Below are 121,896 nucleotides of genomic sequence, written 5' to 3' on the forward strand. Positions count from 1 at the left end.
TAGAAAGCCCTGCCAGAAAGCAGGGACCCAGGCACAACAACTTTCTAGGTGCATGCAGTGGCTTAAGAGGGGTCACTAGCGCCAATGACTCACTACTTCCTAGCTCCATGAGCCTGGCCCTGGAACCGAGCTTTTGAAAATGGCCCTCAAAGACCACCATATCCCCGTTCCAATTTCTTCAGCTCCCTTCTCCTTCCAAAACCGCCAGCACCTCTAGAGGCACGTCTCCTTTCTCCCGCAGGTGGTGGAGGCGGCTGGAATGATAACACTTCCTTGCTCTGGGCCGGAAAGTCTTTGCTGGAGGGTGCAGCCGGAGGACATTCCTGCCCCCAGGCCATGAAGAAGTGGGGGTGGGAGACAAGAGGGGGTTTCGGAGGGGGTGGAGGGGGGTGCTCCTCAGGTGGAGGAGGCGGAGGATATATAGGTAAAGATGATTCGCGTTCTAGGTGTCACTCTTTCCCCTCTTAGTCCTAGGCTCCTCCCTCCCTGTCACCCTCCCGCCCCCACCATCCCCCAGTGTAGACTGTGATGATGTCACTGCACGCTCCCCTCCCCCCTCCCCTCTGCCTGGCTTGGGCCCGCCAGAGGTAGGGTGTTGGCTTCTGAGCCAGCATCCTGCTTCCAGGCTTGTGTAGCAATGGCATCAAGATCCTACGTGATCCTTGATCCCTCCTCCCTCCCGCCCCCCTCCCTCACTCCTGCGCCCCTTTCAAAGCTGAACATAAAAGCGTTTGGCTTCCCCATTGGTTCCATGAACCACCCACCACAAGGACCAGGCGGCCCTGTAGACCAAACTCTTCTAGCCCCCAGAGCTCATTTGTTGGGGCCTGGCTAAGCCAGCATAAGTGAGCCTGGTCTAAGATGCCAGTCCACTAGCTGCTTGAGAGCTGCACTGTACATATGGGTGGGAACAATTCCCAGAAGCCACTGAGGGCAGCTTCAAACCCAGCCCTGAACCAATCAGCCTGCTGTTGACCCCCCCCCCCATTGCCTTGGGAAGAGTTTGCAGCTAAGAGACTGGCAGATGATATCCCTCCCCTCCCCCAGATTAGGACACACTGCATGCCAGCACTGTGACGTTCTTTGTGTTTGTGTTTTGCTTTGTCGCTGTGTGGAAAATGCTTGTGCTAATCACACAAGCTTCCTTTCCAAGCTTTGGGTGGATGGGAGGACCCTGGGGGCAGAGGGAACCCCAAGATCACCCAGTCCCAGATGAAAGGAGGGACAGGAGCCTGAAGGCACAGTGGCTCATCTCCCCCAGGTCCCATCATAACCACCAAGTTGACCCAGGCAACTCTCTGAAACACAAGAATGCACCCCAACCTCAAGAGTCTAGAACCTTCTAGACTCTTGCTCACCTGCTACTTAGTACTGAGGCCTTAGCAGTGTGGTAGAGACTCCCTGGATGATCTGACTCCAACCCACAAGGGAAATTGGCCCACACTCCTAACATCTACAGAGTTAAACCAATGTATAGCCTCTGTGCCTGGAACCTCCCTTCCCTCTCCACCCCCCTGTTCCACAGGCCCCCAGTGACCCATAGCTTTGGCCAGAACTGCATGCCTGTTGATGTGAATGTGTGTTGAGACTTGGGCACCCACCTTTTGGGGTTCAACTCTTCTCTGGTTTGCCACAGGTGGCAACGCAGCATCAAACAATGACCCCGAAATGGATGGGGAAGATGGGGTTTCCTTCATCAGTCCATTGGGTATCCTGTACACCCCGGCCTTAAAAGGTACCCCCTCTACCAGGTGATGATACAAACTTAAGCCATTTCTTCCACCAACCTGGACATTGTATGGGGTCAGGATACCAAGGCATGGATGGCTATGGGCCACCTACAGATACAAGTCTTCCTACAGCTCAGCTCATCATAGTTTGCAGAAGTTGGGGTGTGTGGCTGAAGTTAGGCAAGGAGGCAGAGTATGGACCACCAGGCAGGCTGGACCTAGAAAATGACACAAGAGTAGCTAGAACACGGTACCTGAGCCAGAGTACTGAATACAGGTCTCTCTCTCCCTTACACACAAATACACAGCCTCAGCCTCAGCCCTACTCACTCAAAGATGCTTCCTCATACAGAGACATGCTTTCAGTGATGGAGGGACCTGGGACAGGGACCCCAAGATACAGCAAGCAGCCAGAGATAAAGTTCAAAGGCAGAGGGTGCGGAGGGGTGGGGGGACTTGAAGGGACAGGGTGACCGATCTTCATGCTCAGCCTGAGAATGACCCTCCCTCCTTGTCACCAGTGATGGAGGGCCATGGGGAAGTGAATATCAAGCATTATCTAAACTGCAGTCACTGTGAGGTAGACGAATGTCACATGGACCCCGAGAGCCACAAAGTCATCTGCTTCTGTGACCATGGGACCGTGCTGGCTGATGATGGTGTCTCCTGCATTGGTAAGGGATTAGCGATGGGGGAGGGGAAGAGGGCCAAAGCTTGAGCCAAGTGTCTTGTCTGCTTCTTGTCCGTATTCTGGCAACTGAGCAAAAAGACTGTGTGAAAGGCAGGGCACCTGAAGCGGTCTCAGAATTGCCTGTCCCCTTTCGGAAGCCATGAAGCCAAACCTGTAGCATCTCTACCGAGAGTCTGGACAACCCATGTCCACTCAGTACCTAGCAATGGGGACCTTAGCACTCCTAAGACACCCTGTGTTGAGGAATTTCAGAGCCAGGCCCTGGGCCTTTGAACTTCCTATGTATGGTTCCTGACTGGACACAGCCTTTAGCACACACTCCATGAGGATGCTTTTGATTTTGAGTCTCCTCCAGGTTCAATAGCTGTTGAGTTTGACCACACAGACAGAGCTCAAGGCCTGCTTCCATCCCAGACTCCCTCTTCTGAACAACCTCCAAGTCCCGCATGAGAGAAAAATATATAGTAAAGAAACAAGGAATGGAAAGGAGAGGGGAGGGGAGGGGAGGAGAGGAGGAAGAGAAGAAAGGAAAGAGGAAAGGAAGGAGGGGAGGAGAAGGGAGGGAAAAGAAAGAAAAAGGAAGAAGAAATGAAGGGGAGGAAGAATAGAGGGGAAGAGAGGAAAGAAGAGAAGGGGAGGAGAGAGCAGAGGATAGGGGAGAGGAGAGGAGACGGGAGGGGAGAGGGGAAGAGAGAAGAGGGGAGGGGAGGAGAGGGAAGAGGAAGGGAGGGAGGAGAGGGGAGGGGAGGGTTAGAGGTAGAGATAGGTACTGGAAAGGGAAAGTAAGGGAAGGGGAGATGAGGGAATGGAAGGGAGGGGAGGTGAAGGGAAAAGGAAGGGAAGGGAAGGGGAAAGAAGAGAAGGTAAGGGAAGAGGAGAAAAAGAAAGGAAAGGGGAAAGAAGGGGAGGAAAAGGAAGGGAAGGGAAGGCATCGTTTTGAGACCAGAGTATATAGTCTGTCCAGGATGGGACTCACAGGCCTTCTCCTGTTCTAAGGACATAAGAAGTAAATCCACTTCTGAGGGTGTCACCAAGGGACTCTACTTCTGGGTCCTCTTAAATATGGAGTCCCCTAAGGTCCCCAAGTCTCTTCAGTGTCTACTCCTGTTTTCCTCTTCTGTCCTCATCCCATCCTCATACAACTGATTTTTGGGACCAACACCCAAGATTGATATTCATCCCTGTTGAGTTTTCCCTCTACCCCAAAGCTATTTCTGAGAGCCTGTGAGACCAGGATGCGCCTGCTTAGGGCCCATGGTCCCCTGAAAAGGGAGGTGTGACAAGGTCTCCAGAGACTGGAAACAGCAGGTGGCTTTTCCAGCTGGGGAGGGTATTTCTGACTTGGGACCTGCTCAGAGGAGAATCAGCATGGTGGTCAGTGTCCCATCCGGACCTGTCTTCCAGTGTCACCCACCCCGGAACCCCGTCTGCCTCTCTCATTGATCCTCTCCGTCGTGACCTCTGCCCTGGTGGCTGCCCTTGTTCTGGCATTCTCCGGCATCATGATTGGTGAGTACGCCAGAGCAGCAGGGCTTCCGAAGGGGCCAAGCAAGTCCCACAGGAATAGGGTCTCAGGATATACATGGACACCAAGGTATCAGCCTGCCCTGATAGATCCCAGACCTGGGTGGGCTACTAGGCCAAGTGAGAGCAGAACCATCAACCCTCTACCCACCAGAGAATCTGTAATTTCAGAGAGGAGACTCTGATCCTGATCTTTGACTCTGCATGGCCTCCTGGCTGCTCAAAATGATGGATAAAGCTCTTCCTGCACCCCCATATCCACTGTCAGCTCTTCTGTGCTTGAGGGAACCCTGGTCATGGCTGCGGCACTCCCTGTGTATATGTGGCTCAAGCCAGACTAGCCAGCAATACTCCTACTCAACCAGAGATTTAAAACTGGTTTCTGAGCCCCTTCCATCCAACCGAGGTGAGCCCATCTCAGGTCACAGAGGCTCAATGTGCACCATCTGGCTATAAGATGCTCTGATAGATAAGCAGAGGCAGGAAGCCAGGCAGAGGGAATGTCCCAGAACCATGCAGATAGACTCATTCCAAGGAGACCTGAGATACCTCTGATGGCCACCCTCGGTCCCAAAATGCCCCCCAAGAACCTCACTAAAACATCCTTCTACTGTGGGAACTCCAGGATGCCCCTAACTAACCTTCCCCTATTGTTCTTCATGTCTAATGGAGTCAGCTATCTCCTTGATGAAATCCTGGCATGTCCATCTGTTAAGGCTAGTGTTCATTTTCAATTTGAATTGGATCACCTGAGATCATCTCAGAGATGAGTTGTCTAATTTAGGTGACCTGTAGACATGACTGTAAGGGATTTTCTTAATTGGGCTAACTGACATGAGATGACCCACCCTAAAAGTGGTAGCACTGCCCCCACCCATGCCCTAGGGTTTGGTTACTGGACTGTATTTTAAAAGGGAGAACATGAGTCGAGTCCAGGCATGCCTTTCTTCCCTGCTCTTGACTAGATGTGACCAAACCACATCATGTTCTCGCTGTCTTGACTTCCCCCACAATGATGGACTGCACCCTGGACCAAGAAAACCCTTTCTCCCCTAAACTGCTTTTGTCAGCAACAGAAACAAAACCCCATCCCTGTATGACACAATAAAATATATACCAGTTAGATGATTTTAAGTTTCACACTTGATTTCCATGGTGAAGGAATACTTTGATGTGCTTAATCACTTTGTTAGAGCTGTTAACAGTGATAGGAAAGTTTATAAAGCCCAACGTCTGGAGGAGGTGGCCTGGGCTGAGCTGCTCCAGGCCCGCTCACAGCGGTCACCTGTCCGTCTGCAGTGTACCGTCGGAAGCACCAGGAGCTGCAAGCTATGCAGATGGAGCTGCAGAGCCCGGAGTATAAACTGAGCAAGCTACGGACCTCCACCATCATGACCGACTACAACCCCAACTACTGCTTTGCTGGCAAGACTTCATCCATCAGCGACCTGAAGGAGGTGCCACGGAAGAACATCACCCTCATCCGGTGAGCTTCCTGCTACTGTCCCAGGGCTGCATGGTTTCTCTGGGCCATGGCCTCCTCTAGCCAAAAGGAGCCTGAACAACCAGCCATCCTTGGGTACACTCCAAGCCCCTCAGAGAGACAAGGCTTAATGTTCTGAGGTTCATGGGAATGCCTGTTTGTTTCGACATCCTGTGTGTTCATGCAATTTATGACATGAAACTATAAATCAAGTTCCCAAAGTCCATCATGCACACTGTTCAGAGGATTCCTGACTCCAATTCTGTTCTCTGCGCATCTAAAGCACCCATGACTTCCTCTATCATCCACTACAATACCCCACAGCAAGGATCTGCCAATCATCTGCCCCTGTTCACAGAAGTATCACCCTCTTCCACATATGTTCATCCCTTACCTTTGCCCCAATCTTCACTCAGTGAATAAACATTTGACTATCTGCGTGAATCCCTGGTTAGACCTGTATTTGACCTCTTTTCTGTGTGCTGTAACACAATATCACAGAGTAGGTAGTTACAAAGAAAAGAGGTTTGCTTGGTCTCAGAGTTAGGATCCAAGGTCTATGACTATATCTGCTGATGGCCTTCTTGCTGGCAAAGACAGAGCTGGGCATCTGAAGCTGCCAGGACCTGCCCATGGGATGCTCCACCCTAAAGACCTTGCCTCACAGAATCACTTCCTATCACAACACTAATTTCCACACTCTTAACATCTCACAGTTGGGATTGCTTTTCAGAATGTGAACCTCAACCCTTAGCAGACCTGTTCTCACCAGAGTTCAGATTAAGAAATGAAGGCCCACTCGCAGAGCAAACGTTAGCTTCTCTAACATTCTCATGGCTATACAAACACACTTAAGGGCAGGCCCCATGCCCAGCAGTAGGTGGCCAAGGCAAAATGAACTCAATAGTATTAGTGGACGTTTTCTTACTCAGAATGCTTTGCCTGGGCTGCTGCTGCTTCCTACTCCTCCTCTGCCTCCTCTTCCTCTTCCTCCTCCTCCTCCTCTTCCTCATCCTCCTCTGCCTCCTCCTCTTCCTCTTCTTCTTCCTCCTCCTCCTCTTCTTCCTCTTCCTCCTCCTCTTCCTCCTCCTCTGCCCACTCCTTCTCCTCCTCCACCTCCTTCTCCTCCTCCACCTCCTTCTCCTCCTCCACCTCCTGCTCTTCCTCCTCCTCCTCTTCCTCATCTTCCTCCTCCTCTTCTTGCTACCTTACAGATCTTTTGTTTGTTGTCTTATGGTTTCTAGTTTTGTGTTTTTATAGAATGTCTGTGTGTATGAATGTGTGTGTCTCTGAGTCTATATGTGTTTCTTTTGTTTTTTCTTCTTTCTGTTTGTTTTGTCCTGTTGGTGGTTTGTTTGTTTGTTTGTTGTATTATTATTATCATTATCACATCATCATCATCATCATCATTATTATTATTTTAGATTTCTGTTTAGTTTTTTTATGAGAGAGAGAAATAAAGGGTGTGGATTTAGGTGGGTAGGTAGGGGTAGGAATGATCTTTGAGGAGTTGGGGAGGGGAAACCACAATCAGAATAAACTATATGAAATATATTCATTTTTAGTTTAAGAAATAAAATAAGGTAATTTACAAAAAAAGAAAAGAAAAGAAAAGGAAAGGAAAGGAAAGGAAAGGAAAGGAAAGGAAAGGAAAGGAAAGGAAAGGAAAGGAAAGGAAAGGAAAGGAAAGGAAAGGAAAGGAAAAAAAACAAAACAAAAGAAATGGAGGCCCAGGGTGGCACTGTGAAGCCAAGCTGAAGGTGTAACTCCAGAGTGGCCATCTTTCCTCTTGTGTGTGTACACTGACTGGGACACTGATCTCCAGGCCCCCAGCTGCCTGTGGCTCACTTAACTGTGACTTCTCTTGTCTTCTTGGTACAGGGGCCTAGGCCATGGTGCATTTGGGGAGGTGTATGAAGGCCAGGTGTCTGGAATGCCCAATGACCCAAGCCCTCTCCAAGTGGCTGTAAAGGTGAGGGGTGGCTCCACCTTCCGCCTAGCCTTAGCCTGAGGTCCCTGTAGGCTGCAGCACACAGCTCACGGCCACCTTGTCCTCCCATCCTCCCTTCCAGACGCTGCCGGAAGTGTGTTCAGAACAAGACGAGTTGGATTTCCTCATGGAAGCTCTGATCATCAGGTAAAAGCCCAGAGGCCCAGCCTCTCCCCCGACCCCTCAAAGCATATGAAGATCTCATGGATAGGTATCTCCAGAGGAAGCAGGATGTGCTGGTCCCAACATTCCCCCACCCACACAACAAGCAGAAGGACCCCTGAAGTGGAACAACCCCTGATGATTATCTCAGGAAGATTCTGAGTGGCCTAATTCTTGATAGCTCTCTGCCTACAGCCAGCTTCCCAGTGTCAGCCATTGGTTTCCAATCCTCACTTAGGAAAGCAGACTCCCTTCTGACATTAGAGGATATGTCCCAGCCCACACACCCCCCACAAGTGACTTTTCCAGAACTGAGGTCCTGGACATAGAGGAAGGGAACCAATGAAATAGCAGTCCACCAGACCCCACATCAACAATGACAAAGCCTGCACCCTGACAGGTGAGTCAGGCCTGGATTGAAACTGGAAACCTCCTGAGGGCAGCTACTCAGGTCTCCTGAAGGAGCAGGCAGACAGTTGCCCCTGTGACATGAAGGAGGCTCATAGCTGTCTCTGGTGCTATATTGCCTCCAGGTATCCTGGGGAGGTGGCCTGGAGTGGTCCAGATTGAAGCAGCAAGAAAATACAGCCGAAGCTGTCTTAGTGATACGCTTATAGGCTCTGGAACATGAGGAAGATACACAGCCAGGACAGCACTTTACTTTTAAAAACAATATTTATTTTCTGGTTATATACATAATGTAAGAGTATTAAATAAAACCTAAAGAGTATAAAATTACATAGGAGAGCTTAATTATGTAATATTCCTATTAGGTAGTAATAAGCAGATATATTTCAGCATACAATCACCAATCTCTCAACTCAGAGTGTGTGTGTGGGGGGGGGGGGGGCCAGTTTCCCAGCCCCACTTTTCTACATATCCTAAAATGACAAAATGATCCACAAATCTTAGGACCTTGTGTCCTGGCCCATGTGGAGTCCACAGGAGATTGCAGAGACCAGTGGGGCCATCTTTCCTCTCAATGCTCTTTCACAGACTGTCACCACCCAGGTCATACGCTGTCCCTTTCAGAAGCCAGTCCTTCAACCTCTGTCTGAGACCTTCCTTAAAGAACTCAAGTATAGATTCATACAACAATACTCACACACACAAACACTAAAAACATACGTGCACACACAAACAAACACATGCACACATACAAATAGATATACACACATGCACACACATGCATGTACACAACGTGCAAAGTACATGTACTTTGTCACAACAGAATTCTTTCCTGCTAATTCAACTCCTGCCAAGCCTGCCCAATCTATGCATCTCCCCAGGGAGGTTTACCTCAGGTTCAGCCAGAGCCCCCTGCCACCCACGGCTATAGAATACAACCTCACAGCATGGTTGCCGATGCTATGACTCTGCACTGCTTCTCTTGATGGTCTGGAACCTGGCTCAGTTAAATTTGATTTACGCCCTCTGCCCTGTAGCAAATTCAACCACCAGAACATTGTCCGCTGCATCGGGGTGAGTCTCCAAGCCCTGCCCCGATTCATCCTGCTGGAGCTCATGGCTGGTGGAGACCTCAAGTCCTTCCTCAGGGAGACGCGTCCTCGCCCGGTGAGTGAGAACTAGTCCTCTCTCCAGTGCCCATGTCACGGGGAGTGGGCTGCAAGGGAAGTAGCGTGCTTGCTGGGATCCCAGGAGTCAGCCCTGTGGTTTGGTCATGAAGACAATGGTGGGGGTGGAATGGACAGAGAGTGGATGGTGGAGGCACACCTCAGGAGAGGAGCCCTACACAGTGGATTCTATAACCTGATGTCAAGGCCTGATGACTTTGGATCAGCAGACTCAGAGAGGGACTTTGCTTGCCAACCAGATCACTAACCAACTCTCTATCTGCAGAGTCCAAATCCATTGATCTCTTCTTGAAAACAAACACCCACAGCACCCTGACTGTGTAGTTTTCTATACAATATAATAATAATAATAATAATAATAATAATAATAATAGTTGGAATATGTAGGAGGTAGTGTGTATGCCTGCGGTGTCATATGTGAGGGACAGAACTTGTGGAGAACTCTAAGGCGCACCCATGAAGGCCAGCCTTCAACCCCTGCACGGCCGTCAGGCACGCTATCGCACAGGACAGCCCCACCTTCTTTGGTCATCACATCTGTGCAGGCAAAATCTGAGTCCTCTCACTTGCAGTTGCCACCCAGCCAGGCCCCTGTCGTCTCTCTGCCCTTGCCCTGAGAGTCTCAGTGGAGCTGCTAGCAGAGCTCTTAGAGACATATAGCATCACCCTTCGAAAGAGGCATGGCTCTGGAGTTCTTGAGGCTAAAGGAGAGAGAACTCCTTGTAAGAGGTATCTGGGAACTTGTCACTTGGAAAGCCCAAGGACATTGGGGCAGGAGGCATGAGGAATGGGGTTTCTCTGCCTCCTAAATTTGAAGGAGAAGGGTAATATTTGACCACTGTCCCAGAGAACAGGGCACATCAGCCAGGAGAAACAGATCCTTGGTGCCTCCATTGCCCCCTGCCCCTACAGTACCACCCTGGGGAAAGTCAGAGTCGGGGACTGCTACCTGTTCTGATCTCAACACCTGAGATCAGAACCATCTGAGGGCTGCTCTTGAGAGAACCCCCCCTTTTCAAAATTATGATCCCAACCATTGAGTCTAATCTTGGCGCCATCTTCCCTTTGGGTGGCTCTTCTTGCTAACCACACACCCATGTCCATGAACCCACAGCACTGCAGTCACCCTGCTCACTGGCCCACCTCTGCCCATCCAGGTAAGCTGTCCTTCCTGCCATGCTGGCCCAGGGGAACAGCTCTACATATTGAGCACTGCCCTCCAGAGCCCCACCCCCATTGCTGAAGCATTTGAGCAACAGTTTTGTGGGGAGCTGGAGGGTTTGTTGGGGTTCCTCCATGTACTCACAAAGGCAACTTAACTTGTAGTGTTTGGTTGACTATGAGAAAGGAATGTGACTTTTAGTGTACAGGGTTAATACCAGTAAATCTTTACAGTCTATGCAGAGAGATAGCCCAGAAACTTAGGATGGAAAAACAAGGGCACTGGAGTGTGGGTGGTTATATCCAGGCCTCTAAGTCTGAAGTTTGCTGGATTCCAGGCCTGAATTCCTCTAGATCAGTGGTTCTCAACCTTCCTAATCCTACAACCCCTTTAGTACAGATCCTCATGTTGTGGTGACCCCCCCCAACCATAAAATTATTTTCACTGAAATGTCATAACTATAATTTTGCTCCTGTTATAAATAAAAATGTAAATATCTGATAGACGACCTCCGTGAGAGGTCATTTGCCTCGGGTTAAAATCCAGTCAGTGTTCTAGTTTCTTTTGTATCATTGATGATTTCTGTATCTAGAGTCCTGGTCATGGAGACCTCAAAGTTTATTTGGGAACATAAACAGAGGACAAAAACACTAGGACATGAATATGGCACTGGATGGTGACACACTACTAACCAATGTAGGCGTTTAGATCAAGATGAGGGATCACCTTCATGACACTGTCATGTGGCCAAGAGGAGTGTGTCCACAGGTGGCATAGCACATGCTTTTACACGGAAGAGGCTCCGGGAGAGCTTGATGTTACTCTGAATAGACCAGCACTTTCTACAAGTTTTTCTTTTTTAAATTCACTTTAGGCCAAGATCTTAAAGAAAATTAACATCTCAAACCACTTTCAATAATTTAATTTATTTATTTTCTTTTATGTATATGGGTGTTTTGCCTGCATGTGTGTCTGTGCACCATGTGTGTGCAGTTCCTGCAGAAGAGGGCATCAAGTGCATTGGAACCAGAGTTACATATAATTGTGAGCTGCTATATAAATGCTGAGAATCGAACCCAGGTCCTCTAGAAGAGCTGCCAGTGCCATCTGAGCCATCTCTCCAGCCCTCTGTTTAAAGGCATTTTAAAGGGCACGGAGATGGCTCAATAATTAAAACACTGTGGTTAAAGTAGTTGCCACACAAGGGCTGGAGTTTGCATCCCCACATCATCTCATGGATCCTGCCTAAAATTCCAGCTCACAGAAAGGTTGAGATGGGATTTCTAGAGCTAACAAGTGGCTGACAAGACTAGCCATATTGATGAGCTCTGGGTGCAACTGAGAAACCCTGCCTCAATGAGACACTAGCCTCATTGATGAGCTCTGGGTGCAACTGAGAAACCTACCTCACTGACTAAAATGAAAGTGAATGATTCCCGACTTCAACCTGGGGCCTCTAATGTACACTCATACAAAACCACCTGCACACACACACACACACACACACACACACACACACACACTGCACAGTACATGCACACACACAAGGAAATACAAAAAATAAATACACAGACCACTGCAAGACATTACAATAGAAGATTTCAAAAACATTCTTCTCCATTTTCTCCTAGTCTTGTTTATCAGGTTGTAGTGTGCACATAAATTCTGGGGTAAAATATGTAGAATGCGTTAAAGAGCAAGAATTGTCTGCCCTGCTGGATTCCTGTGGCCTAGCCATCCCCAGCCCTGGCTGTACGTTCAACTCACCTGGGGCCTAGTCGTAAAGATGGATGTCTTGGCCATGTTTGGGGCAAAGCGAATGAGTTTTAAAGGAGTGAGGCCCTGGTAGAGCAGCAGGACTGGCCTCAGCCTCCTCACAAACAGAAGCAATTTCCCTTCATCCTGTCTTCCCTCATCAGCGGGGTTCTTGTCTTCCCACAGAACCAGCCCACCTCCCTGGCCATGTTGGATCTTCTGCACGTGGCTCGGGACATTGCCTGTGGCTGTCAGTACCTGGAGGAAAATCACTTTATCCACCGGTGAGTCCGCAGCCTTCAGCTCTTCAGAGCTTTCTGAATGCTTCCTGGTTGGTCCCAAGAGCAGATTCCCTACCCCCGACTCCCACCCCCCTTTTACAGTAGATTCGGCCTCTCTCCAGAACTGTGGGTGAGACATCTTTGAGGGGGAACCTGCCTTCTGAGGCATCTCCTGTCCCTGTGTGAAGTGAGTCTCTAAAGTCTCCAGGCTTCCCACAGGGGCGAGCTAGAGGCCGGTGAGCAACTTTAGCCCTCCTATTGTCCTCCTACCTGTGCATTCAAGTGTGTATCTCCTAGAGCTTCTACCTAGAAACTGGGCTCTTCAAGGAGTCTTTCCTCAATCCATCCGCGTATTCATAGCATATTGTTGGACACTAAATACTGGCTCAATAAATGAATGTTTTTCTAAAATACTCCAAAGCAAAGCTTAATAATGGTTTCCTTTGCCGCAGTGACATTTTGTCCATCTGCCATATATGAACCTTGGGTTTAAATGTGTATGGGCTATGGCCTGCTCACACTCAATGCCCAGGACCACCAGGACTCACGTTCCCTCCCTCGTTACTATTGACGACAGCTGCTTTGAGATCTGAAAAGTCAAGCAAATTACTGGGGTCTTGCAGAGCTTCTTCTTAATGACTTGCTTCTAGCTCAGTCAATGAGAGCCCGACAAACTCATGATTATTTATTAGTGTCTTCAGACTATTTAAGGCTTGCTCATGGCCATTAGTGCACATAGGCACAAAGTAGCACATAGGAGCCCTGTGTACATTTAGAAGAAACATGTGTAAGTGTATACAAGCCAGACTCCCTCCCTGATAGAGAGGAAGCCAGAAGTCAGGAAGTAGACTCTCCAGTTCTCAGAGTCACTCTGCTACTAGGCACCTCCTCCAGGCAGCAGCCCCTCTTGAACCACCTCCTCCCCCACTGCCCAGTCGTTGCTTCGGTCCTCAGTCCTTCCCCTTGGTTCTAGCCTTTTACCACTTGCAAGCCATTCTGACGAGTAGAAATAACAGACACAAAGGGGCAGCCAGGACCAGACCTCTGCGCCTTCCTCCAAAGCCACCTAGTCGGTTGCCCTTTTGATTGTGCCCAAAATGTTCAACTCTGGGCTGTACCATTTCTCAGTTGAGGCACATTTGTACCCCCTTGGAAATCAGGCCCCTCTGGAGACCCCCATCCCATATCTTTAAGTCTAGACTCATCTGTTACCAATTTGTGTATCACCTTGGTGACTTCATGTCTGCCTCTGCTTCTCACGGAGATGGCCGCGCTGCCCAGCACTCCACCCACGTTTGGCAGTGTCTGCCTGAGGGATCATCTCCTTTTCTGACAATCTAAAATCGATCCCTTACGATGACGTCCCGTGTTCTGTAAGAGATTCACAGGCTCACATTCTCCCAAGACTCCTTCCTCCAGATCTAGAAATGGTTTGTGGAGATCAGAATGAGATATCTTAGTAATAGTTTGCTGCTCTTTTCATGTGTATGTATATGTGTGTAAGTATGTGGGGGAGGGAATGTGTTCGTGATTGTGTGGATATATGTACCTCTGTACGTATGTAGGCTGCAGGTGCTAGTGTATGCCACATGCATGTGCAGGCCAGAGGTTGGCATCAAATACCTTCTCCCATCTCTCTCCATCTTACTAAGACCATGTCCTTCCCTTAACCCAGCACATCACTTCGGCTAGGCTGACCAACAAGGAGTTTCAGGATCTGTCTGTGTCTGCCTCCTCATGCGAGTGTAGTTCCCAGAAGCATTCGTGAGCCCCAAAAGACCAATCAGGGGCCAATCTGATGTAATCACACTAGAGTCTTTATTCACAAGCTCCAACATGGGTTTAACTCTCCAACAACCCACAGGACGGTTTTGGTGGAGAAAAGCCCAAACACTTATTGGGTTTTATAGGAAATGACAAGTAAGGGAGGGATGAGTGTTCCTAGCCTGGCAGGCATCTAATTGGGGGGGGGGGAGCTACTGTGCCCTTTAACATAATTGGCTGGTGCTGGGAGCACCATAAACCTAACTTCTGCTTTCCTCCTGATTGGTGGTTGTTAGGAAGTGAAGTGCCAGGGGCAGTCTTGTAACCTGGAGACCCAGGTTTGCTGGGGAGTAACCAAGAGACTGGTAATAGGCACAGGTCTTGTTGGGGCCCCCAAAGGGTAACCTAGAACCTGGTGCTAGACACTGGATTTGTTGGTGGAGTAACCTGGAGACTCAGGTCTTGTTGGGGGTAGCCTGGAAACTGGTGCTAGGCATTGTCCTGATAGTTAACTTGAATTCAACCTTAGATCAGGTTCTCTAAGATGGAGTCTGAACGCAACATTTTGGGCTCTCATGAGGTTACAACCCCAAGCCTCCAACCTGACTTTTTATGTGGGTGTTGGGAGATCCAAACTCAGTTCTTGGTACTTCCATGGCAAGCTCTTTAGCAACTGAGTCATCTCCCCAACCTCTCATTTTGTCCTTTTCAAGAAATTAAATGTCAAAGGTCAAGTGAAGATTGTGTTGAATGACCTGTCTGAAAAGGAAGGAAGCGTCTGGAAATTGCCCACCTCCGTCAGAGCTCTGCTCCTGGCCTTCTGTGGTAGTTTTGAATCAGGAAAGTGCCTTTTGCAGCCTCTGACTAGTTAAGAGGTTCCTGGGACACTCCACAGCAGTTACCCTTGTAACTCTCCCTCACCCGGCACCCTTGAACCCGCCCCTCACAGAGTCCCAGGCTGCCCGAGGCAGGTTTTCTGAACTCAGAGCAGACTCCCCACCAGCCACGTTCTTCCTTCACTAAAATCGTTGCTTTGGACATGGCTTAATGAAATTTCAAGATGCGTGTGCCATTCTACCAATCCCCTGTGTGTCTGATGGCATTATTTCCTTATCATTAAACTCAAAGTCACCTTTGAAGCTATGATCTCACACTCGCCTGTGTAAGGCCTTTTGGGAGATGTAAACATCTTCCCACCCACTTCATTCTATTTCTCTTCAGCATTAATGGCTGATTGTTTTTCCTTTATTTTGATGCCACTTTATGCTTTTTAAGGTTCGGTTTGGATGTTTTGAGAGCCACTGCTCCTCAACAATTCAACCCCAACCTTATGAACTGGTGAGCAGCGTCTGGTTCTCGCCCCAGACCATCTTCTGAAATCTTAAGCCATGGTTCTCAGTCCTACTTTTAAAAATATTTTAAATTTAAACTTTTATTTTATTTCTCTCACATTTTTATGAGTATGTGTGTTGGCCTGCATGTATGTATGTGCATAGTGTGTATCTGGTACCGATGGAGGACAGACCTGGAACTGGAGTTACAGATGGTTGTGAGCCACCAGGCAGTTGCTGGGAAGTGAACCCAGAACCTCTGCACAAGCAGAAAGTGTTCTTAACCTCTGAGCCATCTCTCCATCCCCCTTTTACTTTATTTTTAAGGAGAAGGTCAGCCGGGCAATGGTGTCACACTCCTGTAATCCCAGCACTCTGGGAGGCAGAGGCAGGAGGATCTCTGAATTTGAGGCCAGCCTGGTCTACAGAGTGAGTTCCAGGACAGCCAGGGCTACACAGAGACACCCTGTCTCGAAAAAACCAAATCCAAAAAAAAAAGGTCTCATTACATTAGGTAGCCCAGGCTGGTCTAAAACTTCTGTTCAGCCAAAAATAGCTGCAAATACCTCCTATATCAGACTTTCAAGTGCTAAGAACACAGACACATGCCACCTTCCAGAGCTTTCTACTTCCTTCTTCAGTGTGTGTGTGTGTGTGTGTGTGTGTGTGTGTGGTTGTCCATTCTGTGGACACATGCCACCTTCCAGAGCTTTCTACTTCCTTCTTCAGTATGTGTGTGTGTGTGTGTGTGTGTGTGTGTGTGCATGTTGTGGGCATATATGTGCAGTTGCCTGTACATGTGTGCTATTATGTGTGGAGGCCCAAGGCTGGTGTCGGGAATTAGTCTCTGTCACCTTTCCATCTATTCACTGAGGCAGGCTTTTGCAGTGCAGCGCAGAGCTCATTGCATGACTAGCTGGTCTTGCTAGCCCATGTGCTCTGAAGACTCCCTGTATCCACCTTCCAAGGCTAGGGTTGCAGGCCTGCCACCGCACCTTCCTGCCATTCACCTGGGCTCTGGGGGTTCTAAGTTTCAGCCCACACAATTACACCACATGTGCTCTAACCACAGAAATCCCCCAGCCCATCCTAATTTTTAGATGTCGTCTTAGCCAGCTGCTGAATCCTCCAAATTCTACCCCAACCAAGGATAAGAACCTCTATGAAGCCGCTCCAAATATAAAAACCCATCTGTGTCCCCTAAGGTACTTGTTTGTTTGTTTGTTTGTTTGTCTCTATGCACAGGACTTTAACATGATTAGCACCACATTCCACACTTCTGACTGGGGCCTCAGTTCCCACACGTATGTCAATGAGGAAGAATCGGTCTGGGGTCAAGGTGGGCAAGTCCAACAGTGGTGCCTTAGAGGCCTGCTGCAGGAGGATGAACCACCTGGAGCCCAGGGACAGAGTGCCAACTTCTTAGCTTGAAAAAAGTGACTCTTCCACTGCAGAGCTTAGCAATGGCGGCTAGATAAAAATCACAGGTGTCATAACTATACTGGTTATTAAAAAAAAGAACTAGAAATGTTTGGAAATATGGTAACCTACTTGAAGTCATACTGTTCTAGAACATTTCTTCAAACTGCTGGCAAAACACTAACACTAACCCGTTACTCTCCACACAACAGTATTCCAAAGGCAGATAGCATTTCTTATGCCCTGTGCTGTCTGCCTTTAGCTTAGATTTCTCATAAAATGAGGATCATTGTAATACCCTGTGCATTGTAATGAGAATTAGACTTTAACAGTGCCTAGCACACAGGCAAAGACCGGCAAGCTCTATTTTAAATGGTAGACGCCTTCACTGTTCACTCCTCACTAAGCATTGTTATAGTAGTTGCTTTTCTGTTGCTGAGATAAGAAACACCCAAATTCGAAAGCAACTATGAGAGAATGAGTTCATTTGGGCTTACAGTTCCAGAGGGAGAGTCCATCACCGCGAGAGAAACACCAGGAAGTTGAGAGATGACATCATCACCCGCTAACACAGAGAGTGAACTGGAAGTGGTGTGAGGCTATAAAAACATAAAGGTCATCCCTACTGACCGCACTGCCTCCAGCCAGCCTCTGCCTCCCAAAGATTCCACAACCCCCCCACCCCGAAAGAACCACCAACCAGGAACCACGGAGTGCTCAAATACGTGAGCCTATGAGGACAAAGTCACCACAGTTTGCAACCAGTGCCGCTAATGCTGGTCTGGAGTTGGCGTGGCTGTTTCTTCCACGGCAAAGGATAATATAACAACATATATACAGGATGAAGGAAAGAATTGTCTGAACTTCGCCACAGGTGGAGATCCTAGGATGTTTTATGTATAAATCACGAACCCTGTTTTCTCATCTGTTTTGCTTCTCAGGGATATTGCTGCTAGGAACTGTCTGCTGACCTGCCCAGGAGCTGGAAGAATAGCGAAGATCGGGGACTTCGGCATGGCCCGAGATATCTACAGGTGAGAGGACTGCCTTGCTCTACCAGAACTTTCCTTCACCAGCCAGTCTCCCCACATAGATGCCTGTGACAGCTTATATCTAACGTCACCTGGTATCTTGTCAACTTCCCACATACAATTTCAACAAGTATCTTCCAAGACATCAGAACCACAGTACTTCTAGGGACACTTAAGGTCTAAACCAAAGCAAGCATTTATCTCCAGACTTCAACCATATTTGTTTCAGTCCAGTCCCATGCATTTATAGGTGTGCGAGGCCAGGAATGGTCTTTGAAGAGAACTTGACCAGCTCCGTAAATGCCTCTCTGTGCTGCCCTTGTCTCTAACCAGCTGCCCCTTCCTCTGCCCTTATTATATGTACAGAAAACCAATCTTTCATCCACAGAACGTCATGCCTACTGTATTATCACGCGCAATGTCTGTGCTGCAATTTCAGGTGTGTGTGTCTCGTCCACTGAACTGTATCCTTGGGAGAAAGAGAGTCTATGATTTATTTATGTCCTCGGTCCATGGCAGAGGACTTGATACATTCAAATACTCAGAGCATGTTTATTGAAGTCATTAATTAGTGTAGACAGCTGGTGGGGAGCTGCCTCCCATAACACACACAGGCACAGAACACTAGGTGTGGAATTGGCTCAACGGGCAAATGAGTTAATTTATTAGTTCTTATTAGGCAGTTGCGTCAATGGCATTACTGATGAAAACCAATAAATTAATCCATCTATGTGCTAAGCCAGCTCCACACGCAGCCCCATGTCCTTCTGTCTGGGTGTGTTATGGGAGGCAGCCTCCGGCCAGCTGTCTAGATTATTTGTTGGATACCTACAGTGAATGAAATGCCACTGTGTAACTCCATGGAGGATCAGAAATGAGTAAGACAGGAGCCCTGTTCTCAGCCCTCCCATTCTGGAAGTCGAATTACTGTAGGTCATCAGAAACACGATGTACTTCTAAGGGCGGAGTAATGTTATTCATCGTGAGTTATAATAAACAAAACCCAACAGGGAAATCTAAACAGCTGCTAGCAGGGACCTTAGTCACTGCATAGATCTTTCCCTCGGTGCCTCCAGTGGGCCATTAAGTGACACCAAGATTCTTAGCTAAATGATCTGTGCTCCCCTGCTCTCCTCCCCAGCCACCCAGGACCTGTCTTTAATTTCAGTGTGTTCGCAGGCACGCACAGCTTCTGTTCATTGACCCCTTCAGATCCAAGCGTGGTCTCCTCTTCTCCCCCACACAGGGCCAGCTACTACAGAAAGGGAGGCTGCGCCATGCTGCCGGTGAAGTGGATGCCCCCAGAAGCCTTCATGGAAGGAATATTTACTTCGAAAACAGACACATGGTGAGTCTTTCTACTGCCGTCTTCCAAGTGTCACTGTGGCTCCAGATGAGGATCCGGGGCCACCTGGGCCACGCTCCTCCCGGAGCTGCTTAGCCGGTGAGACGGGGAGGGAGAAGCCATGCTGGGCTCCTGAGTGATCGTTTCTCAGAATGGTCAGAAGGCATCTTACAGTGCACATCACCAGGCCCCACCCTGAGAGCTGATGACTGAGGAATGGAACTCAGAGAACTTGCATTTCTACCAAGTTCCGCGGTGATGCTAACTAACCTCAGTGCCTGGGAGGCCACACATTGAGACTCCCTATCGTTTTAACACAAGCTCCCTCACAAAGCACACACACACACACACACACACACATGCGCACACACACACCAGTAAAAGGAGTCTTTAAAAACCCTTCAAACTGGACAAGTTCATGGACAAGTCATTTTTCCACAAGAAGAGGAAAACGTTGACATTCAAGCCTACAATTTGGATTCAGAACCAGGATTTTCTGGCTCCTGGGAGTCTCAAATGCCCAGCAATTGAAAGTATGGGTATAGCAAGTAGGGAAATTGGCTAAAGGTCAGTTAGAACTAACCAAATCTTCTGGCTCAACCCTCCACCCTCTGAATTCTGTGGCCTATCCTTCTTCTGTTATTAAGCCCTGTGTTCGCCCATCAAAGAGATTCCTAAAGTCCCTCTAGTGTTGGCAGCCTTGATGCCATCATCCAGCATGAGATACTCAATCATCACAAGAACAGCGTTCACAGCCTACCGAGATTAGGGTGTGTCCTCTCGCACCAAGAGCCCTGGCAGCCATGAAATCATAAGGTTCTAATCCCAGAAGCCCACAATTGTTAGCTGACTCAATGGTAATGTCTTAAGATAGCTGATTAAGTTAAAGTTCTATTGCTATGAAGAGACACCATGACTGTGGAAACCCTTATAAAAGAAAACATTAAACTGGGCTGACTTACCATTCCAAGGTTCAGTCCATCATCACCACGGCAAGAAGCACAACAGCATTCGAGCAGACCTGGTGCTCAAGAAGTAGCTGAGAGCTCTTCGTCTGGATCCAAAGGCGGCAGGAAGGGAGTAAGCCACTAGGTCTGGCTTGAACTCATGGAGACCTCAAAGCCGCCCAACCCCTAGTGACACTCCTCCTCCAACAAAGACACACCTACTTCAACAAAGCCACACTCCCTAACAGTGCCACTCCCTATGAGCCTTTGGGGCCCATCCATTTTAGCTTGGACCACCACAGTGGCAGAGCCCCTTCTGACCAAGATTAGATATTATGAGCAAGACCCTTGGCTGTCTCTGTGCCAGAGGCATTTGCCATAACCGAACCCAGTGGGTCCCAAAGTAGGGTCTACAGGTCAGCAACCACAGATCCTCTGGCACTCATTAACAATATATATATTGTATATATACATACGCACACACACACACATATATATATATGTGTGTGTGTGTGTGTGTGTGCCCCAACCTCAAGCTTCCCAGGGAATGTGGTTCAGCTAAAGGATCTTGAGGCAGGGTAGAATAGATACATATATAATCTACTGGGAGAAAGCAAATGACTAGACCAGTGTTCGTGTTAGGATGGGGGATGGGAAGGGTCTTCATATACCCTTCCCGAGTGTCCCGAGGGAGGGAGCGAGCGACCCCAGAGTCTCTAGTGAAGTGGCCGCACATGAAGGAACCCTAGCTGTCATCAGAGACTGAAAGAAGCGAGCAGGGGAGCAAGCTTTGCTCCAGAGCAGTGGCCCTCACCCTTCCTAACTGTCACCCTTCAAGGCAGTTCCTCACATTGTGGTACCGACCCCCCCACCCCCACCCCACCTCCGACCATAAAATTATTTTCGTTGCTACTTCCTAACTATAATTTTGCTACTGTTCTGGACTGCAATGTAAATATCTGATATACAGGATATCTGATAAGCAACCCCCAAGGGGTCACAACCTATAGGTTGAGAACAACTGCCCTAGAACCTCAGATGGACCAACGGCACCGGGTCATTGTCACATCTGCCCAGCAGCACCCCTTTCTGACATGCAGGCTTCAGACCCATCTGAGAACAAATTTCCATTATGTTACAGCTTCTTTTTTTCCTGGCTACCACAGGAAAACCAAAAATCCTCAAGGAGGCCGTCTGAGCCCGAGTGGCTCTGGACAACAGCATCCTTGCAAGGTCACAGGGATGCAAGAGTGGGAGGGAAGGAAGCAGAGAGGGACTCACAGTTGAGAAAGCTGACAAGCACAGCCTCAGCCAGGAGACCAAGGCCAGCATCAGCATCTTGTCACCTACTAAGGCATACACTCCTAGGATGAAGGATGTGGGAGTGGTCCTCCCCAAACTCCTTAGCCTCAGTGTGATCATGAGCAAAGTGGGTGAGTCCCAGCTGAGAGATACCCCTCCCCCCCAATCCCTGACAGGACTGCTCAAAGCTGGCAAGGACCAACAAGAAGGAAGCCGTCTAAGGTGTGACGCTCGGTGTGGTGTGATGTAGTGGGATCTGGGAAGAGAACGGGGAAACTCAGTGAAAGCTGAGGAAATCTGGGTAAACTATGGGTTTTAGTTAATAACACCTTAATGCTGATCCATCAATTATAATAAATGTACCATGCTAATGTAATGCTAAAAATAGTTGAGAACTAGGTACGGCGTGCATGGAAATAATATTTATAACACAATCCCTTCTTGATGTGAACCATTCTATTAAAAAATGAAGTTTTTTTTTTTAATCTGATAACGGAAATGTAAAAGCAGTGGATGGATTGGAATGCAGAATTAGGTGGATCTTCAGGGAAATGAAACAATTCTGAAGATATGGGAGGCATAGGAAAGAGAGGAAGAAACAGGGGAAGATGAAGCCGGTTGGTCTGATAACCTAGCAAAGTTAGAGTCCCCGGAAGAAGGACGTGGAAAATACAGAAAATGAAAATGGCAAAGAAATAAAGGAACAGTTTCCGGAACAGAGCCTCCCTCTCTAGTGTAACAGTATCCACTGCCAAGCAGTACAGCGTGAGAACCACAGATAAGCAAACTGCCTTACCACCCCAGGCAGTGCCGATAACGACCCCGCACGCTGCTACACAGAAGAATCGAGACAATGGTCAGAGGAGCAAGTCCAGGTGTCGAAGTGGTGTGCAAATGGTTGCTATCACAGAAAACACAAGACCATGGGGGTGCCCTGAGTTCTGGAGGCCCCATATGAGGGGAGGTCCTAAGATGGAAGACCCTTCCAGACTTGTGTTGGCTATTGTGAGCAAGAGGTTTGGTTATTTCTAGGCCTGGGAGGCTTGCCTTGAGCTAATAACCCAGTGAGTCTCAACGTGAGGTGCCCAGGCCAGAGATGGTGAAACCTGGATAATCATTGGCGGCTCCACATCCAAGCCCCCTCCCACCTCAAACCTTATGCATCAGGAACAGCCGGGGTGGAGGCCTCCAGAGGAAGCACATGGGCACCAAAGAGAGGGTGGCAGACACCTGCCGTCCCCCAGGGCAGAATGACAAGAGCATGTTAGTAATTGTTCTGAATACGTGAGTGTGACCCGACAGACTGCTCTTGAGCGTTGACCGTAGACAAGGGTTGACATGGCTAGGCCTCCAGTCCCCTACAGTCTCGACACGGAAAGGTGTCCATCCACAGAACAAGAGCCAATGAGGGAAAAAAAATCAAACCACATAAAAAGGAGGTGGTGATATTTTAAAATAATTTTACCATGCAAAATAATGATAGAATTATACAGTCTAAGTTGTATATGCCTTCACATGTTAATGAATATTAAAGGGAGTAATGCACTCTAAACTTCAGTGGAGGGACTGAGGGGGGAATGGATGGGGAGGAAATATGTCTGTATTTAAGAAGAAAAGGTACATTGGCATCGGGAAGGCATACTAGCATCCAGATTCTCTCAAATGGTGTGGCACACACCTGTAACCCCAGCAGTCAGAGGGCTTAGGCATAAAAACTGGCAGTTTGTGGCCAACCTGGGCTACAACCAGACCTTGTCTTGTCTTTTAAATAACAACAAAAGATATTGCAGTCACCAAGGAGTATCTGTCTACATGGACCTATCTATAGACAAGCAGAGAATGTATAGGTATAACTCTTCCGCCCTCTTCCTTGTTGGATTTTGGTTTTTGTCTGTTATGTTGTTGTTTGCTGAAGTGGAGGATGGATGTCTTCCTTTCCCCTTAGGTCGGAAAGACCACAAAGGAGGATAATTCATGTTCTTGGCAATAGGCAGGCGGCCTATTTCACCAACGCAGCAACATTCAAAGCACGCCTGCTGCATAGACGGGTGCTTTCCCTTCCGTGTTAGGACCGTGTTTCCTAAGAGCAGGATCTCATCGACACACTAGAACAAAGATGGATTTTCTTTCTCTGAAATCTGATCATCAAACTAAGAGACTAAAACTGTCATCAAAACAGAAAATATTATTTCTGGAACCTAATAAACGGTGTCTCAAAAGTCCTTTAAAACAAATAACAGGGAAATCAAAGACAATTGGCAAAAGAGAAAAATGTCTTATTTGATGTCAAAACACAGACAGGAAAAGTAAGACAATATTGTCAATGCAGAAAGCAAAGAGATGAGAGGAAGTGGTGGGCGTGTCTGTTAAAAACAGGAGGGAATCTTTAATCAAAAGCCAGGAGGGAACAGGGTGATTTTATAAAATGTTGGAAGATTCGTTCAAACAAACAAGCCAATTTGACCCTTCCCTCCCACGGAACATAAACTCTAACTGAATTCAAGGAGAGGGAAAAACAAACACACCTAGAAAATAGCAAATATTTAATCTTTGATAAAGAGAAGATTGTGTAACTGGAAAACTCAGGGAAGAAGTCACAAAAACTTAATAAATATATTTAACTACTTGAAAATGAAAGCCATTGTTATACTAAAATATTAGTTCATGAAGCAACTGATAGAAATTGTGGTGAGGCGTGTCAGTACATTCATGTCATTACAACTCTTTAAGGAGCGGAGGCAGGAGCATTGTATTAGCAAAGCCTACCTGACTACAGAGCAAGTTCAAGGCCAACCTGACTTACTACCCAACATTAAATTAAAAAAAAAAAAAAAGGACATCGAGCTGGAGTCTGAACTTAGTGGTTAGAATGCTCACCCAACGTGAGCAAGACCCTGGATTCAATCCCTAAGCCCCACCTTAAAATCCACCCCAAAATAATCATCTTTGTTTTTGATAAAAGATTCACATGTTTAAAACATACAAAGAAAGTCTACAACTCAAAAGACAAATTATGATACCACAATAATATGACCTGACAGGTAAACCCGTGCAAAAGATGTGAACAGACAATATATAGGATTAAAAATAATGATTAAACCGGGCAGTAGTGGCGCATGCCTTTAATCCCAGCACTCTGGGAGGCAGAGGCAGGCGGATTTCTGAGTTTGAGGCCAGTCTGGTCTACAGAGTGAGTTCCAGGACAACCAGGGCTATACAGAGAATCCCTGTCTCAAATAATAATAATAATAATAATGATTAACAGACTTCAGTAAAACACTCTACCATATGAAGTCACAGGTTACCACATTTTCCCAGACCGGAATTCAATGCCCAAAACACACATGCTGGAAGAAAATATCATTGGTTTTACCATTCTGTTAGTTTGAGACCATTTACCTAAGGAAGTTGTGGTAGCCATCCTGTAATCCCAGTACCCAGTACCCCAGTACCCAGTACCCAGTACCAGAGGCAGCAGGATTTTGAGTTTGAAGCCAGCTGGGCAACGTAGCTTTAAACCCGAAGCCACAGAATGAGACTCTGCCACAGAAGAAGTAAAATAAAATTAACTAAAACCAAAGTGCAGAAAGATGGCCCCACGAGGTTCAAAATATTTTGTGAACTGGAAGCAATGTGCTAAGGGTGGCCATGTTACACGGCGATAGGGTGCTTGACAGACACTTCGCACCCCAGCTCCAACATGGTCTAGCATGGAAAGTGATGGTGCTCTGATGAAGTAAGCAGAGTTATCCAGGCTCCACAACTGTGGTCGGTCAGGTAAAAGAAACCTAGGCACAGAGCTCGACCGGAAGGAAGAAGCCTCAGCCAGCCAGAGTCGTCTTTTAGTAGAGAATCCTGGTTGTTCTCTTCATTTTTCTGAAGCTAGAAAGTCCGCTGGGGCAGGAGAGGCAGCTCAGTCAGTGCCGCGCCTGGAGGTCACAGGCGTAAAGACCTGGTTCTATCTCCAGAACCCATGAGGGGGAGAGGGGGAGCGGCTGAGTGTGGCCTTGTTTGTGATGCACAGGATGGGGAGACAAGGGGCGGGTGGGGCTCACGGGCGTCATAATCAGCCTAGCTTCCTTGGTGAGCCCTGGGCCACTGAGAGGCTGTGTCTAAAAATATTTTATAATGATTTTTTAATTAAAAAAGGCAAATTAGGGGCAGGAGAAATGACTCCGTGGTTAAGGATACTTGTGGTTCTTACAAAGAGTCTGGGTTCCGGACCCAGCTCCCATATTGAACAGCCCACATCCGCCTATAACTCCAGCTCCAGGGAATCTGACACCCTCTTCTTGCCTCTGTGAACACCTGCAAATATATACACAGAGAGACACACAAACACAGAGATGCACAGTCAGAGACGGACACAAAGACAAGAGAGAGATTAAATTATTAAAAATTAAAATAATGTAGATGGTTTCTAAAAAACAATATTTAAGGTTGTTATCTTTTGACCTCCGTGTATGTGTGTGCAAATGTGTACATGCATAAGCCTACACCCCCCCACACACACACACATACAAGGAGTCCTTTGCTACAGAAAATGGCTTAAAGGAAAACATAATAAAAACGTAGGTGTCTCTGTGCATGCATGCGTCCACATCAGTATCTGTGTCTTCTGCTCTATGCCCAGGTCTTTTGGAGTGTTGCTGTGGGAAATATTTTCTCTCGGGTATATGCCATACCCCAGCAAGAGCAACCAGGAAGTTCTGGAGTTTGTCACCAGTGGAGGACGGATGGACCCACCTAAGAACTGCCCCGGGCCTGTGTATGACCTTTGGGAACTTCCTACTAGAAACTGAGCTCGGTCTTGTTTTTAAGTATTTGGATCTGCAAATGCTCCTTTAAAATTAAGGAGAAGGTGGTAGCCTTCTTTTAATATGTCCCAAGTGTGCCAGAGACTTCCATAAGATGGGTCAGTCTTCCAGCCCTCCCGTGCTCACGCGTGCAAGAGAGAGAGGGGGAGCTTGTATGTTCTGTCCCCAATAGTGTCCCCTCACCTGCTTTCCAAAAAACAAGATGGGGAATAAATTACTTCATCCTAAGCATGGCTTTAGAGATGGGATTTGGCGTAAACTACCTGGGTGGCTTGTGCTGGACTTCCCTGTCAGACCAGCAGGGGGCAGCATCGCTCAGTCAAGTGGACCTTCTTGTCTTCCGACTCTGGAGAGGCAGCCCCTCGGGTGCTTCCCCTGACTTGAGTACTGTGCTCATTCTTTTCAGGTACCGGATAATGACTCAGTGCTGGCAGCACCAGCCTGAAGACAGACCCAACTTTGCCATCATTTTGGAGAGGATTGAATACTGCACCCAGGTATACATGTTTTTTCCCCTTGACCAGCCTCTGATCTACACGGGAGGTGGAGTGGGAGCGGGTTGTGGGGGTGAGGGGGGGGAGGCTGTTTAAAGACACCAGAAAAAAATGCTGATGGTGAGACCCAGCATTCCTGATCTCCGAAGAGACAGGATTCACACCCCACCTTGCCAATGTCCCACAATAAACACTGGAAACTTCCACTTTCGTGTCACAGTGCCAGACAGAACCTATTCAACTCACAAGCATAATATGTCCCTGCTAATGTTGTGTGTGTTCATCTTAACAATTAAAATATAACAGCAGGGATACAGAGAGAAACCCTGTCTCGAAAAACCAATTACGTCATTTCCCTTTCCTTACTCCAGCCCCTCCCATCTCCAACTCCCCCAACCCTGTTCCTCTCAAATTCACGGCCTCTTTTTATTATTACATATGTATCTAAATACTGCCTGCTGAATCTACTTTGTATTCCTTGTGATTTCATATGCTTTCAGGGCCAACCACTTCTTTGTAGATGAAACGGGATATAAAGCAGAACGAAAGCTCTCGAGACTTACAACCTGGCTAAACAAACATTAACATTAAGTAGACAGTAATTACATAATAGCTAAACCACTCCAGAGAAATGTTCAAACCCTTCATCAGTAGCACTTGTGTGGGATTATACTATGCAAGTTGCTTTTCCCTGTTGTTTTTTCTTTAAGATTTGTTTTTATTGTATGTGTGGCAATGGTTTGCCTTACATGTGTCTAGTACATGATTAAACACTTGCAATGCCCATAGAGACCAGAAGAGGGCGGCAGATCTCTTGGGTCTGGCATTTACAGATGTTCCTGAACCACCAAGCAGGTCCTGGGAACTGAACCCGGGTCCTTTAGAAGAGCAACAAGTATTCTTGACTGCTGAGCCATCTCCAACCCTGGATCCTGTGTTATTTTCGTTTTGTTCTCAGGGAGGGCTGCTTTTATCCCATTTTATAGAGGAGGGGCTGGGCTTAGAGGAGCCCTCTCCTGCTTCCTCCCGTCCTGACTGAATGGTGACTGTTCTTCATCTTCAGCAGACTGCCCCTCCCCACTCATCATCAGTTGGACAGGGGAATCCAGGTCGTGGTGGGAGAATTCTTTTCCTCCGGAGTCTCCCACAGACTTAGAGATCGGCTGCCGTTCCCTGCAGCAGTTCTCTTCCCCAGCCCATCTTCCTATTAGGGTCTCACCAGCAGCCTCTCGGGCTTCATGTCAGAGCCACTTTTCTCTTTACTCTGCCCCACCTTTCCCTCCCTCCTGGCTCTGATCCTGTCAGGGCACAAAATTAAGCTAGCATCCTCTCTGCCCTATAGCTCCCCACTTCGGCTAGTCCTCTTTGTTCCGCCATTTCTCTTTTACTAATGTTCTCTCCCACCTCCGCGTTACCCCCTCCAACTCCCTGGTGTCTCCCTAACATGGCCCTTTCCCGGCTTCATGTCTTTTCATGGTTGCTCTTGTTTTGTGAATAACCCGTACTGTAATAATATGTACCACCTGTACATATTAGTTAGGGCTGCTGCTGTTGCTGTGATGAAACCATGGCCAATGACAGAAAGCGAGCCGGGGAGGAAAGGGTTCATTAGACTGACGCTTCCATGTCACAGAAGGAAGTCAGGGCAGTGAGCTGAAGGCAGGAGCTGATGCAGAGGTCACGAGGTCACGAGGTCACGGAGGGGTGCTGCTTGCTGGCTTGCTCCTCACCATTTGTTTACTCAACCCTCTTTCTTACAGAACCAGGAGCAGGAGTAACCCCACCCACAATGGGCAGGGCTCACCTCCATCAACCACTAGTTAAGAAAATGCCCTACAGGCTTGCCTACAGCCAGATCTTAGGAGGCATTGTCTTAAGTGGCAGTCCCTCAGCTCAGATGGCTCTAGCTTGAGTCAAGCTGACCTGAAAAACAGCCAGCACACCTTCTGTGCATGAGGGAGGGCTCCTCTGCTGACACATGGGACACCATCAGGTGTCCATGCCACTGAGATGTTTTAGAAAAGTCGATTTCCCTCAACTGAGACCAAGGAGTGACGCACTATCCCAAACCTCTCAGGGCTCGCTCTCAACTGTGAGGGTGAGCGGCCTTCTTCATCTAACTGGACTGCAGTGGCCATGTTACTGGGGGCGAGGGGGAGTCAGGGGACCTGGCTCACTGACATTTAGTTTATTATGCTGTAACAGGAATAGAATATCCTCATAAACACATACACATTCATATACCTTCTTTGGGGTGTTTTCTCCAAAATACATAATACCTTGGCAAAAGCAGGTGGTCTTACAGCTGCATGTCGTAAAGGACTTACTGTGGAAAACGCTGGGAAGAAATGAAATGGCTTTTAAAAAGATATTTGTAGTTGTTTTCCTAAACGGTTTGCTGACGGATACTAGACGGGTGTGCTGTTCTGTACAACTTAAGTCAGGGAGGATTTCCCCTCCATTTGCATTCACTATTACTGAATTAAATTTCCCCAGAGTTTTCGCCCACAAATTTTTCTTTAAGCCCATGGCAACTGCGTCTGCTTTCATCTTACAGTCCGTGACTCTGACTGTGATCTAGCACGAGCCGTTTTTTGTGAATGGCTTCTCCTCCACAAAAGTCCCATCACATCTGAATGGGCAAATGAGCCTCTGCCTGGAACAGCTGCTCTGAACAACACACCGCAAACACACCACAGCCACCGTCAAACACCAGGAAAACTGCAGGCGCCTAGGGAAGGAGCAAGTGACGTTGTAAGCAGCTGTGGTGTCCCTCTCCCCTGCCACCGTCCCTACAACAAAACTAAAGTCGCGTTACCTTTTGTCTTTGAAGCTGTAAGACTATTTTTGGAAACAGACCATAATTTTTTAAAGTAATGTTTAAAAAAAGAGCCCAGGGGCCAGTAAGATGACTCAACAATGGGGTAAGGTAGGTTCATGCTTGCCAGGGACAAATAACCTGTTTGACCCCGGGACCCACATAGTGGAGGGCAAAGAGCACACTCCATAGGATTGTCCTCAGCTTACACACACACACACACACACCAAGACACACACATACATATATACATACACACAATAAATTAAAATCTAATAAAAAATTTTAAATCTGTAAAAATGCCCCAGGGGCTTCTGCTCTGCCCTCCCCCATCCCACTGCCCCCAGGAATGGGGGCTTACCCTCAACCCCTAAGCTCTGGGTCCCCTCTCCTACTCCAGCGGGTTTTCAAGAACAGTGGAGCTCACTCTGTACTCCAGCGCCTACCTGTTAACTAATGTATTAGCTTGCTTTTCTGCTGTTTTCTGTTTACGATAAATACCATGAGCAAACGCAACTCGGGGAGGAAAGGGTTTATTTTCTCGGAAAGCTTTCCTGTCCATCATCACCGGAAGCCAGGGCAGGAGCTCGACAGGGACCTGGAGGCAGGAATAGAAGCAGAGACAGACAGACCGTGGAGGAAGATGGCTTATTGGCTTGTTCCCTTGGCTCGCTCAGCTCACCTTGTTTTGTATATAACCCTGGAGAGGTGACACTGCCCCCAGTGGACTGGGCCCTCCCACACCCATCATTAAGAAGACGCCCCACAGACAAGGCCACAGGGCAATCCGATGGAGGCCATAGCTCAGGTTCTCTCAGTTTGTGACTTTAGTTTGTGTCCAGTTGACAGAAATGGATCGATCATCTGTAAACAGCTGCACCCCCGCCCCTACTCTCTCCTTTCTCATCTCTTCCAGATCCAACATCTCTATGATTCCATGTTCATCCATCCTCTCTCTCCTTCCCACAGGACCCCGATGTCATCAACACAGCTCTGCCCATCGAATACGGCCCAGTAGTAGAAGAGGAGGAGAAAGTGCCCATGCGCCCCAAAGACCCCGAGGGGATGCCTCCTCTGCTAGTGTCTCCCCAGTCTGTGAAGCACGAGGAGGCGTCCGCAGCCCCCCAGCCCGCAGCCCTGGCGGCCCCGGGCCCGCTGGTGAAGAAGTCCCCGGGCGTGGGCGTGGGCGCGGGAGCAGGAGCCGGAGCCGGAGCCGGCCCGGTGCCACGAGGTGCGGCCGATCGGGGCCACGTGAACATGGCGTTCTCTCAGCCCAACCCGCCCCCGGAGCTGCACAAAGGCCCGGGCTCCAGAAACAAGCCGACCAGCCTGTGGAACCCCACCTACGGCTCGTGGTTCACGGAGAAGCCTGCCAAAAAGACCCATCCCCCGCCGGGCGCCAAGCCGCAGGCGCGGGCAGGAGTGGCCGAGGGTGGCTGGACCGAGCCGGGCGCGGGGCCCCGCAGAGCCGAGGCTGCGCTGCTGCTCGAGCCGTCGGCACTGAGTGCCACCATGAAGGAGGTGCCGCTGTTCAGGCTGCGCCACTTCCCCTGCGGCAACGTCAACTATGGTTACCAGCAACAGGGTCTCCCCTTGGAAGCCACCTCTGCCCCGGGGGACACCGTGCTGAAAAGCAAGAATAAGGTCGCCCAGCCAGGGCCCTGAGCCCTGCGCCCCACTCGCCCCCCCCGCCCCCCTCCCCGCTGGCGGAGCTGGAGCCCACCCAGAGGGAGACGGACAGAATGGCTCCACCACAAACCCGAGACCAAATGTCACTCACTTGCATTTTTGTGCCAACTTGTTTTTAAGTGCCACATTAAAAAAGAAGAAGAAAGGAAGGAAAGAAAAAAAACGGAAAACTTGTGTTTTCAAGATGTATTAGAAAGGTTTTTGAGCATGGGTTCATCTATCCTCTCAAAAGAAGAAAATGCCATTCTTAGGAAAGCGATCAGTGCAAGACCCAGATTGGTTGTGTAAAGTTTTCGTGCATGGTCTGCTGTACAGTCCCCTAAGGCTTCTTGCCGATTTTTTTGTGTGCTATCTGCTTCCGTGTAGTCAGAAATAGCTGCTTCCATGTCTCATAGGGGGAGTCGTAGGTGTTTCCTTGGCTACCATATGAACCATTCGAGGGTTCGTGGGAACAGAAATAAAGAAAAATTAATTTCAATGACTCAGCATGGGGAGAGGTGTTATTTACTTGGAAAAGAAAATCATAAGCAGACATCGCTGTGGGTGGTGGTTAGAGGCTTTTTAATTGTTCTAACTCATCGCCTATTGTAAAAAAAAAAGTCGTGACTAGTTCGTAGTATAGTGAAAAACGTGTATATACTCATCTAAGCAAAATGCATCCATCGCAAGTGCTTTGCATATGAAACTCCAGTAGAGATGCAGCGATTCAAACACCCTGTTAACATACCTCATGCCTTAAAGAAATCTTCGTACTAAAAGTAAAACTACCGCGTGTGAGGTTTCCTACTGGATTTAAAACTCAAGATTGGAATTACTTACTTTCACATTTTCCATTCATTCAAATCTGATCACTTTTTAAAACTCAAGTAGCAGCGATACATAGAAGCATAGGAAGATATCCATTTGTGGACACATATATCAATACATCTGAGGCCCAGAGTTCCTCTCCTCCATGATGCATTGGGCCATTGGAGGAATCTGGTCAGTCCTTCCCCAGTTCTCCCCAAGCTCTCTTCCTTAGCCATGAGATCCTGGTTTGCTGGGAACACAAGTGGGATTTAATACTCATAGCATAATTTAGATAGATCTCAAATGCAGATTACAGCAAAGCATTTGGAATTAAGATCGCTTGGAGAGTTGAGGTCAATGCTGTGTTTCAGGGCGTGTTCTGAACCTGGTTTTCACAGATGAAATTTATTTCTATGAAATGGAATCGGGAACCCATTGAATTTTATACACATGCTTATGCAATGCTGATTTATCTGTATGTTTTCATTTCCCCCTTCTCTGCTCTGTATTCTCATGTCCAGCTTATTCCCGGTGGGAGCCATGATGAAGTATCTCTTCGGAGGGAAAGCATTTTTGTTACTCACTAGGTATAAAGCATTTCCAAGCACAGGGACCTTGTGTGTGCATGCGTGTGTGCGTGCATGCATGCGCACGCGTGTGCGTGTGCGTGAGTGTGTGTGTGTGTCTTTCTCCCCGTCTTCTCCATTTTGTCCACTGAAAAATGTCACTTTGAGAGTAGGAGAGCCATTGTGTTCTACTACCATTTCCAGGCAACCGTTGAGTTTCCATAAGGCAGTTATCTGGCTGTCGAATTGATTCTGAACATCTACAGATTCTCTGTTGTACTCCAGGGACTACTTTCCCATAACTTCCCAAAACATTTCCCATGGGATGTCCCTGAGGCCGGAAGACAGGAGCACAACTGGGAATAGCAGTTCTGAAAAACATTATCAGTAAAATTTCAGTTTGTGCAAAAAAAAAAAAAAAAAAAAAAAAAAAAAAAAAGGCACACAACCAAAAAACCCTTGTTCCAGCTCACAAACCACCCAAGGAGATTCCAGAGTCTTGCTTTGAGAAACGCTGTCCTGAAGGCTGGCGCCAGAGGATCAGTAACGGAGAAAACTGCTCCAGTCTCTAACCGCACCATCGCTAGTAGCTAGCCGCTCGGCAGTTTGTGACTGAAGAGCAACTTATTAACCGGGGAATTCTGCCCTTCCCCCGCTCTAAAATACAGATTCAGGTTGTGCCTTACTACCACTGATGGATGTGTTGCTTTTCTCTGTCTTTATTGGTATCAATGTTCATGTAAATGATGGTCAAACCTTCAAGCCTGTGTACATGGATAAGTAAATAAACAACTCCATACTGAGCCATGACGGCATCAGATGTTTCATTGAAGTTGCCGTGGTCCCTGGGTACCGTGAATCTGGATTACTGTCCACTGCGTATTGTGCCAGCCATATGGCTGTGGCGATCTATGCAGATGCTGGACTCTAATACACTCATTAACCATGGTAACAAGTTGCACTTAGGATGTGTGGACAGGCCCAATTAAGGTCTGCAGGAGCCATGTTAATCAAACCACAAGCTAGTATAATTATTTGTATTCTGGGTCTATAAAGAAGGAATCAAAAAGGTCTCATGATGGTTCTGTGGAAGTGGCAATCAGTGAGGAATGACCAGCTTATTAATATAGGACACCTCTATATATCAAGTCAAAAGAGAAATGCAGCATCTGTCTTTAAACAGTACGTTCTGCTTAGCAGACAAGGGTAAACTCTCTCGCACCAAGGGCTGTCTGGGTCCTGGCTAACTGATGTTAAATCAACTTGGGGCACCTCCATGGTCAAAAGGACAGTAACACCCCTGCCCTGGTACCCCTGGAAGTTCATAAACGTGAAATTGGAGGCAGCCCTCCTGCACTCTGGGAGCTCCCAGAGGCCATGGGCTTGGCTGTCCTATGTACACTGAGGACTATTGGATCTCCCACTGGAGGTAAGGTTTCCCTTTATCTACCGTGTTTGTCTGATGACAGTCACAAGAAGACTTGAACTCCCGTGGAGTTGAAGACAAGTGCTGCAGACAGGAAGCTCTTTCTTCAGTTAAGGGACTCTTTTAAACTAGTCACTTTCACATAATATTTGGTTAACCCCAGGGCAGTAAGTATTACATAATTGGGGGCTAATTTTATTATTTAAAAATGTGGGGTTTTCCCATCCAAATCCGCAAGACACACCTGTAAGCCATTCTAATGACTGGCTACTGATAGGTTTTCTCCAATAATACATCAGGATTAAAAGTCCCCCTGAGCTTTATAGCCCTTAAAAAAAAAAAAAAAAAAAAAAAAAAAACATGTGAATTTAGACTACTCCACATGCAGGCTTTCCAGGACAAGATTCCCAGTGCTGTGTGAAGTGTTGTCAATTTGTCTTTAGCTAATGCTTTTTTTTTTTTTTAATGAGTCCCTAAAGAAGCCACAATCTGATTTGGCTAATTTCACAGCAGCAGATGGTTCCCCGTGTTACACGCACGAGGATGGATACAAACCAATGTTCCTAAATTCTTTGACACGACATCCTGAAGTAAGAGAGATGCCTGGGAAACAACGGAGATACTGTTACCAAGGTTCTGTTGTCACCCAGTTCCCTGAAGCAGGTATATTTAATTTCTGATGCATCCTTGAATATAAACTCTAGCTAAGCTGGAAACACTTGAGAGTTTGGCAGGAATTGAGTGATTATGCAAAATTACTGGGGCAGAATGAATTCTGCTCTGTGAATTAGGACAGAAAACTTGTTCTCTCTGTGGCCCGATACATGTAACACAAGCGTGCCCCTCCCCCACCTACTACAATTGTGTTGCCAGCTACGCTTGTAAAACTACAACCATGGCCTGTTTTCAGTTCCTTCCCAAATCTACTTCCTCTTTGGACACCCTGCATGTTCTCGCATCACTCCATCGAGGGTTCCCTGGCAACACTCACCACGGTTACCTACCACATTCCCCTGCCGGCTGGTGTCAGTTAAGATTCGAGTTCTTATTAAACTCACAGCCTGAGCAGTTAGACTATCAGATCTCCGTATAAATGTTTACACTGTAAAGAAGCCATTTGCCAACGGACACGAATAGCAAGTCAGTAAAATTTCAGATGATGATGTCATAAGGTCCTGGTTTAGCATTCCTCTATTGCTCCCACAAACCGTAAGCAAGCAACCAGGGGTTAGGGATCCTGTTAAGATAGCAATGGCCCACCTGGGTCACTTGGGCAAGAAACTGGAATTTTTTCCTTTTAAAAATTAAGGAATCTGCCTTCCTTCTGATCTGAGTTGGCACCCTGAGCAGACCTAGCTCCACACTCAGTCCCACAACACCCAGAGAAAGCTCGACTCCCAGGCGCTCTAACACAACCAGGATCATAGGATCATAAGAGAGGAGGACACAATATCTGTTCCAACACTGGGAGTAATTGGGACCGGTGGGATCCAGGGACACAGGAACTCTGCCCGGCCAGTGGTACAGGTTCTTTCTGGTCTGAGCCAGTACCCTGAGCAGATCTTGTGTACAGAAGATACCATAGAAAACATTGACACAACAGTCAAAGAAAATGCAAAAAACAAAAAGCTCCTAACCTAAAACATCCATGAAATCCAGGACACAATGAGAAGACCAAACCCAAGGATTATAGGTATAGAAGAGAGCGAAGATTCCAAAATTAAAGGGCCAGTAAATATCTTCAACAAAATTGTAGAAGAAAACTTCCCTAATCTAAAGAAAGAGATGCCCATGAACATAAAAGAAGCCTATAGAACTCCAAAATAATCCGGGCGGTGGTGTCGCACGTCTGTAATCCCAGCACTCTGGGAGGCAGAGGCAGGCGGATTTCTGAGTTCGAGGCCAGCCTGGTATACAGAGTGAGTTCCAGGACAGCCAGGGCTATACAGAGAAACCCTGTCTCGAAAAAAACCAAATCCAAAAAACAAAAAAAACAAAAAAAACAAAAAACAAAAAAAACAAACAAACAAAAAAAAGAACTCCAAAATAACTGGACCAGAAATTCCTCCTGTCACATAATAATCAAAATACCAAATACACAAAACAAAGAAAGAATATTAAAAGCAGCATGGGGAAAAAGTCAATAACATATAAAGGCAGACCTATCAGAATTACACTAGACTTTTCACCAGAGACTATAAAAGCCAGATGATCCTGCGCAGACCTCATACAAACCCTAAGACAACATAAAGCCAGCCCAGGCTACTCTACCCAGCAAAACTCTCAATTGCCATAGATGGAGAAACCAAGATATTCCAAGACAAAATGAAATTTACACAATATCTTTCCACAAATCCAGCCGTACAAAGGATAACAGATGGAAAACTCCAACACAAGAAGGGATACTACACCCTAGGAAAAGCAAGAAAGTAATCTTTCAACAAACCCAAAAGAAGAGAGCGACACAAACATAATTCCAACTCTAACAACAAAAATAACAGGAAGCAACAATCACTTTTTCTTAATATCTCTTAACATGAATGGACTCAATTCCCCAATAAAAATACATAGACTAACAGACTAGATACATAAATAGGACCCAGAGTTTTGCTGCATACAGGAAACACAACTCAGTGACAAAAACAGACACTACCTCAGAGTAAAAGGCTGGAAACAATTTTCCAAGCAAATGGTCCTAAGAAACAAGCTGGAGTAGCCATTCTAATATCAAATAAATGAAAAGTTATCAAAAAGGATAAGTAAGGAAACTTCTTACTTGTGAGAGGAAAAATCTGCCAAGATGAACTCTCGATTTTGAACAACTATGCTCCAAATGCAAGGGCACCCACATTCATAAAAGAAACTTTACTAAAGCTCAAAGCACACATTGTATCTCACACAATAATAGTGGGAGGCTTCCACACCCTACTCTCAGCAATGGACAGGTCATGCAAACAGAAACAAAACAGACACAGTGAAACTAACAGAAGTTATGAAACAAATAGATTTAGCATGAATAAAACATTTCATCCTAAAACAAAAGAGTATACCTTCTCAGTATCTCATGGTATCTTCTCCAAAACTGACCATATAATCGGTCACAAAACAGAGCTCAACAGATATAAGAAGATTGAAATCATAATCCCATAGATCACCATGGTCTAAGGCTGGTCTTCAATACTAACAATGGAAAACCCATGTGCACATGGAAGCTGGGTAATGCTCTACTCAATGATAACTTGGTCAAGGAAGAAATAAAAAAAAGAAATTAAAGAATTCTTAGAATTTAATGAAAGGGCTGGAGAGATGACTCAGCAGTTAAGAGTGCTGAGTGCTCTTCCAAAGGCCCTGAGTTCAAATCCCAGCAACCACATGAATGCCTCACAACCATCCGTAATGAGTTCTGACTCTTTCTTATGGAGTGTCTGAAGACAGCTACAGTGTACTTACATATAATAAATAAATAAATAAATAAATAAATAAATAAATAAATAGAATAGAATAGAATAGAATAGAATTTAATTAAAATAAAGGCACACCATACCAAAACGTATGGGACACAATGTAAGCAGTGCTAAGAGGAAAATTCATAGCTGAGTGCCCCCAAAAAGAAACTGGAGAGAGCTTATAGTAGCAGCTTGACAGCGTACCTGAAAGCTCTAGAACAAAAAAGAGCAAATGAGCCCAAGAGGAGTAGATGGCAGGAAATAATCAAACTCAGGGCTGAAATCAACCAAGTAGAAACAAAAAGAACTATACAACCAGGATCTGATTCTTTGAGAAAATCAACAAGATAGATGAACCCTTAGCCAGACTAACCAGAGGGCACAGCGACAGTATCCAAATTAAAAAGTCAGAAATGAAAAGGGAGACATAACAACAAAAACTGTGGAAATTCAAAATATCATCAGATCCTACTACAAAAACCTATACTCCACCAAGTTGGAAAATCTGAATGAAATAGACAATGTTCTAGACACATACCAGGTGCCAAAGTTAAATCAGGATCAGATAAACCATCTAAACAGGCCCATAATCCCTAAAGAAATAGAAGCAGTCATTAGAAGTTTCCCAACCAACAAAAGCCCAGGACCAGATGGGTTTAGTGCAGAATTCTATCAGACCTTCAAAGAAGACCTAATACCAATACTCTTCAAGCTATTCCACCAAATAGAAACAGAAGGAACACTACCCAATTTGTTCTATGAAGCCACAATTATGCTTATACCTATACCACAAAAAGACCCAACAAAGAAAGAGAACTTCAGACCAATTTCCCTTATGAATATCAATGCAAAAATACTCAATAAAATTCTTGCAAACCGAATCCAAGAACACATCAAAATGATCATTCACCACAATCAAGTAGGCTTCACCCCAGGAATGCAAGGATGGTTCAATATATGGAAATCCATCAATGTAATCCACTATATAAACAAACTCAAAAGAAAAAAACACGATTATTTCATTAGATGCTGGAAAAAAAGCATTTGGCAAATTCAACATCCCTTCATGTTAAAAGTCTTGGAAAGATCAGGAATTCAAGGCCCATACAAAAACATAGTAAAAGCAATATACAACAAACTGGTAGCCAACCTCAAACTAAATGGAGAGAAACTTGAAGCAATCCCACTAAAACCAGAAACTAGAGAAGGCTGCCCACTCTCTCCCTATCTATTCAATATAGTACTTGAAGTCCTAGTTAGAGCAATTAGACAACAAAAGGAGATCAAGATGATACAGATTAGAAAGGAAGAAATCAAAGTATCACTATTTGCAGATAGTGTTATGATAGTATACATAAGCTACCCCAAAATTCCACCAAAGAATTCTTATAGCAGATAACAAACTTCAGCAAAATGGCTGGACATAAAATTAATTCAAACAAATCAATAGCCTTCCTCTACTCAAAGGATAAACAGGCTGAGAAAGAAATTGGCAAACGACACCCTTCACAATAGTTACAAATAATATAAAATACCTTGGTGTGACTCTAACCAAGCAAGTGAAATATCTGTGTGACAAGAACTTCAAGTCTCTGAAGAAAGAAATCAAAGATCTCAGAAGATGGAAAGATCTCCCATGCTCATAGACTGGCAGGATTGATATAGTAAAAATGGCCATCTTGCCAAAAGCAATCTACAGATTCAATGCAATCCCTGTCAAAATTCCAACTCAATTCTTCACAAAGTTAGAAAGACCAATTTGCAAATTCATTTGAAATAAAAAAAAAACCCACGATAGCAAAAACTATTCTCAACAATAAAAGAACTTCTGGGGGAATCAGCATTCTTGACCTCAAGTTGACTACAGAGCAATAGTGATAAAAACTGTGGTACAGAGACAGACAAGATCATCAATGGAATAGAATTGAAGACCCAGAAATGAACCCACACACCTATGGTCACTTGATCTTTCACAAAGAAGCTAAAACCATGCAGTGGAAAAACACAGCATTTTCAACAAATGGTGCTGGATGAACTGGAGGTCAGCATGTAGAAGAATGCAAACTGATCCATTCTTATCTCCTTGTACAAAGCTCAAGTGCAAGTGGATCAAGGACCTCCACATAAAACCAGATACACTGAAACTTACAGAGGAGAAAGTGGGGAGGAGCCTCGAACACATGGGCACAGGAGAAAATTTCCTGGACAGAATACCCATGGCTTATGCTCTAAGATCCAGAATCAACAAATGGGACCTCATAAAATTGCAAAGCTTCTGTAAGACAAAGGACACTGTCAATAGGACAACAGCAATCAACAAATTGTGAATGGAGCTTTACCAATCCTACATCTGATAGAGGACTAATATTCAATTTATACAAGAACTCAAGAAGTTAGACTCCAGAGAATCAAATAACCTTATTAAAAAATGGGGTACAGAGCTAAACAAAGAATTTTCAACTGAGCAATATCGAATGGCTGAGAAGCACCTAAAGAAATGTTAAACATCCTTAGTCATCAGGGAAATGCAATTCAAACGACCCTGAGACTTCACTTCTGTACTGGCTGGGGTTGTGTGTTAACTTGACACAGGGTGGAGTTATCACAGAGGAAGGAGCTTCAGTTGGGGAAGTGCCTCCATGAGATCCAACTGTAGGGCATTTTCTCAATTAGTGATCAAGTAGAGAGGGCCCCTTTTGGGTGGTACCACCTCTGGGCTGGTAGTCTTGGGTTCTATAATAAAGCAGGCTGAGCAAGCCAGTAAGAAACATCCCTCCATGGCTTCTGTATCAGCTCCTGCTTCCTGACCTGCTTGAGGTCCAGTCCTGACTTCCTTTTGTGATGAACAGAAATGTAGAAGTGTAAGCTCAATAAACCCTTTCCTCCCCAACTTGCTTCATGGTCATGATGTTTGTGCAGGAATAGAAACCCTGACTAAGACATCCTCATACCAGTCAGAATGGCTAAGATCAAAAACTCAAGTGACAGCAGATGCTGTTGAGGATTTGAAGAAAGAGGAACATTCCTTCATTGTTGGTAGGATTGCAAGCTGGTACAACCACTCTGGAAATCAGTCTGGCAGTTCCTCAGAAAATTGGACATAGTATTACCTGCGGACCCAGATATACCACTCCTGGGCATATACCCAGAAGATTCTCCAACATATAACAAGGTCACATGCTCCACTATGTTCATAGAAGTCTTATTTATAATAGCCAGAAGCTGGAAACAACTGAGATGTCCCTCAACAGAGGAATGGATACAGAAAATGTTTTACATTTACACAATGGAGTACTACTCGGCTATTAAAAACAATGATTTCATGAAATTCTTAGGCAAATGGATGGATCTAGAAAATATCATTCTGAATGAGGTAACCCAATCACAAAAGAACACACATGGTATGCACTCACTAATAAGTGGATATTAGCCTAGAAGCTCGTAATACTATTCCAAGATACAATTCACAGACCACATGAAGCTCAAGAAGAAGGAAAACCAAAGGGTAGGTGCTTTCTTCTTAAAAAGAGGAACAAAATACTTACAGGAGCAAATATGGAGGCAAAGTGTAGAGCAGAGACTGAAGGAGAGGCCATCTAGAGACTGCCCCACCTGGAGATCCGTCCCATATACAGTCTCCAAACCCAGGCACTACTGTGAATGCCAAGAAGTGCTTGCTGACAGGATTCTGATATAGCTGTCTCCCAAGAGGCTCTACCAGAGCCTGACATATACAGAAGGGGATGCTCTCATCCAACCATTGGACTGAGCATTGGGTCCCCAAGGGAGGAGTTAGAGAAAAGACTGAAGGAGGTGAAGGGGTTTGCAACCCTAGGGAGAACAACAGTATCAACCAACCAGACCCCCAGAGCTCCCAGGAACTAAACCGCCAACCAAGGAGTACACATGGAGAGATTTTCAGCTGCATAGGTAGCAGAGGATGGCCTTGTCAGGCATCAATGGAGGAGAGGCCTTTGGTCCTGTGAAGGCTGGATGCCCCAGTGTAAGGAAATTTGAGAGCAGGGAGGCAGGAGAGGGTGGGAACACTCATAGAAGCAGGGGGAGGAGGATGGTATAGGGGTTTCCAGGAGGGGGGAAAACTGGGAAAGGGAACAGCATTTGAAATGCAAATAAAGAAAATATCCAATAAAAAACCACTCATTTACCACCTAAGGTATTTAAAGCTAAATGTATATGGGAAAAGTACAAGTAACATTTTCTGGTTATTAGCAGAGGGAGTAACACACAGGCATGTGCACTGCACTGTAATTTGATTAGCGTCAATGTTAAAGTAACTTTTTTCAGCTATCACATATTGTGCTGTGTAATATGAAAGATTTCTGTGAGAATACGTGAAAGTATCGTATGCTCCCAAAATAAAATAAAGCAAGCAAAAAGCATAACACAATGAATGCATTTTAAAAAATTCAGGGCTCAACCCTAGTGAGACAAGCGATATGTAACCTTCACAGAGAAGCAGTAGAAGGGCCAGCATCGGTTCACTCTTCCCCTTCCTAGTCAAAATCAGGAAACCACTAGCGAAATGAAGTGGGCCCGGATGGCTTCCTGCAAGCCACTCGGTGGACAGGACTATTAGCCGTATCTGATGACCACCGCGCCTTCAGTGTAACTTCACTCGTGCTTCTAATATTTCCTGCAGCCAGAAGTCCTAGAGCTGGACTGGGGCTGAGAAGCCTGGTGCACTGGCAGCGGTCAATTCGCTTTTCTTCGTGCGCACTCTCAAAGAGAGGTGGCAAAGCCCAATCTATTTGCATGGGGCGGGGGGTGTCTGAATTCCAGCATTGTCAACAAGTGTTCTTCAAGACAGGGCATTCATTCAGGAGTCTCCTTCCTCAGTTCCTCCTTTTAGGTGCCTTTGGGTAGGCAAATGCTAAAAGCCTGTTTTCAATGGTGTTCCTTTATAGTATAGTTGGAAACAGAAACTCCAAAGGACAGCTGACAACATCCCTCAAAGGTAGGAAAATGAAGGCTGTAGGTGAATTTCCTATAACTTAAAATACCTGATATTTGGTTTTAAGAAATCAAATCTATTTCGCTTTATTTTTCAAAGTATTACTTATGTAGACTTTCAAAGACCTCAAAAGAAGTCACTTAAACATAGGAACTCTTTTTCCTCGTGTGCATACCGATAAGCAGCTAGTGACAGCGATAAAAGAAACGAAGCTGTACTGTCAGAGCCACTGTCGTTGGCACTGTTGACTAGGTTTTAACACAGACCCCTTCAGTGACGCTGTGGGTGAGGATAAGAAAGGCTTGAAGCTAAGCATATAATTTTCACATGATTCGGTTTCATGACAGTCTGATTTGATTTGTGATATAAAAGGTAGTAATTAGCTCACAGTCTTCAGTGAGACAAACGCACTTGCACAAAGCTGTAGAGTTCTTTGAGGCTGAACAGACAGGGCTTAGTTTCCCTCAGACTGACACAGAGCGGGTAAACACAGCATCAGACATTCAAAGCCCTAAGCTTTAGAAATGCTAAGGTTCAAATTCAGCACAGGGCAGGCAGACACCTAAGAGTCCCTATTTGACCTCATTGATCTTGTTGAAATAACTGATCACTCACCCCACCTGAGGATCAAACTCATCCTAACTAGCCTATCAAGCTACACAGCTGTGCAATCATCTATGTCGTGGGACATTAATATTTGGGATCACCCAGGCCTCTACAGCTGAACTTAATGTAGATTTGTGAGCATTTCTGCAACAATACTGGAGATCGGTAAGAACAGACTATGTTTAAACCAAGAGCTGCCAATACTCAAAAATGTCTTACACACTCTGGGCTCTCCTCAGCACCCCACAATCACATGCTTTCTTATTGGAAATGTTCAATAAAATGGGTAATGGGACTCACCACTGATTTCTCATGATGATGATTCTACTCATAGACAGAGAAAAAGATGAAAGGGAAAAACCCACACCCCTCGGTGCTTCCTCCTTGACAAAGGGTAGAAAACAGAAAGATGTGTTTCCATCAAACAATGAAACCACATTTAATGGCAGAAACAAGGGCCTGTCTACTTTAATTTCCCTACATGCATGTTTCTCACTCAGGCACAAAGCATTCATAAAAATTTTAATAGAAAAAGAAACCTTTCTAAGCCTAGGTAAAGGCATCATATCATACAATGGAATCTTAACGCATCTGATAAGCTTGGTCAGCCAAACCACAAGCCTTTTAATTTGGTGAGTTTTTTTGTGGTATCCTTGACACTTGACCTCCTTCAGTCCTTCCTCTTCCACAGGATTTTCTCCAGCTCCACTTGATGTTAGGCTGTGGGTCTCTACATCAGTTTCCATAAGCTGGTAAAGCCTCTCTGGTGACAGTTATGCTAAGATCCTGTTGTTGTCATTAACCTAGACACATAGGGGCGCATGAAGGCTGAACCAAACCACCAACCTGAGAGCATGCATGGGACAGACCTAGGTCCTCCGTGCATGTGTGACAGTTGTGTAGCTGGATCTTCATGTAGGACATTAAAACGGGAGCAGGGGCTATCTTTGGATCCCTGTCTAGATTCAACAGAAGATGCACCTAGTCTTTTTTTGGGGGGGGGGGATTTCCTAGACAGGGTTTCTCTGTGTAGCCCTGGCTATCCTGGAACTCACTCTGTAGATGAGGCTGGCCTTGAACTCAGAAATCCACCAGCCTCTGCCTCCCAAGTGCTGGGGTTAAAGGCGTGCACCACCACCGCCGGCTTGCACCTAGTCTTACCACAACTTGATATGCCAAGGCTGGCTGGTATCCACGAGGGCGCTCCCCTTTTCTGAGGAAAAGGGGAAGAGGGGTGGATGGGAGGAGAGATGAGGAGAGGGACTGAGAGAAGAGGAGGAAGGAGGAGTTGCAATTGGGAAGTAAAGTAAATAAGTTAATGAATAAAAAAAAAACACAAAAAGAAAAAATAAATGACTTTTGTATAGTCAAGCTTCTTACACTATGAGACCAAAGGACCTTAGTCAAAAATATATGACAATATGAGTTTAAAATATGACAAAATTGGCAAGTATATGTGTATTATAAGTAAATATAATGGAGCAAAGGACATAATGTATTTTTAAACTTTCCTATGGACTCACAATGGTGTATTATATATTGAATGCCTCTATGTCAATCACTTAGGTAACAAAGGTCTAACCAATAGTTAAAATTACTCAGTAATGTTTCTCAATTAAAATGATCCTAACATGTTATGTTTCTAGCCACTGAGAAATGAATAGTACTATTAGCACAAATTCTAAACAGCCTCAAACTCAAACTCTAAAATGAAATTATGTAGCATTAAAGACCAATGTGCTTGTGTGTAGCTTTGATGCCCAGCCTAAGCTCCAGGCATGAGCCAAGCTACTAGCTCTCACCCAGCTTCCCTTGAGTCCACTGAGAAAAGACACACACACACACACACACACACAGGCTGCTCATTTTCAACTTGTCTTCTGACACAATTGCTGGGCACCACTATCTCCCACCTGGAAAAGCATGCCCTTATAAATATTATCTTCACACCTCCCACCTACCCTAACTTTGGTTGTTCAGTTTAATCTAGTCCCTGCTAAACATCCCTGATCACTCGCCTATAGGAGTGGCCTGTGTGGCCACTCTGAGATCTCACATGGCTGGTCAACTTTTCATCAGAAGCATTGCAAACTCTGCCTCTCCTCCCTTTGAGTCTGTTTGCCTCCTGGGACCCGGAAGTCCCGCCTATCCCTTCCCACTCAGCAATTGGCCCATGACTTCTCTATTGACAGATCCAGAACCAATTAGCATCAGAACCACTCCTACATGTTTGCACTTTCATGAGAATGACATAATACCATAATCTAAACTGGTCACATCACAGACTGGGTGCTATCTCTGTGGCCCTGTCTTCCCCACTTCCTTCCCTCTGCCGTATCAGCATCTTTGTTTCCTCCCCCTCTTCCAAGTGGTTTGGAGGAAAATGTCCCCCATAGGCTCATGCGTTCGGACACTTGGTCCCCAGATGGCGGCATTGTTTGAGGGAAGTTTAGGAAGTCCCACCTTGTAGAAGGAAGTATGACCCTGGGGTCAGGTTTTGAGTGAGAGCTTAACATCTCACCCTACTGCTCATTTGTTCTGTTTCAAGCTCGCTGTTGAAGATGGAGTCTTTCGTTTCTGTTCCTGCCTGCATGTCTCACCACTGCCTTGACAGTAACTGACTTGTCCTTCCAGAGTCCAAATACACTCTTTCCTCTATAAGTTGCCATGGTCACAGTGTTTTATCACAGCAGCAGAAAGGTGACTAAGACATAGGGCAGAGCTGGGACGCTGCACAGAAACCTTTCTTGTCTTCTTCCCTCGGGTCTCTAGTAAAATGAACCTGTCCCATGACCTGACCTCTCAGTGTCACCTCTGTGATGTTCTACATTTACACCATCAATGCCTTCCATGCCTCTTTTTGCTCAATAGGCTTTGTGGAGTAGCAGACAGGAGCTGAGGACTAGCCTAGGTGTGAGGTTGAAGTGATGAATGAAGCTATCAAAGTCCACCCCTCAATCCAGGGCTGGAATGGGAAAATAGCAGAAAGGTGAGTCTTTTAGAGAGAAGTGAAGTGTGTGAGGTGTGAGGCATGTGAGGAACTTGAGAAGTGGGGGGGGCACCATGAGAAGTGGGGGGACTATGGGGAGATGAAGGGCTTGAGGCATTCTGAGTCCACTTTCACTTATAAAGGAATCACTTGAAATAGAACATTTTGGACACTAAAAATCACCCCTCCCCCATATCACTCTGAAATGTAACACAACTTTCTAACAATAACAACCAAAGAAGTTAGGCTTTTTAACCAAATTTAAAAATATTCCATCCTGCTCTGGGTGAACAGTGAACTATAGCCCTCAGGAAGGAAGAGCAAGTGGCCTTACCAAACCGTAGAATCACATTCTTGAGCAACTCCTCACTGATGCTAAAGAAGAGTGGTTAAAATCATAATTCTTGGTGAGTAAAAAGCACGGAACTTCTGGACATGTCAGAGCCAATGCACTTATGGACAGACTCACACTGCTTTCATCTGTCTGCATACCATCAAGCCAGCAGGAGTGAGGGAGGGGCCCACATAACCCCGCCCCCAGCCAAGGAGCTGCTGGCAGTTGATGGCTGCTGGGGCCATCAGTTTTCTTCAAGAGGACAGCTCTTGGGAGGCTGTTTGTGTTCTAGTAGGCGGTTCTATACCCATATACATATGGGCACTGCCAGTTAGAATTAGTGAGTTGTAAATAAATAAATAAATAATGACATTGTGGAGAGGGTGGGGAGCCATGGCAAGGGCGTCAGAGATGAGCTATAAGTGGGGTGTAGGGAGATATGACCAGAATACATTGCACACATGTATGGGAGTCAGGACCTTTAAGACTCTTTGTATAAGGACGGGCCAGTTCTGAGCCATATGATGGGGATGGGAGCTCGAAGCGCACAGACCCTGAGGCACTGAAGAGAGCTCCAGATAGGGTAAAAGACACAACACCGCTCCAACAGCTTCCCTCTTTATTAGTATTCAAGAAGTGAATCTGAATGACATTTAATAAGAACACAAAAGGAAACCCCTAACTTGCACATGTAGCATACATAAGCATATACATTTTACGGATTTAATAATCCCCATTTAAATGGGAAAAGAACAACTGTTTTTTACGTCAAAAATAACATCAGTGTTGGCATTGCTGTCTCTAACATACAGTGTTGAATATTATTAACAGGAAGAACTACAGACTCCTAGGCTCACTATAGTTGTGGATTTTATATTATGGTATAAATAGCTCTTAAGAAATCATCTATATAATAAAATAAGTTCGCTTTTGAATTGCAGCAGTCATTTTCTTCAATCAATAAAAATATTCCTTGATTATAAAGCAGCTTGAGTTTGCAAATATATTTCAGGAAAATAACTCTATTTGAAATACCACACTTTTTAAAAAGGCAACAAAGTGACCAGATTTAGGTTTAAGATAGAATATTGCAAAAGAGTTCAGCATAGTATAGGTCTAAGCAAAAAGCAAATTCCATTTGGACGGATACTTCTAATTTCATAAAGCAAACTGTTCCAATATTAGTGTGGTAGTTTCAAGTCTAAATATTTACAACAGTGGATAAATGTTTACACATAACAGGACAGAAACTTCAATACATAACACAAGACAAATGTGTAACATTATCATATCACTATCATGAAGCTTAGTTTAACATGTGCCCAAGACAATGAACGACCAGCCATGGCTCTGCAGTTGTGTGGCGAGTGGGCACAACTCAGCAGCTACAGCTAACTCCCGACCCTACCCCAAGCCCAGACACCGTGAACATCCACGTGGATAACACACCCTGCCCAACACATTTTAATGTACTCTATTCTGTGAAATACTTCTTTAAAGTGTTTTTATATCCCAGGAGGAAATGAAGGCAAAGTCTCAAAAAGTAAAAAGTGCATCATGTTTCAAAAGTGCTGTGCATGTTGGGAACTTACAATGATAAATTAAGTGTGCAAAAAAGATCACAAGCCTGACTGCAAGTCTCTTGTAGCGCGCTCGGGTGGGACAGTGGGGCCGCAGAAGGGAAACCTGAGGGCACACTGTGTGCTGAGGTGTACACCGAGTCAGGACACCTCTGCTCACGCTCAGCTCTGATAACCAGCCAGGTAGTGAGTGGTTCAGGTGAAGGGGATCTCTGTGGTTGTCAGAGGTGCGAGGCAGAGCCAGACATCACCCAGTGCCCACCCTCCTCCCAGGTCCTAACTGCTCCCAGGAGCAGCGAGCCTACCCAAAATATAAAAGATACACCAGTTGTCTATTGCCCGCCCTCTAGGTACTTTTCAGTAACAAACCACAGAGGATGGAAAGGAACATGCCAGGACACCTGGACAGGAAACAGGTCATGTGAAGCTCGTGGTGGAAACGCTAACTCTGTGAAGAGCGGAACACCATGTGCAAAAATGAAGTTGAATGGTGAAGTAACCACAACATATTGCTAAGTACCACATTCATGGCCTTTTTTTTTTTTTTTTTTTGAGTCCCAAAGTTTTCTTGGGACCTGAAGTTTAAAAAAAAAAAAAGTGTGCATTCTGAAATTATTTTCAAAAGAACCATGACCCTCAAAGTTCATATTTGTGTTCCTTTGGAGATTTTTACGAAGATCACTCTATTTTCAGCGTTCACATAATAGCTAAGTAAAGTAAACCCTTTGTCGTAGACCCTATTTTTTATCGAGCACATATACATATCCAGAGAAGCTCAGTTAGGGAGTTAGCTCAACAACTCTCATCGATGAGCTTTGACCCACTAATCCCTCGGTAGGTCACTCGGCTTGGTCTAACCAGCACTCCGTAGTTTGGCTTACAGGTGAAATAGCGCTTGTCGCCCACGGCACCGTCATTTTTCCCTTTGGCACTTCGGAGCTCCAGTCCAAGCCAGATGCCCGAGGCAAAGTCCGTGGGGCCCACGTACCTAACCGTGGCCATTTCGTTCGAGCTTGTGAGCAGGACCTGAGAGCCCTCGTGGAGCTTCGCGGTCCCCTCCAGACCCCCCGCCGTGGTGGAGCTGCTCCAGCTGCGGCGCAGGGTGGTCTTGGTCCTGTCCAGACGGAAAGGAAGAATTGGACTTAGGTACCCGAGTCACGGGATGGAGTTTCCACATCCGTTCCTGCTGCCACCTCCACACTCATTTAATTTACAAAAGAGAAAAGTTTATGATAATAACTTTAGTTTAAGTATTAGTTGCTTTTATGGATTGAGCTTTACTTCCCAATCCCTCAGAAGAATCTTAATTATAGGTAAAGGCTCCTTCTGAATGCCCTTTCTTTTTGTTTTTCTACTGTCACAAGATATCCTTTATTTTAATGTCACCATTTCTCCTTAATTAAATATAAAAGGCAATTTCCATTCTTACAGTTAAAGGACATTTGGAATTTTTTCTTTATTTTTGAGATTATAATTTTTAAAGTTGAAAATAGCCATATTAGGAATACTTCCAATTTCTAAGTTTTTCTCTGTTGAATCTTTTAACACCCACAAAATATATATTCACACACACACACAACACACACATGCACACCTACATGAGAGAGAGAGAGAGAGATAGAGAGAGATTGAAGATTTCAGTAAACAATTAGGAAAAATACACATAACTTAATTAGTATCCATAAGTTAAAGGAACTGGTATTCTGAATGTGACTTCACTTTAAAATACTTTTACATGAAAACAAATCTTAAAACCTACAACTTTAGAAAATAAATGTTAGATAAAGATATAGGTCTTTCCAAAGACTCGTTACCTTCCCTTCTGCCTGCAGGAGAGGGTCTGCGCTCTGCTGAACATCATTCCTGTCCTTCTATAACACAGCATCTACAGTGTAGGCACCTGTCACCTACCTGACTGGAATAAAACAGGCCTGAGGCTGTACTGCCCCCAGGGCCCCTCCCCTACCCATACTGCCCCCAGGGCCCCTCCCATACCCATACTGCCTCCCAGGGCCCCTCCCATACCCATACAGCTCCCCAGGGCCCCTCCCATACCCATACTGCTCCCCCAGGGCCCCTCCCATACCCAAACTGTCCCCCAGGGCCCCTCCCATACCCATACTGCCCCCCCAGAGCCCCTCCCATACTCATACTGCTTCCCAGGGCCCCTCCCATACTCATACTGCTTCCCAGGGCCCCTCCCATACCCATACTGTCCCCCAGGGCCCCTCCCCTACCCATACTGGCCCCCAGGGCCCCTCCCCTACCCATAATAGCCCCCAGGGCCCCTCCCATACCCAAACTGCCCCCCCTCAAGGCCCCTCCTCTATCCATACTGCCCCCCCAGGGCCCCTCCCATACCCATACTGCTCCCCAAGGTCCCTCCCATACCCATACTGCTCCCCCAGGGTCCCTCCCCTACCCATACTGCCCCCTCAAGTCCCCTCCCCTATCCATACTGCCCCTCAGGGCCCCTCCCCTACCCAAACTGACCCCCTCAAGGCACCTCCCCTACCCATACTGCTCCCCAGGGCCCCTCCCATACCCATACTGCTCCCCAGGGCCCCTCCCCTATCCAAACTGACCCCCAGGGTTCCTCCCCTCCCCTGCCCTCTGCTGTCCTCCCTTCTCCTCCCCTCCTCTCCCACTGCAAGCAGCCAGCACTGCTACCCAAACAGCCTAAGATCTTCCTACTGTAAACAGAAGCAGGGCCTACTTCTTTCACCGTTTGTCTTCTTTTCAGCATTTTTAAGGATTAATTTATTGTGTGTCTGAGTGCATCATGTGTCTGTCTGTCCATGCGTCTGCTGAGAAGGCGTGGTTGCCCTCTGCACTTTTCACACTCTTCTGAACCAATCTCACCCTGAGCACATGGCTGGAAGCCTCAAGTCCCAGCCATCCTGCTGTCCCTGCTCGCCTTAGAGCAGGGTTCTAGAGTTTCCTGGTATACCTGACTCGTGTGGGTGCGGGATTTGAACTCTAGTCCTCTCAAGTGTGAAGCAAAGCTGAAAAGGCTTTAGCACCACCCTGCGCCCCCCACCTCTCTCCAGCTCCCATTTTCTGTAGTTTTAAATAAGCACACAGTATCTCATTTGTTTCTATTAGACACCCAGTAAAAAGGAAGATGATTTAAAGTTTATAACTAGGATGCCAGAGTTCAGAGACTTTTCTAAGCCATGTCTTCCAAAAAATAGGAAGAAATTATAATCTGGAAATACTTTTAATGCCCAACGTGGCAGTATGCATGCGTAATTCCAATGCTCAGGAGGCTGAGACAAATTGGTCATGAGTTCAGGCACAGCCTCAGCCATGCCATGGTGAGATATGGGCCAGCGTGGGCTATCTGGTGAAACCTTGCCTTAAAACAGAAAATAAGGAGCCAGGCAAGGTGGCTTGTATGTAAGACAAGTAGCCAGGGGGCTGGACTCAGGGAACCAGGAGTTCAGGGCCAGCCTGGACGATATGAAGAACTGTTTCAAAAAGGAAAGAGGGGCAAAAGGAAGAAAGGAAGTGAATAGAATCAAAACATTTGCAATTATTTATCCCATCAAATGCAAAATGCAATGCACAGAAACAAATTTTTACTAACTGCACAAAAGCAACATATGAGTTCTATTCCTACACAAAACATCCATTCCCTCAGTCTCCAAATTCATATCAAATGGATACTTTCCTAGCCTGACAAAGCTGGCAACATTATTCAGAAAAATCACGACAATAGGCTGTATTTTCTGAACACTCACCATGTGCCTGATGCCTCATTATAATCCCAGCCTCACACAAGCCAGGAATTTCACTGTGTTTGCTTTCTACATTTGCTCTGAAGGTATCATTTATTTCCATGTGAATAATTAAAAGTAAGTAGCACCACGTTGATCAGTCATCAACACCCCCCTTTCCAACACAGATTCCTCCAGGCAAACACCAGCAAGCTTGCCCAACCGCCCAATGGTACACAGCTGAGTGCTGCCAGGCTTCCTACTACGGCCAGTGCCCAAGTCTTAACGTTCCCTCGAACAGTGATCAGAAAACACTGCACCCTGTGTTCCACAGGCAAGACTCGTTCTAAAGAATGACTATGTTTGCAACAGAAGCGTATTTCCAGCTAGGACTTGAAGCATGATATTGATCAGGAGGGGAAAGTGGGTCCCTTGTCTTCTCATCTGAGTGGGAATGCTTCGTATTTTTCTCCACTTAATAGGATGGTGGCTTTCGGTTCATTATATCTAGTCTTTATTGTTTATGTTCCCTTCATACCCCATCTCCAGTTTTTATCAAAAACAGTTGCTAGATTTTTAACTGAAATGAACAAGTATAACTATCTGCAGATGACATGATGCTGTCCAAAGACTCTACCAGGAAACTCCCAAACTGACCAACACATAAAGCAAAGTGGTGGGTTACACATTAGAATATCAAAACCAACATCCTTCCTATTAAAGACAGCCTGGGAAGGAAATCATGGGAACAATCACATTCACAAGTCAACAAACAAACCAACCCGGAATAAACCTGACCAAACCTGACCATGACAGCCACAGACACTGAAAGAAGACGGGAGACTGCTGATGCTCCTGGATTATCAAGATTAATATCCTGAAGTCAGCTGTCCACCAAAAGTAATATACTGATTCAATGCAATCTACATAGAAATTCCAATGCAATTCTAAGCGGAAATTGAAAACAAACAACAATCTTAAAATTCACATGGAAATAAAAAAAAGACCCTAGATATCCAAAACAACCATGAACAACAAAAACTCTGCTGGAACTATCACCATTCCTGACTTTAGATTATCCTTGGAAGCCACAGTGAAAACACACAGCGCTAGCACAAAGCCAGACACGCTGAGCAGGTGCAGTAGAACCAGGAACACAGAGAGAGGTCCAAGCCCCTGTACCTACAGGCACCTGGGTTTTTACAATGATGCCAAAACACACACTGGAGAAAAGACAGTATCCTCAACAAACGGTGCTGAGAAGACTGGATGCTCACGTAAAGATTGAAAGTTGATCCTGCTCGCATCCCCTGCACACAGATCAATTCCAAAGTGGATCAAAGATCTTAACATTAAACCAGGACACTCAGAGTGCCAGGAGAGAAGAGGACAGAGTGTGCTTCAGGACAGGCTGGGGTGAGGACTTCCTGTCGGGACCAACGGTCAACAAGTAGAACACAAAGTAAACTGTTAATTCAGTGAAGAGGCAGTCCACAGGATGGCAGAGGGGGGAGAGGGGGGAGGGGAGGGGGGAGAGGATGGGGAGGGAATTGGAAGAGGGAAGGGGAGGGGATGGGGAGAGAGAAGGGAGGGGGAGAGGGAAGGGGAGGGAATGAGGAGAGGAAAGGGGAGGGAATGGGGAGAGGGAAGGGAGGGGATGGGGAGAGGGGGAGAGGAGGGGGAAGAGAGAAATATACAGATAATAAAGATATAGAGATAGATGATATAGGGATGGATATATATAATTTATATATATATGATGTCTAGAATATACAAAAAAGCCCAAGAATTTAAACATCCAGAAAACAGACATACCTTTTAAAATGTGGGCAATGGAACTGAACAAGGATTTCTCAGAAAATGCGATAAATAATTTTTAAACTATTCACCATGCATTCTTTGCCATCAGGGAAATGTAAATTAAAGCTACTTTGAAGGGGCTGGAGAAAAGTCTCAGCAGTTAGGAACACTGGCACCTCTTCCAGAGGATTCAGGTTCAATTCCTGGCACCCACATGGTGGCTCACAACGGTCTGTAGCTCCTGTTTCAAGGGGTCTGATGCCCTCCTTCTACCTCCACTGGCACCAAGTATGCAAACTGCACACAGACACAAATATAGGTAAAACACTCACAAAACAAAAACTTAAAATAACTATTGTGAGGTTCATTATTTTTAATATTTTTTTATTGTTAATGCTTATTGGGTTTTACAGGCCTGGATGCTTGTCTATGCGTCACAGTGTCCACTGCCTGCAGAGGCTAGAAGCAGGCATCAGAGCCCCTGGGACTGGACTTATACACAGTTTCAAGCTGCTGTGTGGGTGCTGGGAACTGAACCCTAGTCCTCTGACGAGCCAGTGCTCTTAGCTACTGAGTGGTCTCTCCAGCCCCAGTTTCATGTTTCTTGATGGATAAGATCTGTGGGAAATGAACCCTTACGCAGTGTTGGGGAGAGTTCAAACTGGTGCAGCCACTGTGGGAATCAGTATGGCAGGTCCTCAAAATCTATAACTACAACGATCATGTGACCCAGGGTATGTGCCTACTACAAAGACACACACTCATCTGTGTGTCTTGTTGCTAAATTCACAGCAGTGAGGATGTGAACAGCCAAGATCTCAACTAATGAACAGAAAAGAATATGGTAACTTCTACATCTGCAAAGAAAAATTAAATTGCAAAATTTGCAGGTAAATCAATGAAAGTGGAAAACATTACACTTCAGTAACCCAGGCCCATAAAGACAAATGTCACCTGCTCTCATTTATATGCAGATCCTAGCACTGGAACTTTACATTTGTTTAACTTGGAGTGTCTATGAAGCTGGAAAACTATAAAGGGACCATTGGTAGGGGTGGGGAGTATTTTCAGAGAGGCAGGGATAATAGACGGGTTTATAAGAACATAAAATAGGCTCAGTGGATTTAAGAAAAGAAGACATGAATTCAGAAGGGAGTGTGGGATGGATGGAGAAGGAATAAGGGTGAGTATGATCAAAATAAACTGCGTGCATGTGACATTCTCAAAGAACTCATAAAAATATATTTATCCATAAGTTCAATGTCTTGTCGTTTCTACAGGAAGCAGGTAAGTGCTAGCTAGCACCTGCTCCTCGTGTCTGCAGCCCACCGTGTGCACAGGACCTGCCGCTGTCACCTTGTCAGGGGCAGCATTTTGTTTCCTCCCTCAGCTCTCTGGGTCATCCTCCTGCTCACCAACCTCCGCAGCAGTCCCAGCGCCCTCTGTCTTCAGAATCCTCTGTCCAGACAGTCTCCTCTTAGTCCTGTCTTCCACTCTGCCTAAGAGCCCTTGAATATCTCCAATGCATCGGAGCATAACGTTACTGTCTTTAATCTCTCGGCTATTTGAGTAGGAAGACCAATTTCAAACTCCAAATCCATGATGGATTTGACGTGTGTACAGTACTAGGGAAAGCTAAAGCATTTAAAATAATAATTCTGAGAGTGCCTTACGCAAATGGGCCTTATATTTCTTTATTTCTTTCATGCATGGCTGAGCATACTAAATCAAATTTGATTAACTTGGTAAACAGGAGTTTGAAATCAACCGGCCTCACCCAATGAAAACACAATGTGAATTCCCCCAGCTTCTATTAGCAGCCATACAAACCTCTTAAAAGAGAAGACACAGTGGGCTGCTTTTAGCCACTTGTGACATGTTTAATTGAGCTTTTAAAGGAGGGAAGAAGAACTCATCACACCGGTCACACCTTCTCTCTTACGTGCTAACATTCTACCGAGCAGGGCGTACGATACAAAACTCCACTTTTCTTCCTTCACAGAATCCTGGCATGCTCATCTTGAAAGGCAGTTTTCTAAGGCTTCTCAATACTCACTTGGCAAAAGCATTTCTCCTGTTAATCTCTTTTTGAGAAGAAGCAGAGGTTGTACTGAAACTTCTCCTAAAACCTAAATGTGAGAGTGAAGAACAAAAGAGGAAAATATGTCACATGTTTTCAGCCTTTACAGTGAGTTACTTTTAATTACTTCTACAGTGCTCCATGACACCAAGTGGTTGGTTGTTTTGTTTTGTTTGTTCTGTTTTTTCATGGAGAAAACTGCTATGTAGCAGTTCTTCTAAGATAAAAATTCTCTGTCCTGTAGGGAAGTGCATTAAACTCAGGAAGTAAACAACTCCAATTCATTAGGAAGTCCCTGAAACTGACCAGATTCAATATGACCCTCCTTCCCTGAGCATGCACAGGCAGAAGAGACAGAGACAGACCCATTACCTGAAAGCCAATCTGCCTGAAAGAGAGGAAGACCATCTAAGCTGCCAGAAAGAAACACCCTCCAGCCTGCTGAGCTGCCTGCAGGCTGTGCACTGTACTCCAAATTTCTAGCTTTCGTGAGCCATCTGTCACCCATGCTGGGGCAGACTCTAGGTGATGCAGCTGTCTCTGAAAACTTCTGCTCCTATAATAACCTTTCATCCATATTTCTGTAAGTGGCATCAATAATACCCATTGGTTCACCAAGATGAACCTTGGTGAGCTCCTTCCTTTGGTGTGTTGTCAGTCCCTACATAGGTGAGTAAACATCTGTTCACACCCTGCCCCCAGGAACAGCATCACACAATGAGATGAAGGCACATGCATACCCAGAACACAACTGCAGGTTAGATTTCTAGACAATTTATCTTTGCTTTCTTGATCAGGTCTGCTCACACAGGGTAAGTGATGGGCACAACATAACTCTCAGAGCTTTCTCCTATAAGATTTCTTGAAAACCAAATAATACCAAATCACACACTGATAAAGTCGATTCAGTATATGATGAAATATTATAATCTTGATAATCATATAAAATGGTGTTTTTTAAAACTGTCTTCAAAAATATTCCAAGAACAGAACACAGGACAATAAGCTTCAGAGCTCCTCAGAATGCCCTCCCTGTACACAAAAGTTCAAATATTAAGAGATTCCACAAAAGGTAGACTTTAAAAGAGAAAATTAATTTCTAATTCTGGCAAATCAGAAGTGCTGAACAAATCTCTTGATTAAAATAACTCCAATTTGAAAGAGGAACACTCCTCCACTGCTGGTGGGGTTGCAAATTGGTACAACCACTCTGGAAATCAGTCTGGCGGTTCCTCCGAAAACTGGGCACCTCACTTCCAGAAGATCCTGCTATACCACTCCTGGGCATATACCCAGAGGATTCCCCACCATGTAATAAGGATACATGCTCTACTATGTTCATAGCAGCCCTATTTATAATTGCCAGATGCTGGAAAGAACCCAGGTATCCCTCAACAGAAGAGTGGATGCAAAAAATGTGGTACATCTACACAATGGAGTACTATTCAGCCATTAGAAACAATGAATTCATGAAATTCTTAGGCAAATGGATGGAGCTAGAGAACATCATACTAAGTGAGGTAACCCAGACTCAAAAGGTGAATCATGGTATGCACTCACTAATAAGTGGTTATTAACCTAGAAAACTGGAATACCCAAGATATAATCCACACATCAAATGAGGTACAAGAAGAAAGGAGGAGTGGCCCCTGGTTCTGGAAAGACTCAGTGAAACAGTATTTGGCAAAACCAGAATGGGGAAGTGGGAAGGGGTGGGTGGGAGGACAGGGGAAGAGAAGGGGGCTTACGGGACTTTCGGGGAGTGGGGGGCTAGAAAAGGGGAAATCATTTGAAATGTAAATAAATTATATCGAATAAAAAAAATTAAAAAAATAACTCCAATTTAAAACAACTATAATTTTATAGGATATACTGCTCAGCTGGCTCAAAGTCATATTCTCTCTCTCTCCCTCCCACCACCCCACACCCATGTGTATGTGTGGTGTGTGTGTATGTGTGGTGTGTGTGTGTGTGTGTGTGTGTGTGTGTGTGTGCACATGCCCACACTAGGGACACACCTCAGACCCCAATGTACAATTTCAAAGAGGCCAAGGCATATAAAAGAAAAAAGCCAGGAGAGGCTGCCAGACACCCAGTGTGCAATCTTATCGTGTACCACAGGGTTGCCACTTGATCCCTGGACATTGGACTCCTGGTTGAGTACACGAGACCCAGGGGAGGAAGGAGCACAGGCCTGGTATATGGGGGACCTTGGCAAAGGCTGTGGTAAAGGAGGTCATGTTCAATGCTAACTTGAGGCAAGAAACCAAATGGAACAATGGCTTTCTCTCCCCTTTTATTGGATATTTTCTTTGTTTACATTTCAAATATTATCCCCTCTCTAGGTCTTCCCTGGAAACCCCTATCCCATGCCCCCTCCCCCTGCCTCTACAACAATGGCTTTCTTATCAGTGCAAAGCTGGAATTACTGCACTCAGATTTTGTAGCCATGAGTAAATTCATGCTATCTATGTAATTAAATAAAAATTAATATAAGAATATAAGGTAAAGTAGTTCTGAGGTGGTAGAGAAGGGAAATATCAGAAGTCTGTATATCTGAAGGCATCAAAGAACTGCCATCTATAAAATTCTAATTAAACAAGCATTTCTCAGTAATAAATTAGAAAGTCACAAGGAGAGGAGACATCATAAATCAGGATTGACAGACACAGGGTGTGGAATTAGACACAGCAAAGCTTCAGACATTAAACTAGTTAGCACACAGTGATAGATAATACTTAAGATGTTAAGGACATGAGAGGCAAGCTTGAGAACAGATGGGAAAATGAACAGTAGTGGGATGTGCCAAAAGAAGACATTTGGATGATTATTAATGGGATGGCCGGATCAAGCAGTGGAATAAACACAGTTGAAGAGAGAAACAGGAACCAGATAACACTAAAGGCACGTTGACAAAGGAACAAGCTGTGGCAGACACAAGACTTGCTTAGATGCTAATTTCCAGATATAGGAAGACCCAGAGCGTTAGACAGGATTAACAAAAAGAAATTTCCACTTGCATATATCCTAATAAAACTTCACAGCACAAAGGGGAGACACCTACAAAGAATCCAAAACTAACAAGAAGACAAGATAAACCAATACAACAAGAAGGACTGGTCAGACACCTTACTTCTCATCAATTACAGCAATCAGAGCTTCTGTCTACAGGGAGAAAGTTCCAAAATTCTACATCCAGCAAAAAATGCCATTGGAAAAGACAAACAATAACAAAAACAACAACAAAAAGAGTATACACAGGCAAAGAAAAAAACCAAAGTTATCCTAAGAAGGAGTTATGAATGTGGATGAGTAAATACAGAAGTGAATTAAATATTACAGAAAAACTATTATAATTATGTCTACTTTATAAGGGTGCTAAAATAGAACCAAGGCATCTCAGTTGCTACGGATTCAAATTGTGTAGGAAGGGGGTAAGAATGACTGACTTTAAACAGTGAGGTGTGTACATTAAATGATGTATGATAATTGCTAAGTAGCATACTCAGAGTTCAGCTCATACACAGCTGAAAAAAGAAGTAAACAGTGCAGAAAAAGAAAAGGTTGGAACACACTCAGAATAAAGTCAAGCAGAAGCAAGAGCTGGTCATGCACGGTGGTGTGTACCAGGATCCCAGCGCCAGGAGGCAGAAGCAATTAGACAAGACCCCTCTGAGTACAAGGGATTCTAAGTAGGAATTCTAACTTAGCCAGGACTAGATAAAGATACTGCATCAAAAAGCAAAATAAGACAAAACCAATAACAACAACAACAAAACAAAACACAACCAGAAAACAACCATTTATGACTTATTTAGAAACCCACCATTTAAAATACATAAAACCCAAAATGGATTAGGAGCTGTGGAGATAGCTCTGTGGTTAAGAGAGCTTGCGGTGCAATCATGAGGACCAGAGTTCAGGTACCAGCACCCACATAGCAAGCCAAGCATCTAGGAAACACCTGTAACTAACTGCACTCTGAAGAATCCAGCTTCTTCTTCTGAGCTCCATGGCACACAGAGCCCCCCCCCCAACACATGCTGCTCATCCACTCTCAAAGAGACATGTACACGAATAAATACTTAAAATGGAACGGGAACTAAGTAAAACAGCATAAAGAACATTGCTAATACATCAATAATAGCAGCAAAGTAAAGTGAATGGAGCTCGGAGTAAAAGATAAAGACAACCAGATTTATTTTTTCAGCCAGGGTTTTTCTGTGTAGCAATGGCTGTCCTGGAACTTGCTCTGTAGACTAGACTGGCAATGAACTCACAGAGATCCACCTGCCTCTGCCTCCTAAGTGCTGCACATGTCACCACACCTAGCCAGATTTCTTTTCTGAGTAAAACCCTACTCTAAAAGCATTATGGCAGAAAGTAAGTCAATAGAAAAAAAAAAGTCAGAGAAATAGTTAACCAAGAGAAGACTGGAATAAAGATACAAGGATGATCACAAAAGCAATCCCAAGCAGAGCGTGATAGAACATCTTTACAACCCCGGCACTCAGGAGGCTAACAAAAAGAGCTGTGAGTTGAGGCTAGCCTGGGCTACATGGTGATACTCTCTAGGGAGAGGAGAGTAAGGTCAGGAATGGATAAAGAGACAGAACAGGAAAGGAGAAAGAGAAAGAGAGGTTATGACATTAAATAACCCAAAATGCTAAATACTAAATAAAAATCTAATGAAACACGTACAAAATCTGTATGAGGAAAGATACAGAATCCTGAGGGCCGGAGAAGGAGCACAGCAGCGGTCCTCATCCATGGGCTCCGAGGGCTTCCCACGGCGCCTCGACGCACAGCCCCGCACCCAACTCGACTCCCTACAGCAATTCTTATTGCAAACCCTCACCGTTCACTTAAAAGGACACACTGGTGCTTTCTGATATTCAAATTACTAGTAATAATACCCTTAGCATCTATATTACTAAGTGAAATTACAGTTAGCTCAACACAAACAGGTCTGTAACCAGAGGATTATGGAGGACCAACAGGAAGGAAACACGCACCCAGATATGCCAAACAAAAGTACAACTCATGTCCCAGGCAGGACAGTGGAACATTTTATCATCTACTCAGAATAACGTGACACTTAAAACTTACAAGTTGATTACTTATGGGACTTGGCATTTATTATTCCCAGATGATGACTGAATGGAAGTAATCAATTTCACATAAAACAAAAGGAGGATCACATAAGTAAGTGGGGAGAGAGCCCATCTGTTTATAGACAGAACAGCAGTAAGACCAGAGCTTCCCAACCTCCTCAGAATCCTAGTGTGCCTCTCTGTGGATTTCAGCAGATAAAGTTTAAGTGAGAACGAAAGAAATCCAGAATAACACAACATCAGTGGAGAATAAAGTCAGAGGACACACACACACACTCAAACACACGCATAGACACATGCACACATGATCACACGTGACAGTGAAATAATAAAAGCCAGGATGCAGCAAAAATAAGCAGCAGCTATAGAATCAGTCATGTGTCCCATGGAGTGCTCAAAGACACAATGGCAGATAATGAAACCAAGCTCTCCTTACTGATACGGCTGCAAGTGGCAGAGAAGATCAGACAAAAACAAAGGAATCAGAATCATGAATACAAAATCCTAGGCTCACAACCTTAGCGTGGGATGTACAGAGGGAGGCAGGGGAGACGGAGGTGGGCACACAGCTGGGAGGCGGGAGACAGAGCCGCTCCAGGCTTACTTGCACTCTACAGATGCACTTCAGACGCTTTGGTGGAAACACATTGATACAGATATTTAACAGTTAAAACACATTTTCAGTGAGTGAACGTAAAGAAATATTTTAAACTGAGTTTAAAAAGCATAATCTTACCAGGATAAGAATGATTCTGTCTATTTGAAGATATTTCTGAAAGCGTATCCAGGGAATCTGATAGCCTGTGAATAGAAAGGCACACCACGTTAGGAGCGGCTGGTCTTCCCAGTGAGGTGGACTCTCACAGACACGTTCACAGCACCTGTATTTGTCTCCCGCTCCTTCATTCACAAGCATCTATTGCTGCTTGTTGCCACATGAAGCAGAGATGAGCATTTCTCTCGCATAGGAGACGGGCAATAGTGGAGTGAGTCCCCACTACCAAGGACAGGTAGGCTGGAAAATTCAGTTCATTTGAAACGGGAACATGTATCTGCTTGGCGGCTTTTTTGGGGGTGGGAACTGAACCCTGGGCCTTGGCACATGATAAGCACGGACCCTGCCACTAAGTTGCATCCACAGCCCTATTGCTACTGCTGTGTAATGCTAGGAATTGGACCCATGATAACTTCTGATTTTGCTTTGGAATTTTATCGTCAATGGTAAAACTAAAAAATACAGCAATCAGTTTATTTTATAACAAGTTTAACAAATATAAGATTAAAATATTTCTCCAATTCTGTTATTGGAAAAAAAGAGACTGAATTTTTGCATGTGTATAATTTTTTTCGGTAATATAATCCAAGGCCCTGCATGCTGGACTCTACCCACCACTACAAAGGTCACCTTCTCAGTGAGTATCTCGTTTTTTGATATTCAAATCATATTTTTAAAAAGCCAGGTCCTGAAAGCCTCATTTTTCTTCAGCTGTTTACTGACCTAAATCTGCAAGACCTTCATCTGCCCAACACTTCTCCCAACACACTTTATTTCCATCAAAAAAAACCCCGCAGCCCCTGGAGTGTGTTCAGCCCCTGCGGGTCCTGTGCAGTGTTTTTGCAGAGCACACAACACATGACAATTGAGGAGGGGCAGATGGACAGAGCCTACAGCCTGGTAAGCAGCAGGTAGTAGGATGAAGAGGTGATGGACAGCTAAGAAGAACCTACTTCCAGAAGTGATTGGTTCATTAGAAATAATTCCAGCAGAAACAAAACAAGAACGGGATGTTTCTGAGGACCAGTTAAGCAGTGAGTGAGTTTTCTTAGACTGTCTTTAAAGAATATTCACTGATGCTATTAACCAAGACAATTTACTAAATGAAAATTGTATAATGACAGATAGATCGGGAAGTCTATTCAAACAGAGGAAGTCACGTGGGTGGATCCTGGGACAAGCACACATTTTAAAAATGCCAAAGGGAGAAATAAAAAGCCAGCTATGACTCTGAGGTGAAACAGTAGGGGTCACAGTGTGATTAGTCACCAAGATAGTCTCCCACAGCCCCTACTGTACAATCTCCCCATCTTGAGGACCAGTGTGGGGCCTTTAAAGAACTCCAAACTGGCTTGCGTTAGGAATGCCTTAAAATCAGAGACCATGTCTGTTTTGTTTGCTCATAGAATGCCTAGCACAGCACAAAGTGCGAAAAGACACTTAATAGTATTTGATGATGATGAATGAGACAATCAGAAGACGACAGGAAGGCAGCTGGATGGAGACTGGTTCATTTCAACAGAGCCCTATTTCTTTTAAGGAGTGGGGGTTGCTTTCAAACGCGCCACCTTGGAGAAGACCAAAAGGAAGGCAAAAGAAACAGAGTGAGGCCACGTGCGCTCTGTAAACACAGCAGTGAAAATACAAAACTACAGGAAAAATGTGACTTCCCAAACAGAGGCGGAGAAAAGGCTGCTGTGACATAAAAGGTACAGAACTGGCAACTGGTACTGGTACCCACTGTGCCTGACATACACCCAATCCTGTACTCTGGGTAACTGGATGTGAGACAAACCCCAGTCCTTGTGACTGGAAGACAAATCAAACTAATATAAGGTACTGTGTCAACCACTGCCAGACACAGGGTGCAGAGGAGACTCACAGAAGCCCAGTAACTACTACAAGGTTACAGCAAAGGGCTCACTTCTGACTCCAGATAGCTAGGGATTCAAATACCCACTGCAGCCTAAAGCTGTCAGGGCCTAATGTTCTTCCTCTGTGGAATGGAGACAACTGCAGGGCCTGCCCAATGAGATGCTTTAGGTCACTGATCCAGGGACAGCCAACACTGGTGCGTGCTACTAGCTAAAAGCACGGGCCTAGGGAAGCCAGGAACCAACAAAGCCAGGCCAAGCTTAGCTCGTCTATTACCCAGTGATATGACTTCAGCTCTGCTACTTTTTCTGTGGAAAAGTATTTTCCCACCTGCAAGATGGGAGTAAGGATAGCAGTTCGTGGCTCCTTGGGTCTGCAGAGGACAATGGCTACATATGCCACAGGAACTCAGCATGGAGTTGATGGTACTGAGGGCTATTTTCCAACTCACCCGGCCAGGGACTTATTAGCATCAAGTGAAACAACACTTAGGGAAGACACCTTGTGAGCTACAAAGGCCTGTATGCTGAAGGTTTCACTGCTGTGAAGAATGATGTACCAGGGCTGGAGAGATGGCTCAGTGGTTAAGAGCACTGACTGCTCTTCCAGAGGTCCTGAGTTCAATTCCCAGCACATGGTGGCTCACAACCATCTATAATGGGATCTGATGACCTCTTCTGGTGTGTGACAGTATATTCACATACATTAAATAAAAGGAGCGAGTGTGCCCCAAGACTCGTTAAATAAAAAATATATCGAATAAAATAAAAATACATCGAAAAAAAAAAGAATGATGTACCAAGTGCATGAAAACCAAAAGAATTAACACTAAAAGGATATGTAAGAAAAAAACTGAAGGAGAGTATGATTTTAAAACCTTCAATTTGCTCAGAAACCATCAGCATCCAGCTAAATGGGGACCGGTAGGGACTCCCAGTCCACCAACATGCTTCTAGTCTCATGAACATGACTACACCACATATGTTGTATCTTGCCCAAATATTATAATCCCCTTTTCTAGCCTCTGAAAAATGGACAGAACCAGTTTCTCCCAGCTCCACATTCCACTGGAATGTTATGAGGGCCTGTGTTTTGGATAAGCTTGCTTTTAAGACCCAGAGTAAGGTGACACGTAGGTACACTACCTTACCATGAAACACTCAGGAGGTTTGTTACATATAAATCCCTGAGACTTCACTTCCCCCTGGAGAGCTACTGCCTATCTATTTTTGAAAACTAAGGAAATCAGAGGAAAAAGCCATTTTGGTTCCATTAGGTTCGTAGAGAGTGAATGGGTGCCTGCTGGCAGGAAATTTAATGTAGTTAGGATGTGACTGAAGCAATCAGAGAGCATTTTTACTTTTGTTTGCATGACGGATTAAGCTCGCTCCTCCGCACTGTTCTTAGCTGCAAACGCCATTTCTAATAGCCTACACACACTCACAGGGTTTGCAAATGAGAAAGAAAGGAGGTTTTTAAAATTGCAAATCCCTGGCAAGGCAAATTTAGCTTCCCATGAGCCTTCCCTCCAAGGAAGGTGGCCAGTTAACCCGTTGAAGGAACTCATGTGCTTATCTTCCAGATGGAATCAGGGTCCCCATGTGCCACAGGGGATTGCAGAGTTTCTGTAAATAGAGGTGCATTCTAGTTTCTCCTCACCTCTGCACCCTGGAGGGGGGGGCAAATATTCCATATCTCGGAGAGCAACTAAAATACTGCACACCTCCAACCGAACCGTCGTTCTTCCCGTGGGGCTTCTCCAGCTCTATGCCGTACCAATACCCTGGAACACAAAGATTGCATTTTAAAAGCATCTGCACTTCATTCACAACTGCTGTGTGGCAACACGAACCCAAAGTTGGGGAGGCTTGGCGCTTTCACAAATGACCGAGATGATGGAAGATCATCACGATCATTAAGCTCTCAGATGATAAAATTGTAAAATAAAGCTTGAAAATTTGAAAAGTGGGAGAAACACTTTAGTGGCATAATTGGAGAGCAGCACATTAAGGGAGGGAAAATAAAGCACACAAACTCAGATTTGCGGGGAATTAGCCATCATGCAAGGAGGGAGCCACCAACATATATCTTGAGACTATAATGCAAAAGAAACCGTCCTTGGCTCTAACATGGCGTGCTTCAGCGAGAGCAGCACGGAATGCTATTGGGAGGCATGAATCCTCAGGTGGACAGCTCTCTTCAGCTCACGCCCCTAGTAAAACATCGCAAACACCCATTAAATAATTAAACAAGGGCAGAGAGAACATGAGATACACAGTGAAACCACTCCATCTTCTAAGTAAAGAAAAGCCACGGGTTTGCTAATAGGAGAACTTGTCTTAGAAGACAGAATCTATGGGGCTAGCTGCGAGAAAACCGAGTCCCTGGAGAGACTAAAACCAAAGCGACAGGGCTGCACTTCCAGCAGCATGAGCTAGGTGGACAGACTAAAGCAGGAATTCCTGGGGTTTCCATGATCAGCTAAGCAGGCCTCACAGTTCACATACCTATAGTCTGAGCATTCAGTACATTTGGTCTCTTACAGTCAACAGCAAGAATCGGTATGTGAATACCAACCAACTTACTACAAATCAGGAAATACAAAATATTCCTCCTTTCAGATTACTAGCTCAGAGTCAGTTTCAATTACAGGAACCTTAAAAGCCAACTTAACATACTCTCATTTTGTTTTGTTTTTGTTTTGTTTGGTTGACTGGTTGGTTCATGTTACCCCTGACCCCATTCTAGATACTTAGATTGGGGCCAAAAAGACTCAAGTACAGTCAGTGTCTTTTATATTTGAGTGGCCCTACTCTGTCATATAAGCAGTGTCTACAAGCCTCTTTGTCTAACCACACTAATTCTTTGAAAACAGACTATGAGCTTCTGACTTGCCTAAACCAAATGAATCTGGTTAGAATGATCTCTGAGTATCACAGTTACAATTTTCCAGGTCTCATTTCCTTCTGTGTTTGATAGGGCTTTCCATGTAATTCTTTTCCTTAATTAAATTGTAATTGGCTACATCTCTGCCATGTGTTTATTATATAATTCTTGAAAATGTGTCTCACTCACACACACACACATACACACACACACACATACACACACACACACACACACACACACACACTCTCTTCCTCATTCATGCTACTGGAAGTACAGCTCTGTTGCTTTGGTTTTAGTCTCTCCAGGGACTCAGTTTTCTTGAAGCTAATCCCGTAGAGTCTCTCTTCTAAGACAAGTTCTCCTATTAGTAAGCCTATGCCTTTTCATTTACTTAGAAGATGGAGTGGTATCACTGTGTCTTCCGTGTTGCCTCTGCCCTTGTTTAATACATGTATATGTATACATATATGTATATGTATAATACATACATTATATACATATATTCTGGCACAGGAGTTGTGAAAACGCCTAGCAGAGAGCTGTGCTATGTGCTCACTATCTAGTGTGAGATGTAAGAGAGGCCCAAGGGAGGCTTGAATTCTAACACAGTTCAAACAAAGCACCGACTTAAACTAAAAGTGGCATTAATCAAAAAAGAGAGAGCATGCTGGAGACATATGTCTGGTTCTCATGCTTCTGTGTCCTACACAGTGACGGACACTCCTGGTGAACTGGCAAGGTCTCTGCCTAGTGCAGCTGGCGGCAGCCATGCTGAGCCTCAAGCTCACAGCAAAGGAGACTAAACTTTGACGGCTCATGCTCATGTAGTACATAGGCTCCTGGGTGAGCAGGTGCCACTGGCCCTCTCTGCACCAGCCAGCAGGAACTGGGGCTTGAGGACCAGGACAGAAAGGTGCTGCTCTCCTGCCTCCTGCTACTGTTGTGCATAGTACACTCCTGCCTCCGACACAGGATTGATACAGCTTTGGTCGGATGACACGGTGGCAGGCTAATCTGTTGGTTTGCAGAGAGAATAAGATCTCAGCTCCTTCATGGGTCCTGACAGGCGCTAAGCTACAAACTTCTCGTTCAATCTTGTAGATAACCTTTCCTCAAATCCTGCAATGCCACCATGTGTTAATACAGCAGATTGCTACTTAAAACACAGACAAGGATCCATGAAACTGGCTTCTAATTCTGCAGACATATGCAGGAAGATAATCTTTACCTTTTACAAATATTTATTTCTATTCATGTGTATGTATATCAGACTGTGTTGGTTTCTGTGCACCAGGCATGCAGATGCCCATGGAGGCTAGAGGGTGTCAAATCCCCTGAATCTGCAGTTACAGGTAGGTGTGAGTCACCTGATGTGGGCTGCTGGGAAGTGACCCCAGATCCTCTGCAAGGGGAGTCAGTGCTCTTAACCACTGGGCCACCTCTCCAGCGCCACCTTGACTTTAGGAAACAGGGCTAGGTCTAGTGGGATGAATATTTAAGTTCACAGACGTGTACTGTTTTAGATCCCAGGGCACACAACAACTTTTCTATCTTCTTTGCTTTGCCCTCTAAGCCATCCTGATGGGCCATCTATCTATTCAACTCCAGGATTATCCTGGAGGGTGGGAGGGGTACCTATCCTGAAATATTCTCCAGGTATTTAGCACACTCTGCAGGCACAGAATAAACCAGGGAAGTCAAAACTAATTTTAATATTAGATAAATGTTCAACACAGTTGGTAAGAGAATTCCATGGATGGCAGTCAGTCTATGAGACGGTTGGATCACTTTCCACTCTGCCTCTGCCGCCAGCCACAAGAACCCAGCGGGGAGATCCCCTAGTACTAAGTCCCATCTGCCATCAAAGTTTTAAAACTTTTATACAAAATTCATGTTGAACGGAGACTACTCGGGGGAGTTACCTGGAGCGAAGTTTGTTGTCCCAAAGAACTTAATGGTCCCCACTCTCTGGCCTACCACCAGCACCCTTTCTCCGAGGCGGAGTGCTCCTTCACAGTGAGTGCTACTTGCTGCAGATGTTGCTGAAGATTTCAAACCTGCTCAAGTGGTGGGTGGGAGGTGTGGGAAGAGAAGGGAGAGAGGAAAGAAAACAAAGGGAGGAGAAACTCAAAAAGGCACATTAGTTTTTAAGACTCACTCCACGGGTTCTAACTAGTCTGGTTAGTTGGATATCTCACTCCATGTGTTCTAACTAGTCTGGTTAGTTGGATATCTCACTTCATGTGTTCTAACTAGTCTGGCTAGTTGGATATCTTACTCCATGTGTTCTAACTGGTGGATATTTCACTGTATATTTGACATGAGCTTCACTCAGGGGCAAAGGCACTCAAAGCAAACAAGGTTCCCTAAGAAAATTCACTGCCGTGGGAACAGCACAAACCTGGTTCCTAGAGAGGAATCAGTTCCCCTAGGACAGCCAGGCATGCGGTCTGCTCCAACACGGAGTGGTCCGTGAAGAACCAGAGCCGAGAGAGCTCAGCCTCCTGTCACTGGGATTCGCTGTTGGTGCTACGGCACAAAGGCAGATACAGACAACGCAGGAAGAGCATGTGAAGCCAAGGGGTAGCCAGCTGTGGCCACTCCCTAGTCATGTGAAGCACAGAACTGTTGTATTCACCCCGAGTCTGTGTGGGACATGCAGGAATGTAATTCCAGGTGGAACTGCTATGGGCCAAATGGGACAATCCGAAATGTGCAGCGTTCTAAAGCCTGACTGTCCTAAGCACAGATGCTCAAGTTCACACTCACATTAGAATGTGCCATCTCTCAGCGGTTCAGAGTCTGAAGGATTTCAGGTTTCAGAGCTTCTGGCTAGAGGTGGTCAAACAGTAGACTGTGCACATATTCCAAAATCCCAAACTGGCCTAATTCAAGACTCCAATCATGTCAGGTAAGGAATGCCCAACTTATGGTGGGTCCTGATTCCAACTTGCTTTCCTTCAACTTCATCCAAGACTACACCTAAAATGCCCACTATCTGGTATCTGGCTTCTAAGAAACACTATCTCAAAAGACGTTCACATCCAGAAGGCTGCGTCCTCGGCCCTGTCCTATCAGTACTGAGTAGCAACTGAATGGCTACCATCTGGGGTCGTCTGCGGGAAGGGGAGCAGAGAGCTAACCAAGACAGGCGAACACAGCTCACAGGTGCTACGCCCACACCGACACCCAGACCCAGGGACAGGATACCTCAGGCCTGCCCACTGCTCCTGCAGTTTACCAACAGGAGCCAGTGCACCAGGCCCTGAGTGCAGGCCACTTCCACACCCCTCCACTCTCCTGGCCCTCTTGCCCCTCCCACCCTTGTCTGGGCTCTGCCATTCACTCTCGCTCCAATGAGAGGTCTCTCTGCTGGCTCTAGTTTTACGTGTCTGAGGCTCCAGACATGGACAGTCCTACCCCAGCCCACAGCCACGCACACCTCCCACTCTCTGCCTTTCCTCAGGAAAGGTCTTTTTTTTTCCTGTTCTGATTATCACCTTCATACCCACTATAATTTATGTCAAACACAATCCTCAACTGAATAAAAAGGGAAAATAGCAAGTATATAGGCACACGGAAACTGCTTGTTCAGGGAAAGGGGGAGAAAGGAGGTCATTCTAAACTTGTATATAAAATCTAAAATCGGGTAAACGTCAAACGTCCAAATTCCAAATACAGGAGTATTTAGAATGCAATAAAGTACGAACAGGGCAGTCGTGTCACCGCCTACTGCTCTGTGTTCTTCTGTGTCCCAGAAGAAAAACTGCCCAGGAGTGGGGGGAGCAGAGGGGACGCGAAATGCTGCGCAGGGGCAACTCCAGGCCCAGCCTCCAGATCCCACTTTCTGGATCCCCACTCTGGCTTTACCCTATTAGGGTCACTGCTGAGGGTTTGGGGACAAGGTAAACAATGTCACCTCCTAGGTGAAAGCCTGAGTGTGTGCTTTCACACTGTCACTGGGGTGCGGAGACCATGCGGGCCACAAATCACTGTCCCTGGGGCCCCCTGAGCCTCTGCTGCACAGCTTCAAATGACTTCAGCAAAAGCAGAGCGGAGACACTTTCCTAAACAGGACAATGACAGGCAGGCGTGTGAGAGGGCCGAGATGCAAAAGCTACCAACTAGATGACAGTAAACTCTCAAATCCAACCACAGAGCCGGGAGTCCTGACTGCAGGCTGGGGAGGCAGGGACACAGCATGAAGTTCAGTGTGACTGAAGCACGGGGCAATGTGGTAAAGGGCTCCTACATGATGTCACCCAAAGAGCAAGACAGCTCAATCTGCCTGGGGTGACGGGAGAAGAGGGGGAGGGGAAAGGAGGGGGAAGGGAGGGGAAGGGGTAAGGAAAGGGAAGGGGGAGGGAGAAGGGGAAAGGGCTCCTTCTACACGTTAAAAAGATCAAATCCACTTACAAACAAACCAAGATAAAAAACACCAAGAAAGCCTGGTTGAAAAAGCCATAGATACCAGCGCTGGCTCTGGACGGGAGAGCGGGGCTTTTGCTCAGAGTCTTCTTGCCACTGCAGGCTGTGCTCCGCTTCTTTGGGTAGCTCTGCTTGTGGTCCAGGGAGGTCGTGGAGGAGGAGCTGCTGAGGGACCCAGGCTGGGCAGCTGACAGGGAGCAGGAAGGGATCACAGTTGAAAGGGTGTTTTTAAAAAGAGAGAACAAACAAAACAAAAAAGAAAAAAGAAAAGGACTAATAAGATGTTTTCTGGGCAAATTTTTCTGAAACGCTTCATTTAGCTTCCTCAATTGTGGATTAGCTCGTGTCAAATTAAATTCCTGATTTATCCAAATGCACGGCTGTTTACACACAAAATAGATCACTGTTTACACAAGCAGAAATTTTTAAGGATTCACATATCTCATATAGGGGGTGTCACCCTACCAATTAATGCTAACTAATCTAACAGACACACACTCCACTCTCCTTAGGGGAAACTGTAATAGAGTCCCTTCAAATACACTCACATGTATATGCGCACACGCTATTAACACGTCTTAAGGTGACAGCATTTTAACCTTGAATCATTCTGTAGTCAGCCTGAAGGAAAGCAAGACTGCATAGGCTCCTCCTTCCTGACACTGAAAGTCTGACCACGCCTCCTGCACAGTGACCCTGACTAGGCCGGTAGTTCTTTATGCATTGATATTTTTAAAGGGTTTTTTTTTTTCCCCAAGTGTAGTTTTACTGTGGTGATTTTCCCCTTCCCAGCATTAACCCAAATCATATAAGCCGGTTTGCACTGTGTTATCTGGAATCCCACCAGTGGATGTAGCTTTAAGAACAGGAAGCGATGGCTACATTACCATCATTTTCTGCTACAGTTTTCGGTTCTTCACTCGGGGGCAATGACAGTGTGGATTCAGAAGCATTCTCTGTTTTAGATGTCATCAACCCTGGTGAATAAACACAAAGATGATTTCAGCAAAAGCTGATGTTCGTTTGTTTTCAGACAAGGCCTCACTGTGTAGCCCTGGCTGTCCTGGAACTCACTCTGTAGACCAGGCTGGCCTCGAACTCACAGAGATCTGCCTGCCTCTGCCTCCTGAGTGCTGGCATTAACAGCGCGCACCATCACTTATCCACTTGGAAAAACACGATGGATATACTTGCAGAGACAGGAGGAAGGAGCACCGCAGTATTTAAGGCAGTGAAAAGGAGCTGGGCACACTGCTCGGTGGCACGGCACCTGCAGAGAATCTGGCACGGCAGAACTGAGAAGAAAGAGGAGGATGTGTTCACAGTGCGGCTAAGAACTCCAGCTCTGCCCCTGCTACAGATCTCTAAAATATCCGCAGTGTCCTATCTGTAGTTAATAGGCACGTTCAGAGCAGAACTGTGTGCCACAGTTAGGGAGTGGCAAACCTGTCACAGCTGACATGTGGCTGAGTAGGACTTGGAAACCACTTACATGACACATTTCCTACCATAACCAATTCCCACAAAAACCTCATCTGTGAAAAAAAGAAGCTCATGGATAATGGCTGGCTGCTAAGACCTCCATATCAACTGCATCCACGTATTTAAAGAGTGCACCTGGGGGCTTCCCAGCTTTTCCTGTGCTGTCACTGGCCATTCCCAGTCACCTAGCAAAGCATTTTGAGTGAAAAACTCTGCATAAGACTTTGCTATAAATAGAAACGAGACACAGTTTACGGGTGCCCTGAAGACCTTTGAATTTAGTATGGCCAAAGACCTCTGTTATCTAAGCACCAACCAAGGGGCATCGGAGGCAGAGATTCTGCAAAGAGGAACCAGGGGCTCATCAAGATGCACTCTGAGTTGGGGCTTAAGTGGGTTGAATTTCTCTCCCAAAGCAGGAAGTCTAGTAGGAGGAAGTGAGTGGGAGTTCTGAAAAGTCAGAGAAAAATCTCACAAGAAGACATAGCCTGTCTGGCACTGGCTGGACAGGAGTCCTCCAGGACTCAGGGAGGCAAGCAAGACACACAGGCAGCAGACACCTCAGAGGGCGGCAGAGCCTGGCTAAGGGTGCAGCTCACCTGAACAGCTCTTGCCTAGCATTGCTAGACTCTGAGGTCAAGCCTAGTGCTGCAGAACAGGAGGCTGGGGATGGAGAGGAAGCAGAAGGGGCTGCATGCCTCCAGTTGGGGACAGATGGAAACACCCTGTGGAGAGTGAGCCTTGTCCTGGATTTGAAAGGGAGGACAGTCATGGACAGAATTCCAGTGTCATGACATTTCTGTGGTAGCCACAGCTATAGGGAGGAGGAGGGAAAGCTGGACACTGTGGAGGGAATGCCAGCGGTCAAAGGGTACATGAGACATCACGGCAGCTGTGACCTGAGAAACCTGTGGAGCATAGCTTTCAGTTATTTTAGTTTTCAGTCCTAGAATTTCATTTGGCCCTTTCCTTTGAACTGTCATCAAAACCACTGAAGATGAAGTTTTAAGAATGGTATAAAGATCTCTTTGTTCATCTGCTCAGCTTCCCCCAAACAGCACCTCACAGAACCATACAATATCCTCGCAGAACTATACAATATCCTCACAGAACCATACAACATCCCCACAGAACCATACAATATCCTCATAGAACCATACAATATCCTCACAGAACCATACAATATCCTCACAGAACCATACAATATCCAAACAGAACCATACAATATCCTCACAGAACCATACAATATCCTCACAGAACCATACAATATCCAAACAGAACCATACAATATCCTCACAGAACCATACAATATCCTCACAGAACCATACAATATCCTCACAGAACCATACAATATCCAAACAGAACCATACAATATCCTCACAGAACCATACAATATCCTCACAGAACCATACAATATCCAAACAGAACCATACAATATCCTCACAGAACCATACAATATCCTCACAGAACCATACAATATCCTCAAAGAACCATACAATATCCAAACAAGAAACGTGCATTACTCTCATCAACTGATGGACTCCTTAGGTTGATGTGATGTGTCCGCATGTGAGAGAGCTCACCTTAACTTTCATGGAGAGCATGACTATGATATACTTTTTATTTTGGTTTGGGTTGGGGTTTTTTGAGGAGAGAGGTCTCATTAAGCAGCCCCAGGTATGGAGTATCTGGGAACAAATCTAACAAATAGACTAAAATTATCTACAGAAATAAAAACTTTACAATCATATTAATATATTTTAAATTATCCAACCAAGCAGAAAATTGTTCCAAGCACAAAGTTAAAGATGGCTATAACAAAACTGAAGAACAGAACTCAAGTGGGCTGCAGTCATGATTGGAAGGAACAGAGAAAGATGGAGACAACTTCACGTATTTTACAAGGAGGAAAGGAACTGCAACTAGCCACCCAGAGGCGGCCAAGCCGGTGACCCTGAGCTAGTCAAGCCACCATCCTCTCGCCCCCGCGGCTGCTGCCAACCACCACGGGCAGTCACAAGGACCATGATACCTCCACAGAGAATGCAGATGAGTCCAAGCATGACCCCCAGTTTGCACCAATAGTTTCTCTTCCTAAGCAAAAACTTAAAATGCTGGAGGAAGATGAAGAGGAACTTTTTAAGATGCATGCAAAGCTGTTCCGGTTTGCTTCAGAGAATGACCTCCCAGGATGGAAGGAGCAAGACACTGGAGATGCCAAGGGACCATCTCACGAGGGGGGACAAAACCTTGAAGCTATGCACCAACCACACTATCACACGGGCAGTGGAGCTGAAGCAGAATGAATGCCGGTGGTGACCATGCCAGGGGTGACCGCGCCTGTGTCTGGAGTGCCCACGCCGACTTTGTCGACAGTGCCCCAGGCTGAGATGCCACAGGCTTCCTAAACACTGAGAATGCACAAATGTTCGAAACAAAGTTTGAAGAATGCAGGAAAGAAACTGAAGGGAGAGAAAAGAAAGGACCAGGCAAAAATGATAATGCCGAAAATTGGCTGAGAAGCTGGAAGCCCGTTCAGTGAGCGAGGCCAGAGCTGAGGCTGAGAGAAGTCTGAGGAGAAGCAATGAATCACTCTATCTTTTTCCTTTCCTTTTAAAATTTTGCCCTATCCTTTAAGGTTTATTTATATTCTGTTTTGTTTTTTACAAGGAATTTGATAAAGAACTGAATTCCAAAAGTAATTATTAATTAATTAATTAAAATAATGCTCATGTAAAAAAAAGATGGCTATAGCAACGTCAACTCTTTTCAAATTGGCACAAGGATTAAATGTAATGTCAATAGATCTTCATTAGATCTTTCTTAGATGTCAATAGATCTTTTTTAAAAGAAACTTTTGAGAACTTATCTTAAAATATATAAGGAAGTGTGTGAGCTTTAGGGGCCCGGAATAAGGGAGACAATCGTTAAGAAGAAGTTGCGAGGCATTCCTCTCTGCTGACATCACATCAAGGTAATTATGAAGTAAAGCCACAGGTAGTCTAGCAACCAAATGGAACAGAAGAGAAAGGCAAACTCGGTGTCTGGGTGCCATCCTTTCAGATGGTAGAGACCTTTCTGTTCCAGCTGCCAATATTTACTGAATACCTAGTTTGTGCTATGAGCTTCTGCGAATACAAAATCACAAATTATTCTCACAGTCTACTTGAAGTTTAAAATTTGACTGAGAGAACAAAAGATCTACACAAATAAAGCAATCAGTGGACAACATAACAACCAGGCTGTGCAGGTTAAAAGAATACACATACGAAGGTGGAGAACAAACAGGTTAAATGAGATGGATTCCTGGGCAGGACCCACATGGAGTGAGGAATAGAAAGGACTGCCCACAGCCACCCACGGCCACCCATGGTCGCCCACCGCCATCCACGGCCTCCCACAGCCACCCACAGCCATCCACAGCCATCCACGGCCACCCACAGCCATCCACAGCCATCCATGGCCACCCACGGCCATCCACAGTCATCCACTGCCATCCACGGCCACCCACGGCCATCCACAGCCATCCACAGTCATCCACTGCCATCCACGGCCACCCACGGCCATCCACAGCCACCCACAGCCACCCACGGCCATTCACAGCCGCCCACAGCTGAGGAGAGACAGAGGGGAGAGAGAGAACGAGTGTGCAGCAGGGCAGGTGAGCAGAGGTAACCACAGGAGCAAAACGAGGCCCCTCTGAGCAACCGCGGGGCATCGCCCACTCACTGGAAGCATAAGATCCAGCCCAAGCCTGATCACGGGGCATCTGAAACACAAACACGTGGGCAAGGAAAGAAGCCACTGTCAGAGACTTAAGTCACATTCATAACTGAGGCCCAAACCACAAAGGCCTTGCTTTTGTGAGGTTCGGCTTTGGTGGTAGACTTCAGGGTGAAGCAGTCTAAACACTTGAACCCCACAACCAGTCTGAAGTATGGTTTAGGAGTTGCTGACCTTCCCAGCGTGACCTACCGGAATTTACTTTAGATGTGACGTGGGCTACATCAACCTTCTGGGCCCTGGCGTGCAGGGTGGCTCTCGTAGAAGGAACGTGTGTGGTAGTTTTCCTCCCGTCTTTTACTTTACTTATCTTTGAAAGGGGTGCAAAAATACCTGAGGGCAGAGACAGGACCATAGTTAGTGTGGAACAAGTGAACACTTTCAAATTCCAGGCAAAATATAACTGTTGCCAGCACGGGCTCTGCTCAGTAGCTACATACATGTTGTGATGAGACATAGCACTTGCCCTCAGTGGGTGCACAATCCAGTTGCCAAGACTAAATACACTCTGATTTAGGAGCCACATAAGAGATACATAATTACCATCTGCTGTTGTCTCTAAGTGACTGGGAATAATAGTCACCACAGAGTATAAGCCATGCTACCTCCTGTCTGCTGAGTTTGTATCCTCCCAACATTGAAGGGCTCTCTAAATCCCTGTCTCATCTCCCTTCTGTACTGCACACCTTTTAGAGACAAATTCAAATGTTGCACTTGTCTGCATTTTCCCACTATAACTAATTATAGTCCCTTTACACAGTACAGACACAATAAATCTTTTTGACTATATAAAATAATCTTCCCCAAAGGCCTAGCCCTCAGTTCCTGACAAGCAGGAACAATACAGTGTGTGTTGAGGAAAGGAGGTATACAGAGACAGGGGACTGCCTATCTACAGCATCTGGGAGCATAAAACCCCACTGAGAAAGTTTATGGAGGCAATAAAACATCCAGTTTGAGTAAGAACACACAGACATTGAAGAGAGTGAATACAGACTATAAATACCAAGATTATCTCCCTACCACACTTAAAAAGAAAATAAAGTCATAATATGTACATTACACTCTGAGTGTTTACAACCTAACAAACACACATCACACTGAAACATGATCTGTTAAGGCAGGATGGGAAGACTTGCACCTTTACAAAAAGGGAGAGCTCTGTGCATAGCTAAGCAGTGCCAGCTACACACTTTCCTGAAAACCTGCACAACGCTTTTCTCTTTTGGACTCTGCATGACCTGCCTTGATTTTTCTGAGTTTGTTTTGTTTTGTTTTTTTAACCAATTTGTAATTATTTTTCATATCACTGACTTGAGGTTGTTTTTGACAAGGATGAGGAGGAGAAGGATCACAATTAAATCTGTCAAGGTTTAAAGCAGTGGTTCTCAACCTTCCTAATGCTGCAACTCTTTAATATACTTTCTCATGTTGTGGTGATCCCAGCCATAAAGTTATTTTCAATGCTTTTACTTCATAACTCTAATTTTTCTACTGTTATGAATCATGATGTAAATATTTTTGGAGCTAGAGGTTGCCAATGGGTTGCAACTGCTGGTTTAAAGAAAGAAACATTCTACTCCAGATATATGAATTTCTAGACTTCTGGAGACTCTTCAATTATAAAGAAATGAACTTAGATCCGAGGGTACCCACATTTATAACAGGAATAGTACAGAAGTTTAAATGACACATTGGACACACAGAGTGGGAGACCTGAAGAGCCTCTCTCACCAGTGGATAGGTTACTGAAACAGACACTAAACAGGAATAATGAAATGAACACACATTATGAATCAATGGACTTAACAGGTATCTACATAACATTTCTTCCAAACACAAAACCCTAACCTAACACTTTCTTCTCAGCACCTCAGGGAACCTTCTCCAAAATTTACCATATACTTGGTCACAAAGCAATCCTTAAGGAGATTGAAATATCCCTTGTATCCTATCAGATCACCATGATTTAAGCTGGACTTCAACACCAACAGAAACATCAGAAAACCTACAAAGTCCTGGGAACAACTGTCTCCCTCAATGATCACTGGGTCAAAGAAGAAATAAAGAAAAAAAACTAAAGACTTTCTAGAATTCAATGAAAATGTAGGCACAGCATACCCAAACTTACTTAACACAATGAAAGCGGTGCTAAAAGGAAAGTTCATAGCACTAAGTACCTTCATTAAAAAGCTGGGGAGATCTCACACCAGCAGCTAAATGGCCCACCTGAAATCTCTAGAACAAAAAGAAGTAAACACATCTCAGAAGAGTAGACAACAGGAAATAGTAAAACTCAGGGCTGATGTCAACAAGCCAGAATCAAAGAGAACAATATAAAGAATCAACAAAATGAAGAGCTGGTTCATTGAGAAAATCAACAAGATAGACAACCCTTAGCCAAACTAATCAAAAGGCAGAGAGACAACATCCAAACTAACAATATCAGAAATGACAAGGAGGATATAACAGCAGACAATGAGGATAAGCAATGAATCATTAGGTCTTATTTCAAAAGCCTATAATCTATAAAATTGGAAAATCTAAATGAAATGGATGATTTTCTAGACAGATTTCACTTACCAAAGTTAAATCAAGATCAGGTAAATAATCTAAACCGTCCAATAACCCTTAAGAAAATAGAAGCAGTCATTAAAAATCTCCCAGCCAAAAAAGCCCTGGGCCAGATGGTTTTACCAAAGAATTTTACCAGACTTTCAAAGAAGAGCTAATACCAATACTCTTCAAACTGTTCCACAAAACAGAAACAGAACGAACATTGCCAAACTCATTCTATGAGGCCATAGTCACACTGATACCTAACCCACAAAGATTCAACAAAGAAAGAGAATTTCAGACCAATTTCCCTATAAACATTAATGCAAAAATACTCAAAAGTCAAGAGCAAACTCAAATCCAAGAGCACATCAAAGACATCATCCACCAAGATCAAGTAGGCATCATCCCAGGGATGCAGGAGTGGTTCAATATATGAAAATCTATCAATATAATCCACCATATAAACAAACTGAAAGAAAAAAAAACACATGATCATCTCACTAGATGCTGAAAAGGTGTTTTTACAAAATCCAACACACCTTCAAGATAAAAGTCTTGGAGAGAGCAGGGATACAGGGGCATAGCTAAACACAATAAATGCAATACAGAGCAAGCCAACAGCCAACATAAAATTGGAGAGACCCTTAAAGCATTTCCACTAAAATCAGGGACAAGACAATGCTGTCTGAGTCTCCATAGCTCTTCAATACAATACTTGAAGTTCTAGCTAGAGCAATAAGACACTAAATGAAATCAACTCAGAAAAGAAGTCAAAGTGTCATTATTTGTAGATGGTACAACAGTGTGTATAAATGATCCCAAAAAACTCTACCAGAGAATTCCTACAGCTAATAAATACCTTCATCAAAGTGGCCGGATACAACATTAACTCAAAAAAATCAGTAGCCCTTCTTTATACTGGAAACAACTCAGATGTTCCTCAAGCAAGGAATGGATAAAGAAAACATGGTTCACTTACACAATGAAATGTTTACTCAGCTACTAAAAACAATGACATCGTGGAATTTGCAGGCAAACAAATGGAACTAGAAAATATCATCCTAAGTGTGGTAGCCCAGACCCAAAAGGACATGCATAGTTTGTACTCCCTTATATGTGGATATTAGCTATAAAGTAAAGGAAACCCATACTACAATCCACAGACCCAAAAAAGCTAAATAACAAGGAAGGCTCAAAGGAGGATGCCTAGATCTCACTCAGAAGGGAAAATAAAAGTCATCAGAAGTGGATAGAGGAAGGAAACTGGGTGGGAGAGAGGATGGGGAGGGGACTAGAAGGACAGATGGATCAGGGGTAGCCAGGGAAAGGGCCAGGAGGGTAAACAGAGCTGGGGAGGGGGCATCTCTAAAAGGTGCCAGCGACCTGGGATTGGAGACATCTCAGGGAGTCTATGAAAGTGACTCTAGCTGAGACTCCACACAGTGGGGATATGGTGCCTGAAGTCGGCATCTCCTATAGCTAGGCAGGACTCCAAGTAGAGGGATCAGTCCATCAGCCCACCCACAAAACCTTGACCTTGACTTGTCCTGCCTAAAAGCAGTACAGGGACAAGGATGAAGCAGAGACAGAGGAATGGCCAACCAATGACTGGCCCAACTTGAGACCCATCCCATGAGCAAGATCCAATCTCTGACGTTACTGATGATACTCTGTTACACTTGCAGACAGGAACCTAGCCTAACTGTCCTCTGAGAGGCTCCACCCAGCAGCTGATGGAAACAGATGCAAAGACCCACGGCCAAACATTAGACAGAGCTTGGGAAGTCTTGTGGAAGAGTTATGGGAAGGAGATAGTGACTCCATAAGAAGACCAACAGAGTCAACTAACCAGGACCCTTGGGGGCTCCCAGAGATTGAACTGAGACGCCGTATCTTAGGTGCAGACTCCATCTTAGAGAGCCTGACCTAAGGCTGAACTCTTGAGCATCAGTCTCCAGGTTACTCCCCAGCAAACCTGGGCCTCCCGGTTACAAGCCTGCCCCTGGCACTTCACTTTCCAACAACCACCAATCAGGAGGAAAGCAGAAAATAAGTTTATGGTTTGGCTCCCAGCACCAGCCAATTATGTTAAAGGGCAATGAAATTCAATAATAGCCCCTCTGCCCCTAATCAGCTATGTGCCAGGCTGGAAACCCCCTCGCTTGCTTGCCATTTCCTATAAAACCTCATCCCGCTGAAAGCCCGGGGCTCCATCCCCATCCTTCTGTGTCTGGAACTGAGGTGTGGCCCAAGCCTGAGCTTGAATAAAGACCCTAGTCCAAATACGTCAGAATCGATACCTTGGTAGGCTTTTGGGGTTCACAAAATGGGCACATCAGAACTACCAACCAAAGAGCATACATGAGCTGGGCCTAGGCCACCCCATACATACGCAGCAGAAGGGCAGCTTAGTCTTCATGGGAACCCTCCAATAACTGGAGCAGGGGCTGTCCCTGACTCTGCTGCCTGCCTGTGGATCCTGTTCCCCTAACTGGGCTGCCTTGTCTGGCCTCAGGCATAGAGGATATGCCTAGTCCTGCAGTGACTTTATGTGCCAGGGTGGGTTGGTACCCAGAAGGGGGCCTCCCCTTCTCAGAGGGAAAGGGGAGAGATGGGGAGGGACTATGTGAGCGGGACTGAGGTCAGAATGTAAAGTGAATAAATAAATAAATACATAAATTTAAAAAAATGAAAGAAACTTACATAGGCTATGTGTTTATGCTTGTGTAAGAAAAGGACAGATCACAAGAGACACAAGTATATCAAGCTTATCAAAATGTACTAATTTCGTACTACCATGTTACTGGGATACATCTAGGAAAAAAAACTATAACAAAATGTAACTGTCTGGCAACAAGACAAATGAAGTTGATCCATCCTTGAGCTGCAGCAGCCGTCTCTGTCAGCCCAGACATGTTCCCAAGTGCTACATTTCTCCTATCCAGACCTATGGTAAAATGTAATGTAGAAATCAAGCACACTGAGAAATCAATATAGTCACTCTTAACATAGAACAGCTACCAAGGTATTATCAGCAATGACTGCTACAGGCTGTGCCCCCTGCCAGGATGTTTTATGGTAGTGAGTCACAATGTGGTCTGAGGTTGACCATGGAGAACTGAAACTAGATATGGTAAGGCCTTCTGTGCTCCATCAACAAGACAATGAAGAGATGAGGTAATATGTGAAATACAATCAAGAAAATTAAAAACCAGGCCAGTAAGAGGGCTTGGCGAAGAAGAAGCCACTAAGCCTGAAAACCTGGGTTCAGCCCCTGGAAAACACACAGTTGAAGAAATTATGATGGTTTGTATATGCTCAGCCCAGGGAGTGGCACTATTAGATGGTGTAGCCCTGTTGGAGTAGGTGTGGCCCTGTAGGTATGAGCTTTAGGACCCTCATCCTAGCTACCTGGAAGCCAGAATTCTGCTAACAGCCTCCAGATGAAGGTATAGCACTCTCAGCTCCTCCTGCACTATGCCTACCTGGATGCTGCCATGTTCCTGAACCTCTGAACCTGTAAGCCAGCCCCAATTAAATGCTGTCCTTAGAAGAGTTGCCTTGGTCATGGTGTTTGTTCACAGCAGTAAAACCCTAATGAAGACAAGGACCAACTGCCACAAGTTGCCCTCTGAAGCCTACACATGCCCTGGCACACTGAAGCCTACACACACACACACACACACACACACACACACACACACACGCTACACAGATGTAAAAAAGGAAAACCTCATTATTACATCATACAATCACATCTTGGGAAACTGTGAGGATATGGGCAATAAAACCAAAGGACTTACAATTAAAACATACACATGAGAAAAGAAGTCAAACTGTATTTCTCAGTTATTTGATTAGTGTAATATTGTGATAATACTCAATGATTGATCTGCTTTCTTCTGTTTTGTTTTTTAAGACAGGATTTTATGTAACCTATCATGGCCTCAAGTAGCTCTGTATCCATTGATGGCTTTAATGTCTACACCGCCTGCATCCACTTTCTTGCAGGTGTGCACTACCTAGTCTATTTCATGTGGGGCTGGGGATGAGACCCAGGCCTCACGCACACTCAGTATACACTCAACTGAGGACCCGTCCCTAGCCCAAAGCTCTTTTCTTTTTTTTTCTTTATCTTTCCTTCCTTCCTTCCTCCTTTCTTCCTTCCTCCTTTCTTTCTTCCTTCCTTTCTTTCTTTCTTTCTCTTTCTTTCTTTCTTTCTTTCTTTCTTTCTTTCTTTCTTTCTTTTTGTTTTTGGATTTTTGAGAAAAAGTTTTACTGTGTAGCCCAAGCTGTCCTAGAACTTGCTCTGTAGGCCAGGATGGCCTTGAATTCACAGAAATCTGCCTGCCTCTGCCTCTGCCTTCTGAGTACTAGGATTAAAGGTGTGCACCTCCACCACCTTCCTTCTCTTCTTTTGTTTTTAAAGATCTATTTATTTTATATATATATGAGTACACTGCAGCTGTCTTCAGACACACCAGAAGAGGGCATCAGATCCCATTACAGATAGTTGTGAGCCACCATGTGTTTGCTGGGAATTGAACTCAGGACCTGGAAGAGCAGTCAGTGCTCTTAACCGCTGAGCCATCCAGCCCCTTCCTTCTCTTCCTAATTTGAGGGGAAATATAGTTTTTCTTTCATAATCTCTGAAATTTTCCACAGAGAAATATATTTGTTTCAAAGGATAATCAAATATTTAATTCTAATGACTTAAAAAAATTATATTATACACAATTCCTCATTTGCATACATTTTGTCTTCATTTATTATTATTACTATTATCATTAGTATCATTTTTATTATTATTATTAATCAAACATTTGGGTAATCCATGACTATATTTAAGCTATGGCTGGATACACAGTCCACAGGACACATAGTGAGCAGTCACCCTTGCTGCCTGGTAACCCAGCATACCTACTGGCTTTCTCCAGAGGCTGACACACAATGTGAGGTTGACTAAAAAGAAGCATACACAATTATTCTCTTCTAAAAGAAAAGCAATAAGTTCTCAGATAAATGTGCCTCATTTAATGTGCTTAATCCCATTAAAACGTCAGCAATGAATAAAAATGGTATAAATTCTAAGAGAAATTTATTTCTTAAAGGAGAAAAATGGGAGCTTCTGGGAGAGGGGAAGGAGACAGACCCTGGAACTCCTAAGCAGCGATCTGAGAGGCTCAAGCAAGCAGCTGACAAACTCCCGAGATGCATCCTGGCCACTGCCGGGCTCTGTGGTTGTCCGGCACAGAGCTGTGTCCATCTGTGTGCTTGTCAGAGGCTGCTTATCACTGTACCAGTGGAGCTGGGCAGTCACATCAGAGGCCATGAGGCCCACAAGGGGTCACTCTCTGGCCTTTACAATAACAGTTTGCCAGGTCCTGCATTAGATAACACAGCCTTCAAAACACTAAGGGGACAGCGGCTAGTCTCCCATTCCGTATCCCAGACTCCGGGTGAGGTACTGTAGAAACAAGTATTTGGTCAGAACGGAGGGTCTCATTTTACTTCTGTGAGTCCTCTCAGAACACTACAGAAGGCCGTGCTCCACATACTAAGAAAGAAACTGATGGGCAAAGCAAGAACACCAAATCTTTCCCTTCACAGAACAAAGTCCATACGTGTCTAAAACTGGAAAAATCAAGAATGAGCCATATATATATAGATTATTTCCAAGCATAAACACTAATATCAGAAGACACAGTTTGGGGACTTCTAAAAAAGGTTAGGGCCTCCAAAAAACCAGGCAAGTGTCAGGAGAGGAGTGGGGCTGGCTTTTGAATAAGCCTGCCTTCAATCGATCAAGTTAGACACATGTATTTACTTTTGTAACTATTGGAAAACATAAAAATAATAGTATCTACAAACATTAACTCAATGATTAAATGGCTACAATTTAAAGAATAGTATTGCCAAAGCTCACAATCTGATCAAAGTAACCCTGAGGTGAGCCACAGCACTTACGCTAACTCAAGGTGCACAAGAAAGGGGGAGGCGAACGAACCACCTGAGAAGATCCCCTGATCTGCCAGGGGAACCCCAGCTCCCCTGCCCTCTGCCTCAGGCACCTTATCAAGGCCCTAACTCTGTACACAAGCTTACTCACAACAAGGGCAACCTTATGTTTTAAACAACCCAACACATGACCGGGACATCCCAACCTGCCTCTAAGTATTTAGAGTCAGCTCTCCCCCACCCCAACTCTCCTTTATCACACTTGGAACCATGAGAGTCAATGAATCCACAAGACTCTGCTAACAATCTCACTTCTTATCATAAACTGGCTGGCACCTGCCTTGTGTGTGACTAGAAGCCTTTGAGCCTGTCCTGACGGAGCTTGACAGCTGCCAAAAATAACTACCACAGGAGAGAGACTTCAAGCCAGAGCCTTGATACTATTCCACTAGCCAGTGAGCTCCAAATGGGTTTCATAACTATGTACAGAAAAACATAAACATTTCCAAAGGAATGAAATATATAATTTATAACTAGTTCTTGAATTATATATCTCCCAAGAACAATTATATATTACATCTATCAAAATATGAAAATAATTCATTAAGGAAAAAAACATTTAGCTATATATAAAGTGTCACAAAATACTGTGAGTGAAGTTCACAGCCAAATACCAATTTGGCAAATATATACATATTTTAAACTCTTAGCAGTTTTTGTTTTTTTGTTTTGGTTTTTTTGTTTTTTGGGTTTGGTTTTGTCCAAACAGGGTTTCTCTGTATAGCCCTGGCTGTCCTGGAACTTACTCTGTAGAGCAGGCTGGTCTCGAACTCAGAAATCCGCCTGCCTCTGCCTCCCAGAGTGCAGGGATTACAGGTATACCACCACTGCCCAGGTCTCTTAGAAGTTTTTAAACAGTAATATTTTAGTTTAAAATAGGCAACTATGAATATATAAGAGCCAAAACACACAGAGAGAGAAAGAGGAAGAGGGAGGGACAGACAGATTGACACATACACAAGGCACAATGAATCATTTGAAATAATGTTGTGTGGGGCTGGGAAGGCTTCGTTGGTGAAGTGCTTGTTGTACAAATATAACCTGAGTGTTACTCCTAGCTCCCACTAACATGCCTGAAAGCTTATGCCTCCAATCGCAGCATTGGCAGAGGTAAATCTCTGAGGCTTATTGGTCAGCCATTGTCACCAGACCAGTGAACTCCAGGCCAGTGAGAGACCCTGCTACCAAAAACAAGAAAGATGGTTCTTGAGAACAGCACCAACACATCCATGTGTGCACACATGCACACACACAAGCACACATACACATATGTGCACACATGCAAGCACACATATTTATGTAAATACACACATGCACATACATATATACACCAAAATAAAATTTAAAAATTCCTATCACACCACAATCTGAGTCACATTTTCACTGGTCTGATTCCTGACCAAGGTCAGATCAGTAGCCAGATACCCTCACACACCATGCAGCCTTGCCTGTCTCCCAGGAGGTCTGAAATAACCAGTGACACATAAGGTCTACCCTAACCAGGGGCACAGTCCTTCCAGTATCCATCTATAGCTGGAGCAGATTCTGCCCCTGAAGCCCAGAGCCTGCCTGTCTCCCAGGAGGTTTGCTCTGGCCAGGAACATAGGAGGTCTGCCCTAACCAGGGAAAACAGGAGGCTTGCTCTAGCCAGAGACATAGAGGTCCCCCTCCTAATCAGAGACAGCACTAATTGCCTCCCAGGAGACCAACTCTAACCCATGTCACAGAACTTTACCTGTCTACAAAGAGGCCAGCTCCAGTCAGAGGCACCAAGGCCAGTTAACAACAGAGATAACATAACCAGATGGAGAGAGGCAAGTGCAATAACATAAGCAACAGAACCCAGTTCTCCCATCACAGCAAGCCCTGGATACCCTAACACACCTGAAAAGCAAGATTCTGGCCTAAAATCCCATCTCATGAAGATGATAGAGGTCATTAAGGAGGATATAAATAACTCGCTTAAAGAAATACAGGAAAACACAGACAAGCATGTAGAATCCATTAAAGAGGAAACAAACAAATCCCTTAAATACATGAAAATACAATCAAGCAGGTGAAGGAATTGAAAAAAAACAGCACCAACCCACCCATGTGTGCACACATGCACACACACAAGCACAACTGCAGAAACTAAGCAGCCACACAGTGAAACTTACAGAAGTTATGAACCAAATGGATTTAACAGATATATACAGAACATTTCACCCCAAAACAAGAAAAGATCTAAAAATAGAACTAGAAATAAAACACACACACACACACACACACACACACACACACACAGAGGAAACCCTGTAGATGAATAACTTAGGAAAGAGATCAGGAACTACAGATGTAAGCATTATCAACAGAATACAAGAGATAGAAAATACCATAGAAGATATTGACACATTGGTCAAAGAAAATACAAAGTGTAAAAAGCTCCTAACCCAAAATATCCAGGAAATTCAGGACACAGTGAAAAGATCAAACCTAAGAACAATCCTCCATTGTTGGTGGGATTGCAACTGGTAGGTACAACCACTCTGGATACCAATCTGGCAGTTCCTCAGAAATTTGGAAATAGTTCTACCTGAAGACCCAGCTATACCATTCTTGGGAATATAACCAAAAGATGCCCCACCACACCACAAGGACACATGCTCCACTATGTTCATAGCAGCCTTATTTATATTGGCCAAAGCTGGAAAAAACCCAGATATCTCTCAACCAAAGAATGGATACAGAAAATGTGGCTCATTTATACAATAGAATACTATTCAGCTATTAAAAACAAGGACATCATAAAATTTTGCAGGCAAGTGGATGAAACTAGAAAATATCCTGAGTGAAATAATCCAGTCACAAAAGAACACACATGGTACGTTCTCACTGATAAGTGGATATTAGCCAAAAAGTACACAATATCTAGGATACAACCCACAGACTGTAAGAAGTCTAACAAGCAGAAAGGCCCAAGAAAGGATGCTCCAATCCCATTTGAAAGGGCAAAGAAAATCACAGGAGGCAGAGGAAGGGAGGGAACTGGGTGTGAGAGAGGAGGGGGCAGGGAAAGGGGGAAAAGGATCAGGAATGTGTGGGGGTGGGGGAGAATCCCAGAGGTCCAAGGGAATGAATGAAAATATAGAGCCTGGGGAGAGGTAAGGGGATGCTCTAGGAAGTACCAGAGATCCGTGAAGGAAGAGACTCACAGGACTCAATGGGGGTGACTTTAGCCAAATGCCCAACAATGGGGAGAGGGACTTGAAGAGTCTTCTTCAAGTAGACAGGGCCTTAAGTGGAAGGTTACTGACCTACAGTCAAAATTTCTGACCCAGAACTGTTCCTGCCTAAAAGAACTGCAGGGACAAAAATGGAAAAGAGATTGAAGAAAGGAGCCTGACTGAGACAGGCAGATACTTACAGCCAACCATTGGACTGAAGTCAGGGACCCCGATGGTTGAAGGGGAAGGATTGAAGAAGTTGAAGGGGAGGGCAACTCCATAGGAAGACCAGCAGTCTCAACCAACCTGGAGCTCCAAGAGACTGAGCCACCAGCCAGGTCCATACATGAACTGGTCCGAGGCCCCCAGCACATATATAGCAGAGGACTGCTTGGTGTGGCCTCGGTGGGAAAAGATGTGCCTAATCCTAGAGAGACTTAAGGCCCCAAGGAAGGGGAGGCCTGGTGGGAGGGGAGCACCCTCTTGGAGGCAAGGGGGAGGAGGAGTGGGATGAGGAACTGTGGGAAGGGGACCAGAAGGGAGGGGCAACGGCTAGACTGTAAATAAATAAAATATTTTTTTTAAAAAATCACATTTTGTACACCATTTAAAGACTTGCACAAATTATAACAGGATATCCAGATCCAAAATATCTGTTTATTATTAAACAGAACAAATATATAAACGGACACTATGAAAAGCCAGAGAAAGGAATGGTGGGTGGATGTGGTCAAAATATATTGCTTGAATATGTAAAACTATCAAAGAAAAATTACTTTAAAAGTGATATCAAAAATATTTGAGTGATTTTATTTTCTTCTTTCTCCTATTTTATGATTTTCAAGTCTGACACTGAGCCGTTTTGTAAGTAAAAAAACATAAACAGACAAAGACAAGTGTGTTACAGAAAGAAACAGGAATCCTGGCAGCTTGATAAAAGCTGACTTCATGGAGGATATGTTCTGTGCTGCTGGGGATCAATCCCCGCCCAGTTACTTTATATATTATCAATACCCCATCCTTACACAAACCCCTGGGAGTCTGTATCTAATTCATAAAGGCCAAAGAGGAACAGACCAGTGAGGATGGCCCGCCCCAGCCCTGAGGAGACCTGGCCCCAGCAGTCAGACCCCAAGCCCCACAGTCTCACCAGTGTGCTGTCTCCACTTGCAACTGAGCTGAACAACTATGGAGAGAGTGTCAGGAAACATCAACAACCCAGTGAGCAAAGCAGACTCACACACACACACACACACACACACACCATCGGTCCTGGTGAATACCCGGACAGATAGGCAGATTTCTTCCCCTAAAAAACAAGCCAATCCCATCACATTCCCTATGGAGTAGACATGACCAGGACCTGGGACCCCTGTTACCTGGTTCTCCAAATCCCCACAGCCTCCCTCCATCCTTCACCCTGGGATCAGGAACCACGGATCCCGGGGTGTTCTCCTGGGCTCTCTTCCCAGTCACATCCTCATTTTTCTCCCTGGCCACCTCAGATTCTGCCATCCATCATTCTAGTCTCTCTGCTTTATCTGGCCTCCGCTCTTCTGCACACTTCCAGAACATTCCAGAAGAAACAACCCTGGTAAGCCAGACTCTGTGCTTAATCGGTACCTATTCCCAAACAGTTTGACAAGCCTTAATGAGACGAGAGCTCAGCCTTGCAGCCTACTAACTCATGTGTACTTAGTCGGCCTTGGTACCTCGTGCCTGTCCAGTCTACTGCACTGAACCGACCCGCTGGAGGTCCCTCTCTCTCTTCACCTCCACGCATTCCCACTCCTCTCTCCTGACATCGGCCAATGACCTCACTTCTCCTTTCTGAGAAAACAGCAACATCTTCCCAACATTTCTCTCCTCAGGAAGGGTGAGCCACGCTGGCCCAACCCTTTCAATGGCTCCAGGACCTTTCCCTCCAACCGCCCCCATCACTAACAGCAGTGTTCCCTATCATTCTCATCAGTATAAACAAGACACCCAGCTCATGCAGTTGAATACCGACAGCCCACACCCCCTTCTACATTACCCGAGGAACCAGAAAAAGGCTTAGTTTAAAACTACGAGGAAGGGTGAGGTTTAACTGACCAGGGGCCGCCGGGCCTCGGCCTTACCGTATTTGGGGGCACACTTGAAGTACTGGACTCTCCCCACGCCACCGTTGTTTTTCCCTTCAGGCTCATCCAGTTCAATGCCAGCCCACTGGCCGCTTGCAAACTCCGTTGTTCCACAAAATCTTAATGTTCCAACCTAGAGGAAATATAAATCAAAACATGTTTTCAGTCTTACTAGTAATTCTAAATACCCTATTCTTAATAACATTACTTTTTACATCTTTCAAAGTAGACTCTAGAGTAGGAGAGTTAACCAAAGGTTTTTGTTTTTTTTTTCAAAGTGGAAAAGGGTTTGTCAGGAAGACAGGTAAAGTTCTTTCCCAACAGACCAGAACTGAAAAGTCCTCGTTGTGGTGGGACTCAGCTCACCTCTCTCAGTCACCAGCAGATTGGACGGACCAGAAATTGGTAAGGATATAGAAAAAGGAAGCCAGCTACAAACCAATTCAACTAAACAGCTATCTAAGGAGCACTCCACCCCAAACAGAAGCAATCAAGTGCAGAGGGCAGGCTGGAGAGATGCTCAGCAGTCAAGAACACTGACGGCTCCTCCACGGGACCCAGGCTCAGCGCCCAGCACCTGCCTGCCTGCCCGCCACGGCAGCACGCTGCAGTCTGCAGCTTCAGTTCCATGGGATCCGAGGCACTCTGCTGAGCCAGAAGCAGGTCACACAAACAGCACACACACATCCATGCAAGCAAAACACCCAGACACATACAATAAAAAACAAACAAAAGTTTTAAATCAACAACAAAAAAAAAAGAACAGAAATCACACAAAATATGTTCCTGAACCAGAATGGAGTTAAACTACAAACCATTAGTAGGAAAATACATGGTAATCTCCAAAACACGCATTTGCACCAAGTGTAATAACCCATAGTGAAAGAGAAAGAATTAGAATTGTTTCTAACAAAAAAATTAAGTAAAATTAATAAATAGTCTGAATGAAAATGAATGTCAGAATATGTGGGAAACAATAAAAGCAGTGCTTAGAGTGGAATGTGGGCTCAGAAACTGCCTAAAATTGAGGATTCAAATTCTCACCTCAGCAAACTAACATTAAGACCCAAAACCAGAGAAACAGGGTGAATGCTGAATATAAACTAAGAACAGAAAAACAATGAAACCAGTAACTTTATTAAGAATAAAAACTATCAAAGCTCTAACTAGAAAACAATTTTTTTAAAGATAGAGATAAGACACAAACTGGCACCATCAACAAGAGGAGCACTGTCAAGGCCACCTTAAAAGACAAGACAATGTTGCAAACAGTTGGCTGGCCCTTTTCACAGACGCTGGAAATCACTCCAACTGCTTGAAAGATACGAACTTAAAAAAAAAAAAGGCAAAAGCTTGATTTTGTAATTTAAAACTGAGAGAAGGGGCAGATGGCCTCAATGGTGAACTCTACCAAAAATTTACAGGCAAAATACAAATTCTATACAAGCTCTCCTAAAATCTGAGTGAAGAGACACAGGTTCCCAAGGCATTAATGTCAATATTACCTTGACATTAAACTGGTCAAGACACAGCAACTACAGACCAATATCCCACACAAGCACTAGCATCTTCAGCACGGTAGGGTCAACCAAACCCAGTAATAAGGAGACTATGCCACGGCGACAGCGAGGTTTCCAAAGGGATGCAAGGCTCATCGGTGAGGGAACTCCCTGGCACAGCCCACAGACTCAAAAACATAGTAAGTCTAAATCTGGCAAACCCTATGCAATACCTAAAGGGTTAAAACCACAGACGTTGATTAAATAATGCAAAGAACCATACGAATACAGGAGCATATTGTGCTTAAGACGTAAAATCTACTCAACCTGATCTACACTCAACAGTGCTCAATTCAAACTCCCAGCAGAATTTTTTTATAGAAATTAACAAAAGAATTCTAAAATATACATGGAAAAAGGTAAGGAATTAAAATTATCAAAAGAGTTTGGCAGAGAAATTGTAGTCCTGACACCCACTTGCTGGTCATAAACCGAAGCAATAAAGATGGCACTGAAGAAAGGAGAATCATCAGAACAGGCAAAGCCAGTCCAGAAGTAACCCCAACAGATGTGCTCGAGGGAGGTTTGAAGAAGCCACGAGCCTCTCCAATGGAAGAAAGTCCTGTCTAGACATGGTCTCATAATAAGTTTTTAAAAAGGAAACTCAAGATACAGTTGGTACTCTCAAAACTTAACACTAGGAGGTTGGGGTGATCAGAATCATAAGGCCTACAGTTCAATCCCCACCCACACTGAAAAGGCCAGGCACTCTGGTACACACCCATAACCTCAGGTCTGGAAAGACCCCTGGGGCTTGCTGGTTAGCCAGGCTAGCAGTCAGTAAACTCCAGTTCAGTCAGAGACTGGGGTCAAGAAGTCAGGTAGAGATGAACTGAGGAGAAATCCTGAATTAGCCCCTGGCTCCCATGTGGGTGCACATGCACATACATGCATTCTCTCTCTCTCTCTCTCTCTCTCTCTCTCTCTCTCTCTCTCTCTCTCTCTCTCTCTCACACACACACACACACACACACACACACACACACACACAGGCTCTTGTGCATGCACATACACAAAGTAAATAAACTAGCTAGTTGTAGTGTTCACTACAATCTTGGCTTTTGGGATGAGGAAAGATCTGGAATTTGAAGTCACTCTCAGCAACATATATTTGAGTACAAAATTATCCAACCCGAAAAGTAAATACAACAACTTTTTTCTTGTATTTCTGAAATTCTAATACAATTACATCATTTTTGATTCCCTTTCCTCCGTCCAAGCTCTCCCAAACACTCTTTCTGGATCCCTTTAAAAATCATTGCCTCTTCTTTCATTAATTGATGGGGGAAAAATATATATATCCTAAATCTAACCTGCTCTGTCTAGACAATGTTACTTGTATGTAAATCACCATAATCCCTAATAAAAATCTAAACATTTGTCCTTATACCCACAGGTAAGTATAGTCCTCACCCCTCACCAAGAAAACTTCATTTCAAAACAGACAGTAACTGTTTTAAACCCCTTGAAACAGTTTTAAGAATGCTACAAAGAAGACTTGCTATTCACCCATAATTTTTAAAAGCCACATATTAATAAATTCTTGGCATTTTCATTCTAAACAGTAACAAACTGACAAATGTCCTACTGTTGTATAAACTGGTGAATGTCACTCATTCTTCACCTAAAACACATCTGTAGTTTCCTTTGTGAAACAATTTCCCCCTACTGGGGAAGATCAACCTTTCAAATCCATGGTTCTCTGAGAAGCCATTACCCAGCCCAATACAGAGATGTTAGCAGTTGGAAAGGTTAATGTCTAAGCATGAGTTCCCCATCCACTCCACACTTGGGGATTCCTACTACCTCAAAACTAAGAATGAAAACCTATATGGAGCGTGGCTCAGTAGTGCAGCACTTCCCACGTTTCACAGGGCTCTGCTCAAGTCCCAGCACTGAAGGGGAACAACGCTCCTAAAAGAGGTATCCAAAGAAAAGAGAAAAATTGCGCAGTGGAGGTCACACTGAAACCACAGCTCTGTCAATCAAGCTTTTATGTAGAGAGGCACTAGCTGACCTCCCAACGAGCAGGTCAATAGCATCTGAATGTTCCCTATTTGTGAGACTTCAAAGCCAAACAGAAAAGTAATGAAAGCTTCCTCTGCTGGTTTGGCAGGAGAAGCCACTGGCAGGAATAATTCAGGGTAGACAGAGCAAGGTCATTTCTCAGCTCCTGTCTCTAAAGTCATTCTATAGTTCTCTATGCCACTGCTTCCCATGCAAGTAAAGAACTCTCCACTCACCAGTACTTACCAGTACACTTACATCAAAACTTCACATTTTTAATCAAGCATTTTTCTGTCCATGTGTTGAAACTTTTTCCCCAAATTTGTAATTGTGAGGGTGTTGGCACATGACCCCCAGACACGACATAAGTCCAGCCTCAGGCACTGCAGTGACTTACTGTACCTTCTGTCCTGCGATGACGACACGGTCTCCCAACTTCAGGCCAAGAGATGCCAGCACGGCCTTGCTAGTGGTATGATCACAGTTTGGAAGCGTGGCCTTAGAGATGGTACAGGGCAGAGGCACTGCGTCCAAGAGCATCTGCTTGATCTCCTTAGCAACGGCTGCGGCGTCAGCCATCTCCAGAGGCATGTCTACTGGGTCTGGAACGACGTCTGCGGGGATCTGTCCTTTGTCGTTCTGCCATAGACAAGAGAAAAGCCTCAGCTCTTCACACTCAGAGCACAGACAGCTACCTACCTATGGAGGGCCTTAAATTCGGATGTAGTCATTTATTTATTCAAAACTGCTTAATGGACTCTTTTGCTGCACCAGGCACCAATCTAGATACCATTGTGAAGAGAAAAGACACTCTGCCCTCAAAGAGTGCACACACTTGTAGGAGAGACACAGACCATCAACAGATTATACTATGTGTTAGCCAGGAGCTGGGTGGCATGAAGACACCAAGGTACAGAGATCATAGGCAATGAGGCGGCTGTTGGGGAGCTGATGACATACATAGAAATGAGGAAAGCCTCACTGATGAGATGCATTTAACAGAGATGCAAAGGAAGTGAGGGGAGGTGGTCTGGTAATGCCATTCCATACATGGAGACAGGCAAGTACCAGCTCAGAGAAATGGACCCAGCTGCACAAGCACACAGGAAGAACAAGGATGTCTAGCTGCCCAATCTGAGACCAGCCACATCCACGCACACTTGTTATAGACATTTAGTCGACCAGGGGTCACATGCACAGATCCCAGTTCATATCCACCTTAGTTTATGGAGGTTCACACAAAGGTAAAAAATCTCTGACCACCATGTTTGTCTTAAAACCTGTCCTTGTCATTAAGGGTCACATGGCTACATTCCACCAGTTGCCACGCTGGCTCTGGGACCTCAGCCACCTGCCTGGTCATGCAGCAACTCAGATTTCAGAAGGAGAGCCAACAGTCTCTATACTATCTATTGCGTCCTAAGCTGCACCCTGTTTCCCTGTGAAGAGGAGCCTGCATCCTAGAGGAGTTTATCCCTCACAAGATGAAATAGCCGGCTGGACGACCACTTCGTTTACATGGTGTTTATGTAATTTAAAACCTAGCCTCCTAAAGACAAATCCTCTCACTTGGTTCCCTCAAGGAAAAGCTTGTAACCAGAATCTCAGAGGTATCTTAATTCCAAACAGTGAAGAGGTCACATTATAGTGGGAGAGGCATGCTGAGATGTCAGTAGGCCAGTGAGAGAAGGGGAGGTGGGGAGATTAACGACTAACCAGGAGATGCTCACGTGACTTCTGGCAGGGTTTCCCTGCAAGCCGAACAGAGGCACACAGGTGCAGTGTGTCTGCTCCCCATGTCATCCACCACCCCCTCTCCATGCCATCCACCATCCCCCCCCCAAACAGCTTTCTTCCAAGCTCCCCAACCCAAAGCCTAGCACCTGTGAGAAAGTGCTCAGGGTTGTTAACTAAAACACCGTGCTTTCACTTTCTCTCTTCAGATAACCCACACATGGCCTATGAGGCTTTAAGAACATACTCAGTTTTGTCTTTTGGTTTGGTTTTTGTTGTGGTTGTTATTGATGATGATGTTTTGGCTTTAAAATTCAAGTCAGCTTTAAAAAAAATGTTATATAAGATTCCTAGAATGGTACTGAACTAATTTAATCTTAGATTTAAAAAAACATTAGAACATACATATGGCACTCAAGTCTACACTCTGCAAAGTGAGGCGTGTATGTAAGAAGAAACATAAAAATAAATAACGTTTTTAAAAGGCTGGGCCTGGGAGACTTGGTTCATAAAGTGAGCACTGAGTGACTCCTAGAACCCATATAAAAGGCTGGCCATGGTGCTTGTTGTGACCTTAGTGCTGGGGCGGCAGAGGCAGGAGGAGCCTCGCACTTGCTGGCCCGGTACACTAGCTGAATCATCAGTGAGATCAGGTTCAGTGGAGAACTGTGTCTCAAAAATAATGCAGAGTCAGGTGGTGGTGCACACACCTTTAATCCCAGCACTGGGGAGGCAGAGGCAGCCTGTGAGTTTGAGGCCAGCCTGGTCTAATGAGTGAGTTCCAGGACAGCCAGGGCTGCATAGAAAAACCCTATCTCAAAGAGAAAAAAATTAAAATGGAAAGTGACTGAAGAAAATGCTTGATAGCAACCTCTGGCCTTTGTGCACAAACGTATGCACACACACACACACACACACACACACACACATATACTCACACACATACTCACATATATACACATACACACATATGCTCACATATATACATATACATACACATACATATATGCACATACACATATATACACACACATACATACATATATATACACACACACACACACACACACACACACACACACACCAAATGGTAGCAACATTATCTTCCAAACCTCAGAAGGCCTCTTTAGAGCTAAAAGCAGAGTTTCATTTCTCAAACCCATTATCAAACATTACTTTGATAATGAATATCAAAGTAAGGTCCAGAGGTGACTTCCTGGACCCATGATGGCTAATTTAAGAGGTTACTTAATTATTATAGGAACATTTGTTTGGACTTTGTATTCACTTTCAGTTGTTATTCTTTTCAAAGGAACCTAAGGTTAAAACATACAACATTTGTAACTAACAGGTAACTTTTAATAAATAAGCCAGAAGCCTAAGTGAAAGACACTGTAAGACTCTCTTTTTCTGAATGGGGGTTTTATATAATTCAGTAGGAGGGAAACTCCCCAGGCTGACTTAAATGTATTGAGAGTTAAAGACATCATCATCATCCTGTTTCTGTGTGAAGCAAAGCTGTCTGGCATTTGCTGTGCGAGCTCTGTCAGGCAGCGCCTGATTCAAGCCTTCCCTGGGGAGGACGTGCGGTTCCTTCCCTGACTTCAGTCTCTTACCCTAAAGGCAGGGTTCGCGCCCAGCTCCAGCAAGGTTTTCACGGCTCCCGCACACAAGTTATGTGCTGCAATGTGCAGGGCTGTCCCAAAATTAAAGTCGCTGCAGGTGGCGTCCACATCTACAATTAAACATCACACATATATTAGTGAAAATTTTAAATTCAGCTATCACAATTTCTAAGAAGATTCATGAGGTTTCAGGAAGGAGATTCCTGCCTTTTTATAGACTTGCTCCACCCCACCAAGTGCAGTATTTCACAGTGGGAAAAATCTACATGATTATAACTGGCCTAAGAAAAAAACACCAAATCAGATGAATATTCTGCTAGCTCTGTGTAATTCCCTCTTAGGCACTTCCTTCAGCTAGCAAAGTAAGAAAGTCACCTTTAGGTCAAGGATCAGCAAAGGAACTCTCTGATCTCAAACCCACTGATTCTCAAACATTTATGGAAATGCAGGCACACTCATTCACAGACATGTTCTCCGAGCCTGCATCTACACTCCAACAGCAGAAATGAGCAGCTGGGGCAGGGACCACACACACACACACACACACACAACTAAAACAGCTATCTGCCAGTTAGCTTTTCACAAAACAAAACTAGATGAACAATGAAGAATCCTCAAACCAGTAACAAGTACGGGAAGACAGAGGTGCAAACCGTCACCGAGTCATGACACTACTCAGCAGACGAATTTGGCCTCTACATTAAGAAAATGAGAAATGCATTATTTGCAATTTTAAATAACAGTAATAATTTAATAACAGTAAATCACATTGCATTTTACTTGAACAGGAAATCCTCTGAAAGAAGAATCCTACTTTGATTTAAGAATCCTACAAGAGTTTAATAGTCTCTGGCTCTGCAATTGTACAATAATCTACAGGGGACCACGCTGGCATCGCCACACATGTGACAATACAGACCCAGTCACAGAGACACCATCATTACTGAACATAGAACCATCGACAGAGACCCTCTTTCTCAACATCATTCAGAAGTTGGAAAGGCAAAATTTTAAAGAATTTTAATAACTGTGAACTAGAGGTTAGAAACTAACACTCTAGTAGGTTTATCTCTTGACTCTCTAAAGTGTCTTCTTTTCTAAAAAGAATGGCACTGGGTGCTCTAAGCTGAAAGAGTTCTCTCTCTCTCTCTCTCTCCCTCCCTCCCTGCCCTCCCTCCCTCTCCCTTTCCCCCCTCTGTCTCTGTCTCTGTCTGTCTCTCTCTCTCTCTCTCTGTCTCTCTCTCTCTTGCTCTTATTCTTCTTAAAATAGGAGAAGCAGAGAGAACGTCAGCCTTAGGGTATCTCCATCAAGATGTTAGGGGACCCTAAAATTCATCAGATTTCTGAAATGAATGATAAGTAAAAATAATAATAATAATAATAATAATAAACTTTTATTATTTCAATGCCAGTCAAAACACTCCACTGCTCCATCTCTGGCTTCCTAAGCAAGACAAAAGAATTAAAAGGCGCACCACACAGGTTATACTAGAGAAGCTGCAGAGACAGAAAGACCCAGAAAACAGTTGTTTTTTTAGTTTGTAGCTCTTTGTACAAGCCTTTTGTGAAAGCACCATAACCTCCAACAAAAAAATTCTAAACAACTTCAGAACTCAACCAGGGTAGGAAGTAAGAGCAAAGCACGGTAGAAGAAAGGCCCCGCAGCGCTGTCCTGTGTGCAGAATGCCCCATTGCAATGGAGATCTCCCAGCACTTGCCCCTTGGTTTCGAGGTCTTCAAAATCACTCTTATGAGCTCTGGCACATCAAAGTAGGAAGCATAATGCAGAGCGTTCATGTTCGTCCATCGACTCCGCAAACTCGCATCTGCTCCCAGATCAATAAGTTGAGCTGCAAATTTTACAGCTGTCTCAATATCACCTGAAGAAAAATAAAAACCCTAAATTATTTTTCCTCAGCACAAACTGCAGTTCCCAATACATAGATTTCTAATGTCTTTCTTTAAAAGCCAAAGCAAACAACACACTGGATCTACATTCATATATCAAAACCTTCAGGAGTTTATTCCAAGCAAACACTGCGACTCAAGAGTATGAAGGACACCCTGAAGATGCTCCCCACACCGTCACTGACACTGAGTAAACTTCTGCCAGCCTAAGGGCGTGGCAAGACATCCTTTAAACAAACTAAGACTTCCATGCTATGAAATTCAATGAAAGCACTAAATGCAAGATGCCAGATCAGTACAAAAATGTCCGGGCTACTATTTTGTCTTGATCTCACTTTTAGACTATAAATTCTTTTGATTTTTATGGGACTATGAGCACATTGTGGATTACAAAAAGAAAAAGCCCTTTACCACTAACAGTTTAAGAAGTTCTATATCAGACTGTTGAAACAAGGAAAGACAATCATAATATAGGGCCTAGAAAGAGGGACAGGTTAATCCCTCATAAACTACAGAAGAACAGCAGTTTTGGACATGTTTCATGAGTAGGAAAGAACTCAGAGAGGAACCTATGTCCTCTCCTTCACACTTCCACACTGCTATTCATCACCAAAGGAAGTCAGGACTGGAACTAAGCAGGCTAGGAAGCAGGAACTGGTGCAGAGGCCATGGAGAGATGTTCCTTACTGGCTTGCTTCCCCTGGCTTGCTCAGCCTGCTCTCTTATAGAACCCAAGACTACCAGCCCTGGGATGGCACTGCCCACAAGGGGCCCTCCCCACCTTGATCACTAATTGAGAAAATATCTCACAGTTGGATCTCACGGAGGCATTTCCTCACCAGAAATTCCTTTCACCGTGATAACTCCAGCTTGTGTCAGGTTGACACACAAAACCAGCGAGTACACCCAGCCTTGCTGGAAGCCCTCTGGATGACTCTTGGGAGGTACCAGTTGGTCTCAACTACTGGGCTGTTAGACAATTAGAAAACATGGAGAAGTAATCACAGTATAAAGACTTCCCCTTGGAAAGGAACAAAATTTTGAGTGGACCAAACTGACTCCTCACCTACTTGGCTGAAGGTCAGCTGGGCAGCCCACCCAGGCCACTAGCCAGCAACGGGCACAGCCACACAGCCACATACTCACCGATGCCATGAGCCCCAGACTTGCAAGTGTAATGTAACAGAGTCATATCCGTCAGTCCATCTCTATCATTCACATTGCAGCCTCTCTTAAGAATCTGGGGAAGGAGGTGAAAAGACAATAAGGACATCTGAAGGAGTCATAGGAATCATACCATCTGTTTCCCTCAACTTACAAATAAGCATGTAAATCTTCCTAAACATATACATCTATAGTTCAAATGAAACTCTCCCGTCTGGGCTGACAAAGTTCCTCTACCCCAAAGGCCATATGCTAACAAAACCCCCAACGTTGGTCATGAAATTCCCCTTTGAGGGAATTGTGATCAGAGGAGTCATAGAGAATCCCAAAACATCATAGGCTATCGCTGTTGCCATCGGTTGCCCCCTGGAGGTAGAAGGTAAGTCCCTACTGCTGCAGACACTATCTGCTTAAGACAAAAGACCAAGAGGATCTGAGCTGGATCTGAGCTGAAAGTCTCCTCCCGAAGGACTAGCGTCCATAGAACCAAAGGCACCATGTAAGCTTCTACGGGAAGGAAGTAACCAAGAGTCCTACCCAGGTATGATACAGATGAACTACAATGACCACCATGGTGTCACAGGATTTTCCCTGTCCAATTACATTATGGCAGTGGGAGGCCTGTGATTGGACAGGGAAAAGGGAGGCAGAGCTTAGAGTTGCAGAGATAGGGAGTATGTTGGGGGAGCCAGAAGAAAGGAAGATGGCGAAAGAAAGGAAGATGGGAAAAGAAGGAAGATGGCGGTGGACGTGAATCAGTGTGGCTATGACCAGCCACAGATTATGATAACATAAAGGTTAGAATACTGGGATAATTTGTCTAATATAGGTGGGCAGCTTTTATCATTATCAGTTGGTTCTGAAATTACTGCATTGGCATCTTGCATATTTTGATAATTTATTGATATATAAATCTGATTTACTATAAGCATTGAGTCTTGTTCTTACTGGATTATTGGGTATTGTGACATGCAACCTCGAGGTTGGCAGATCTATTTGGTTATTGGAGTGCGGGACAGTCCAGCCAGGACTCCGACGGGATGTACTACTGTGGCCAGCTGGTACCAGTACTAGAGCGGGAATGTGGCCCAGCAGAGCCAGGGGATTGGTGGGTTCATTTTTAATATTTCCCACATACCATGGTATGATACAAGTGAACTATATGATATCCCTAAGAGTACTATAGTGGTAAGCATACCTTAGTAGTAACCAGTATTTCAACAAGAGGAAAACCGAGCCTGGTACTGGAAACGGAGCCAGATACCCAGGAATAGTGAAGCCAAAGATCTTGGAGAACCTACTATCACCACTTAACTAAAAGCAGAATAATTCTTAGCTACATTCTAAATTGTTATCTGTATACCCACAAGTAAGTATGTCTACTTAAAAAAGTGAGCAAAAAAATAAAAATAAAAATGAAAGTCTCTTTGCAACAGATAGAGACCATTACATAAAACTACAGTTGATTAAAAATGTGGGGGAAAGATGCATGGATGCCTAGCCCCAGCTGATATATCTGCAACTCGGATCCCAGACCGAAGCTCAGAGATCATAGCATAAGAGGGGAATGAAGGATTGTAAGAGCCAGAGGACCAGAAGTGTGCTGTGAGCCGTGTCTCCTAGAAACATGGAGAAGCTACACCCATGAAGTCTCATGAACATGACAGCCTGAACAAGACATGCACAACGACAACAGCAATCGGCAGGCTAACATGAAAGAGGGACACCATGTGGGACCCCAACCTGAGTGGGCAACTAAGAACTACTAAGATCAGGAAAATAAGTCTTCCCCAGAGAAGAGCCCCTCAGCTGGTTATCCAATACCAAGTGGTCCACTCTGAAATCATATACATACAAGTAACATTAGACAGACTTAGCAGGTTGTATTTGTATATTCGGTAATATAAATATGTAACAACAAAGAAAGCGAGGCCATGAATTTGAGAGGGAACAGGGAGAGGGTTCATAGGAGGGGTTGGAGAGAGAAGAGGAAAAGAGGAAAATGATGAAATGATATCTTAATTACAAAAAATAAAAAGAAATTAAACTTTAAAAACTAGCCTGAGAATGCCCACAATCACACTGTGACAACGGGAGGCAACCACACCATCTGACCCACTGAGCCCAATCCAGGCACACTGCACCCAACACTGCACTCAGCAATAATGAGCTCTGCCCTGTCTCCTTTCTCTAACAGCAGGAGGCCATTGTTAAAGAAAATGGCAATATAATGTTACTTCAAACATGTTCTTTCAAAAGTGAGGAAAATTTTCCAACAATTACAGTGATAATTTAAAAAAGAAAATGCATGTGCCTTCTTCCTACAGCACAGATGACATGTGTATCAAAAACCCTCAAAAAGACAAACATTTGAAATTTACATTTAAACCTAGAACATTACCAAACCATCCCTAAGTACAGAAGGAATGTGATGATGTTCAAAACTTTTGTGGAACGTATGGAAGTTGGCAGAACTACTTTGCACAAAGAAAGCGGTATGCAAAATGCTGCTCCCTGCTCCCACCGGAAGTCCACAATAACAGAGTGCAGGTGCAAGAGGAGCGGTGGGGAGTGTGCACAGCATGCCCACTGCGCCATAAAAACCTGGGAATGCAGACTCGCTACAGAGCTGGGACCGGCTTCCCCCAGCCCCATCGGGATCTTTCCCCCCAGGAAGAGAGAGTCATCTAATCATTAGGACCAGTAACAGAGAGCTTAGCGTGCCAGGCACACTCACCTCATTTCCAATAACGTCTATGTTCTGCTGGACCTGAGGAACCCACTGTCTTAAAATAGCAAATAATTCTGAGACTGAAGTTTTGGGATCGAAGAGAATTTCCTGGCATGATGCATCATTAGGATCAAAGAAAGAAAACTCTGAAATACAAAACCGTGCACGTTGAATTTATTAATGGTTTCTAGCATTTTGAAAATAAGTAATGGGGTAAACATGCAATAGATACAAAAATGTATCATTTTTACAGGCTAGGGGGAAAAAAGATAACATTAATCAACTCTCAAAACCAAAAATGAGGCATGCTTAAAGTACCCTGACCGCGAGGCTCCCAAGAACCACATATATAGAGTATAACACCATATGGGCAAGCATAGGTCTCAAAGCCTGGGTTTGCAAATGTGATTTCTAAGGCACAGAAACACCATCAAATTTCATCCATATTTTTCTCTTAGCACACAAATAGCAGATAGTAGTTTCCCATGGACAAGTACAAGCCAGGTAAAAATAAACGTGGCAAGCAGGAAGTCTGTCTGCGTGTTCTCTTTATCCTTCAGCATTTCCTTCACATTTAATAACCACACATCAGTTGTCACCCACCAGAGAATAGAAGGAGAAATGCCAAGGGTGGAGGTCTGAATAATAATGGCCCCCACAGGCTCACAGATTTGAATACTCGGTCACCTGGAAGTAGCATTATCTGAAAGGATTAGGAGGTGTGGTCTTACACTGAGGGGTGGGTTTCAAGATTTCAAAAACCCCATTACAAGCCCAGAGTCTCTCTCTGCCTGATGTGGATCAAGATACAGAACTCTGAGCTCCTTCTCCAGCACCACGTCTGCCTGCCCACAGCCATGCTTGCGCCATGATGATAATGGACTGAACCTCTGAAACTGTAAGTCAGCCCCAATCAGATGCTTCCTTTTTGCAAGAGCTGCTCTGGCCATGGTGTCTCTTCACAGCAACAGAGCACCAACTAAGAAACCATTCCAACAGATGAGGAACTGGTGACCAGCAACAAAAGAACTGTCCCAAAGTAACTACATTATTTTAGAATATGTACTAGTAAAACCGTTAAGAAGACCTGAGAGCCATCTCAGGACTCCTCAGCAGGCCTTAATAAGAGCTGGTGAAAACCAAGTAACATCTAAGGACAAAAGAGGCTGGCTTGCAAAGGAACACAACTGTTCAGAAGAAAATCAGATTCTTCTGTCTTAATCCAAAAAGGAAACTATAAAAGGCAGAAAAATCTAAAACTGGGAAACAGTCCAACCAACATTTGCTGAGTACCTACAGTTTAACAAACACTATATAAGTCCCCCAAAAAATTGTGATTGGAGTTTTGCATAAGGAAAAGTCAAATCATATACACACAACACTGGCTCAAAGTCACAGAAGTAACAGGTTGCAGTGTGGGGTGGGGACCCGGCCTGTCCCCACTGTCTTCCATTCTCAATCCTGCTGCCTCAGTGAGTTCAGATTGTGACCGCACACACAGTCCTGGGATTCCTAGAATCTTCAAGTTTGTCTTCTCTGTGCTTTCAAATATTTGGAGAAAACCAAATATTAAGGTTAAGGAAAGGCACAGGCCTAAGGGCATCTATGAGAGAACAGCAGCCATCCTCAAGGAGACATCAGCTTTCTGATTCTGTGCAAGCCCTTTCCTACTAGGCCATACTGTTCTATTTAAACAGGGAAGAAAGAAAGCATGGGATTACCTGTGCTTCTGCCCAGTTGCTGAACCTCTCACAGTTAAGACCCCTTACAGATGCTAAGAGTAGTTAGACCATATCTGTAATCCCAGCCTCTGGGACGTAGAGGTAAGAGATCAGAAGTTTAAAGGCAGCTTTGGCTACTGTAAGTTTGAGGCCAACACTGGCTACATAATAAACAAAGCAAGTTTGAGGCCAGCCTTGGCTACAAAATAAACATAAATTTATGGCCAGCCTTGGTTATATCCTCAACATAGTAAGTTTAAGGCCAGTCTTGGCTACATAGTAGGTTTAAGGCCAGCCTGTCTCAAAAAGAAAGAAGAAAGAACCCAAAAGGTCTTTTTAAAACTCTAGAGCAGGGATGGGTTCCACTTGGTCCAAAGTCAGATACTGATCAATAACTAGTGCTTTTTTGAGAAAATGGGTGGATGCTGGCATTACAGTGACAATTTTGGGAAGCCTGTAACTGAAGTGAGAGGCCAACCACAAGGCTGCTCTTGAAAACATGACTCCCGAGTCTCTCAGAGACAGTGGCATGCGGCCTTTGATTTGTGTGACAAGTTTCTAAACCCTAAAGGACTCAAAATAACATCTCTAAAAGGATTATCAGAGCATGTGAATTAAGTCATAGGTAGAAATCTATGGCTGAGCAGGAAACCTTGACAATACCCACCCTGCTTCCTTTATTAGCTTTATGCCGATTTAACACAGATTAGAGTCATTTGAGAGATGAGAAGCGCAATTGAGAAAACTCTTCCATGAGATCTGGGATGCCAGCACGCCTGTAGGGCATTTTCTTAATTAGTGATTGATGGGAAGGGCCACTGTGGGTGGTTCCATCTCTGGGCTGGTGGCCCTGGGTTCTATAAGAAAGCAGGCTGAGCAAGCCATGAGGAGCAAGCCAGTGAACAGCATCCCTCCATGGCCTCTGCAGCAGCTCCTGCCTCCAGGTTCCTGCCCTGACTGACTTCAGTGGTGAACCGTGGTATGGATGAGTAAGGCCAGATAAATGCCCCCCTCCAGTTGCTTTGGTCTTGGTGTTTCACCACAGCAACAGTAACCCTAACTAAGACAAACAGGAAGCCCTGTGTCACCATACTACCTGGCATACCCCTAAATTGTAAAATAAAAGCTAAAATACTTCTGTTACCGTCTGCTCATGTATATTTGTGCTGTTAAATAGATGTAAATAAAAACTAAAAACATCCAGACAATTAAGAGCTAACACAAGTGCTTCTTAGGACATAATCTTAATAAATGAAAAGACCTTTCATTTCTTTTTTTAAAAAGTAATATGGCTTCAGTGTTGTCAGCAAGAAATATATGCAACATTTACCCTGCATTCTACCTGGGCTCATTCATACTCAAAATGCTCATGTTATAAAAACTCGAGTCACTACTTAGCTTTTACTGTCTACATTTAAGAGCATCCTGAATAAAAATGTAAGTTGGTTAGCTATGTAAATCTCATAACAGTTTTGAGAGTCATCTAATATAATTTAAGTCTTTTAAGTTGATATAAGTCTATATGATAAAATGAAAATGAACTGCTAAACCTACCTTTATCCAACTCAGTCAGAGGAATGAACAATTATCTATATTTAGTAAATACCCACACTGAAAAACTGCACATGGAGGAAATATGTCTAGAAATTATGAGATGGCGCATCCGACAACCTAAAGGGCACAAGCGCCAAGGCAGAAGTGAGGTAGCAAGTGTGGAGACCGGACACTCTTACAGGAAAGGCCACACCCACGTGGCTTCAGGAGGCTGGAAGGGAAGAGGACCCTAGTGAGCACAGGGTCACTGAGCTCTGGTGTGCTCTTGGTGGCACTGGGAGAGTTTTTAATTTTCAAGGAATCCCCCTAGGAAGTGAAGGTTCTGAGGCATGTTGCAGTCTTTGAATGCTTAGGCCTTTTAATTAAAGGAAACAAGGGGTTTTCCTCATCTTCTTTGAAACTACATGGAAATGTCTGTCCCTTTGGTTTAATGGGAAACTATAAAAAAAATGTGACTAATGTCTTGACTATTTTGTTTGTTTGTTTTACAAACTTCTCAAAACTCAAATTCTAAAGTCATTCACATTAATTTTGGGGTGTTTCAGAGGAACACAAATTTTCCAAATGAAAATGATTTTGTTCCCTTTCTACATATGTATGTACATGTACATATATGGAAATGTATATATGTATATGTATACATGGAAATATATATGAAACTATACATGTATATAAATACACACACACACACACACATATACATACAGAGAGGCCTGAGAGATGTTGAAGTAATCAGACTCACTTGCATGGAAAGAATTAAGCAAAAGCAAAACCAGAGGCTGATGAGGTATCCAACTGAGTGTCTTAAATGCCAACAAATAAGTGCTGCTTCACTGTCTCTATGACATGTGACACTTCACCTGCTGTGTCACAGACATGTGACTGACATGATAAATAAGCCCTGGTATGACTTACAATTATGCATATATATTTTATTTAACAGCTATAGTTCAAGTTATCTGAAATGTTAGCGCAATAACCACTTTTCTCTATCAATCACATTATACTGAACTCCCACTGAACCTTTAACCATGTCTTAGCTCCTGAATCACCTACAGATTTTTGTATTTTATTCCAATGTCTTTCTGAAAGCCTTTATAAGCATGTATTATACAACTGCGAGAGGATTTATGGAAAGTCTGTAAATTGCAGGTTTCTGGTGACTTAAAGATCACACCACTGGGCTGGGTGAGACCCTCCAGAGGCCTCTGGAAAGCTAAGCAACCATGAGGCAGTGGGCCTGAGCTCAGCAGAGAACTCAAAGAACTGACTGGGTAACTATGCTGGTGACCTTGCTAGAAATATTTCTGGCACTTCAATGTTCTGTTGTTCAAGTGTAAAGTACCCCCTTTTCTCTGAGGTCCTGAAACTTAACAGCACTCTGGGAAAGAAAGCCTTTACAAACAAAAGCAGCAGCTCTTTTTCTCTCTGACTCATCCCCATCGGACTGAATCCAGAATTCACACGGTGTGCGCCCTGCACTTCCACAGCACTGAGCTCCAGAGAACCTGTTTCTTTCCAGCAGGTCACCATGTGTGAGGCTTTGGCTTGATGTCTTGGCCTGGAATAAATTTAAAAGTCTGCTCTGAGACTCCATTATTACTAGCCGGCCTGACAACCCCTGGCTGCCTCTGCGGCACCAATGACGCCTGTTAGATATCATCAGAGCTTTGGCTGGGATGTCTTCTTTGAGAGTAAGCATGGAGCTGGGTTTTCTGGGAATAACCAGGCCAAGTTTAAATAGACCAGACTTATTTTACAAGCAAGTTAGTTTTACTGTGATTGTGTCTGGCAAGAAGTGTGGATGAAGTAGAAAAGATTGTGATTCTGTAGAGAACTGTGATGTCAGACTCTTGTCTCTGTGGTCTTAGCTATCTGTGAGCCTGGCTGGATTCGGTGTCTCTCCAGCTTTCCTCCAATATCTCTGGCCAGCACTTTCCAAACTGACATTTCTAATTTTCTGAGCATGCCCATCCTCCAATTACTCCAAGCTGAAGCTGAAATATACAAGTGAACCTCAGAGAGATAACCACTACAGCTCACACATCAATAACTGTCATGCCTGCTGCTGTGTAGGTTAACTCAAGAGTTTGCCAAAATACTAGACAGCATTACCAAACATTCAAAGCAAGGGCAATCAATCCATTGAAAGCACTGTCCTCATCTTACAGTCCAAAGATTTGAATCTTTGGACGAATCCAGAAACCCAACTGTTTTTTGCATTTGTTCTAAACATTTACTGTAAACTGTCTCTAAAATACCTGATAGCTACTGTCATAAATTTTGTAGGGCAGTGGTTCTCAACCTGTGGGTCATGACCCCTTCACAGGGTTTGCCTAAGACCACCAGCAAACACAAATACATTAAAATTCATAAGAGTAGCAAAGTTACATTTATGAAGTAACAATGAAAATAACTTGATGGTTGGGGGGGGGGTCACCACAACATGAGGAATTGTATGAAAGGAGTTCATATGTAGAAGAGGCTTAGGAGTCTTGATGCCTCCTGAAAGGAGATATTCTAGTGCTTCTCATGTACTGAGTGATCACAATGGCTACTGCTGTGAAAAGCACTAATACAAGACATGAGACTAAATCCCCACCAGGTCTCAGAACTGTCCTATGATCTGCTTCCAAAGACAATGTGTCCAAACATTAGAACCTGGATCCCTAGAAGAGACAACAGCCAGTTTTACACTTGAGTCTCACTGGAAGGAGCCTTACTTATTACAAGAACCTACAGACTCTTCAGGGAAATTGTATGAGGCACCACATGGCCCTGGACGACTTCCCAGGATAACTGGGAAACCTTCCCTCAGGCATCATGCTGTCTCAGGCATCCTGCCTCAGTCACCCAGGAAACTGAAGTGACACTACACAACATCTGGAAAACACAAACTGGCCTGGAAAGGTGACACCTGGGTCTGACTGTGGCCTACTTGATCTTTTCAGCTGGTTCAAGATGGGGAAGTGGACACCCTGGCTTCAAGGGACCCCTGAATGTTGTGCGCCACCATCACCCAGGGACTCTCACAAGCTCTCCTGCACTTTCATCCTCTTGAGTCTTAAACCTTTTAAATCTTCACTAACTTAGCAAACATCTCCACAGGAACAAATAAGAGTCACCAGAAGAACCTGCTGAGGTGCTGCTGGGCGTCCTGCAGATTCCACAGAAAGGGAAGGAGAAGGAGAGAGGAGGGAAGAGGGAAGAGGAGGAGGAGGAGGAAGAGGAGGAGGAGAAGAAGGAATAAGAAGAGGAAGAGGAGGAAGAGGAGGAAGAGGAGGAAGAGGAAGAAGAAGAGGAAGAAGAAGAAGAAGAAGAAGAAGAAGAAGAAGAAGAAGAAGAAGAAGAAGAAGAAGAAGAAGAAGAAGAAGAAGAAGAAGAAGAAGAAGAAGAGGAAGAGGAAGAGGAAGAAGAAGAAGAAATGTCTAGGGAAATGCCTCAGAGGCAGCACTGTCAAGATTCCTCAAGAGAGGAAGAGGAATCTGGGGAAAGAAGTCAGTCAACAGGTTGCACTAGCTCTTATCCATAAACTCAGGTATGTTTCTTATCAATGGATTTTATTTTTACCAAGCAGTTTCTTACCAAGCAGCTAATAGATTTTATTTCTCTGGTTCAATTGACTCACCCATCCACTAATCACTTTCAAAGGCACCAGACATTGCTTTTTCTTTTGCTTAAGATTTATTTATTTTATGTATATAAGCACACTGTTGCTGTCTTCAGACACACTGGAAGAGGGCATCGGATCCCATTATAGATGGTTGTAATCCAGCACGTGGTTGCTGGGAATTGAACTCAGGACCTCTAGAAGAGCAGGCAGTGCTCTTAACCACTGAGCCATCTCTCCAGCCCCAACACTAAACATTTCTAATGGAGAAATTTCTAAATATATGAGTATACGCCTGAAAAGCCTCTTCTGCATGCCCTACAAGAATGTTCATTCTTTTCTGAGAGGAGATTTACGATTCCCCAGGGATGAACTTCCTGACTGGTTATCCAATACCAGTGGTCAGTCCTGAAATCATATGCATATGAACAACACTAAATAGCCACAGCAGGTTATGTGTATGTGTGTGTGTGCGTGTGTGTGTGTGTGTGTGTGTGTGTGTGTGTGTGTAACAATAACAATTAAAGGAGAAGAGGCTGTGAATCTGAGAGCAGCAGGGGTACTGGGAGGGACTGAGAGAGGAAAAGATAAAGGTAAGATGGTATAATTGCATTTTAATTTTAAATCTTTAACCGAATGCCTAGTCTAGCAGTGATAGTACTAAGAGAGAATAATAAAATGAAGTGTCTCTTTAGAGGAACCAATAAAATATACTTATTTTAAACTAAATAAATGCATTAAGATCTAAGTCATATACTAATAGGAACTGATCTCAAAATGTGTAGTAGTGAAGCAATTAAGTTATAGAATTATACACACATTTACATAAGACTGTAAATATACAAAATGTTACTACCTGTTGTTTGCAGGTCTTCACATAGGTGACAAAATATGAGTAGTGATCTAATCATTCACACTAAATGTAAGACAGTCATTCCTCTGGGGATGAGGGGACTAATGCAGAAGCCAAACTGAAGGGTTTTTTGTTTTTTTGGTTTTTTTTAGCTAAATCAAACAATAACTATGTCAGTTCATCAGATCGATGGTGGCTATGTATTGATGACATATGTATAGTCAAATGGATATTTTCTCCAAGAAAAAAATTCTATATAAGGGAAATATGAGAAAAGTATCCCATACCAAAAGTCCATAAAAATAACAGGCATGAGTCTTATTTAGAGAAAATTTAAAATTGCAGGGACTTGAGCAGAAAACAAACACCGCACCCCAGGGTTTTAAGAGAAACAACTTAAGGCTGTCAATTTCTCTACAGAGCTTTTAAGTAATTTCAGTTCTACTGACTGGTGAGGGACAGAGACGTTATGCTCTTGTTCTGAATCAGAGCTGTTCCAACACCAACGGAGGCTTGGGGTCTTGTTACAATGTAGACTCTGACTAGTGACTCTCCAGGAGCCCCAGGCTACCTTTCTAATGAGCTCCGAGATACCATGCTACCAGCCTAAGAGACACAGTAGCGAAGGTCAGGTGGGGGGGGGGGAGTAAATGTGGGAGAATTAAGAAGTCTGTGAGGATCTGGGGGTAGGGAAAGAGTGTAACAATGCTTCAGTAATTAAAAAACAGTCAAATGGGTTGAAGATGACTCAGTGAGAAAGAGCTCTGGCTGTTCTTCCAGAGGACCTGGGTTCAATTCCCAGCACCATCAGGGCAGCTCAAAACTGTAACTCCAATCCCAGGGGATCCAATGGCTTCTTCTGGCTTCCGAGGGCACTAGGCACCAACACAGTATGCAGACAAAACATGCACACATATAAAATAAATTTTTTACTGTAAAAAAAATACTTAATACAATGGCAAGAAAGTAGACAGCTCATTTAAATAATAATAGCAATGGATGGTACTTAGTAATGTTTGACTAGCATCTGGGATGGGACTCCTCTTCTTTTCTTGTTTTGATTGTATTTTAAGATAGGGTCTCTCTCTATAGCCCTGGCTGTCCTGGAACTCACTAAGTAGACAATGCTGGCCTGGAACCCCAACTGCTTCTGCCTCTTAAGTGCTGGGATCACAGGCATTTGCCACCATAACCAGCATGTAACAATGCTTTGGAACAGCACTTTTTAAGGGAGACACTGGTACAGCTTAGTAAGAAAACATCTAGATTGAAGAACCTAGAAATCCCAACCATCAGAAATGGGTAAGGAGAATAGAAGCATATGGTCAAAGAAAGTATAGCCTAAGAAGCATTCAAATTACCTCATAATCTCTGAAGGCTCTATGATATTAAGTAGTGTGAGTTCCACATATCAGACAAGTCCCACCAGGCCAGAGTCCAGGGAGATAAGTTTTAAGTCCTAAGATAAGAACTATTTTATCTGAAGCTTCTTAACAATAAAATAGATTATTTCACTGGTTTCTCACGGTGGTATCTTTTAATGAGATGTCACTCAGAAGTCTCAGGCATTTGGATACCTGTTCCTCAGTTGGTGGCTATTTAGGAAGGAAGCCTTACTGGGGGAAACATGTCACTGCAGAGGGGGATTAGTGGCTTCAAAGGACTCCCACCATTCCGGTTGGTACTCTCTGTCTCCTGTTTGTGGGTCACAGTGTGAGCTATCAGCTGTTCCTGCTGCCACGCCTGATGCTTGCTGCCTGTCTTCCCCACTAGAATGGTGATGAACTCTTGGTTCATCTCCTATGATTCCTTGGACTCATAATCCCCAAAATAAGCCCTGCCTTAGTTGTGCTTTTCTACCATGAAAGAGAAAAGTGACTAATCCGCCCCTAACTGAGGATCTGCAAGAGGCTGACTGGCTATGTCAGAGATCTCACAGATGACATGTCTAGAAGGGAAAGCCTGCAGATGATAAACATCTCCCATTCTAAGAACAGAAGCAATGCTTACTTAAATTAGGCCAAGGGGTCGAAACTCATTATCATCTCCCAATGGATAGATACAACAAACATTAAGCAACGAACACCAAATGACTGCCCTTTATTAGGTAGCCAAATAAAATATACCTGCTACTCCACGACGAGGCCTGATGGCCCAGTGAAAGAAGGCGACTCTAACTCGAGCAGAGTAAGTGTCACAAGCAGGGCCCACGTCCTGCTCACAGTTTCTCCCACATAACTCATTTTGCTAGAACTGCAGTGAATGCCATTAACACTAGGAAACATCACAGAGAATCTAGGATCTAGGAACATAATGTCCTTGCTTATGTTCCCGTGGAACGTGAATACAGACTAAAATGAGGAAGCGTTACAATGGACAAGGGGTTGTAGGGCAAATTCCCGATGTAGCAATTTTAATCTACTAAAGTAATATCCAAAACCTGAATTATCCCTGCCTCCAAAGACACTCTGAAATGGTGACCAATTGGACCTGAATACTCTAACCACAGCGGAAATGTAACAACTCTGTTTACCTTCTAAACTTATTCCCTTCATGTATCAACTATCTTATAAAATATATTCTTGGGGAAAACACATAGAAAAGGACAAAAAGTAGACCTCCTTCCAAGCTTCAATAGACGCTGATCTCATTCTGGGCTCTGCGGAGATTCCATATGGTCCCTCCCGAAGCACAAGGGTGCTTTGGCAAGTCAGTATGTTTGACCAGAACTAATACATCTGTTGCAGAATACTACATGTTTAAGCACCATTACATCCTAAAAATAAAATCCTCCAAATCCATGCTTGTGCTTAAAATCAACATTTTCACATAATAAAAACGCTGACAGCAGAAATAAAGTATTGGGCACGAGAGGCAGAAACTTCAAAAAGCAACTGTGGTTTTGAAAACGGAAAAAGTTTGAAAATCTTATTTTAAAAAAATCACAGCACGTGGTTTTAAATTAGTATGAGAGCACAGACAGCCTGAGACAGGCAGAGTCCGTAACCAGGTCACAGACAGCAGACAGACACCTAGCTGACGTACCGCAGTCGGAAGGCATCGGTGCTGCAGAGATGGAGAAGATGACCGATGTGTCCGAGCCTGTGAATAAGAATGGGTATCTTCCGATCAGAGAGCTTCCTTCCAGTGGAATATCCGGGAGGTCCTCTATGGTCATCTTCTAGAAAAGCGCCTGTAATGGGGAAGGCGAAAATCAGAATGCATTTCAACTTCACTAGCATGCAACTTAGATGACTGCCTTCAGTCACAGGAATCCTGACGACAGATTCTTATAACCCGCTTCCCACACCCCGCACCATCAGCAGCCCAGGAATTGTCACAATGCAAAGCTTGGGAAACATAAATTAAAATAGGAATTTAATTCATGCTAAGAGATGAAAACCTTATTACAAGGCTGAGCTAAGCGAAATGGGCAGCATTAAAGGACACAGCAGCCCCACAGACTGACCTTAGTTAACTCTCATAACACAACACAGGTTCCACCATCCGCCACTAGAGCCCATGCGTCCGTTGGCATGTTGCCATTGTCTTATGATATCCCAGAAAACATCACTGAAAATTAATCATTTCACTTTCACAAATGTAAAAGATGTCTTAGACCACTCTACTTAGCAGCATGGGGTCTCTTTCTCCATCTTAACAGGAAGAAGTCTGTGACCTTAAAAGGTATCAACTCAAGATAGCCTTCTTTAAGAAAATATCAGTATCTAAAAGAAATTTATTCTAAATTAGACCCGCTTTATACCCAGTCTATATCTCAGAGATAATGTAGAAAGCAGAGAAAATGCTAAGTGAAGCCCAACTATAGAGCTAAAAAGCTTAGGTTGTTTTAGTCTGTTCTGAAATACTGTGAATCATGTTTCTTTTTAGATACAAACAAGACCAAATTATTTTAGATTATATTCAATACAGTAAAAAAAAATTAACTAGTAGCTTAATCTACCTAGGAAATATACCACAAGCATGATTCTGCATGTGCTTCCTAACATTTGCATAATGAACATATGCTAGCTAGTTTTAAGTCAACTTGAAAAAAAAAAGTCTTACGGGAAGGACTTTCAATTGAGAAAATGTCTCTACCAGACAGGCCTGTCAAGCCTGTGATGCAGTTTCTTGATTGATTTGTGGTAGGAGGGCCCAGTTCGTGGTGGGCAGGGCCATCCCTGGGCTGGTGGTCCTGGGTTCTATAAAAAATCAGGCTGAGCAAATCATGAAGAGCAAGCCAGTCAGCAGCATATTTCCACGCTCCTACATCAGCTCCCGCCTCCAGGTTCCTGCCTGGCTTTCCATACTACAAGATGAAATAATCCTTTTTTCACCAAGTTGTTTTTGATCACGATGTTTTATCACAGCAACAGAAACCCTAAGACACATCTTAACTGGATCACCTTTACCAGCCCACTCAGCTCCAGGGAAACAGTCACTTGGAACTAACTGGTTTCCCTCCCACTTAACTCAGACCTTTTTCCTCTGGGAGCAGGAGCCAGCAGGAACAATAGGCTTTCTTATGTCTTAAAGACTATACACTTATTTGCACACAGGAATATTATACATTAAACTAACTAGCCTGGTTCTTACTATATTAAAGGAATCCCAATTTGGGGGCAGGCAAGTAGTCCTGAAATTACTTGCTACCCAATACATGAAATCTTTTGGCATTAACCTTGCTAGCATAAACAGGAACAACAAAAGATTAAATAGCAGTCCTGATCTTCATTATCAAGGCCCAACAGGAAGGTACCACTAAGACAGCTCCTTTCTACATATCACAATTCCCCCACCCACCCAACCACCCCCGCAACATCTATGGGTTTCTACTTGCAGACTCATGTTTGCTTTGTAATAAATCTGGGTAAATATTCTCCACTGTAGGTAGGAAGCTCCCTTTAGAGCCAAAAACAAAAACATTACTTAATAAACCTCCATTACAGGTTACCATACAAAAGGCCCTGTTCCAGAGGCTTCAGAGATTACAAAACTGAGTGAATGATGGGCCATGGGTGTTGGGTAGTTTATGTTTTTAAAATGAAATATCATTGATGAGCACAGGTTTTGAAATGGAAAAGGATGTGTTCCCATCTGCAAGCACCAGGAAGTTTTGCCACAGGAGCTTTAAAGAATCAGGAACTATCCTGGGCAGAAACAAACAAATACAAAACAAAAACAAATGGTCTGCTGTAGGGTATGTAGCTGGAAGGGTAGGCAGATGTAAGGCTAACTCTGTTTGGGGTTGATGGTGGCTTTTCTGCTTGCTTGACTGGTTGGTTGGTTGGTTGGTTGGCTTGCTTGCTTGGCTGGCTTTTTGTTCGGTTGGTTGGTTGATTGGCTGTTTTTTTGTTTGGTTGGTTGTTTTATTTATTTGGTTGGTTGTTTTATGTTTCGTTGGTTAGTTGGTTGGTTGGTTTTTTTTTTATTGGTTGGTTGGTTTTTTTGTTTAGTTGGTTGATTGGTTAGTTTTGTTTGTGTTTGGTTGGTTTTTTTGTGTGGTTGGTTGATTGGTTAGTTTTTGTTTTTGTTTATTTGGTTGGTTGGTTATTTTTTTGGTTGTTTTGTTGGTTGGTTGGATTTTTATTTGTTTGATTGATTGGTTGGTTGATGGTTGTTGTTTTTTGTTTGTTTGTTTGATTGATTGATTGGTTGGCTGGTTGATTTTTGTTATAGGGTTTTTTGAGGGGGGAGATAGCTACTCTCGTTCTTAACTGGCAAAGCAAACAAACAAAACCATCCGATTCCATAAGCACAGGGAACTGGCACACCAAGAAACCGGCATGCTTCAAGTAATATTTTAGGAAGAGTAATGCCACTGTAACCACACTTCTAGGGCTCAGACTTGTTTTCTATACTCTTAATTTGTCAGCAGAGTGATAACAAAATTGCTTGCTGTGGTCCTGAGAGCACCTTTCATTTCTCGCAGTTTGTCAAGACCCTTAGAGCTGAGAGCTGCATGGAGGACTGGAGGAGCGCTCAGCAGGTAAACCTGAGCAAGCGGCAGGGCTGGAGCTACGACACCACATACACACACACACACACACACACAGAGCGGGTGGGCACAGTGACCCACCTGTAATAACAACACTCTAGAGGTGGAAACACAAATCCCCCAAGCCACGATGGTTTCCTAGACCAAACAAATCAAAATCTCAGGGTCCAGCAAGGGGGAACCCCTTGGTGAGTAGCCTTGGTAAAAAAGTAGAAAACGATGGAGGAAGACAGCTGACATCAACCTCTGGCCTGGACACGTACACATGGACATGCACACATATGTGCATACACATAACAGTAACAGAACTTACACACCCGTTAACTACCACAAGACTAAGATTAGCATCTTGTACACACATAGTAAACATTGAAATTTCAGATCCAAAGTAGAAAGATAATTCATGGAAGACACGGAATCCACTTCATGATACTTCAAGGCCAGAGAAGCTATAATATCCTGTAACCTGCGCGAGGAACATTCCTTATATTTTTGCATCTTAATATTTTTTCTGGTCCCATTTCTTTACCTTCTGGGGAAATGTAGAAAGAAAAACTCTTTTATTTTACCACAAACTACACACTACACAAGCTCTCACATACTCTGAGAATGCTTCCCAGAAGCAATGTCTAGGTCTAAAGGGCTATGGCACCTGCAAGCTTCATCAAGTTTAGAGATGTACTGACCTGAGTTGAGTAGTTATTTTTTCCAAAATCTCCTAACGCTAACTGATGAGAGCTGTTTTGAAAGAAATAATCCCTGGGTACATTAACTGAGAACAACCACTTCTACTAGTTTCAATAACTAGAACTGAATTCTCCAAAATTTCAGGCACATGGGAATCCTATCTTATTCCATTAACTCAAACCACTTCTGAGGTAAAAGCATACATATGATCGTGTCTCCAACAGCTCATGCTTTTCTCAGAGCCTGATCCTGCCTTGACACATCTGTAATGAGAAATGTCAACCAACCTCTGCAGAGAGGTTTGGAGGTCAGGCCTCCAAAGAGAACCAACTGAAAGAAGAAAGTATTTCTGTGACGCTGGGGATTGAACCCACAGCCTCACTTATCAAATATCAGGTGAGTGCTCTACCACAGGGCTACACCCCAGCCTTTCCCTCAAATGTGCTTGAGATATGGCACAAGAGCTGCATACTGGAGTTTCCTGACTAACAAGGAGCCCAAGCTGTGCCCACATTTGTAAGAATCAGCATCATTTCATCCAGCTTCCCACAGCAGTAGGTCGTGCTGTTCATTTTCATGAAATTCCAAATACGGCAAAGTATTTATATTGTACAAACAAAACTTCAAATGATCCTTCTTTTTGCTACCTATAAAACTTCTGTTCACTCACCACACACGTGTTGCAAGTACGAGAGCCTTTATTTTCACGAGACTCAGAAACAAACCCAAGCAAATAAGCATATAGAAAGCATGGCCCTAAGGACCCTTTTATTTGCTACAAACAAAACACTTGAAAAGCAGCCTTGAGCCCCACACGGAATTATCAGACACCTGCCCTGGAGGAGTTCCATCACTCATCCGGTAAATACTGTCTCTCATAAGTCCTAAATTGTGCATCCCACAGATAAGAGTTACTATGCACTTGCCCCCTGTAGATGCTAGCCCAGGGCTAGGTTGCTACCAGAAAGCACAAATACTGTACAATTAGTATTCTGACTCACAAGAGCTGGGTACAATGCAGACAAAGAGATAAGACAGCGTAGGATTTCTGAGGCCTAATAATTAAGGGCTGGATAACCTCCCAGGACATGTGGCTTTTAAACTGTCAGTTGGTCTAGCTCAGAGTTTCTTTTTTCTTTTTCCTTTCTTTTAAAAAATCCCATATTTATTCTTTGGTAAATGATACTTAAATTGACTGTAAATTTTATTAAAGTTGCCTGTATTGGTTCACTCATAGCATACAAATATTCTACTTTGTCTTTTTTTTATTAGATATTTTCTTTATTCACATTTCAAATGTTATCACTTTTTTCTGTTTCCCCTCCAAAAACCTCTTATCCCATCTCCCCTCCCCCTGCACACCAACCCACTCACTCACTCCAGCTTCCCTGACCTGGCATTCCCCTACATTGGGGCATCGAGCCTTCACAGGACCAAGGGTCTCTCCTCTCACTGATGTCCAACAAGGCCATCCCCTGCTGCATATGCAGCTGGGGCCATGGGTCCCTCCATGTGCACTCTTTGGTTGCTCAGAGTTTCTTAAAACTGAGGGCTGGGGAGGGGGTGTCACAATGAAATATGCAGTGTCACACCAAAAAATGGCAATCTGAAATAATTCAGGTTTCCAAATGCACAGTCACCTAAAAATAACACAAACTCAAATACATACTGTACCTGGGGTGTTTCATACAGTGCTTACAGCGTTATCATGTGATCTCACTGCAGCCGTGGCTCTGAATACAGAGTTCACTGTGCATGTGGACATGGCATGCAGTGCCATCTGACACTGCCTGAAATAGCTCCACCCAGTGTAAGACCAGGTGTTGCAGTGTTTTTACAAAGTATTCTGCTCTTACAGAAATGTAATACTTTAATTACAGAAAACAAAGACTTTTAATAGGTTCCCATTGTCGTTCCTCAGCATGTAAGCATCAAATTAGCATATTTTAGAATTAGATTTTGTTCCAATGTTAATTTCACTAATTGCTGTTTGTGTTCTGAATTTGTAAAAAAACAAAATCGCTGGACATGGTAGCACATGCCTTTAGTCCCAGTACTTGGAAAACGGAGGCAAGCAGGCCTCAACGTGTTCAAAGTTAGCCTGGCCTACATAGTGAGTTCCAGGACAGCCAGAGCTACACAGTGAGACCTTGCCAATAATAAATAAATAAATAAATAAATAAATAAATAAATTTTTAAAAACTTTTAAATTCATTGACACTCAAGAGACGGTTCAGCAGTTAGAAGCCCGCCTGCCAGGCTGGGTTCCCACTGCCCACACGGCAACTCCAGTCCCAGGGTAGCCAACACCCTCTTCCAGGCTCTGCAAGCACCAGGCACATACATACATTCAGGCAGAACATTCATGCATGTAAATTAAAAATAATTTTTTATAACTATAAATTAATTCTGGCTTTAGATTAAGACAGAATTTCCAACAACTTCTGAAAGGGTCCTAAATACACGTGTGTGTATTTATTTGTGTATATTTATAATCTTTTCTATTTATATTCATATAAAGTAGTACTGTCAGCACTATAGATCAGTTCTATAAAATGTTGAAGATGTTCCATATCCCGTAGTACCAAATGTCCGTCCAACTTACATATAAAAATTAATGACAAGTAAATCATCTCTTCAGCATGTGAATTTTTCATAGCAAAATTTTTCAATAGCAAAATCATATGTATACTTTTGCTCCAAGATAAATATATGATTTCTTGTCAATAAATGTCTGATTTGTATACCTATTTTATATACCTGAAACTATGTCATATGCCCTGTTTTAGCTCTATCTGAATGTTCAAAGGGTCAGTTTACATAAGACTAGCATCTCACCTATGGGCAGTCCCCTGACCAGCACTGAAGGAAAACAGTCCAGCTCACTCCTCAGAGAACACACAACTTACAGATGCCTGAAATGAGAAGGTCTGATATGCCAAACAAGCTTGCAGCAGCATAATTATAAATAATTAAGAGAATAGTCAGACTAAAAGCAGCCGGATGCTTAAAGGGTTTTAGCGGAGAGACAGTGAAGTTGATTTCGTCAGCTCAAGCTCAGGAATATGTATTTCAAACCTTCGACTGTTATGAGCAAAATGATACCACTATAATCATCACTTTTTAAAAAGGCCTTGCTGTTGGGATTGTATCTGAGAAATAGGAGAGAGTGTGGAAATAAAACCAAGGAACAGCGCACCATGTACTAAAGCTACAAAAGAGATAAACACTTTGGTTGTGTCAAGAGTCAATCTTTGAGCCTAAACAGTAGCTATCAAATGAAAGCATTTTTTTTTTGGTAAAAAAAAAAAAAAAAAAAAAAAAAAAAAAAAGCATCATATTTATGTTCAAATGAAACCAGGATGGTTTTTGCAACGGCAAACTGTAGAAAGCTGGAATCCGGCCATCTCCAAGTCTCTGCTTTTCCTCCAGTCTGTGTCCTACGCCACCTGCTCTTCTGCCACACAGTCAACTCAAACTGTGCAACAGACTCACTGACAAAGGTCAAAGCAACTGCAACCAAGTATCTGTTGAAGGTCTCCACCGAGGAAGACACTTCAGAAGAATTTCAAAGGCACTGTTTTTAAGCTATGCTAGTGCTACAATGTACCCACAGTGTAGCCTGGAACAGATACCAAGTTACTACCCCAACCAAACAGCATTCTGATACAGGTCAAAACCTTGTCTCAGAGCGGGCTTGGAATCCCAAGGGCCTGCCCAGCATCCAGATGAAATGAATCACCTCACATATATAGCTTTGAACCGGTTCATCTAATCCTTGTGGTTCCGCACCGGACAGGTCTCACTCAGCTCACACCCTCCTGCAACTTCCCAATGCGACTCAGTATGAAGGACTCTCAGAGCAGTTCAGTTTTGAACACGCGTGCCTACGGGTTTCTTAATGATCTAAGTCAGAAGGGGATGCGAGTGAGAGCCTGAAGAGGCCGGCGTGTGGAAACCCACCAGGGTGCGCAGCCCGGCGCGTGGGAGATACTCCTGGGTTCCGGGAAGCGCGGGCCTGCCGGGCACCCATCTCAGTCGGAGAGCAAGCGACACAAGCACCCACTTCCCCGCCCGCCCGGCCGCGTCCTGGGAGGCCTCCGGACACCTCGGTGCGGCCCGCACCGCCAACCGCCTTGCGGCCCGGCCTCCCCGGTCCCGCCGCCCCCAGAGTCCCGCCACCTGCCTGCTCCGGGTCCCCGCGGAGCGCCGGCTGCGGACGCGGGGCGCAGAGGCAAGGCGCAGGGGCGCGCTCCCGCCCTCCCGCAGGGGGTCCCGTGGCCGCCGCGGAGCCTCCAGCCGGGCAGCAGCAACCCGCCGCCTTCCACGCCGCGCGCGCCGGAACCGGGGCCCCACGCGGGTCGGCGCGCGCGCAGTGCAGCCGCCGGGGCTGCGCGCAGGCCTCGGCCCTCGGCCCCGCGCACGCGCCTGCGCTCGCTCGACTCCCGCTTGCGCCCCTGTGCCCCTCAACGGGAGAAATGTCTGCGGGCGGCTGCACCTGCTGTGCCCAGGCTCACGGTGTCTGCTGGCCTTTCCCGGAGCCCCTGACGGTGCCGTGCACAAATGGGGATCTGTCCAGCGCAGCACAACCAGGCTCTAAAAGGAACCTTGGCTGGCCACGACAGTGCTTTGGGGCTGCAGCCGGCATACCCTCCTCTGGTTGGGTCTTAGTTGACCCTATTTGGCCACCCTTGCTTCCTAGCATCCTCAGCGGGAAGAGCTCCCACCCACAGCATCTGGTAGGCAGAGACCACATCCTACCCTTTTAAATAGGGTGGCCATGCATGTCCTAAGGTAAGATCCATCAGTCAGTTATCCAAGTCCTGCTGTGAAAACCCTTCTCAATACCCACC

The 121,896-nt window shown here is 44.6% G+C and overlaps 2 protein-coding genes and 1 pseudogene across 3 annotated transcripts in view; 2 read left to right on the plus strand and 1 right to left on the minus strand.

Annotated features, from left to right (window-relative positions):
* Nucleotides 1–31,808, plus strand: part of Alk (ALK receptor tyrosine kinase) — a 718,836-nt gene extending 687,028 nt beyond the window's left edge. The window contains exons 16-29 of the mRNA XM_052186316.1: nt 242–424; nt 1,637–1,735; nt 2,252–2,404; nt 3,826–3,930; nt 5,245–5,431; nt 7,310–7,400; nt 7,501–7,565; nt 9,026–9,155; nt 12,279–12,376; nt 17,829–17,921; nt 19,165–19,266; nt 26,146–26,280; nt 26,736–26,826; nt 30,611–31,808. Of these exons, the coding sequence (XP_052042276.1) occupies nt 242–424; nt 1,637–1,735; nt 2,252–2,404; nt 3,826–3,930; nt 5,245–5,431; nt 7,310–7,400; nt 7,501–7,565; nt 9,026–9,155; nt 12,279–12,376; nt 17,829–17,921; nt 19,165–19,266; nt 26,146–26,280; nt 26,736–26,826; nt 30,611–31,306 (2,228 nt within the window). The 3' untranslated portion in view covers nt 31,307–31,808. The remainder of the gene's footprint in view (nt 1–241; nt 425–1,636; nt 1,736–2,251; nt 2,405–3,825; nt 3,931–5,244; nt 5,432–7,309; nt 7,401–7,500; nt 7,566–9,025; nt 9,156–12,278; nt 12,377–17,828; nt 17,922–19,164; nt 19,267–26,145; nt 26,281–26,735; nt 26,827–30,610) is intronic.
* Nucleotides 31,809–47,060: 15,252 nt separating this feature from the next.
* Clip4 (CAP-Gly domain containing linker protein family member 4) lies at nt 47,061–121,426 on the minus strand. 2 transcript variants are annotated; one of them, XM_052186317.1, is made up of 16 exons: nt 121,230–121,426; nt 113,401–113,548; nt 102,624–102,763; nt 99,869–99,962; nt 98,533–98,694; nt 96,806–96,924; nt 93,858–94,094; nt 89,887–90,022; nt 76,176–76,316; nt 71,606–71,695; nt 70,762–70,905; nt 68,213–68,347; nt 65,061–65,184; nt 61,488–61,552; nt 55,614–55,686; nt 47,061–49,152 (listed from the first exon to the last, which is right to left on the minus strand). In XM_052186317.1, the coding sequence occupies exons 2-16, from the start codon at nt 113,531–113,533 to the stop codon at nt 48,831–48,833; spliced, it is 2,115 nt and encodes a 704-aa protein (XP_052042277.1). In that variant the 5' UTR covers nt 113,534–113,548; nt 121,230–121,426; the 3' UTR covers nt 47,061–48,830. The 2 variants fall into 2 exon arrangements, with proteins under 2 accessions (XP_052042277.1, XP_052042278.1); XM_052186318.1 differs by lacking the exon at nt 55,614–55,686.
* On the plus strand, nt 71,899–74,837 carry LOC127687744 (ran-specific GTPase-activating protein-like; annotated as a pseudogene).
* Nucleotides 121,427–121,896: the final 470 nt, after the last annotated feature.

Source organism: Apodemus sylvaticus, chromosome 6 (genome assembly GCF_947179515.1).
Source record: "Apodemus sylvaticus chromosome 6, mApoSyl1.1, whole genome shotgun sequence".
NCBI classification, from domain to species: Eukaryota; Metazoa; Chordata; class Mammalia; order Rodentia; family Muridae; genus Apodemus; species Apodemus sylvaticus.

Bases quoted from the DNA above. Each gene is read 5' to 3' on its own strand.
- Clip4 (XM_052186317.1), bottom strand. From the start codon at position 113,533: ATGACCATAGAGGACCTCCCGGATATTCCACTGGAAGGAAGCTCTCTG. The intron at 102,764-113,400 runs GTACGTCAGCTA...TTTGTATTTCAG, and splicing joins ACCGATGCCTTCCGACTGCG to AGTTTTCTTTCTTTGATCCT. The intron at 61,553-65,060 runs GTGAGGAGAAAC...TTCTATTCACAG, and splicing joins CCCCCCTCCAGGGTGCAGAG to GCTATCAGATTCCCTGGATA.